The following is a 114,972-nucleotide window of genomic DNA, read 5'->3' as shown; positions in this document are numbered from 1 at the left end:
CTCTATCAGAAAGAATGCCATTGCCCCATTTGTAAGGAAACGGAAGGACTTGGAAAAACTTATACTAAGTGAAGTGAGCCAGGCCCAAAGAAACATGGACTCTATTGTCTCCCTTTTAGGGAATAATTAGCACAGGTTTAGGCAAGTCACAGCAGAGGATCACAAGAGCCCAATAGCTATACCCTTATGAACACATAAGATGATGCTAAGTGAATTGAACTCCATGTTATTGAAACAATTGTTATATCACAGTTGTAACTACTTTTAAAGTGCTATGTGTAATTGTAGCTTCAATTAATGATGATCTTCTTGTATCACCCTCCTGTAGTTGTACCTACACTATCTCTGTATCTTATCTGAGTATATTGGAAACTGTGTATACTGGTGTTAGAACTAGGAAATTGAAAGGAAATACCAAATTCGAGAGACACAGGGTAAAAAAAAGACAAACATCTACAAAAGCAATGTTTGCAGAACTGTTTGGTGTAAATGAACTGAACAAATCATGGTGGGGGAAGGGAAAGGGTAAGAGGGGAGGGGGAACTAGGGACGAGGTAACAGTACAAGAAATGTATCCAATGCCTAAGGTATGGAACTGTAACCTCCCTGTAATTCAGTGTGATAATAAAATAAAAAGAGAGAGTTAGTTCAGGGAAATATTCCAGAAAATCAATGTGCATTAGAAGCAACAGGCAAAGTTAGTTGAAAAGATGGGCAAAATGCATACGCCCTAACATAGCAACAAACAATTCCCGTTATTTAGTTGGAAAACAGATTCTAATGCTTTTATTGCATGGAGCTCATCAGAACTAATCAAGTTGGACCAAGGCAAGACTTTAGACAGAGTCATGCAAGGCACATCTACAGAACATCAAGTTTGCATATCTCAGTTGGCCCAAAATTTGCAGTTTGATCTGTGAATCCAAACTACTTCTTCATCTCATTCTAACCCATACTGTTGGCTTCTTCACACTTCATTAACTCTCTCAAGTATGGAAGGGAACAGAGAGGATAAACGAAAGAAAAATCAGCAGAGTTCATCTTTAAATTTGGATTGTCAGAGATTTTTATTGTTCTTTTGCCAGAAAATGTGTATTTCTCCAGATCACAGTCTCTATTGTTGGCAAGCTTGTGGTCAGCCCCTGACTCTGTCAAGAAAGAACGATGGTGCAGTAACAAACAGTCCACCAAAGTGAAGCATCTAGAAGCAGCTGGCTTATTTCTCACGTATGCAAGTATACCCCCAAAGTAAGCCAGCCTCTATACAGCTGTACCATCTGCTTGCATGGTCATTGCAGAAGAGGGTACATGGAAAATCATGCACCAGTTCTCAGGTACTTCCACCAAAGTGAGCTTTGTCTCCTCTACTATATTCCATTGATCAAATAAACATTATATGAATTATTTGTTTTACCTTCAGAGGGTGGGAAGCAAACAGCAAAAAAATAGTGGTGGGCCTCCTGTCTTCCACACTTACTCTGCTATAAAATACCTTGTTATTGCAAGGGATTTACTTCGATTTTCACACCAAAGTGCATTGTAGAAATTTCTGTTTTGATTCTTGGGGATAAAGTCATGGATTAACTTGGGTAACACAAGACTGAACACTCCAGCTTTCCCTGTTCTCTGATATAAACTACTCTTTGAAAGCCGTGCTTGATTACAAGGTGATCCTTCAGGTCACAATGTGGCTGATGCTAAGACAAGTGTTGATAGTAAGCATTTAACAGAAAGTAATCTTTTTTTGTTGTTGTTGTTAGCATAACAAAATACCCAAGACACTAACTTTATAAAGAATTTACAAGCAAACTATAGTTTACTTAGTTCATGTTTTGGAAGTTCATCAGCATGATGGTAGCATTAGCTCTGTGATCTGATGCCTGACAGCACATTATAGTCAATGGCAAATGTTGGATCAAGATATCTCATATCAAGAGGAGAGAGAGAGAGAGAGAGAGAGAGAGAGAGAGAGAGAGAGAGAGAGAGAGATACAGAGAGACAGAGACAGAGAGGCACAGAGCACAGAGACACAGAGAGAGAGAGAGAGAGAGACATCCTCATAATGGCTAAAGGGCTTGCACTCAATGACATCAAGACCTCCGCAAAAGCTCCACCTCTTAAAAGGCCATACGGTGTCCCAATAGTGCTACTCTTTGGGCAAAGTCTCCAAACAAACTTTTGTTCATTTAAACCACACCTTAACCATAGCATCTTCCTTCTTTGTAATTCAAATCAAAGCTCTATGAAAGTAGAGAGCTGTATGTGATCTAGAGACCAAATAGCAGGAAGTATAAGTCGGTAAAGCTCTTAGACAGTACCTCCTGTCTCCCTGTGCATATAGAAATGAGAAACCTAGAGCCCAAATAGAAGTAACTTTCCAAACTAAATTCACTAAACTAATGCACAGAGGTTATTTTAGGTGAATAAATGTGCAGTAAATGTGTTTTCATAAAAGTAACAAATTAATTCAAAGTTATAGGCTAATAAGAAAGTTCATATTTTTACAAGGCCTATGTTAAGATTCAAAACACTAAAAGCTATAAGGGCATCTTAGCATCCCACAGTCACTTCCATATGGAATTCAAAGTAAAGTGGGGTTTTTGGAAATAACCCATCATTTATGTGTGTGATATGATTTACCATGAGTCCCTCATGTTTTTTCTGAATACAAAAAATATATGGATCTTTCTCTAAAAATAAATGTTTCTCCTTTCTCTCTTTTAGTTAGATAATTCACCTTTTTTTTTTTTTTAAGATAATGGGCCTTAAGTGGAAAACTAAATGTCTGATTATGGACTTTCAGAAGTTGGGATGGGAATGGGACACATGGATGGTGGAGAAGAGGAGCCTTTCTTAGGGATCCAGAAGTCATCCCCATCTCAGCAGTCCCAGCTGGATAATCAGCATTTGTGGCAGCAGCAAGTTGGCAGCCATTCTTGTACTCCTTTTCAGTTTCCCTCTCTCTTCCATGTCTCTTGTCTTGCTACTGCTAAGCTCCTCCTGCCATCCCCTCCAGCCAGGCCAGGAGGCAAAACAAAGCCAAGTAGGATCAGATGACTTTCAGGACAGAGGTGTAGTCATGTTCATGTACCTCTAAGAGAAGCCAGGGAGGCTAATAGACTGTGCCAGGATATGTGACCACTGGTTCAGCTGCATGCAGCCAGACAAAGCCCACAACTAAACCAGAAGCTACCCACACATCTCTCTCTTCCCAAGAAACTACTGCCTGCTCTCCTCCTCACTGATTATAGAGAGGCTAATTGGGAAGTGGCAGGAAAAAAAATCAAGGGGAAAGCTACTCGCAGTTGATTAGACAGCAGATTTCAAGCCACCAAGAGATAGAAACTCAAATTCCTCATGGAGAGCAGCCACATCCCTTGAATCTCTTATTTTCCCTAAGCTTCCCTTTCCTCCTCTATAAAGTGAAAATGAAAAAAAGAGCCTACCTCACCAGGTTATTTTGTGAATTCAATGAGTTAAAACATAAAAAGTACTAGACACAGTGTCTGGTAGATAGAATATACTCAAATCTCTACCACCAAGACAATCTCTTTCTGATATTTGTTAGGTTTACTCTCACCATGGATAAAAAAAAGCAAGTATTCTCCATCTTCCTTCCCACTCCCAGGAAGAGCCATGGCCTCATTCCACTGAACCCATTTTCCTTGTTTACAGAATAGAGAGAGGCATCATCATTGTGGGCCTCTGTGTTTGGAGGAAGCAGCCTTGGACATTGCACCACTCTTATTTTCTTCTTAAACATCGGTTGTGGGCTCAGTCCCCATAAGCTGACTTCCATCCACCAGGCAGGTGATTTTTTTGTCCTTACTTTGAGTTGAAGGTAATGACTTCTTTTTTTTTTTTTTTTTTGTCAATTCTTTTTTTTTTTTTCTTATTTATTGTCAAAGTGATGAACAGGGAGGTTGTAATGACTTCTTTTAAACAATGGAATCATGGCTCTCCATGGGGAAGAGGCCTGAACTCATCATGAAGAAAAGCCAGGACTCTTCCCTTTTCCTAGATTTCCATCGACTGAATTGACTCTGCTTGCAGGTAACACAACCAGCCTGGCTTCATGTAAATATGCAGCTCCTGAGCCCCAGTGTCAACACATAATCATGCCATGTTTGAGGCATTTAACAAAACTCAGGCTGTTATCTGTAAGGTTTATTAAAGTAGGTAGCTGATGAATGAGAGCACGCTGTATTCAGACAGGAGAGAAAAGTTTATTCTTGAACTGCTGGCCTGTGACCAACATGACGCATGGCCAGAAAAGCTGACCTCCACCCCCCCTCCCCCACAACCACCTTATCTAGGGCCTTATCTAGGGCAGGGATGGGGAGGTGTGGCCAGTTATGTCAGTTACCTAGGTAACACAGATCCTGGATGGGGACCTTAGACAGGCTAGGACATTTGCCTGGAGCCCTTCCAGCAGTGTCCCTTCCATTATACAGAGCAACAACAACAAAGATTGATCTGAGAAAGAGGAAACTGACACTAAAGTACTGTGGCAGTAAGCATCTTAGTCTTTATTTGAGGAGAAGATGGTGAGAAGCTTTGAGACCAACAAGAAGAAGAGAATGGGAAGCTGGGTAGAGTCACGGCACCGACCAACTTTGGAAACTGAATCACAATGGAAAGAAATTACTCAGAAAGTCTTTAAATACACAGTTCAAAATTTATATTCCCTTAGTCAACTTTCTGGCTTAGATTGTGGAAGTTATTTCTCCTCTGACATTGGGCCACAGGTAACTGCAACAAAGACAGGACACGGGGGATGTGGTTCTGTGAGAAGAAGACATGTGCTTTATTTTTGGGGTGTCAGGGTTATATAGAGTTAGAGATCAATTCATAATTACAAGAGCAAAATAGAACGATTTGCCACTCCTTTCATACCATGGATATCATCCCAACAACAGATCAGATTAGCAAAGGTAAAGCTCTAATTAGCTTCCACTAAGCTCAATTGTCTTGACAATAGAATTCTCTACTACTGTGAAAGCCCTTCTCCAGAGTAGTTGGGCCGACAATACAACCCAGGAACTTTCTATTCAGGGAAGGAAAATCTCATGACAGAGTGGCTTCCTTTGGCCAACAAACAGAGGAAATCCCTTAGTGGGAGTTTTCCCCCACTGGCCCTTTGGTGTTCCAGGAAAAGGCATCGGAATTTCATGCTGAGGCTAAGTTCCCCCACTGGTCAGAGGAATGTGGTCCTTCCACACTCTGAGCCCTGTTGCTCAGGTGAGAACAGAAATCAGCATTTGTACTGAATTATTTGACCAGAGATGATCTAATTGGCTCAAAAAAAAAATCTGAGTAAAATTGTCTGTCACTCAAAGTCAAGGTGCAAAGCACAGATTCCAAAACCCATGAATGAGACAAAATAGTAACTCTATTATCTATTAAGTGGAGGATTTTTTCATTTCTTGTTTAATGTGGAATCATAATCTAATGGGGTAAACCTCCTTGTTAGGACACCAGGGAGCCATTTATTCTGAAATGTGCAAGTTCCACTTGTCCACACAGTAGAGTGTGAAAGCATATGTCTTGGCCATCCCAGAGGACCATGAGGAGATAATCACAGGCAGGAGAAGAAAGTTCATAAAGAGGTTTTTTAGTGGGGCCATAGTTCCCATGGGAAAGGGAGCTACATGGGGTCTGCACCTTATCCAGGTGGCAGCTTCTCTCTCTGGGGGTAAAGGGGAAGTAGGTAGGTAGTGAGTAGGAGTGGCTCATTAGGTATGGGTGGATTTGGGGGCTAGTAGGAGGAGCTGAGGACCTGAGGCGAGGGAAATGCTAACATTCCCCCATTTGTTGTTTATTAATAACAGAGGAGGGGTACCAGGCCAGGAGTATGGGCAAATGTTGTTTCTTCTGGAGCTACTTCCTGCGGAAAAGGGGCAAAGTAGTCAGGGATCGCTGATTTATCATTTGGCCTGGTACCATCCAAGAAGTATTTATTTGACAGTTTGATTGGTAAAAGTCCTCATCATTTCCACGAGAATGGTTATCAGGGACAATGGGTGTCATGGTGCCCTCTGGCTACCTTCTTTTTTTTTTTTTGCCAGTCCTGGGCCTTGGACTCAGGGCCTGAGCACTGTCCCTGGCTTCTTTTTGCTCAAGGCTAGCACTCTGCCACTTGAGCCACAGCATCACTTCTGGCCATTTTCCATATATGTGGTACTGGGGAATTGAACCCAGAGCTTCATGTATATGAGGCAGGCTCTCTTGCCACTAGGCCATATTCCCAGCCCACCCTCTGGCTATCTTCTGCAGCTTGGGCAAATCAATGAGTCACTGGGTCTGGGGTCTTCAGGGTCCAGATCTGCACTGGGCAGAGCAGTGTAGTAAGAGGATGGTCTTGAACTGCAAGTTCCCAGGTGGCGTCCTGGGTGAGGGATGTTATCCCGTTAAAAGAGACTTGAAAAGGGTCAGGCAAAAGGCTGACAAGTTCACAGGACCAGTTAACATGAACGACATGGGAGGGAGAACACACCCTGGGCACAAGCCAGAAAAGTTCCATTTGGAACATAAACCCAATTGTGGCCCATTACAAGGAAGGAGGAATAAGTGTACTGGGGGCAGGAAGGAAGTGTTTAGGGATAGTGGACTGGTTAGGAGTAACCAGTCAGAGGCCAATATATATATATATCAAGTAACAAAGGCAAGAGTGGAAGTTTCTGTCCAGATGGAAAATGGACAGGTATGGACATTAGGTGGGTAAACAACTATTCCTTTTGCTCTCCCGGCTTTGATTAATTTTGAAAGGGCAAATTTAAATTGACTCCATTTAAGATGAGACTTCATCTCCTCTTACTCCTCTCCATAGTACCTCGTTGTCAGGATAGACCTCATCCTGAAGGTCTAGGTGCTCATTGCTTGGATAGCTTTTCCCAGTTGGCATTCACACGATTTGAACTCAAGGCCTGGGCACTGTCCCTGAGCACATCTGCTCGAGGCTAGTGCTCTACCACTTGAGCCATGGTGCCACTTTAGCATTTGGCTGGTTCTCTTGAGCCAAGCTTCCAGTCTGGCTCTTTGCTGGTTAGTTGGGAGATGGAGTTTTAAAGGGATATTTTTTTTTCTGCCCAGGCTGGATTCAAACTGCAATCCAAGGAGTCTTAGCCATAAAAGCCCTTTTTATTTCCAATTAAAGCAACAGGAGAACAATAGGAGTAGAGCTTACCAGTGACTTGTTGAGAATTACCCAACAAGTACTTGCCAGAGTTCTGATGTAACACTTAGAGAACAGCAGACTGAATGAGATCCATGTGCCATCAAATCAAATCATCATGTACTGGCAGGTGGAAGAGAACACAAACGAATAACAATCAAGAGGGAAAAGGGTCAGGACAATGTAAAAGTCTCAGGTTCAGTGGATCCAAAGTGGCTGTGTCTTCCATCCTGAATCAGCAGGCTTCATTAGTCATGTGTGATGGAGGCAGGCAGGAGAGATGAGTTGGATCTGGGCAAGGCTGTAGAGGCATCTCTCAGAGTCCCCTGGATAGATTGTCACACCTCCTGCTGGGCTGGGTTGCCTGCAAATTTCTACACAGACTGGTTAAAGACATTTGATTTTTTTTTTTTTTTTTTTTTGCTAGTCCTGGGCCTTGGACTCAGGGCCTGAGCACTGTCCATGGCTTCTTTTTGCTCAAGGCTAGCACTCTACCACTTGAGCCACAGCGCCACTTCTGGCCATTTTCTATATATGTGGTGCTGGGGAATCGAACCCAGGGCTTCATGTATAGGAGGCAAGCACTCTTGCCACTAGGCCATATTCCCAGCCCTGGTTAAAGACATTTGAAATCTCCCACTATTCCCTGGTTGCTTACTCTAAGTGCTCTGGCTTTTGTAGGCTGCTGCCCTACTGGTTTAAACAGGGTGACAACTTTAATGGCGGCGGAGCTGGTCAGAGCCTTAGCAGGCTCACAGCAAGACACCTTCACCTTACAGCATTTGAATTGCAAGGCCACAGTTACTGAGTTTAGGGTGGGGGCAGGGTTACTGGGAGCTTGAGTCTCCAAGTCCCAGTCCTGCCTCAAGGAATTCGAGGAATTTGGCATGCCCATTACCTGGGGGATGGGTGGGCTCCACCTCCAAGAGTTATTGGAACCTTGATGGAACCAAGATGGTGCTTGCTAAAACCAATTCTATCGTCCACCACGTGGTCAATGCTAGAGAAAACAGGAGTTAGCCAACAACAAGCAGAACTTAACCGAATCGCCAAGCTTAACAAACATCAATAACAAGAACAGAAAACCTTTCTTTGTGTCTTTCAAAGTAGATGTTAAACAAATATTGGTACCTTTGGAAGCTAGACCAACCTACAGGCAATCTACAGCCCATCCTACAGGCAGAGTTTAGAGAGAGGCAGAAAGAGAAAGAGAGAGAGCGAGAGGGAACTCCATCTACCTGAACGCTCATAGAAATTATGTAAGTCCTGTAAAATATTCCAAATTTGTAAGATTGGGCTCAAACTTGAGCAGCTTTCCTGAAGCATTTTAGACTGTTCCCCACTTGATGAGTGACCAGAGGAGCTGAACTAGAGAACAGGTGACTCCAAACACCCACAATTGCTGATTCCCTTGACCTAGCCCAGTGGCTTAAGGTTGGCGGCCCAGTGGCCTTCCCTGGGAATGGAGCTCAGAACTTGGAGCCAAGATTTATGGTGGCCCAGTGGCCTTATGGAAAATCCAAGCTCCCGGCTAATGGTCACTCACCCTGGTTGGAGGTTCAAATCTGTCGTTGTCGTGGTGGGTGGAAGTAGAGCGCTCAGTCAGAAGTTACCTCGGTGGTCCTCTGGGTGGGCTTAGGACAGAAGAATAGGTCCCGGGGGCAGCTTGGACCCCCCAGAAATGGGGGAGCAAATCCACCGGGGAGCCTATCCCAGGTTTCAGCACCAATGAAAGCATAGGTATCGGCCATCCCAGAGGACGATGCGGAGATAATCACAGGCAGGAGAAGAAGGTTCATAAGGAGGTTTATTAGTGGGGCCATAGTTCCCACGGGAGAGGGAGCTACATGGGGTCTGCACCTTATCCAGGTGGCAGCTTCTCTCTCTGGAGGTAAAGGGGAAGTAGGTAGGTAGTGAGTAGGAGTGACTCATTAGGTATGGGTGGATTTGGGGGCTAGTGGGAGCTGCTGAGGACCTGAGGCTAGGGAAATGCTAACAGAGTGTAATATGCTCTTTCCCAAAGGGAGCAACAGCAAGAATGGAAATGTAATTTATTTTTTATTGCTGAGCTGGGCTTTTTTCAAATGATTTTTGCAGACATATCTTTAATAGACTTTCAGATGTATTTTATTTGTTGAAAAAATTCCATGCCTTTGTATAATTTCAATTATTCAATGGAAACCACAGTTGGAGGAATTGTTCCAGCCATTTATTCAGTCTTTTGAATAAGCCATATTTATTACTTAAATTGATTTCTCTGTCCATTTGGAGATTAGCTCAGTTGAATGGGGATTAGGAGAGAGTGTGTATTTTATATCCCTTCCCTGCTGCAATCATACAGAAGCCCTTTGCTTTGTCAAAATCAATTGTGAATGGCTTGGCATCCAGCCCTGCATGTTGGCATGGGTTAAGTAGATAGGTTCAGAGAAGGAGCAAGACTTTGAAATTGTCATTACTCTGAAGACCAGGCATTTGCTGCAGGCCACAAAGACCTGGCTGCAGAGCATTCTGAACAGCAGTTTACTCACAGAACAAGAAGTCTGGAGGTAGGTAGTGGCTGCCTTTGGCTCAGGGCTTTGATATTGATTACCTAACATCTCTTCATGGTTTGGGGACAAAGATGATGCTACCAATCAGGTTCTCACACTCATACAGAAGAGAAAAGGAAGAAGGGTCATTTCAGTGTGGTCTGTTTCTTTTATTTGTTTGTTTGTTTGTTTTGGCCAGTCCTGGGCCTTGGACTCAGGGCCTGAGCACTGTCCCTGGCTTCTTCCCGCTCAAGGCTAGCACTCTGCCACTTGAGCCACAGCGCCGCTTCTGGCCGTTTTCTGTATATGTGGTGCTGGGGAATCGAACCTAGGGCCTCGTGTATCCGAGGCAGGCACTCTTGCCACTAGGCTATATTCCCAGCCCTGTTTCTTTTTATTAGTAAATCAAACCCATCACCAGAAGCCTACCACTGATGCCTGCTCATATCCATTTGACCAGGCATCCAAGATTCCATCCAGTGGTCCCAGTGCTTGCTGGATCTTCTCTCACCTTCTCCTGATTGTCTTTCTGCCTTTTCTCAATAGAACAGAGTGAGCAAATGAAAGAAGCAGACAAACCATGCTTCTCCTTTGCCTCGAACCCTCCAGTCATTTCCTGACACACACAAGTGTCAAATCCAGACCCTTCAGAGGGGCTGCAAAGACCCTGATCACCTCACCCTTCTGTTGTGTGGCCCTGGCTCCTTTCACTCCTGCTACACTGGTTCCTGTTTGATTACAGAACAGGAGATGGAAACATTCTTAGCATGCTCAGTGTGCTCTTCTCTGTTGCTGTGATGTTGTCGCCTTCACCTTGGCTTATATTTCAACCCTGTGTGCCTCTTATTCATCATTCCCATCTCCACCCTTCCTTGTTTTATTTAACTACTTTGGATAGCATTCTCTTACATATATACCTATTTACCCTATTTGCCTTTCTTTCCCAGGTACTACAAAAGTATTTGGCACACATACAGGTCTATATTGTATGTGTTTAAGTAATGTGTGGAAGCTTTAAAGAAGGAGCAAGGAAGAACTGGCTCAGAGGCTCTATTAGAAAATATTTGAGGTTAGGCATGGTTATTCATGCCTATAAGCCAAGGTACTCAGTGTGAAGGCAGAACTATCATAAGTCTAGTCAGCCCAAACAAAGTTAGTGAAACCCTATCTCAAAGTATGAACAAAAAGACTGAGTCCATAACCCAAGTAATAGAGGACTTCTTTGGAATGTGTGAGGCCCTGAGTACAATCCTCAGTACTGATACTGAGAAGGTGTGTGTGTGTGTGTGTGTGTGTGTGTTGTGTGTGTGTGTGTGTGATTATTTGGCACTCCATCCCTCAGGGCAAGAATCTATGAGGGAAAGGGGAACCAGGAATGACATTTGAATGGGCTATGTGTCACATGTGCGATATATACCTACCACTGATCTCCATGAAGACCAATTCCCAAGCTTCAGCTACTTAAAAATACCCTTAATAAAGCTTCTTAAATCAATTGTAGCTGTTCTTGTTAGTGAGGAGTCTAGAGGTTATGATGTGACCATGATGGCAGCTTCTGAGGATGAGCCTTCCACTGGCATTCGATGAAATATTTGGCCTGAAAGGTATTTGAAGAAATAAGATTTTTCTTTAAATTCTGTGCAAGTCATTTGCTATCACAGCTGAATACTATAGATACTAAAATTCTGGGGCTCTACTTGAGTACAAAGTGTGTCCTTTCAACCATTTCAGAAGTTCCTGCTCCATCACTACACTTCTATCAGTGGTAGGACTGGCTGGGAACAGGAGCCTCTACTATGTGCTCTGGACTTGGCTTATCCACCCTCCCCACTGCAGTATGAATGATCGTTCTCCTCCTCTGCTCTACCTCAGCTTCTCCAGGCCACGGGACTGACCTGTACCGATCAATATAGTCATCATTTGTCCCTGGTATTGGTTGGATATTGAGACTCATAATGTAGATGAAGAGTAAAGTACACCAGATTTTACTGTTAACATTAAAACTGTAAAATATCCACCCCACTTGGCAGCTTATGCCTGTAATCCTAGCTACTCAAAAGGCTAAGATCTAAAGATCATGGTTCAAAGCCAGCCCAGGCAAGGAAGTTAGTGAGAGTCTTCTCTCCAGTAAAAACTACCTCCTCACACCCCCAGACAAGAAGTCATATGTGGAGCTGTGGAACAAGTGGTAGAGTGCTAACCTGAAGCAAAAGAGCTCAGGAACAGTGCCCAGGCCCTGAGTTCAAGCTGCTAGATATTTTTTAATTACCTTGGTGCTTCAAATCTGTACCGTAGGACTGGTTTTAGATAGATAGATAGATAGATAGATAGATAGATAGATAGATAGATAGATATCAATAGATATATATATGTATGATATGTATGCTGCACATAAATATACATACATGCAGACAAAAATGACAGGAATTTAGAATAAAAATCAAGTGATCAAGAGTCATGGTACTTATAACCTCACTTATGGGATTGTAACCTCTTTGTATAACTACTTAACAATAAATTTTTTATGTTAGTTATTGGGCTTGAACTCTCGGCCTGAAGTGCTGTTCCTGCGCTCTTCAGCTAAGGTTAGTACTCTACCACTTGAGACATAGCTCCACTTCCGGTTTTTGTTTTTTGTTTGTTTGTTGTTGTTTTTTGTTTTTGGTGGTTAATTGGAGATAAGAGTCTCATGGGCTTTCCTGGCCAGGCTGGTTTTGAACCACAATTGTCAGATCTCAGCCTCCTGAGTAGGTAGGATTATAGGCAGGGGCCGCTGGCGCTTAGCCTAACCATAACTTTTTTTTTTTAACTAAAAAATAATCAAACAAAATTCTTGGGCTTTAACAAATAGAAAAACAAACATGGATAATGAAATAAGATGAAGAGAATGTACATAAATCCCATATGATAAAGCCACATAAACTCAGCTCTCAGTCCTGACATCCTAGAGGTAATAGAGAAGGAAACATACCTTCTATTTCTGCTATATCATGAGATGGAGTGTTCATTTCATTATAATGTTGTTATTTATTGTTTTTTCTGGAGATTGGAAAGAGCCTTCCCGAGGCCAGAGATACTTGCATCAATATTTCATAAATGTTTGTTGAATGAATGAAGCAATAACTGGAAAACAATATAACTATCCAATGATTTTGAAATATTATGCATTACTCAAATTATGTGCTATACTGAATTGTCCACAAAATGAATTTCTGTAGAGTATAGACCATGTTCAGTACATGTGGTTGATAGATATGTTTGTATATTCACCACAAGCATAGAAGAAATGAATATCCCAAACCTTTATGTATATATGCTCTTTATGTATATAGACTGAGCATGTATACTAATCTTGCAGGTGAGTTCAGTGGGCCATTAATTACAAAATGTTGTGACTGCCTTTCCTGGGAGTTTGGCTACCTTGACAGCAGCTTCATTGGTTTCCTTGCTGCTCTGTAGGTAGTCTTGGACCAATAACATCACCAGGGATTTTGCTAGAACTTCTGGTTGTATTTCAGATCTACTGATCCAAAAGCTGCACTTTAACAACTTCTTTGATTGTACACCCTTAAAGTTTGAGAAGGCCAGGCTGTGTGTGTTTGCTTTTCAACACCAGGGCCACCTGGGAACTTCACTGTGATTCTTTCCATTTTCATACACTTTTTTGCTATAAATATGTTAAGCTTTTCACTTTATGTAAGGTGTTGTCTTGGGCTCTGAGACAGAAGGATGGACCAGACACCTGGTGTTGGTTATGTGATTTCTGTCTTCCATGACTGATGAGCAATCACTGACAGGGAAGGCAGCTGGACACTGTAATGCCAGAGAATTCTGCAAGAGGGCTCTGAAGAGTTTTAAAAGATGCAAAAGAAAATCCACAGACAGTTGCTTCATGAGTTTTGCGTTCTGAGGTGCCCACAGGAAAGGAAGCAGCCAATGTGTGGATACTTTCCTGGAATCTGTCTCCATGGAGACAGAAGAATCTGCAAAACCTCCATCAGCATCCTAGTCCCCAGGTTCTCATCAAAACAAGCTTAATTCTTCCTTGGTCCATGTCTCTGAATCAACAGTGAATTTCTTACTATGCAGAAAATGCAGGTTGTTTGACACACCTGTGTTTTCCTTAAGAGCAAAACAAGTCAAATTGGGTCTGTAGCCACCCTAATCCCGCTGTGGCTAGGGAGCTGCCAGAAAGCATCAACACATTCTCACCAGAACAACCAGAAAGTTCAGCTGTCTGAATTCTTTGCCTTTATTGCTACAATTGCAACTCCATTCCCTTAGCCAGTTAAATTGCATGCCAGTGGCGTGTGTTTTATTATAAAGAAGACAGATTCTTGTTCTTGCAAGAGAAACTGATGTGTTAACTGGTAACAGTTTAAAAGTTTCTCATAGCTCCCACTGCTTCTTATGTGATAAATATTCAGACTAGGGTCTGAGATCTGGCACAGTCTCTTGGTTCACCTCATCATGTTTCTTCTTTCATCACTCCAACTTTACTGGCCACTTCTTGTCTAAGTGTCTTTTCTTTTTTAAAAATGTATTATCTGGGGCTGGGGATATGGCCTAGTGGCAAGAGCGCTTGCCCTGGGTTCGATTCCCCAGCACCACATATACAGAAAATGGCCAGAAGTGGCGCTGTGGCTCAAGTAGCAGAGTGCTAGCCTTGAGCAAAGAGAAGCCAGGGACAGTGCTCAGGCCCTGAGTCCAAGGCCCAGGACTGGCAAAAAAAAAAAAAAAAAAAAAAAAAAAAGTATTATCTGTAAGTAGTTGTAAAAAGTAGTTGTTATTTAATAAAGCAGTTTATGAATGCAGTGTATCTTGATCAATGTCACCCCTTTCAACATCCTCACCCACCCACAAACACATTTCCTCTTCTTGCTAGCAAACTTATACTTCAGATCTCAGTTCAGAGATCACATCCTCTGGAAAAGCTTTAAAATGCCTAACAACCCCTGTGAAACAAGGTCCCTGACTGTGTTCTCAAGGCCTCTGCATTACCCCTTTAGTCATTCATGCAGATATCTTAAAAGATAGCAGTATTTATGAGTCTGAGGGTTGTCCTTCACTTGTGGGCATGTCTGTGGTATTCAGGGTTAGAGCTCCACAATGAGACCGTAGCCTGTAAGTTCTGAGTGAAGTCTTACTCCATGAGCATGAGCAAACAAGAAATAAAGGGCCAGATGAGGAGAACAGACATAGTACTTATGATAGATTTTATAGCAAAGACAGGTTGGAGAAGAGCACCATGGTGCTCATCAGCCAGCAAGAGCAGGTGGGGCCTCTCTCTAAGGCTTATTTGTGGTATCTGCCCATGATGACATGGGTGTCATGATCCACTGAGGTCCTGTGATCTCTGGTCAGAGCAAGGTAGTTGGATAGGGTGGGCCTGCACCACACAGTGGGTCTCACAGAAGACAGAGCAGAATGTCTAATACTAGGCATAAAATCAACAACTCCACAACAGCAAATCTCTGAGAAGCCTTCTAGTGTTTTATTGGTCAGTACATTTGGCACTTGAAGAACAATTTATACCACAACTTGTAAAATTTTAATGACATGATGCTCTGGTTTCCCTCTGGATTTTGCAAGGATGCAGTGCAGACAGAGAATTCATGTGTTTAAATTGGCATCTCTGAAAAGGGTATTTCCCTCAAACTTCCTCTTTCCCTCTCTGGGGAAAGCCAAACAAACTTTGTACATTTGTGATCATGCTTTATTCACTGGAAGCTGCAACAATTCTTCCTACTACTCTGGTGGAGTCTCAGTATTGTCCCTGGGTCTTGATTTTTTTTTCCAGTCAATTTCATCATCTCCTGAAGAAAAAGGACAAAATAGAAAAGAAAAGAAACTGGGGCAGTGGCTCAAAGTGGAAAAGCACTGACCCTGAGCACAAAGAGGCTCAGTGACAGTGCCCAGGTCCTGAGGTCAAGCCCCACAACCTCAACAAAGAGAGAGGGAGAGGGAGAGAGAGGAGAGAGAAAGAAAGAGAGAGGAAGAAAGAAAGAAAGAAAGAAAGAAAGAAAGAAAGAAAGAAAGAAAGAAAGAAAGAAAGAAAGAAAGAAAGAAAGAAAGAAAGAGAAGGAAGGAAGGAAGGAAGGAAGAAAGAAAAGAAAGAAAGAAAGAAAGAAAGAAAGGAGAAAGGAAGGAAGGAAGGAAGGAGAAAGGAAGAAAGGAAGGAAGGAAGAAAGAAAAGAAAGAAAGAAAGAAAGGAAGGAAGGAAGGAAGGAAGGAAGGAAGGAAGGAAGGAAGGAAGGAAGGGAAGGAAGGAAGGAAGGGAAGGAAGGAAATGACAGTTACCTTCTAGATGGCCTCCAGGCTTTTTCCCTTCCTCACTCATCTCCATATTTTTAGTAGAAAAGTTTTTCAAACGCTACTCAGAGCTAAGAATACAAAGCAAGACTCCTTAAGGTGGCATTCATGACCTCCACCATCCATGCTGTGGGTGAGTCACTCCTTGAACTGAACTTGTACCATGCTTTGGCGTGCATAATGCTATAGTTTGGTGCCAAGGTAGTGATGTTGACAGTATGGTCCTTAGAGAGTGGGGCCAAAAGGAGGTCTTTAGACTATCAGATCCATGTCCCCAATAGGTAATAGAACACTCTCTCTCTCTCTCCTCTCTCTCTCTCTCTCTCTCTCTCTCTCTCTCTCTCTCTCTCTGCTTGATGTATTCTCAACTTCTCTGACATACACCCCCTATGATCATGTATTACTTTCACCAGAGGCAGCGGCCCAATCTTGAACTTGAACCTCCAGAAGTGTGGGCCAAAATGCATTACTCTTTACATCATACATGTCTTGTGTTAGGTTTTTCATTATAGGGACCTTAACCAATCTAACACAAGCAACCCCAGTCAGGCCAATCCCTAGGTCTTCCTATAACTTGTCTTTTGTTCATTAACAAAATAAGAGGGTTGAACTGAATGACCTATCAAATTTCTTTTCTATCCTATAATGGACTCTAATAGTAACACCATGTTTTAGATAATTAGAGAATTGGAATAGATTAAGTAATCTGTTTTTTTTTTTCCTTTCTGCTGGCACTCAGGGCCTCACACACATTAGGCTTGCATTCTAGGCCTGTGCTCTACTGCTTGAGCCATGCCTCTCATGCAGCTTTTGCTAGCTAATCAAACATGGAATTGACTTTTCTGTCCAGGCTGGCTTCAAACCTTGATCTCTCCAATCTCAACACTCAGAAAATAGAGGAGGGACTAGGAATGTGGCTTAGGAGTGCTTGCCTAGCATGCTTGAAGCCCTGGGTTTGATTCCTCAGCACCACATAAACAGAAAAAGCCAGCAGTGGCACTGTGGCTCAAGTGGTACAGTGCTAGCCTTGAGCAAAAAGAAGCCAGGGACAGTGCTCAGGCTCTGAGTTCAAGAATTAGGACTGGCAAAAAAAATTAAAAAGGAAAGAAAGAAAAAAAAGAAGAAAAGGAAGGAAGGAAGGAAGAAAGAAAAGCACACATAGAAGATATAATATAGGGCTACAACTTCATTTTGCCTTGAAGAACATAAATTAGCCCCTACTTTTGTAAATAGCTCTCACTGTCAAAGCAGTTTTTACTTTGAATTCTGCATGAAAATCAGTTGGTGCATCATCTCAGCTATCTGCATATTCAGAATCACCAATATCCCAATCTGTAAATCTAATCATTTCAGAACACAAACAGCTTCACTAAGCAAATGGCATGTTGTGTGATAAAGAAGAGTTATTACAGATTCATTAGAAAGAATGCCCTTTCCCTGCTGCTTGCTGATGGGAGAGCCAACACATTCACAAGTGCCATCAGAGAGAATTATAGGTTTGCATGGTAATGATGAGGCTACATCAGGACTCATTTATTGAAAGCTCTTTATTTTGTTTCACAATAGCATAGAAGCAGTACACATCTCATGCACCCTAGTGTATGAAAATATTCCCTTCCCACAGGAAGTAGTGTAAGTTAGCTGTAACACAGATAACTTGTATATTACTGTAATCGTGTGAATTTGGACAATACCTGATTGAAAGTCACTTCAGATGTATGAAGTACTTCATAAATCAGTCTCCAGAGTGATTTTTACCTCCATCTATAATTCTCTTTATCCAAGTCACCTAAGGTGACCACCATTCCATTTGCAAATAATGATCCACATGAGCCTCTTCCTAGTACCCCTGCTGCAGATCAAGGTTGACTTGGCAGCCTGAAAGACTGGGACAAGTTAGGAGTACTCTTCTCAATCCATTAGGGTTCTTGAACTGATTTACTATTTCTCCCATTCTTCAGGCTCCAGAGCAAAGGTGGAGCCATTGGTGAGACCGACTACAGATCACAAGGAAAAATCTTCACAGAGAATACTGCTCTCTATTTACTCAACACTTTGGGCCCACAAACTTGTGGTCCTTGACTTAATAAATCACTCCCTCTAGCCTTTATAGCTCCCCCAGCAGCAAAGCAAGGATGAACCACAGCTTGCTTTTTTCTAGGAACATAATACAAGAAATAGTGGGGCAGATCCTCTTCTATTTTCCTCCCTACATCAGCTTTTATGAAGATATTCATTCAGCCAACCTTTAGTCAGAACTCCAGAGAGCTTTGAAGGTCAGGCTGGAGGCCATGGTCAAAGAATTCATACCTAGCTAAGTGGGCAGAGCAGCAATCCCACTTCATGCCCTACACTTCAATCTTCTCATTTGTAAAATGGAAACTGGAGCCTATCTCTTTAGGCTTTCAGAACCTCATTACCTGTTCAATAAGTAAAACAGGGATGATATCCCATCTCTATCCTTTATTGCTTATGTACCCTGGCCTTAGTTTACTTGACTATGTGATGGAAATAGTATCTACCTTACCGAGTAACTAAGAAACAAATTAATAAAGCATGCAAGAGCAGTGAAAGAGAGAGAGAGAGAGAGAGAGAGAGAGAGAGAGAGAGAGAGAGAGAGTGTAGTGAAGTGCCTCACTCCACTTACAAATCGTTTTGACACACACTTCCAACCTCCCCCGCCCTCCCCGCCCCCCAGGCCCCGCCCCTCCATGGAGGTACTCACCGAACACCGCATTACTTACTTAGTAGATTCATGCTGAGAACATCATTGAACCTGTGGTATAACCCAAAACTTGTTTGAATGATTAGTTTATCTGGATCATCCCTGTTGAAAATGGATATCCCCAGGCCAATCAGACGTCCTCACTAGTGAGATTTGGTCAGAGAATCGGGGTATGCAACACAAAATATATAAAGAAAGCAGTAATCCAGGATGGATTGCTAAGTGTGCAGATACCTTTTCTACAAACATCCAATTTAGTGTATCCCATTATGTTGTGCTCTAGGAATTGAGAAGACTTTAGCTGGGTGGTGATTCCCTTTCACGAATATCACTGAGGTCCTTGTGGGATTTAGCTGGTTGGTATTTGGATGGTGAGTGGGATGGATCCACTGGTGCAGCCCAGCTTTGTGCATATTCAGGAGGAGGCAGTGGCTGAAGGCCTAGTCTCCTCTAGGTCTGTCCACTGGAGCACCTACCCGTAAATCGTGCCAACGTGGCCATCCCAGGGTCATCAGATTTCTCACACAGAAAGTTGAGGCTTTGAGAGAGTGTTCCAAAAGATGGACACGGGAGCTGAATGCTTCCTCCTGCTCTGGTCTTAGAAGCCAAGCAGCTCCATTTCTAGTATATGCCGAGAGTCAAGCAGGTCCAAATTCAAGAGGAAGAAATCAAACGGCACAGTTTCGTGGAATGAGTAGCAAAGACTGTGGCCAGCTTTAGTTGACCCCGCTACTGAGCCTCAGTTCTGCTGTATGGTAGGACAGGCTGTGGGTAGGTACCAGCTCTCCCATTGTTTCATCTTCTTTATGTGATGAGAAAGCCAAGGGTGAGACACCACCAGAGCAACAAAAAACATAATGGCTAGGATCCCAGAGATCCCCTGACTACCATCATCATTAAAAAAAAAAAAAAAAAAAAAAAAAAACAACCTGGCCGTGTCCAGAACACTTTCTTTAGGAAGGAATCGAGAATGTCAATCGCATCACAGGTGATGCTTCACAGAGTTACTGTGGACAGGAGGCAACTGAAAGGTGGATGCTGCCAAATGCTTTCTGTCAGCTACTGTTTCCTTGATGGCATGGAATATGGTGGGTAAAGTTTGGGGGCAAGTAGGCACTTGGAAAGGCTGTTGCTCTTCTAGGAAGTAGCCATTGTATGAGCAGGACCCAAGCCATGTCAGAGTCCCCAAGGTCTCTCCATTAGTAAATAGCATCCAGAGGCTTACAATGCCAGCAGTTGACTTTTATGTGCTCTATTCACTGTGAATCAGTTTTGCTTTTGTTCTTTATTATCATTATTAAAAAGCCATGACTGAGATAGAAGCTTCCATCTCTAGCATTGTCAGCTGACACGGCAAAGGACAAAGTGAATCGAGTGATCCTTACTCTTTCTGCTCAGAGTTGACACCTGTCACTTAACACTCATGTGTTATTCATTAAAGCAAATTAAATGATATATCTAGATTCAACAGGGCTTGGATGTCAAATCTCCCTGCTACAGAGAGAGGCTCTACAGAAGAACATGCTACAATGTTTGGTGACTATTTACATAATTCACTATGCCTGTTCTCAGGTCACCAAATACCCAGGTCCTTGCTGCTGTTCTCTTGATCTTAACTGTCCCCCAAATGTGCATGTGATAAAACTTTTGTCCTCAGAGTGGTGCTTCTGGAAGATGGAGATGCCTTTGGGTGGTGGAGACTAGGGGGAGGTCTTTAGGTCATTGAGACATCTCCTTGAGGGAGATTAGAAGTCAATGGAGATGAACCCTTCAAAGAGACTGGAGCAATCACAGTCCCTTCCCCCTTCCCTTCTCTTGTTTTCTGGCTATGAGGTGAGAAATTCTGCTCTTCCATGCTCTTGCAGCACTGTACTGTCACTACTCTTGCAGCACTATACTGTCACCACCAGACTAAAAGCAAAAGTCCTGACTGATCATTAGTTAGAATTTCTAAAGCCATTAGTCAAAAAAAATGTAACTTTTTCCTTTGTAAGCTCAAGTATTTGCTATAATGACAGAGAGCTGGTGAATACACTTCTTCCTTCAGGAGAACATACTTATTGTTCTCCAGGAAGGCAGACCCTCAGGGCCAGGATCTGTGCAAAGGCATATGTAGCAGTTTTGGAAGGGCCTCTGTTGGATGAGGACACCTATGAAATGGAGTACTTATCTGTCTCCACACACATATTCCATATGTGATTACAGACAGAGACATAGTGAACCATTGCATTTGGAAAGGGAAACCACACAATCAATTATGGACCCAGGTCATTTTAAAGTTCCCCCAAGCACACATGGTCCTTTTTCTTGAGGGAGAAATATTTCTTCCCTAGCCCCACTGATTGTTTTCTCCAGTCTATTGTTTTCTATGACTTTAGGCTCTTCCCACCAGGAGAATGCCTGGATGACTGTCAGAGGTATATATTATTTTCAAAAGGAGCTTGAAGAACCAGTGTATGGTTGTCATTAAATGCAGGATGTTAAGCTACTTTTGAATTTCAGAAAATAAATGATTTTTCAATAGGCAATATTTAGAACCTTCTTTTATTTAAATGTATATGTAGATACACACCGATTATCTGAAATTCAAAGTTAACAGAATATCTTGGATTTTTCCTTGCTAAATCTTACAACCCTATTTTAAGACCCATGGTAGCTATGCATTATAATGAAATAAACCTTTAAGCTACAGAGACTAGGAGATTGTTATTGACTTAGCTTAAACTGACATAATTATTTCTCATCTTTATTAAGGAACATTGTTTTTCTTTTTTGGCACCTGCTTTGAGCTCAAGTCTTGGCTGGAGCTTTACCACCTGAGATACACCTCCAGCCTTGCTTTTTGCTGGTTAAGTGGAGATGGAGCCTTACTACCTTTTCTGAAAGGGCTGCCCTTTCATCACAGTCCTCTTGATCTCAGCCCCCTGAGTAGATAGGATTAAGGCAAGAGCCACCAGCATGCTCAGCCAGAAAAAAATTATTTAGGCCTAAGTGTAGCCTTAATTTTTTGGAGAAAGAAGGCAGCTCTTGTACATAATAAAAGAGAAACTTGGAAGACATTTCCACACACAAACCCAAGTGCTTCTACTAATCTCTGTTTAAAAGTTAATGTTACAGAAATGCTCCTTGATAGCAAGGGCTTGGATCATACCCTGCTTCAGGGGATGAGGGAGTAGGAGAGAACGCTGAATCCCACCACTCACTTAATGTGAGTGTTCAATATATACAAAAGGTGTGACAAGACTGAGTACCATATATTAATCACTTCCGGTTTAGCAGCAGCTTCAACTCCTTTGGCCAGTAGAGGGCAGCATGGTGTCTCAAACTACAAACTGTTCTGAGCTTCAGCTTGGACAGTGATTCTCTCAGGAATATCTGCCAACGTTTTCATGGGGTCACAACAAAGGGAGAGAAGTAGGAGCAAAGTGGTCTTTTTACCTTGTGAAATTATATTTTTCTGAGTTAATGGAATGTCTTTTACTCAGAGATTCTCATTCTTTTGTTACTAAAATGTATTTTCCTTTATGAGTAAAAGTGATTGTCTATGTGATAGGGTCTTTATTTTTGTTTATTTTATTTTCAAGGTAATGTAGAGAGGGGTTACAGTTACATATGTAAGGTAGTGAGTGAGTGTATTTCTTGTCAAACTTGTTTGTTAATGATTTTGTGTAATGAAAGAATGGCAATCCCCTAATGTCCCAGAATATTTTTAGATAATTTTGTAGAATTATGGAATAAAAATTTAAAGATGCTTGAGCCTAGTTTGTCAGAATCAGTCAGGGAGCCAGTAGCCTTCATCTCTGGTCCCCAATCTTTTTGCGCTGCCAACCACAGCTCCCACCTTTCTGCTCAACCCTCCCTTGGCCAGCGGCTCAATGTGCTGCTTTCTCCCTGCTCAGTCTTCTTTCCCTCACTGAAACTTGGTCTCAGGAAAGTATTTGTCACCAAGAACTTACGTCTTACTGAGAGACTGAATTGCTATTTTCTGAGCACAGGGACAAGATGTCTTCTGCCTATTAACTTTGATTCTAGAATGTAGGTCTGGGAAAGGATTTCAGGCATCAGCAAAGGGGGAAGATATCAAAGTGGAAGGTGGTTAATGAGATCAAATCCTACCACCAAAGGGCTTGCAGACTCGTTCTATTTGGGCCACTTGGGATCCTACACCAATACAGATAGACTGATCTTCTGACAGAGCACCCATCTGCTTAGTCTTTGTGTAAAGTCATAGGTCACCTGAAAAAGCATGCTGACATTCATGATCATGGCACCACAAACCCCAAAAGACTTGCTTTGGTCACAAACTGAAGGAAGGATACTGCTCATCAGGGAACTGAGGAACACAGTGGTAGTTATAACAATGATTACGTCATGCAAATAATAGGACAATGCCAAGACCCACCACAAGGGGCACTAGAGCAGGAGGAAAGGACAAAACCCAGCAAGCTGCTCCTTGGGAGCTCTGACAAATGCCTTGATTTGAGGTATTACCAAAATAAAATGGACGCTGCTTTGGCAACTCAGGGAAGCCTCTGGAATGATAGGGGACTTTCTGGCAGGGAAATATGAAAAGAAAGGCTTGTTTAACCAAGACACAACGTGATGTGAGATCCCAGCACACAGGCCCAGGTTAGCTCAGCCAAGACATCAGGCATGTAGCCAAAAACCATATTTAACCAAAGAGAAAGGAAGAGCACAGGCTGAGTGGGCACAGGCAGAGGCACCTGAGTCCCATGGTCACAACGGAATATTAGCCTTGGCTGATTTGGGAAACCTCAGCAACTTGAACATCAAATGTGTACCAAAGCCCTTCCTATTCTGAAAGTTAAATAAGAGAATGAGTATGTATCTGTCAGCCAACTTCAGTCTAACACTTCTCAGATACAAAAATGTAATTCTTACTTTTTTCTTAGTCAGCTTGTGTTTCTGCTCAAAGAAAGAGATGTCATCTCTTGTATTCATCTATCTCCTCATCTTCTCAGGTGTGGCCCATGCTCATTGTTCCTTCATTGTCCGAAGCCCTGTCTGCAATAGGGCATTCTTGCTGCTCTAACAAAGAAGCCCCCGTTTAGTGGTTTATAATAACAAAAGCATATACCATAGTGCGGAGCCTAATATTAAGGCATCAGCAGTGCTATGCTCCTTCTGAAGGCTCTAGGGCTCATGAGCTAGAAGACTCTTGCCTTTTCTGGCTTCTGGTGTTCTTGCTTCTGATACTTAATGCCCTTGAGCTTGTGAAAGTTTCCTATCCAATCTTTACCTTCATCTTCACATAGCTTCTCCTCTGTGGATGTCTTCCTGATACAGATTTTCTACCTATAAAGATAATAGCCACTGAATTGGGCCACCTCTGTCACTACGACCTCATGTTAACTCAGTTCTGTCTGAAAAGAGCCTATTTTCAAATCAGATCACTTTCTGAGGTGCCAGGTGGACATGAATTCAGGAGGGGCATTTTTCTGCCTGGAACACTGGGAGCCACCTTGGAGTCCACAGTCTTCCCCTTCTGGGTTGCTGGAAGCCACCTAGATCTCTCTGACCCTTTGCTCTGGGGCAAAGAGCAGCCCCTTTCCTGGGTTCTACCCAGAAAGAGTTCCAGATCCCCCAAGTAGCGCACAGCTGAAGACAAAAGTCAAGCATCCCTTGTTCAACGGTTTGCTGCACCCCACCTCTCATGACACCCTTTTGTTCTCTCTTCCCAGCCTGGGGACACGAATTATTCACTACGCTTTCTCCCAAATCTACTTGGATTTGCTTGTGTCTGGCCTAAATTTCTGAAGCTCAGAAACCGAGAAAAGACGCTACTGATTTTCATTTTCCTGACGTTTGCTTCATTGGGGAAATGGAGAAAAAGGCTCCGATAAGAAAGCACTAGGCATGTGATGATTAATCAAATTGAAAAGAGCATCCCACTGCCTCCATATCCCAGCTCAATGCACATGCCTAAAGATCTAGCTGTCCCTGGAGGGTGCATTCCAGGAAGCCAAGGTGACTGACTGCACCCACCATCCAGGTTTGTCCTACTTTCAGAGCTAAAAGTAGGTGCCAAATTGATCAAGACACAAGATGGTCACACTACTGTCAATGTGAGCAGCCACCTCTGGTCCAGAGAGGTTCAACAATCCAGGGGAGAGTAGGGCTCAGCACTTAGAATCCAAAGAGTTTGACAAAGGATAAAATGTCTCCAACAAAGACATTGTTGTTTTGTTTTGGTTTTTGCCAGTCCTGGGGCTTGAACTCAGGGCCTGAGCACTGTCCCTGGCTTCTTTTTGCTCAAGGCTAGCAGTCTACCTCTTGAGCCACAGCGCTACTTCCAGCTTTTTCTGTTTATGTGGTACTGAGGAATGGAACCCAGGGCTTCATGTATACGAGGCGAGCACTTTACCACTAGGCCATATTCCCAACCCTCCAACAAAGACTTTGTGTCCTAAGCCCATAGGTTATCATTTCAGAACATTACAGCAACACTGTACAGACTCAAAAGATATCAGACAAGTGATGTACAAGCCAGAAGTACTGATAACTTTTATGACAAATGCTTCTCAGGAGCTGACCTCATAGTCTTGCCCACAACTGTGCCCCACTCATCTACACATAGTTCTCCATCACAAAAATTCACACTTGAAGCTTTCTTGCATGTCCTGATCATCAGAATATGATGGACTGTCCTTTGTGGGATGTTTGACCACTTTTCCTTCCCCTGACTGTCTCATGGACAAGCATCTAATTCAGCAGTGCATCTGTAGAGTGGAAAAACAATTTGGAGTTCCACACCTGAAATCTGATTCCTGGTAGGAAGGTACCATCTGGTGGATATTTGTGAAACTGTTCATGTCCTGTGTTTGCAAAGGAGTGTCTATGAGCAGCTTGCCTATCAGAATGCCAACAGAAATATCACCCTGAAACTGTAAGACAGTGGACTGAAGCCCTTAAATATGATTCGTTCTTATTTTCACATATATTTTATAAAGATTTACAAGTGTTTTCAGGTTCCCAATTCAGGAGATAATGTTTAAGGAGGTGGAGATGATAATTACCATAATTTAATCACTATGCATTGTATACATGTGCAATATAACTATCATATTGTACCTTGTAAATATGTATGATTAGTATGTGCCACCTAAATTTTAATTGTTTCTAATTGGTGACTTTTTGTGCTGACTTTCTTTTTAACCAACAAGAAGCATCTTACAGTGTTTTCTGTTTAGTTTGTTCTGTTCACAATTCAAATCACCCTCTATTGTATCTTCTCTCCTTTTTCAAGTGTAATTCTTGCTCCTCTGTTTAGATATTTGTCTGTGGACATTTATCTCTGAGAGGTGTCTTGCGAGAAATGAAATCACATTCCATGCAGAAAGTTCTCATCTTCTTCCACCGGACTCTCCATAGACACCTTCGCAAGTCATTCAGACTATAGCAAGCATCACACCTCCCTTCTCAACCAAAGGGGGAGCAGAGGAATGTGCCTTGCTTATGCAACATGCCCCCAACCATAGCTAGTTGCACAGGGAGAGCCGTGGCATGAAAGCTGGGTAGCCAGATTCTCGAGTTCCTGAAACTTGGAAGCAGTATTGGAAAGCATGAACTAGTGTATATAGATTGCTTTCAGGTGGGCTTGGCACTCAGAGTCAGGCCACTCTGCCATCAGCACAGAGAAGCAGTCATGGCTGACCTACAGAGAACAAGGAACACCCACAGCAGAGCCATCTAGAGACACCCCATGCTTTGGGGTTATAAGCTGTGTTCTGGCTCTTGGACTTTATGGGTCATTCTCTATCATTAGACTGAATTCCCCTTTCCTTTACTATTGAAGCAGGCCCTCTGATTACCTGTAGTTTTGCATGCATGCATGTGTGCAGGCACACATACACAGACACACACACATACACACAGAGTGAAGGTCTATCAGCAGATTCTAAAGTCTGCCTGGCAATCCCACAGAAATGAGAAATCAAATGAATAAAAATAAATTCAAGCACCTCCATCTATGCTCTCTGCAGGCAACAATGCAGACTGCCCCAAGCCTGGAACCAGGTTCTGACCAAGGAGAGAGGGCTAAACTCCTGCCCAACTGAAGAAGGGACTTTCTCCACAGGACAGGTCCCTTCTCATGGTGCACATGGTTTGGGGAGGAGTCCCTCCAAGCCCCTCACGCACTGTCTTAAACATTAGTAGATAAGCAATGAGTCATTAAGACAGGAGCTCTGAGTCTGTGGCTTAATCGCTCCAGAAGTAAATCTGAACAGAGTTGAGGGGACATGATGCTCTCATGGTGGAATACCCACAGAAAGAGAGGTATAAGAGCAACAAGCAGAAATGGGTAGGCAAGGAAGAGCTCGACAGATGAAGACTTTCTGCCAGAGGAATGGGGTAACAAGCTTTTCCTTAGTAGACTCCTCAGAGGAAAAATAGTGGGCATCCTAATGTGTTATTTACTTCCTTTTGAAGGTTTGTTTTTCTTATTTATTGTCAAAGTGATGTACACAGAGGTTACAGTTTCATACGTTAGGCATTGAACTTTTGAAGGTTTCTTTCCTACTAGGAGTTAGCATTGTTATCATGCTCTTACTTCATACTCCCATTCAATGAGATACTGGCATTGTCATTTTACCTAACGTAATGAACTGTCTCCTATTCTTAAGACCTGCCTAAGAAATATTATAACATAGACACTTGCTCATTTCTACTCTAGCTTCTTTGTCCCTTTACTATGCTATACTTATCCTCCCCTTTTATTGCTTTCTACCTTGTCTCCACTACAGTTTCATACATTAGACATTGGATACATTTCTTGTACTGTTTGTTACCTCCTCCCTCATTCCCCCCTCCCCCCTCCTCCTTTCCCTTTCCCCCCATGAGTTGTTCAGTTGATTTACACCAAAAAGTTTTGCAAATATTGCTTTTGTAGTCATTGGTCTTTTTACCCTGTGTCTCTCGATTTTGGTATTCCCTTTCAGTTTCCTAGTTCTAATACCAGTATACATGGTTTCCAATGTACTCAGATAAGATACAGAGATAGTGCACGTACAACCACAGGAAGGGGATACAAGAGGGTCATCAATAATAAAAGCTACAGTTTCACATGAGTTTTGTTTTTTTTTTTAAGAATAAGGAACAGGATTGGGCTAATTCATAGGGTGGAAAAAGCTGCCCAAAGGATTCTTTGGCCCCCATGCCATCATCTCTGTTCCTGCTCTAGCTCAGGTGTTCAGATGTTCTTCCTTGTCTAGCTCATATTCAATGAGGGGTGCACAGGACCAAGTCTATGCTATTGGAGCCCAGCATGCAAAAGCTCTGCTAGGCTCAAACCCCAAAACTCCCCATGGGGATCAACTGAGGCTGCTTTTGGGCTACATCACAGCTCAGCTTCTCCCACTACCCATTCCTGCATGTTGCTCTTATTCCTCTCTTTCTGTAGGTATTCCACCATGAGACCATCATGTCCCCTCAACTCTGTTCAGGGCTGAATTTAACCCATCTTCTGTTCTTCTCCGGTCCACCCCAACAACAGAAGAAATTTGGTTATCAGGTGTTTGTCTTGATTTCATTTCACCTCAGGTTCTTGGTACCTCAAACAAAGAATTGGGCAAAACACATGAGCTGTGTGAAGCCAGAAGTTATTAAAGCAAGAATAAAGTAAAGGTATACTCCACAGCATGGGAGCAAGCCCAAGCAAAAGAGCTCCACAGCACAAAAAACTGGGGCTTGGGACTGTTGAGGGTTGGTTTGGTTGAGGAAAGCTTCTCCCACAGGGGAGGCCCATTGTGCTGGACAGTTTTGAGTTACAGGTTGAATTTGAGTATCTGTTTGACAGTTACCCATGTCCATTCCCACAATGCATTATGTTTTCTTAAATTAAAATTTTATTGATGGGCTGGGGATATGGCCTAGTGGCAAGAGTGCTTGCCTTGTATACATGAGGCCGTGGGTTCGATTCCCCAGCACCACATATACAGAAAATGGCCAGAAGTGGTGCTGTGGCTCAAGTGGCAGAGTGCTAGCCTTGAGCAAAAAGAAGCCATGGACAGTGCTCAAGCCCTGAGTTCAAGGCCCAGGACTGGCCAAAAATAAATAAATAAACAGGAAAAAAAATTTTATTGACAAGGTGATGTACAGAGAGGGTACAGTTACATAATAAGGTAGTGAGTACACTTCTTGTCATATTTATTACACCCTCCTGCATTATGTTTTAATGATATTAATAATGTGTGGTGCATAAATATGGAGAAATCATTAGGGTTTTTTCCTGAAAAGGTTACTTAAGGACTGCCAAAGGCAATACCTGTGTCATTTTAAAGATGTTACTTCTTCTCAGGAGACCTATTCTTTTATCAAGATATTGTGATCAAAGTGCTGGTTCTAGGTTTGGGCCTCAATAAATAGATCTCCCTCTCCCTCTGTCATCTCTACCCTACTTTCCAGGGTTAATACCACATATTATCAAATATCACTGGTTATGTTATTACTTTCTTCAGAAGAATGCCTCCCAATCCCTTGATGGGTAGCATAAGGACAAGTAACCCTGGGCCAGAAGTCCAGGACCTGCACCCAGTGTAGCTAGAGGAAGACAGTTCAGGCCTGGGATCCAAGCATATGTAGTCTCAGCTCCTCCAAGAAGTGGATCTGTTCCTTATCTTCTGCTCAGTATTCCATCTGTAGTACAGTCTTGAAGATAACATAACCTGTAGTGAGGTCCCAGTCATGGTTCTAGTTCATTCTCCTAACACACTTCCACATTGAGAGTGTTTGATCTCCTTGCTACAGGTAATTCTGTTCTTACTGGTACTCATAAATTCCACATGCCCAAATGACCTTGGCTTGGATAAGTCACTCCATTTTGCTGTGCAGGGGTCCTAGTCTCCTTACCTCTAAAGGGAGGGGACTGTTCAGATTGTTCCCATGTCCTGTCCTACCCAAGGCCGATGTTTACACACCACAGTGCAGTGCTATCATTTTGAAGTCACCTTCCCATATGCCTTTGCTCCTACTCCTGCCCAACCTAGATTTGTCCCTTCAGTCAACTGCCACCCTGCTGTCCACCTCACGGGATTCAATGACACAAAGTAAGTTTCTTTCATCTTTGTGTCACCTCCAAGGTCTGGAATACCTTATCTACCCAGGTGGCCAGGAAATTTATTAACCAAATCAATACAGAGCCCAGAATATTTGGGGCTCTCTTCCAGCCATCCATCTTCCTAGACTCTACCCCACTGGAAAAACTCCTCTAGCAGAGGCCATGGAAATGTGCTTTTTCAATTGTTGTTTTATTTTGCTGCTGTCTGTCACAAAGTGTGAGTTCCCAGAGGCCTTGACTATGTCTCTTCCCCAAGCTCAGTGACCATCTGTCCAACCCAGGCAGATGCAGTGCACAAACTGGAGAGACCAGGGCCCTGCATTAGGAAAAGGATGGCTGAAGCTGGAGGGGACCAACTGGTGTATCCTCCCCTCTCTCAATTAGCCCTACCCAGTTTGCATGGATGGTTTTCAGAAGTAGATTTGTTAACACATAGAAAAATTAGTGTCCTTGTATTAGAAATAAAGTTAGTGGTGGTCCATTTTCAAGTCCAGGCAATTCCATTTGAGTGGAAAATTACCAGTAGCTTTCTTGTACCGTGACTCTTAGATATGACAAGGTTCATGCATTGGAAAGCCCCTAGATAAATAGGATGGACTAGAAGGGGGAGGGGTGGATTAATAAGTAGAAGGATGGATCACATTAACATACTAGGAAGGACACAAGCCTTCCCACCACAGGAGAACAAAGTGGGTGGAGATAGTCAAAAGCCCACTTCTAAAATTCAACCAACTTTAAGAAGTGCGTGTATTCAAATTACGAAGTAATTCAAATTAGGAAGTAATGTAACTTAGACAACCTCTGGGACAAAATGTAAGCCCCATATTTCTTGGACCAATGAGGAATTGAGGGGAGGGATCTCTACATACTAGGTATAAAACAAGCATGTTGAGAGTGTGCCTGCCGTCACACAGACATCTCATTGTGCAAGACTGCCACGGAAGTCTCACATTTGCCACACTTCTATCTCTGAATCCTTCCTTTGAACAGATGAATGTGTTTCTCATACTAGAGTACAATACCTTTCAGAAAGAAGACAGCCTCCCAGAGATACTGTTGATTCTTCTGTAGGTTAGCACCTATCATACCACTACTGGTATTTTAGGAGCAGGCCACAGAAGAGAAAAATCTACAAAACTTAAGAATCTCCAAATTGGGGAAGGGAGGTATTCAGCACCTCTCTGCCCTGCCCTGGTAGTACCAATGATCCAGCCTATAAAACTAAGAACTCGCCACAATCCAGAGCTAGGCAGACTCAGACTAGCACTCTCTGCCTAGTAGGTCAACAAACACATGAACATGTTTCAATTGGTGTGTATTTGGATCTGTTGTGCTGGGAATAGTGAGACCATTTGCTAAAAATTATCAAGAACTGTGCCATCCTTTTAAAGGAGGGGCAGGTTTCAAGCAACTTTTACCACCTTTGGAAGTGAGGTTAAAATGAAAATATTCCGTGACTTCACAACTTCCCAAGTGGTGAACACTCAAGCAGTCCAGAGCCAACCTTATGCTTGAAAGCTTCATGCTAATTGTGCATCCATGCAATCTGCTGGGAGCCCTTTTGTATAGAGATAACATCCTCAAAATGAATGCCAACAAGAGTGCTGCTAAATGCAAAGTCTGGCATTTCCCACTTTTGCCTTGCCAACCAACCCAGCCAACACTAATCCTAATTGTTAATGCCCTGTTCAGTCCCAGATTAATCTGATCAAAGCATGTGAGCCCGATGTCTCTTATTAACACATCAGAGGTGGTTTCCTAACCCAGGGCTTGCTGCCATTTCCAAGAATACAGCAATGTGGTTACAGGTGAACTGGAATGGGGGGTCATTTCTACCATGCAGCCTAGAGTAGATAGGAAAGGTCCCCTCCTACAGATTGCTTCCAAATCTAGCCTTCAGCTAGATTTATACTCAAATTTGTATATTCAAATTAAATATGTATTTTTAAAATATTCTCTCATGCCTAGGGCTGTAGCTCACTAGCAGAGCAATACCAGCCATGTGAAGGCCCTGGTTTCCATCCCCAGCACTAAATAAACCAAAAACAAATCCCTGGAGCCTGGGCCGTGCTGAGGACTGGACTTGGCACACTGTTCCCTCCTCACAGTAGGCTGTGCCAACACCCTCTTCCCTTCTGCTGTTCTAGAACAGGACCAGTCATTTCTCTCCCCACTCTTCTGTCATCCCTCCTGTCATTCTGCCTTCTCAGGTGAACAAAGCTAGGACTTGCTTTCCAACTGTCCTTCCATCCTCACTCTCACAGAGCTCTTCCTTTCCTTCTTTATTATACACAGTTAGAAAGGCTGAGAAGGTTGCTTAACAATAAGGTCTGTTTCTTCAGCTCCTTTTATTCCACCAGTCCTAGAAATGACTTCTGTTTCCACTTCCCTCCAATGCCAGTGACCTTCTGACTGGGAAATGTAATTATCTTCTATTCCTTCTGCCTCTTCATCAGCTCTGTGCAGCCTTGGCATTCCTGTCAGCTATTTCTTCAGCATCCTTTTCTCTCCTGATTTCAAGGTACTCCACTCCCTCTGATTCAAATCCTAAAATGGAGACCACTCCTCCTTCCTCCTCTGCCTCTGCATGGTGTTTGCCTAAGCGCTGCCCTCTGCTTGTCTTCCTTGAACAATAGTCATCCCTTCCTGCATAACTGAATCTTCCCCTTCAGGGCTAAGGATAGTGCCGAGTAGAAAATGCACAGAAGTGTTTTGAAGAATATCTAGAGGGGACAAACATGCTTCAATGGAGAGAGGAGAAAGAAGAATTAAAAGAAAAATGGAATGCCATTCAGCAACAAATAAGCAATACTACACAATAAAATGGAGTGAGCTATTGATTTATACAATGAACAATTAAACCATTTATAGGTAAGTAAAAGGGCAGAACAGGAAAGAACACTGAGTGACTTCAATTATATGAAATTTTAGAACAGACAAAATAATTTATTAGGATAGAACCCAGAAGAGAAGCTGTCTTGGAGTAGAGAGAGAATTCAGGGGAAAGAGACACAAGTGAACTTCCTGTTGCAATAGGCATATTTTATATCTGAATTGAGATGTGTTTATATAAGTTCTACTTATCAAAATACATCAGACTCTACACATAATATCTTTAAATGTTTCTGACAAAAACAAAGTTGTTTTTTTTTAAGTCATAGTTTGGGAGAGAGGAAGGGAATAAGTCCCTAAGAGGGCAGCACATAAAGGGGGCTGCCCCATTTCTGAGAAGAGGGTTGTGTGGAGCCTCCTCTGCGGAGCCCTCCATACTCTGAGCAACACAAAATCCCACAGAGATCAGCAGTGACCAGGAGGGTGGAGAGTAGTCCTTGTTTCAAACCTCCCAGATACCTAGTAGTCTTTCCTGATTTGGGACCATTCCTCAGAAAGGCAGAATAACCACTGATGAATTAGAACTGGAATCTGCACCCAGAGAAAAAATAAAGAAATGGGCATTAGTCTTGGCTGACTGAAGATGATGTTTTTTACAGACATAAACATCTTCCATTCTTCTCTCAATCAGTTCTGACTCCTGACAACTCAGACTTTCCAGTCTTGGCTTGAGTCAGGTCTTTCTCTAGTTAGCACTTGAAACATCTCCATATTTCTTAGAGACAAAGAAAATCTATATTCTTTATTCTGAAATACAAGGGTTTCATCCAGAAAAAACTGGGGAGGACTTCCTGAGTAGGAAGGATTGGTGACTTTATAGAGAAGGAATAAAGTTTTTACTGCTTGTCCCATTGATCAGGAGTCACACTCTTTAGGATCATACTTGCTGCACACACCACTTGGCTATTATTCATGGAAAGTGAATAAATGTTAATAACTATCATACACAAATGTTTTTCTAAAGCTTGCATTGGTTACGATATTTTTCACAATAGCAACACACTCAACTCTGCATGCACACAAGCTTGGAAAAGGATAGCCCAGCTCTTGTAAGATGGGCTGGGTGGGAATCTGTGCTCTGCTCTCTCTGTGGCAGATATGTACATAAATGTATACACCCCATCTCTTCCAGAGATCTTTGTGTTGTGTCTGCCACATTCCATCTTCATTTGGTCTCTCACAAGTCCAGTCTCTGAAAATCCAGTTCTTCAACCTTGTAAGAACACATGGGGGCAATTCTGACCACTAATGTATGCAAATTCCTTTGGGAGATATGTAGGAAAATTTCCTTCCTCCTAAAAGGTCTCCAAAGAACAGCGTCTTTCCTCCTGGCTCTGATTAGGTCAGAGTGTAAAGACTAAGACTGCAAATATCTGTTAAATGGTGGTTTAGTGATGGGAGCTGTTTTCATGATGGCCCACCATTAGAGGTGGGCCATTAAATTCTTCTGGTGTGAGACTACATTATTTAACTAATTAATCCATTTTAACTCTATTTTTTCTGTTTTCCATAAGGGTCCAATCGATATATCTGAAACCTTGGTCTTATTTTTCATCTTGCTACACGTTAATTTTCTTCTCTACTTAGTAACACTCAATTCATAAGATGGTTGTGGAGATTAAAAGCAAACTAAAACTTTACCTGCAACACAGTAAGTACTCAATAGAATATGGTTGTATCTTCTAGTTGGCAGTCTCATTTCCCAGATATATTCCACTAAGTATTCTCTTCTACTAATCATTTTTAAAACCCAAGATATTGAATAGTTTAGTGTTTTGTAGGAAAATGATCAAAACCAGAACTTCAGATCATGACTAAGAAACTTAGTTAAGAGGAGTTCAAGACACAAGTTAGAGAATTTATGCATCACTTTAGGCCCTGAATTAGATCCACTCATGGGAGAGGGACTGGGGACAGGCAGGTCTTGGTGGTAGATGTAGAAAGAGATCCCACTGAGTAAGAATCACCCTGCAGGTGTTCAGTTCACATTAGGAAAGTTCAGCAGACAGATGAATAACCTAGGACTGGGGTTTGGGTATGGCCTGTCCTTCAAGGATCCATGTGTTGGAGGCCTGGCCCTTTTGGCATGGTGGTATGGAGGTCCTGGACCTTTAAGAGGTAGAGCTTAGAGGGAAATGCATGGGCTACTCTTATGGAACACCTAAGTTCATTCTCAGAAGAGGGTTTTGATATAAGGAACAAGCCTCCCACCCCCACCCTGGCCCCCTCTGGCTTCCTGTTAAGATTTCCTTTTTTCACACACTCTTGCCATCTACTAACCATCCCCTGTACTGCTGTCCTCAGAGACAAGCCCATGCTGGCACCATGCCCTGAATCTCCTGAAAGGAGATGAATCAAAACCTCTTTCCTCATAAGTAGCCTGACTTAGGCATTTCATCATAGCAATGAAAAATAGACTAATACAAGTGGTGATTTCAAAAGTAGTGGCTCTCATTTAGGAGCAGCGGGTCCATAAAGACAAACAGTTGTGGGAGAGAATGCCGCCACCCCAGAGATTTTCTTCTCAATAGTATGTTCTAGCTCTTCTCAGCAACAAAGAAAAGTGTTCAATTTGGGGCTGGGAATATGGCCTAGTGGCAAGAGAGATTGCCTCCTATACATGAAGCCCTGGGTTCGATTCCCCAGCACCACATATATAGAAAACAGCCAGAAGTGGTGCTGTGGCTCAAGTGGCAGAGTGCTAGCCTTGAGCAAAAGGAAGCCAGGGACAGTGCTCAGCCCCTGAGTTCAAGGCCCAGGACTGGCAAAAAAAAAAAAAAAAAGTGTTCAATTTGTCCCCAATTCCAAATTGGGAGGAGAGGCTCCAAGACTATTTCCTGATGAATGAAGGCATCCATATTTTATCCTCCAGGTGGTTGTCTAGCCAGCCTTAGAACTGGGGACAAAGAAGGCAAGCCTGGGGGTTGGGGATATAGCCTAGTGGCAAGAGTGCCTGCCTCAGATACACGAGGCCCTAGGTTCGATTCCCCAGCACCACATATACAGAAAACGGCCAGAAGCGGCGCTGTGGCTCAAGTGGCAGAGTGCTAGCCTTGAGCGGGAAGAAGCCAGGGACAGTGCTCAGGCCCTGAGTCCAAGGCCCAGGACTGGCAAAAAGAAATAAATAAAAAAAAAAAAAAAAAAAAAAAAGGCAAGCCTGTGGGTTGCCACAGCAGGAATGATTCTAGTGTCTCAGAGTCAAGTCTGAGGTCTGTGGGCAGCTGCTCTTCTGAGCAGGCCAGCCCTGGCAGAGGAGACTGAATAGGCTTCACTGGTTGTTCCTCTATCTGGCCACAGTGAATCTACAGGATTAGAACTCACATCAGCAGTAGCAACTCCTCAGAGACAGGGCACCTTCTCTCCAGCCTCTTACTTCAAGTGGAAGAGGGATGGCAAAGGGAGGGGAATGAGGTCAAGATTTGGTCTTAACTCTAAGTTGCTGGAATAAGTAGCTTTGCCTAAGTTGAAGTAATGGTAAGACTCAAATAGGCACTCCACCATACTTTAGATCACAATGTTAATCATTTGATTACACCATAAAACTGGACTGTGACGGACTTAACTGGGGAGTTGGCATTTCACTCCCTGTAGTTCCTTCATGTGCATTAGTAGTGGAGGGGAGGAGCACTATTTTTGGTGTGGGCCTCAGGGAGCTGCTGAGGCTTCATCAAGGAAGTTAGAATCCCAGAGGATTGTAAAGAAGGGAACACAGATAAATACTGTACCCGTAGCTCCAAATATAATCTACTGACATTTTCAGGGACCAAATTCCAGATAACTGAGTTTCAAGACTGCTTCTCAAGCAAGCACATGACTTAGGAGATGCTTGGTTTTTGTTTTATTTTGTTTTTGTGGGAAGAGTTTAGTGTATGTTTTTTGGTCCTCATAGCCTTCACCTATTACTTTCTACTTTTGCTTGCTTTTATGGTCATTATTTAGGCTCTGTACAGCCATGGGTTGGGAGGCAGGACAACAAAGATATCACCCATGGGTTGGGAGGCAGGACAACAAAGATATCACTAGCCATCCAGAGGAAGACATTTCCATTCCTCCATCAAACTTCTACATGAAGGGCACAGCCCACCTACTTTGCTAGCATATTCAATAAATCATGGTTGCTTCTATGCTACCACATTCAGACCTATTGCTTTCATCCATGGTTTTCTTGAGCTATTGGTATTTTGCTTGTTTCTCCAGTGCTGAAGGTTGAATCCAGAGCCTTGTGTACGAGAAGCAAGGCTTTACCATGTGAGCCACGCCTAGAGCCCTTGTGTTTTGTATTTTGAGATGGAGACTAACTTTTGTCAAGTCTAGCTTCAAACTCTCCATCTTTCTACTTTCATCCCTTGAGTAGCTAAGATTACAGATGTGCACCAGAATACCTGAGCTACTTTTAATAGTTCAGTTCTTCATTACTTAAAGTTTGAGAAGTAAATTAGACTGGTGGATTTGTATACTTGCTTCTATACTTTCTTAAAGTGCAAAAACATGCTATATTTCCTGAGTGCAATCTAACAATCTCTTTCCTTCCTTTTTTTTTTTTTTGCCAGTTCTAAGGCTTGAATTCAGGGCCTTAGGCGCTGTCCCTCAGCTTCTCTTGCTCAAGGCTAGCATTCTACCACTTGAGCCACAGTGCCATTTCTGGCCTTTTCTGTTTATGTGGTACTGAGGAATGAAACCCAGGGCTTCATGCCTGCTAGGCAAGCATTCAACCCCTGAGCCACATTTCCAGCCCCCTTGTGCATCTATTTCTAAGGATACCTACTGAAAGATACTACTACTACATGTCATGTTATGACAAATACACCAATCCATTGATACTTATCTGATTTCGAACAAATGGAGCTATACAATGTTTCAATCATGCAGTGCCTCAATGCTTAAAGGTTATTTGTGCTTGTATTAGTGGAGTTGTGTGCACAGTTGAAACTTCCAGAAAGTATAGGAAATAGCTGACATTGAAGCTTCCTTGATTCAATGTGGAAAGTATTCATTGAACATCTATTGTATGACCAATCTCACAACAAAACTATGAAAAGTATTGAGTAACATGATAAGCATAGACTTTGCCTTCTAGAAATAGACATTACTCTGTAGAAGGAAAGTGTCTACATGACACCTCAGAACATGAAAATTAGGGTCCAGTATAGGCAGATATGTAGACACGATGCAAATATACAAACATATATAGCTAATGTTGAGAATTACTAAAATGGAAAGAAAAATCAATAGCTTACTTTATCTCATATCTTCAATATCACATAAAGTTAAGAATGCTGACAAGTTCTGGTTAATTAAAATTGTTTTCTCTGTGCTTTCCACATGGAATAGACTTTTATTCTAGTTCAATGAAGCCTAAAACCTACCCCACCCCAGCAAACCTACAGTCTGACAAACCAAGTTCATTAATCTGTGACTATGAAGAAGATTGCACATAAATGAAGGAGAATTTGTAACCTTCAAGAGAAAGGTGAATTTGAATAATTTAGCATCTTTACAAGCACTGTGTTTTTTGTTTTGTTTTGTTTTTTTAAACTAAACATCAGGTATGGCCTTCAGGTTAAGTGTGAGTCCCATATCTTTGACAACTATGAAGTTTACACGAATCCCCTTTCTGAAGCTCTGGATTTCTTTCAGAAATCAAGGTCATGTCTCTTTTCAAAGTGGTATGCTTCATTCTTACAAGTACAACCTCAAGGAATGAAATTTTTGATAGTTTATAATTTTAGAGTACAAAGTTTCTCCTTGAATATAAAAAAAAAAAAAGCAAGAATGTAAACTGGTTCAGCCACTCTGGAAAGCAGTATGGAGATTCCTCAGAAGGCTAAACATAGTGCTCCTCTGTGACCGAGCAGCCACCAGCACAATGTTCATTGCAGCACAATTTGTCATAGCTAAAATATGGAACCAACCCAGATGCCCCTCAGTAGATGAATGGATCAAGAAAATGTGGTACATATGCACAATGGAATTGTATGCCTCTATCAGACATTGCCCCATTGTAAGGAAATGGAAGGACTTGGAAAAAATTATACCAAGTGAAGTGAGCCAGACCCAAAGAAACATGGACTCTATGGTCTCCCTCATAGGGAATAATTAGCACAGGTTTAGGCTAGTCACAGCACAGGATCACAAGAGCCTAACAGATATGCCCCTATGAATGCATGCGTAAGATAATGCTAAGTGAAATGAACTCCATGTTATGGAAACGAGTGTCATAGCACTGTTGTAATTACTTTCAACATGCCATGTGAAACCGTAGCTTCTATTGTTGATGATACTCTTGTATCCCCTTCCTGTGGTTATACCTGCACTATCACTGTATCTTATCTGAGTACATTGGAAACCGTGTATACTGGTGTTAGGGAATACTGGTGTTAGGGTATACTGGTGAAAGGGAATACCAAAATCAAGAGACACAGGATAAAAAGACAAACCACTACAAAAGCAATATTTGCAAAACTGTTTGGTATAAACCAACTGAACAACTCATGGGGGAGAGGGAAAGGGGGAGGGGAGAATGAGGGAGGAGGAGGTAACCAACAGTACAAGAAATGTATCCAATGCCTAACATATGAAACTGTAACCTCTGTACATCACTTTGACAATAAATAAGAAAAAAAAACCTATATGCTATAAACCAACTGTACAACTCATGGGGGCGGGGCAAGGGGAAGGTGGGATAAAAATGAGGGAGGACATAACAAGTTGGGTAAGGAATGTACTACCTTACATATGAAACTGTAACCCCTCTGTACATCACTTTTAAAATAAAAACATTTTTAAAAAAAGAATCACTTGAAGTTTTGACAGTTACAGCTTTAACAGGTCTGATGAGAGACAAAGTTTACACTTTCTCAGTTGCAATTGTTCTACCTTCTCACCTGTATCCCAACACGAAACACACGACTCTCAGTTTTGGTTAGCCGTATCTGGGGCTATCTCTATAGTAGGCTGTAATTCATTATGAGTTGTTCTGGTCCAAAGCAGTTTGTTGCTGTTTGTTGGTGCTTAACAACAACAACAAAATGTTGAACTGAATCCAACTACCAAGAGGAGGTAATATTTCAAGCACTTCAAAGGCAAATCAGGCCCAAGAAAAATTAGAATTAGGCTGTTCTCCATGCACAAAGTGGACATGTGTCACTCTTCCTCAGCTGGACAGCTGGAAGAAATATTATTTTAACAGGATTTCTATAGAAAACCATTCAACACAGTTGATCCTACAAAGGCAGTTTTTCAACAGAAGTTGACAGCTATGTGCACAGAGAGTTTTCTGTGTAAATCCAGTTTGCATGAACAATGATATTTTCAAACCTGCATCTTTCAGATTTTGCACTTTTTATTGGTAACAGTCAAGCCTTTGTCTTTTCTTATCCTGGGCATCTATTAACTACTTAAAATGACACAGCCTGTTGTGTTTTTATTGCTCAAATAATGTGTGTTCAATCATCTCAGCCGAAATACAGCGTCATTAAACAATTACACATATTATAGAGAACATAATGAAACCATTTGGAGTAGAAAGTTGTTCTTAACCCTACTGTACCCCTTAGTAAAGGGCCTTTGTGTCAAAGGAACACTCTCCACTTCATGGCATCAGGAAATGTTAACACACTGCAGGAGCTGTTTGTATATTGATCTGGTGGATGCAAAGCATGGAACAGTTAGCACAAAAGGTGGTTGTTCACAGAACTGAAAGACATGAAAGAACTAGAATCCATGTTTTTAGTATAGGTCATTTAACATTCATATTTACTTTCTGGTTCTGCATCTCCCTCGCTCCCTTTCCTCCAAAGTAATCATAACTAAACTACATGGGCCTTCACTATTCTTTTCTTTTTCCTCCCTCCCTTCTTCATTCTTGTGCCAGCCCCAAGGCTTGAACACAGGGCTGCTCCTGAGCATTTTTGCTTAAGGCTAGAACTCTGCCACTTGAGCCATACTTCTACTTCCATTTTCTTTTTCTTGATAGCTTATTGGAGGTAAGTCTCATAGATTTTTTTTAACTTTATTTTCACTTCTTTATTTTGATTGTAATAGTTCTATCTTGCTACAGACTTCATAGACTTTTTCTCAGGCTGCCATCAAATTGTGATCCTCTGATCTCAGCCTACTGAGTAGGATTATAGGCATGAGCCACTGGCACCCAGCTCACTATTAATTTTTAAACCATTTTTTCCTTTTCTATAGCCCTCCCCATTTATGCTTCCTTCCTGTCTACAGGTAAAACAAGAAGTATACAATGATCCCTCTTCTATAGCAGGAATTACACTCCAGAGACCCCCAAGATAGGTAAAAATCCACAAAGTGAATTACAATAGTGGTTATAACACTGCCACTTGCAGATTTTCACCTATCTTGGAGGGTCTCTGCACGGTAGCTCCTGCAATAGATGAGTGATCACTATTCATGTATTAAAAAAACACACGATACAGTGAGGCAGCAATAAGTGAACAGCCATATAGCTAAGGACAACTGTAAATAAACGCAATATGCCTTTCAATACTAATTTGGATAATAATGGTCTTAACACTGCAATCTAGAACAGCAACTTGGATTAAGGAGGAAGGCCTAAGCATTTGTTACCTACCAAAAACACATCTCACTGACAAAGACAAATACAGGTGTTGTGTGAAAAGATGGAAAAAGGTATTCTAGGCAACTGCATCCCAGAAGGAGGCAGAAGCAGCCACACTCACAACTGACAAAATAGTGCTCAAATTAAAGTCAGAAGTGACAAAGAAAGTCACTTCACATTAATAAAGAGAGCATGCCACAAAGAGGAAATTACTATCAAAATTTTAAAATGTAACAATAAACTAGCTGAGAAATAAAACAATTTCAAAAACAGTAAAATACCTACACACTAACTTAAGACTTCTACACTGAAAACTATAAAGCCTTGAAGAAAGAAATCAAAGATACCAGAAACTAAAGACTGTCCATACTCATGGATTGGCAGTATTGTGAAAATGGCCATATTATTAAAAGCAAACTATAGATCCAACGCAATACCCATTAAAGTCCAAATGTCATTCTTTATACAAATAGAAAAGTAATCCAAAACTTGATACAGAAGCATAAAGACCCTGAATAGCAAAAGCTAAACCCTGAGCAAAAAGAACATTACTGGAGGTATCACAATACCAAACTTCAAATTTTACTACACAGGCATAGTTACAAGAACAGTAAAGTACTGACTGGCACAAAAACAAATCCAACAAACAATGGAAGAGAACACAACACCCAGGAATAAAACTACACAGATATACCCATGTAATTTTTGACAAAAAAAAAAAAAAAAAGACAAAAGACCTCAAAACATAAAGACAGTCTTTTAGGCAAATGTTGCTAGGATAACTGGTTATGGACTTTCAGGAAACTGAAACTATATCCCTTATCTCACACACATACACACACACACACACACACACACACACACAACTCCAGAAGGATCAAAGAACTCAGTTATGAGCTCAAACTTTAAAGCTACTACAGGAAAACATACAGGAAGCTCTGGTTATAGGCACAGGTGATCATTTTCTAAATTCTTATTACCTCTGAGGACAAAATTTGGCAATGGGATACAATTTACAAATTATCTGCAAGAACCAAGTGACTGACGACCCATAGGATGGGAGAAATCTCTGCCCAAATGGTAAAGAATTAGTACCCAAAATATAAAGTGCTAAAAGAAAATAGAAGTAACAAGTGGGCAGCAAACTGAGCAGTCAAAATAGCTGATACATGAAAAAATGTTAAACATCCTTAGCCATAAGGGAAATGCAAAGGAAGACTAGCCATTAAGAAAACAAACAACAGGACTGGGAATGTGGCTTAGAAGTACAGTGTTTGCCTAGTATGCACAAAGCCTTGGGTTCGATTCCTTACTACCACATAAATAGAAAAGGCTGGAAGTGGTGCTGTGGCTCAAGAGGTAGAGAAGACTAGTCATTGGAAACAAACAACAAACACTGTTGAGGATGCAGAGAAAAATGAACTCTCATACGATCTTAGAGGGAAAACAAATAGCATGCAAGTTTCTCCAGAAACAAAAACTGGACCTACCTTAATGACTCTACTCTCAGGACATACCTAGAGTATAATACACAAGAAAGACAACTGCATATCCATGTTTTTTGCAGTGCTGTTCACAACAGCCAAACTTTGGAATTGGCCCAAGTGCCCAACAACAGATGAGTAGTAAAGATATGGTAAATATATACCAGAGAATATTAAAATGCCACAAAGAAAAATTAAAATGTTATTTTTAGAAAAATTGATGCAATTGGAGAACATCATGCTGAGACACTAATCCAACTTCAAAAAGCCAGGTATCATGTTTTGCTCACTTGGCAGAAGCTAGACCTTAAAGATATGTATTAATTTTTCATATACCTATATGGATATATACCTATATATATACATAGACCACACCCCCACTCCCACACCCCCACACAGAGAACAAGACCCTAACCATGGGACTGTCTAAGGGATGAGGGGTTAGGGACAAGGAAAGATAAATGTTGAAATACATTGTAACCATGAAGACTAAGGAATCTCTATGAAAATTGTTCATCAATACAGAGTTGTGGAACAGTGAAAGAGAAAACAATAGAGAGAATTACTCTGAGCAAAATATATGGTCATTGGAAATGTCATAATGGAACCCCTTGAGATATAATTAACACATACTATTAAAGAATGTGAGGCACAATGGCACAATCTGATGTGCATTTGATCATATAAAATATGTACCAAAATGAACTCCAGGAAATGGAATTAAATCTTAGTTGCTGTTTTTCTTTTTGTCATTTGTTCATTTATCTGTTTTGGGGAGGGGTAAGGGAGAATGCACAAAAATGGAGGGAACAAAGGTGAACAAATGTAGCCACTGAATTTCACTAGACACTATGTTGAAAACAAACTATACAACTTGTGTGTCAGACAGGAGGGATAACCTGGGAGAGAGCAAGGGAAAGGGGGGACATTGTTCAATAAAAAATGAACTCTTTACCTCACTTAGGTAACTGTAACCCTTCTATAACTTTTATAATAATAAAGATGACACTGATCAAGACACATTGTATTCATAAATTGCTTTCTTGAATGGCAACTCCTTTGTACAAGTAAAGGTAATAAAAAATATATTTTTTAAGTCAGTAAAGTTCAACAGGCTCTGTTGAGTGGGTAGCAGTAGACATGTAGAGGGCTAAAAGAGTGAATGAGGATGAACTAATGTACTCAAGCATTTGACTTACATGTATGAAAATGAAACATTGACTTTTAACTGTTTTTAAAATGGGAAGTAAAATTAAGCCAGAATGATAGAGGGGATGGTTTGGTTGGTATATACTGGATCTATATACAGATATGTTAACAAGAAAAGTGCATGCACAACTAATTTTGCTAATAAAAGATCCATGAAAAGGCAAAGTGCAAAACAGTATATAGAGTAAGTTCCTATGTGTATAAAATAAAGGAGCTATATTTATTTTTATATCCATACAAAGTTATATACATTTCCAGTCATCGATATAATGAGAAAATGAGACATGTCAGGACAAAGAGAAAATTTTCTTTCAGCATCTACTTTAGGTATTTACAACATTCATAAAACATTTCAGTAAAAGAAAAAATATATGATTGACACTAATGAAGCAACTCCTATTCTAGTAAACAGTTTGTCACTACTCTCCATTGACACAGACTACTAATATCTATATGCAGTATAAGTAAAAACGATTTGTCCTCCTACTCTGTCTTTTTAAGTTTTATTTTAATAACCAACAAAAATACTTTAATATTTTTTAACTTTAGGAAAGAAGTCTTCTTAATTGTGTTTTATGACAGTTCTAGAAAAGAAAACACATCCCTTTTAACCTTCCTATAAATAACTGAAGGGCTAGGAGTGTGGCTGGGGTGGTAGAGTGCCTGCCTAGCAACCTCAAGACTCTAAGCTCAAATGCCAGGCAATTAATTAATCATTTTTATATCCACAAAACTTTTCTATCATATATATGTATGATAGGAATTTAAGTGAATCTCACTACTTAAACAGAAATCATGTGAATAAACAAGTTGAAATACATTGAAAAAAGAAACATTAGAAAAGGTAATTCAATTTTAATTTATTTTCATCATTTTTTTCTTCATGATCCAGATATTTTTAAATGCAAAGAAAATTAACTTTCCATGATATGTCAGGGATGGGCACTAAAAAAAAAATCAGACTGCAAATGAGTTATACAAATGAAAATATCAAATGGAGATCCAGTTATCAAAATGAAAGCATTCAACATTTTTAAAAGTTCACAATTATTTGTATAGCGCACATAAAAAAGTCAGCTTGCTAACCAACTGTTGTGATTTTAAAGAACTATTGCAGAAGATTGACGAAAATAGATTTATTAGTGAACTTATAAAGAGGTTAAAGAGCCTGAAACAAGTATTAAAAAGAAATTTGTGTCTTTATTAGAATGGTGTTAGGCTTTAAATATACCAATTTTGGTAATCAAATTATTGTTTGTAGCTTTTTTTTAAATTTTAGAGCTGTAATACTAGTCCAACTGTTTTGTCTTTACTTTTTCTTTCAAAGCAAGAAACAGAATGTAAGTAATCAGAAAGCACTAGCAGACATCAGTTAATCCAAGATACTAGCTTCTTAGTTCCAAAAGCACTTAAAAAGAAAACCACTGGTGGGGTACGGGAAAGGGGAGTGGAAGCAATTCATAATAACTGGAATTCCATGAGTGGGTATGCCAAGTCTCATGAGGCTATTTTTAAAATTTATTCTTTACTTGGTCACTTTTTGTTCTTCAGATACTAATTTATCTTTGACTTTTTTTCCTCAAAGTATAAAAAGTATGAAATATAAACAAGCTCTTGCACTGCACACTTAGAAGTGTACAATTCAAGCATTATAGAGCTATCTACATACCGATAAATCCCATCAAATCTTGGATAATTCAATAATATACAAAATATCAGGGCACAGAAAGAACTAAAACCCACTTCTTTTGTTACACATAAGATTCAAATATTCAATCTAAAGAAAAACAATCATTTTGGCTCTCCTCTACATTTGCATGTTGATAAACTTATTAAAATATTCCTGTATAATCATGTTTGGTCTTACTATTCAAGTCAGGTTTAAAACCTCAAAACCAGCCATCTAGACAAAACAAGTAATCAGAAAGATTATCTCTTTTCCATTTCCCTAACCCCAAATAACTAGGAAGTCAATTTTAGGACATGACTCCAAACACTGGATTGTGACGACAAATGCTAGGTCCAATTTCTTCATAATCCTTTTTGGTGTGGCATACTTGGTAGAACTCAGGCTGAAACAAAAATACGTATTTAATAAAATCAACTGCATTTCAATATTTTAGTGATATGTTTAAAAACGTTAAATTCCCTTGTATAAGCTAATAATATAGTTGGTTTTGTCATTGTGGGAAAGAAAAAAAAGCAATGAATATCTAGTGACGTAAGTTTTTTTTCCCTAAAGATAAGAAAATTTTAAGGTATAAAATTCTTACTTTAAATAAATTTCTATCAAGTTAAATCTTTTAAAAGAGCATAAAAACTTTTAAAAAAGAACATTAAGTTGAAATGACTTTTGGTTTTAAAGCAGTTATGTACTTAATATTCAATTTTTAAAGTATCCTGTTGTATAGAAAATTTAAAGGAGTTTGCTTTGTGCTTCTCAAAGTACCTTTGGATTCCTCTATTTAAAAAAACAACATACGAATAAGCTTTATCATACTCACCGTGGAAGCCAACATCGATCCTCCAAACCAAACTGCATATCGTTGCATGTGGTGCGTAATAACTTGAACATCGATAGGTTTTGGCTAAAAGATGATACAGTAAGATCAATTCAATACCAAATCCAAGTAACAATTATGTACATATTTCACGTATAAGCATTCACACAAATGAACTGTGAATAATAGGAGCCAGGCTAAAACTAAAAGAAAAGGTCATACAAATAGGAAATGGAAGAAAGCAAGAACTCGGCACACTGTGAGGGGGGGCACTCACTACTCTAACTACTAAGGAGGCATACACACGACATCTCAGTCCTAAGTTTGGAAACTCAAGAGCCTAAAACCTTATTTAATAACTTTCTTCAAAAAGCAAGAGTGTCCAGGGGAAAAGTAGAAAGGACTGATTTCATCAGAGCAGAAAACAGAAGTGTAAGATGAGCCTGAAATAGTTTGCAATAGATTGATGAGACTACCTCAAAAGACCTGAAAGCCACTTGAATGGCTACAACTGGCTAAAACTGGGTATCAAAACTAATAGTTTCAACAATGTATGATTTTATAACCATATTAATAATATAGCCTAGAATGACAAAAATATGTTTATACAGATGGGGGTAAGAGGGCTCTTCTTAGAGTAAAATGAGACAAGAACCAGAAGAAACTATGAAATCTCAAATACCATTTGACAACTACCTCAGTATTTTAGGAAAGAACAGTAACAGATGCTAAAACCAGTGGTTTCAAGTTTGTTGAAATAGAGACGGTTAAGTAGTCTGAAAGTGACTCCCTAGAAGATTCATATTAAATACAGGGGAAAATATAACTATTTGACAGAAACAACTTCCACCAACCAAAGTTAGCATAGGACAAGTGGTATTACTATCAAAGTGAATATACTGAAGTTAATCATAGGAAAATATCCAAAACCCAAACTGAGAAGCCTTCTACAAAATAAATGGCTTATATTTTTCAAAAATGTGACAATCATAAAGGAGAACAAAAAGCTTGATAACTATTACATATGGAGGGCCATAACAATCATATGGAATATATGGCCCTGGATTGGATTCCTTCTTTGGTTTTCCACCAAACAACTGGTGAAATATGCCTCAGGTTTTTGGTAGGACTGTGTTCACACAACCAATGTAATTTGTATTATTCCCAATATAGAGAATCTACCTTTTATTTTATGGTTAGATTGATACATATGCTGGTAGTTATATGAGCAGGTAGGTAAGTGCGTGAATGAACAAATGGGTTGGCTGAGAACAAGTTGGTTGAGAACATGACCAGAATGATTGAACAATAAAGAAATGACAGCTTGAAACAAAACATAAGCTACATTTCAAGGGACAATTTTAGTTAAGATAAGCCAAAGTTTAGGTACAGAAACCAGTCACCTAACATTTCCAAAAAGCAAACAAATAGTGTTTTATTGCACGTTTGAGTAGTTTAATGATTGTGATACTGTGAGAATGAGCCCTCATTATTAGTGATTTAAGAGTAAAATGAAATGTGTTTTATTTAGCAACTTATCCTCTGAATTGATATTCTGCTTCAATCTTTAGTAAGGATGGCAAAAAGTTACTAAAAATGAGTCTGGTAAATACAGAAAACACACATCTAAGAATTAATTCAGTTTTTGGCATCTAGTTCAACAGTGTAGCATCTGTAAGAGAAAGGTTATTTGGGGAAAAACCAATTTGTAGAGTACAAGCCCGCTACGTGGTAAGAACTGCTATTGACTTAGGAAAGGAAGCTATTGCATGTCTCTTAATAGTGCATTGTTTTCTTGCTATAATGGTATTTAAAATTTCAAGTATCCATAAATTTTCTTGTTCACATAAAGAAATAAAATACTCTGTCTTTTTCAAATATTTCTCACAACTACCAATCAGATTTCTTTTCACAAGTTAAGGGCATAGCTCAAGTGCTTAGGAAGCACAAGGTTTCTTGTTTAAACCTCAGTAACAGAAAACAACAACAAAAACCCAAAAACTATTGCTTTCCAGAAATACAAACACTATCCCGATATAATTAAATGAGCCGCAATAACAGGAAAAAAAAATCTGTAACATTGACCAGTTTTCATTTAGTGTCTGATAAATTCTTCTTGTTTTCCAAAGAGCAATTTGACAAACATTTCATTTCAAGGTACCCTCAATCTTCTCAGCCGTAATTGAGAAAACCAACCTTCAATCTACCGCCACTCAGTTCCTCACTTAATTTCAGCCTGGCATCTACAGTTCTTTTCAAGTCTCTTTGCAAGCGACGTCCAAAGTCTCTGAACATGGTTGAGCCTCCAGAGAGGACAATATTCTGTATTAATGGAGAAAAATAAATAAGTATGACCTTTTATTTAAAAAGAAAGGAAAACCTATAGATAAGCAGTACTAAAATAAAACCACCTTTTTTAAAAAACATGCAACTAATTAATTAAACAATGGATAGAAAATAACGTAAAAAACATGGTCTTGATACTGTTCTAAAATAGAAACAGGCAGGTAAAGGTAAAAATAGAAGGCAAAAAAGGATGTCACAGGGTTGTGTTAGGGTTTAAGCTGAAGCACAATTTATCAAATATGTGAGGTCATGAGATGACCTAAGAAAGTTGTGAGAACATTTTCTAAGTAAAAAGGTTGTATCCCAGCTACTCAGAAGGCTGAGAATCACAGTTTGAAGCCAGCCTAGGCCAGAAAGTCTGTGAGACTCTTACCATCAATCAACTACCAAAAAGCCAGAAGTGAAAATGTAGCTCAAGTACAATGGTAGCAATTGTGAGAAAGAAGCTCAGAGACAGTGCCAAGCCCTGAGTTCAAATGTCAGGGCTGGCACACACAAAAAGGTTTTACAAGTTAAAATAAAGGTTTGTCTTAAACTAAAAGATGGTCCCCAAGTGTTAACAGGCAAATAAGGGCAAAACCAGAAGTTAAAAGCATGCCACAAAAGTATTGAGGTAGGATTTCCTGAAGTAGAACTGATAAAAGGCCCAACATTGTCTTGATAAATTATTAAAAGGCTCTCTATAAAGCTTCCCCATAAGCCTCAATAAAGTAGGGACACCAAAAGTATGCCATCTATATTCTTCCTTTCTTAATAAATTTTTATGTTCTTACTAAAGTTTACTATTAGTTGCTTGTATATCTATTTATACAAATACATGTATACACAGTATACACATACACAAATGTATACTTATATACATATAAATGCCTGTATATATGCATGCATACAAGTATATATGTGCACACATATATATGCATATGTGTGTATACATGTACACACATGACCTTGTACATGGCTTTAAAAAATACTGAGCTTGGGGCTGGGAATATGGCCTAGTGGCAAGAGTGCTTACCTTGTATACATGAGGCCCTGGGTTCAATTCCTCAGCACCACATATACAGAAAATGGCCAGAAGTGGTGCTGTGGCTCAAGTGGCAGAGTGCTAGCCTTGAGCAAAAAAGAAGCCAGGGACAGTGCTCAGGCCCTGAGTTCATGGCCTAGGACTGGCCAAAAAATACTGACCTTGTAGAGAGGACGTCTGACATCAATAGGACAATTCTGAATTACTTCATCTACAACTTCTGAGATAGGTTGTGTAAAGTCTGGATTAGCAAACTGAAAAAATAAATAAATTTAGATACATGACCAAGACCTGATTAGTGACTTGCATATCACAACAATAAAATGTTAAGAAACATTTCCTATTTAAAAGGACTTCTAAGAACAGTAAACTCTGATCTCTAACAGATTCAAATTAAAGCTCCTGAAAACAGATTTCAAGAAACTCAAAATGAGTACAAGAGATGCATCCAATGCCTAACGTATGAAACTGTAACCTCTCTGTACATCAGTTTGATAATAAAAATTTGAAAAAAAAATAAATACCATTTTTAATCCAAAAAAAAAAAAAGAAAAAGAAACTCAAAATGATGATACTATACAGTAAGAACAGATAAAGCCAAACATAAGAATACTATGACATGGCAAAATCTGGGTAATTAGGAACTCATAGACCTCCAAAAGAATATATACAATAATACAATGAGTATGGAAAACCATTTGGCAGAAGTAAATAACAAACTAAATACACATACTAGTAGGTCTACTTCTTTGAAAAAATACTTGAAGGAACTCCCCACCCGTGTAATATACAAAGAAAACTGATTTACTAGTCTAGACTTGCCTATATAGTAAAAGCAACCACTGAATTCATGAATAGGGGTTAAAAAAGATACACAATGTACAGATTATTCTTATTACTTAAGACTCCATATTTACAAACTAAGATTACTTGCTAAAATCTATTATCTCAAAACCAATGTGTGAAATATTTGAACAATCACTTGCGCAAATATACATGTGTAGAGGCAGCAAAAGTTTAAGTCTACCAACGTACATATTTCCAGTTGAAGTGAACAAGGTGATATCATTCTGCGAACCAGCATCCTTTTCTCAATATAGTCTAATTTTTCTTTTTCTTGCCAGTCCTGGGGCTTGGGACTCAGGGTTTGAGTGCTGTCACTGGCTTCTTTTTGCTCAAGACTAGCACTCTACGTCTTGAGCCACAGTGCCACTTCCAGCTTCTTCTGTTTATGTGGTGCTGAGGAATCGAACCCAGGGCTTCATGCATGCTAGGCAAGCACTCTATGGCTCTCTACATTCCCAGCTCCTAGTATAACATTTTTATTGTTGTTGATGTTGCTATTTAAATGGCCTCCAGGCATAGTCCTGAATGGCTGCCTAATATTTCTAAACAACACCTAGAAGGATGGATGTGAGTCTTACAGATGTATAGATTAATGTACAAACATTAATGCATACATGCCTCCTCCCCTAAAATGCCTTTAAATAGAAATGAAAGATGAAGTACAATTATGCATAGAAGAGATGAAGAAAATGTGAGACCAAAGGCCTTCTCAAAGGAACCTAACTTTGCATTTCCCCTAAGAGCAATGGTTTAATAAATACTACTTCATAGTATTCTTAGCAAGTAGATACTTGAGTGTGTATATGCACATGCAAACGTGTCTGTGTGTGTGTGTGCACGCGTGCACACATGCTGGAATTAGAGCTTGACTGATATCCTTTTGGCTTCTGTGCTCAAGGTTAGCACTTTGCCACTTAATTAAGCCACATTTCCACTTCCAGCTTTTTGGCAGTTAATTGGAGAGAAGAGTCTCACAAACTTTTCTTCCTAGGCTAGATTCAAACCTCAGCCTCTTAAATAGCTAGCATTAAAGACTGAAGCCGTCAGTACCCAGCTAGCAATGTCTGCTTCAAAATAAAATTATAAAGTATTGACTTTGGGGGAAAACAATCAATCATGTAGTCATGTTGTTATGCCAAGTCGCGAGAAGACCACCAAGACGGCCACCGAGACTCAAGAGACGTTCCGAAATGCAAAAGCAAGGCTTTATTCAGGTGAGCTGCAACTCGGGCCTCGTCCTACCCACCGACACAGCGGAGGTTAGAAGGAAGCCCCGAGCTGTGATCAGGTGTTCAAGCAAGACAAAAAAAAAAAGTTACAGCAATCAGGTGTTCAAGCAAGCAAGATTAGGACACGGGTACAAATCTGATTGGCTCAGGGCTCGAGGCATTCTGGGCGGCAGGTGGTTAGAATTCTTGACCGGCTGGGCCCTAATAAGCTTGTTCTGGGTTTGCTCACAGGGCCTGCTTATCTCAGGTTCGCGTGGTAAAGTGAGGCCTGATTTCAAAATGGCTTTAGTCTGGCTCTTCAATGTTGGTATATAATCATCAAAACTATTTCTAAGTAGCTTATATTCAAAAGCAAAACTCAATTTTTAGCAGCTAACAAGTTCTTGAAAGATTCCACATTAATCTTTAAAAATACATATATGAGCCAGGTGCTAGTGGCTCATGCCTGTAGTCTTAGCTACTCAGGAAGCTGAGATCTGAGGATTGAGGTTTAAAAGCAGCCCCAGCAGGAAAGTCCATGATACTCCTATCTCCAATTAACCATTAGAAAACTGGAAGTGGCATTGTGGCTCAAGTGGTAGAGTGCTAGCTTTGAATTTAAGAGCTCAAGGACAGTGCCCAGGCCCAGAGTTCAAGTCTTACCACTGTGTATGTCAAATGGCTATATATTAAATTGACTGTTTAAAAATATTATAGAAATGTTTTTAAAAGGGTACTTTATTTAAAAAAGGAAAAAATACTATGCATTTCTCTCAGCTTATTGTTTCAAGAATTTGGCCTTCTATGTGGGACAGACTGGTTCGAAACTGTAATGATACTTTTTACAGGAACGCTTTCCAATTTTTAAAGTTAGCATTAAATTATTTAGAAAAGAGCTTACAAATAAAAGATTTAATGTTACTGAAGTAATATTTAATTTAAACTAAAATAGCACTAACAATAGCTTCTAGTGACTTCTATTCCAATAAGCAGAAAACTAGTAGTCATAGTGTATGTGTTTGAAGCATGCTGAAAAAGTATCAAGAACTCTAAAAAGATATATGGGAAGTATAGAAATGTGTCCTACACTGAGGCTTTTGAGAACAACTTATAAAACAGAGGATATTTTATCTGTAAAAGGTATCCCACCCACACTGCACTTCAGAGGAGAACGGGAAATATAGCTCAAGCTGGCTGGCTCTATGTGTCATTTAAAGATCAGCTCATGTGAGAGCACAGAATGGCTTCATGATTATAAGCAGCAGACTGGAATCCTGAAATTTTACTTTCCATTATTACATTTGTGACCTTTGACAAGTTTTCTCAAATTCATTAGAAATGTTTCCTGTAGTATTTATTTTAAAGTATTATCTGAAAAACTCTTTCCTTTCCTTTCACTTTCACTCGTGGTCAGTCTACCTCTAACTGCCCCTTGATTGGAATGTCTTAAGATACTACTGTTGAGAACATTAAGTTAAAGGAATATTTTCAATTGATTGTAATGTTGCACACCAGTGATCCCAGCAATTGAGGTAGAGACAGGAGGATGTAAAGTTCCAAACCAGCATGGGATTGTATTAGATACTGTCTCAAAAAACGAGGGTGGGGGGCAGGGGGGAGATGCAGCAGCGTTCGGGGAGTCAGGAGTAGAGAACATAACCAACCAACCATAGTACATAAATACAGCAGAGTTCTTTCCTATGTCATTACAAGTTTAAAGTTTAGGGTGGCTCAGTGACAAGGTGTGACTAGAATGTCAAAGGCCATGGTTTCGAATCCCAGCACTGAAAATGTCAAATAAGTGTTATTTATATTAATGGAAAAATGATGCATAAGACATTATTAGCAAGGTAATTATCATCTAGCCAACTATCCTCTTCCTAAACAATATGATACATCTGAAAGCTTATTTACATAGCTAATGTTCTATGGTTTTTAAGATTAGCTAAGCTTGTAAGTCCAGAGACATTCTTGAAAGGTTCCTCTTTTGAAGCCTAGATAGCTCCTATCATCCAAGCAAGTATGTCTTGTGGTCATAATCCTTCACATCTAAAACTGTGAATTAAGTATCTTCTGTAATTCTCTAATTCCTGTCTTCAACTTGAGGTTTTGCTATCTTTTGCCAACATCTCAAATACAACAAAATCAATGTTGTATAACTCAAGTGACATTTAATCTATTTCTACTTCAGCCACTCAAATACTTTTGACCACACAAGGCAATTGTCCTAACTTCCAGCCACAAAAGCTTATCGCCCTATACACTCAAATCCCTACAAACAGTATTAAAAGTAAAGGTCAAAGTCCAAGGACCAAACTGGATACAAAGAACAATGAAAAAACCATGTTGATCCTCTTTGGAGGAAAAAAGGGAATGTTATATCAAAGTGCCACCAGGGGGTATACTAAGAACCACCAAATATCCCTGTAGAACTTTCAAAGGAAGAAACTGAAAATTTAAGAAATTACCTGTTTGTAATTAACACACACACACACACACACACACACACACACACACACACACACGAGAACAACAGCAAAATAATCTAAGTTCTTTTGGAGATGGGTGCATGTAGAGGGCAAATGGGGATTAATATGGTCAAAGAGAAGGAGGGGGGATAGTAGGACACACTGCAAGCATGTAGGGAAATGTGGCAATGAATTGCCCTTGTACAACTAATGTAAGCTAATAAAAATTGTTTTTAAAAAAGAGGGAAGAGAAGGAACACTTTTTAGGAAGAGAGGAATACAATGAAGAAAACTGTTAAAACAATATACAGTCAGTTACTAAAATGTTCAGACTTGAGTACACTAATATGAACACAATTTTTATCCTGATTCTCACCGTTTTCTGCCAAACCCATTCTACAATACATTAGCTTAATTCTACTCTGGGGGGAAAAACACAGAGCTATAAACTATGATGCTGGACTTCCTTAGTTACATACCTACTCTTCTGCCCATCCTAGTTCTACATTTTCCTCTTCTAATATTAAATGATCTTAAAAATTAAAGCAATCCTCAGCCTTATTCTTTTTTTTTTTTCAAAATTTATTATCAAACTGATGTACAGAAAGGTTACAGTTTCATACGTTAGGCACTGGGTACATTTCTTGTACAGTTTGTTCCTCAGCCTTATTCTTAAAATTGACTTGCTAGTCCCAGTGGGCATTATCCTTTCATCTTTTACATGGCCACCTCCTACAAAAAGTACCCACAGTGCCAATTTCCAAACAACTTCCTCTCACTGATCCAGCAAGCTACCTCTATATCGTATCATTTCATTGAAATCACTCTTCTTGAACCACCTGAATGCTGAAAACCCATCAGTACTTTACAAGTTTCATCTGCTTCATTACAGCCTGGCACTAGCCTCCTTCCTCGAAACATTTACTTTTCTTATTTTTATGACTACAATCCTCTGTAACTGTTAGTATTCTTTGCATGTCAATCTTATTTTACCTGTCCACAAAAAAATGTTTTCTCCACTGGGGCCTAATTCTTCACCTTCTTTCCATTCCACAGCCTTTCAGTGGCCACTGTTTTTCTTTTGTACCACCGAAGACGATGAATTTACCCGTCCTCATTGTAGGACACTTAACCCCATTTCAAAACCTTTAGAACTTTTAAGAGGTTGGGGTTTTTACTATTTGTTTGGTTGTGGTTGGCTGTTTTTTGTTGTTGTTGTTTGTTTTGGTTTTTTGCCAGTCCTGGGCCTTGGACTCAGGGCCTGAGCACTGTCCCTGGCTTCTTTTTGCTCAAGGCTAGCACTCTGCCACTTGAGCCACAGCGCCACTTCTGGCAGTTTTCTGTATATGTGGTGCTGGGGAATCGAACCCAGGGCTTTATGTATTAGAGGCAACCACTCTTGCCACTAGGCCATATCCCCAGCCCGGTTGGCTGGATTTTTAAGATGGAGTTCTTCACTATGTAACCCTAACTGGCTTCAAATTCCAGGTCCTTCTGCCTCAGCCTCCTCAGAGATGGGATTACCACACCTAGCTGAGTGTTTTTGAACTTGTTAAAAAGATAAATATAAATTCCTCTGTTCTAATCTCATCTGGTCCTCATCTTCAAGATTCTTAATTTGACTGGATAGCACATCTAGATAAAGTTATAAACCTCTGAATCATCGGATTCTTAGTATTTACTCCTTTCACACTGAAGTAATTACTATGTCATATTGAATCTCCTTTTCTCTTACTTCCTTCCTTAATCTCAATGGCCTACAGACACTACCTAAAATATTGAAACTACTTCCCTCCTCTGTAACTAGCCAAGTGCTACCGGAATAATCTTTATAATACTGCACATAAATCTATGTCACTTCCATACTCAAGATTTCTGCATAACTGGAATCCAGCAAATTCCCTTGAGCAGTGAGTACATTTGGTCCTCATGATATAGCCCACAGATACTGATTTGGATTTATCTTCCACTGCACCTCTATAATTAACTATTACCTACCTGTCTAATGTCCCAGGACTTTGCTCAGCTCATCAACTCTGCCAGAAACACACTCTGTTTATATGTATGCCTAGAAAAAACTATCCAACTGTTAAGTTGATCTAAATTCAACTATTACCTCTCTGAGAAATATATCTGGTTTTCCCAATCAGGCTATGATGTTCTCTGCTTCTATGCCCTCAATAGATACATGTATTCACTAAAGCCACTATACCTACCTGAACAATACATCTTATCCTTTGAGCTCAGTAAAAGACTAAATTATTTTTTACCTTTGGTACTTAATGGTTAATCTGAAACCATAAACAAGTATTTCCCCTTAATATTTATTAAGTGAATGAATACTAAAGAATTGTTCCCTTTTTTTGGTGGTATAGAAGTATGAAGTAGGGCAGGGTTAGTAGAACCCTTCCCTCCAGTTCCAGTTCCTTCAATAAATGTGGAACTGATTTAAAAAAAAAAAAAAAAAGAAGTATGAACTATATAGGGCCTTGCACTTGTTAGGCAGGCAATCAATCTACTACTTGAGCCATGCCCTAGTCAAAAATTATGATGCTCAAGAAGTACAGAAAGCATTTACTGTTATTCTATCAATAAAGTTGATTTTCTGATACTAAGTTACCAGAATAGTATTCATTATTAAAAGCACGTATTCCATTCATTTATTTTTTTGTTTTGTTTTTCAAGTCTTGGGACATATACTCAGGACCTAGGCACTGTCCTGGAGCTTTATTTTTTTTCTTCAACTTTCAACTTTTTTTCTTCAACTTTCTACTACTTGAGCTACACAGCTCCACTTCTAGCTTTTTAGTAGTTAACTGGGGATAAGAGTCTCACAGACTTGCCATCTCAGGCTTGCTTTGAAAAGTGATCTTAAGATCTCAGCCTCCTAAATACTAGTATTACAGGTATAAGCCACAGGGACTCAGTTCTAATTTAAGACAGCCATTATGTTGCTAAGATTTCATAGTGATAGAAGACTATTTTACTAGTAAATAACTATGATAATCAATTGAAAATTCTTTGCATAATGGCCATTTTATACTTGGGGGATCCTGGCTAGAGCCTTTCCAATATTTCAAAGGATTATAAATATTAAGGGCTCCTTCTCTTGCCATGCTCTTCAGTGGTATTCCTCCATAAGCCATAAACATTAAAGTGACAATAATTTCATTTTCCCATAGGTATAAAAAATAGAGTTTAGCCTGTTTTAAGAGTTTTTCTTCCTGAGAAAGATAACTCAAGAAAGTCTGAGATTAATTTTCTCTGAACATATTTTAATTCATTTTTTTCTGAATATGTTAAAGCAATTGCATTAGAAAATAATAAGCAACTTACCTCTGGATGAAAAAAGATTTCAGGTCCCAAGAATCTTTCATAACCAACATCAATGGAAAATTCCTTCTTTGAGATAGCATTGATTCCAGTATACTGTTTAATCCATTTTGACCCATCAGTGTCATACTTGTTAAATTCTTTTACTAAATCTGGGCAGACATAACTATAGCGCTCCTTAAAAAGCAAACAAAGAAACAAAATCTGCATTTTTAGTTTGTTTTTGAAGTGGAAAGAGTATCTATAAATGAGAATCAAATGAAAAAATGCTCAGTGTATAAAATTAGTAGATTATAGTGGAACAAATTTTGTTAGGATTTGCATAGTACAAATAAACAATCTATACACAATTTCTGGCTTCCTATATGAACTTGGAAGATTGAAAAGTCAAACCCTACTATTTTAGTGTTATTTCCTAAAACAGTCACTAAAGTCACTCAACACTTTTTACTCTTTTAGTAATGATGAATCTTGTGTTCTAGAAAAGAAATATACACAAATAAAAGACAAAAACTGATTACAACTACACAAATTCTGACCTAAATAAAGCAAAAAAAAAATAGAATGAAAATATAAACTATTCTATTTTGGTATTATCTGCAAGAGTGAATTATTGCTTATTTGGTCATATGTCATAAATAAAAGTTTACATTAAAAACGTAATTCAAAAATAAATTAGTTGCAACTTATGGGTTGCTGACTGTCTTAATTTCTGGTGTCATTTTGACTGGATTTAAAGAATATCCAAAGGACTGATAAAGTAATACTTCTAATGGTTTTCTCTGATAACACAGTCCCAGAGGAGAGTTTGGTAAGATGAGTAGAGAAGTCCGCCTTGGAGAGAGGGGAGTTAGATATCTTTCAACAGCTGTGGACTCACAGAGATTTAAAAGCAAAGGAAAAGTTAAATTCCCTTTTTTCTGTTCTAAAGCTGGGATGCCCTCCTTGTCTTGCCCATGAACACAGATGCTCCCTAGGTTTCCAGGCCCTCAGCCCTAGACAGAGGATACCATCACCTTCCTTGGTTTTGAAGCCTGCAGATTTGGACTAAGACACTGAACCTGCATCCAGTTTGCCTCTTAAGGGACAGCTTAACCATGTAAGATATTTACCCTAATAAATCACCTTTCATATAAACATATCTATAACCTATTAGTACTGTCTCTCAGGAGAATTCTGATTAATACTCATATATTTCCCAAAATTGTACACATAAAGGGCTCTGTCCAAGACAGATGCAAATATTACTATTGTTTATGAAAAGATAAAAAGGAAAGAATATTCAAAAATAAAACAATCAATTATTCTATCTATCCTCTTTTTCCAAATTTTTCAAGTGGAAATCACATGAAAATGATGCTCCTTAAATGATTTTCAGATAGATGATTCTTCCCTGGTAAGCTTAGGGGTTAAATCCCTAGACTATTTTTGTTGTTATTTTGCTTTTAATATTTAACTTTTTTAAGTTCAAATTGTAGTGCTCATATTACTTTTTTTTTTTTTTTTACAGTTTTTATATTATTACCAGATTGGGGTACTTTGGGGGAGCCACTTGACTACTTACAAAGTACTCAATTTATCTATACTCCTAAGCTGGTGATAAAAAGAAAATTCCAATAAACACACAGAGGCCCAATAATTTTTTTTTTCCCCAGTCCTGGGGCTTGAACTCAGGGCCTCTGCACTGTCCCTGGCTTCTCTTTGCTCAAGGCTAGCACTCTGCCAACTTGAAGCACCAACTTGAAGCACAGTGCCACTTCTGGCCTTTTCTATATAATGTGGTGTTGAGGAATCGAACCTAGGGCTTCATGTATACGAGGCACTCTTGCCACTAGGCCATATTCCCAGCCCTCAACAAATATTTTTACAAGAGCAGACTTGCTTTTATATACTTACAACAGGTTAAAAGATAATAATGACAAATGACAAATTCAAAAAGTAATGTCAATAAAGAGTTATACAGCAAAAATATTAATGAAATATCTTACACAGCTATCACACTTTTCCTCTATACACTCATCTGAGCCAAATGTCTCTATATTAAAATTCCATAAATAAATTACAAAAACAACTTTAACAAAATCATTAAGATTAATATAAAAGTTCACTGACCAATTGAATTGAATGGATTCTATAGTAAAACAATTATTTTTAATAAAATAATCAGAGACATAAAATCATTTGTTAAAACATCCTTGTGTTAGTCCTCGTGTATAAATCACAGAAACACTATAGAAAGTGCTGATAATTGAATCCTCAAATAATGTCCTTATAAAACATACAGAGAGGGGAGGGGGAAAAGTGGGAGAAAAATGAGGGAAGAGGTAACAAGTCGGATAAGAAAGGTACTCACTGCCCTAATCATCAAACTGTAATCCTCTGTATATCACTCTGACAACAAATTAAAAAAAATCAAAAGGAAAAAAAAAAAGAAAACAAACACAAATAAGGGGAATTGTTTATAATTAGTTGACAAAAGAAACTATTGCTCCTAAGAAATTTCTTCATGGTATTTTTATACATATGACTTTATTTCTTAACTGAATTACATTTTTATCACTACTGTTTACCTTTACGGCCTTGGCAGTTTCCAAGGACTGCTCTGGAGGGATTCCTACTTCTCGATCTCTCAGCAGTTGTTGAATAAAATATGTTATATCTCGTCCTGCGATTGGAATGTGTTTTATACAGCTGCCGATCACATACCCTTCAGCCTGGTTGGAGGGGGAAAAACAGGTGTCAAATTTACTTTCACTATTTTGAAAATTAACCTAAAAAATGAATCTTTCTCAAGTTAATGTATTTTGCATCTTAAGAAATGCTTTATTAAAGAAATTTTATTTCTATCCTTCAACTGCATTTTTTCAAACTATATTTATCTGAGAATTTATAATACTGTATAAAAATTGTGAAGAACCAGCAACTTAGATTTATTCACTCAACAGTTTATAGCCACGATTGAAATGAGTAAACATAGAAACAGTAAACTATAAAAGGTCAAATGGTTTAGACAACAGACTTTGTATCAGATAGGGTATTATTCCTAAATCCTTTATGATTTTAGGGAAAACTGTGTAGTCACACAAGAAAGTGATCATTAACTTAAAATGTAGTTACTACTTTCTTAATGAAGTACTTAATTTACAAGCCTGGGACATTTAGTGAATTATCATCATGGCTATTAACAACTCTGTAGGACAGATGCATACATTTACCAATATATGTCAGAAGTATAATGAATAATTTAACAACTAAATTTCAGTAAGAAAAAACATTAAAAACAGCTGCACATGCCAGGAGAGAACATTAAGGATTAATGGCAGTGCATGTCTGTAATTCTAGCATTCAGTAGACTGGGCTAAGAAGAGTTTGAAGCCAACTTTGGATAATCAGAGAGCTAATCTCAAAAGACCAAAAACAAACAAGAATATTAAAGATTGGATTTGTCCATTCAACTGAAAAAGAAAGGTGAATAAATATATGAAATAAGTGTTTTCAGATGTTCAACAATAGGGCAATACTTCTAAGAAGAAACAAACAAGATAAGTACTCTGAATAACCTCTCATGGCCTGGGGGAGCTCCTATACAGTAATAAAGGAAAATAGAACCCAGAACTACTAATCAGCCTGTTCATGTGAGAAAACAACCCAAAAAGCTTCAAGAAAATAAACAGTATAACCTCGAAGTTCACACACAGAGGGTAATATTTCATGTTCTCATTATTCATAGTGAAAGATGTTTTCAAGCACAGGATATCAAGATGACTCTTCAGTAGAGTACTGCAATTAATAGTAGACACAGTCCTAGACAAATATCTTTTCTGGAACTGCCTAGTGATGTTGATAAAGAACCACTGACAAGTCAGGTACCACACCAGCAGCTCATGCCTGTTAATTCTAGCTACTTAGCAGGCTGAGATCTGGAGGTGTTGTTTTGAGGTCAGACTGGGCAGAAAAGTCCATGGGACTCTTATCTCCAATTAAGCAGAAGGGAGCTGTGGCTCAAGTGGTAGAACACTAGCTCTGAGTATAAAAGTTCAAGGACAACATTCAGGCCCTTAGTTCAAACCCCAAGACCAGCACAAAAAGAAAAAGAATTAAAATTAAAAATAAAAAACAATAAACTGTATATTAAAAATGCATGAATTTTAAGTATGTGAGTTATATGCAATAAAACTGCTATTAAAAATACCACTTATTGGGTTCTGGAGGCATAGTTCTGAGGTAGAGCATTTGCCTAGAAAGCCCAAGGCCTTAGGTTTAATTCCCAGTACTTAAAAAGAAAGAAAAAGCAGTAATAACTATTATGACACATCAGGTATTAGATGGATAGGAAGTACTCAGGAATGTAACCCAAAAGCAGACATCCTGAGAATGTTATTCTCAACAGTTTGTCTGATTTAGTAAGCTATGAATAAGAATATGAATAAAAGTTCAAGATGTCATTCCTTAAATTTCATTCAATATGAAAGTGTTCAAATAAATCTTCATCATATCTTCCCACCTAATAAAATGAGTATAAAATCTATTAATCACTTTGAATCCAACAGGCATAATAAGAAAATTAACTTGTTATTAAGAAACACAAAAGCCTTGGTAGACAAATACTATTTCTGACAATCTAATATATTTTTCTTAAAATGCTTTACTAAATACATATATAAATATATATAATAAATATATAAATATATATAAATATATATCATAATCAGCAAACTGAGCTTTTAATTGAGTAAGATAGATATCCAAACCTTATTAAAGTTCGTGTACTACAGTTAGTACACCATAGTAGTGACAGTAATTATACTATGCAGCTCTTGTGCTATACAGTTAAGTCTTTAGACCACTCTGAAATCTATTAATTATGTTGCACACACTGGTAAAGTGAATTCCATATTTAATAAAACTTTATCTACTAAGTATAAATCATCATTTTCCATAAACCTACAACAAAATAAATTGGTTGGAATTCATTTATACAATGTTAATAATCTGGCTGGGTACCAATGGCTTATGCCTGTAATCTTAGCTTTTCAGGAAGCTAAGATCAGAGGATTGTGATTTGAAGCCAGCCTGAACAGGAAAGTCCATGATATTCTTATCTCTAATGAACTACCAACAAAGGCAGAAGTGGCTCAAGTAATAAAGAGCCATGAGTGAAAATGCTAACAGACAGAACCAGGCCCTTAGTGTTCAAGCCCCCCGATATTGGCACCAAAAAGAAAAAGAAAAGAAAGAAAAAATAATAATTACAAAAAAATTTAAAGTATAGTAATGAATTTTAAATGTAGTATTAATTCATATAATTTCAACTGAATTCAATGTGTTACCACATTCTGTCTAAGAATTTTAAAAAATTTCTTACCACAGGAATGACATGAGTGACACCATCTCCGCTGTCTATTACTGTACCAGTCAACGTCCGTTCTCCTACTTGTCTTGAGGTCCAAGATGCAGCTAAGGCAAGCACAGCCTTGAACAAAAAGAATTAAGTACTTTATTCAACTTCACATAAAGAACTTATAGGATAAAAATACACAAAATAAATTCCACATAATTAAATAAAGTTGCTTACTTTCTCATCTTATTAAAGAAATTTTATTTCTGCATATCTATAAACACAGATTTTACTGAGAGCCATTTTTCTGCTAAAACCAAAAGTATGAGGAAAACAACAAGAAATATCAATGGCTCTTAACTACCAGAACTTAATTCACATGGGCTGGCTTATAACAAATTACAAAAGTATACTACCACCAAAATTAGTCAATAAAGAAGCATCATTCTTAAAAAGATTAGATTTAATATTTTTAAATACAACAAGCATTCAGAGCAATGTAACAAGTTCTTTAACTCAAACAGTCACTGCATATTTCCAAACACTATCACTTAATTAGGAAGCCAAACCTGCCAATACTCAATTGTTCTCTAAAAATAATTTTGATTACTGAGAAATTGATACGAGGTTTAAAAAAAAATTTGGGGTTTCCTGTTTGTTTATCACCCCCCTAATACCAGTAAACGCAGGGTCTTACTTTTCTCTGCTTGCTTTATTAGCTGGCACTCAACCATTTGAGCCATACATCAAAGCCCAGTTTTTTGCCATTTATTTTTAGAGATGTAATCTCAAGGACTTTTCTGCCAGGGCTATCTTCCAATGGTCATCCTCAAATAGATTACAGGTATGAGCGACTAGCACACATCAGAAAACTAATTTCTTATACTCTAAGACTCAAAAAGAGCATATGGCTATTAACTGAAAATAGACATAAATGGGCCTTATCTTACCTACTTACAATAGAATAAGATACCTGAAAAATCTAGGTCACTCTATTTTAACCTAGGAGCATTTGAACACAGTGACTACATCAATATCATAAACTATTAGAACTATAAATATTTTTAAAGATCATACAACGAAAGTTTTCCTGTTACTTAAGAACAAGGAAAAACTAAGCATCTTCCTAATTCACAGGAAAAATTTTTAACAAATGTAAACTTCATTAAATATAGCATTTTAGTACGAAGAAACAAAAACTCGCAAGTAAAATTCAATGAATCTCCTCTAACTCCACTTTATTAGAGCCCCAAAATAAAAAAGAGCTCCAACTTGAGACTGAATTACTTTCTATAAAGTCTATCAACTTAAATACTTTTAGCAACAGTTTAAAAGGAAGCTTGCCCAATTTTAGGTTGCATTAGACAGGTTAAAGTTCTTTGGTACACAAACTAAAAGTCATCCCATAAAGTATCACCTACTAGTGTTGCCTAAAAAGAAAAACTGTCTGAGCTCAAATCACAGAGCCTTCAGCTCACTGTGAATAAACTGCTTTTCCCCCCCTCACATAAAAATTAGAAGTATAATTAGTAAGAATCATTAATACAAAGTATTTGTGATATGTCAGGTATCCCATTTGCTATAGTTTTAATAAAATAAAAGCCCTAACCCCTCATGGGTAGAATAGTAGTTATTTCATATAGGTGGAATAACTAGTATAAGTTAGGCATAATAAAATATTATAGGTATTTATGATATATAACATACAACAATTGAGTGGTCAGTCATATACAACTAAAGATAAGTCTATCAAAATAGACTGAGATTTTTTTTAAAAAGGCCTTAGCAAATGTTATAAGGACAAATGGATTTTTAATTTCTGGATATCAAGTCAGCAATGTATGTTAGTTCTCTTACATATGTGCTATTTGAAAGCCCTTGAAATTTCAAAGACCACTAACTTTCTTTAGTAATACTCCTTCTAGCTAATGACCTCCTTTTCCTATAACATTACTTTATAAATTTTCAATTTAGGAAAGAACTATATCTTTTGAATTCACATTTAAGTCTTTATGGAAAAAAAAAAGATATTTTAGAAATAAACCCAATTAAACTATAAAAGTTAAGTTAAACAGTTAAGACTTGTTTACCTGCACAGCAATGTACAAGCCAGGAACATTGAAGGACTCAAACATTATTTCAGCGGTATATTCCCTGTTCTCTGGAGTATTCAATGGAGGCTCAGTCTAGTCAATTAAATAACATGTTAAGTAGAGAACAACAGACCATTTTATTGGCAATTTCTAAAGGGGAAATAATTTTCTGCAAATGCTATCTAAAGAGTTAAATTCACAAGTGCAAATATAGACACAAGACTAAATAAAACTAAAGCACACCTATACACGTTCATATAAAAAGATCTGGATCACTATATCACATATTTATATAAATTAAATATCAAAAATAAATGTGGAAGGAGAGAGGGAAAGAAGAAAGAGGCAGGGAGGAAAAAAATAAACTCTAGCTGATGATACATATGCTAATAAGTATTTGAGTATAAAATGACTCCCACCTGCAATTCATTTTCAAGTCATTCAAAAGCAAGAGGGAGCCAGGCACTGGAGGCTCACATGTATAATCCTAGCTATTCAGGAGAGTGAAATTGAAATCTAAGTCTCTCAGTTCCAGCCAGCCCAGGTAGACAAGTCTGCTAGTCATGAGCAAAAGAAGTCAAAAAGTCAAGTCGAGTAAAAGAAGTCAAGGACCTAAGTCTAAACCCTATACTAGGTACAAAAAAACAAAGAAAGAAAAAAGAGAATGATGGATGTCAGAAATCAATTGTAGTAAAATGTTAATTGTTGAATTTAGAGGCACCAGTAACTACTTTCTGAAGAGGACTCTTGCTGCTCAGATGATGGGAGCAAGAATTGATAAATGGGACTATACCAAACTAAAGAGTTTTTGCATTGAAATAAACAAGAGTCAAACCATGGCATGGGAGAAAATTTTGGTCAGCTATTCAACAGATGAAAGATTACTATCTAAACCATGAATAACTACAAAAATGAAACAATGAAAACAAATAATCCAACTAATAAATAGGCAAGCAAACTGGTTTTTACAAAAAGAAATACAAATCCTAATAGATACATAAATAAAGCAATATTCAATGTTCTCAGCCATAAAGGTAATGAAAATCAAAACCAAACTAAGATTCTATCTCACTCCAGTAAGAATGACAGCCATCAAAAAAACCCAAAGCCCAAAAAACAAAAAAAAAAACAAAACCAAACCACGAAACAACAAATGCTGGAGTGAAAGGGGACAGGGGAGAAAAAAAATCCTCACACACTGTAGGTGGGAAGGTACTAAACTAGTGCAACTATAATGAAAATCAAAGACTCAATTATATAATGGAAATCCAAAGACTAAAACCAGCAATACACCAAGAACGTATCTGCATTAACTAAGCTCATTTCAGTTCTGCTCACAATATCTAAACTATGGAATCAGCCAAATAAGTGAATAAAGAAAACAATATGGGGCTGGGAATATGGCCTAGTGGCAAGAGTGCTTGCCTCATATACATGAAACCCTAGGTTCAATTCTTCAGCACCACATATATAGAAAAAGCCAGAAGTGGCTCTGTGGCTCAAGTTTGTGGCGTGCTCGCCTTGAGCAAAAAGAAGCCAGGGACAGTGCTCAGGCCCTGAGTTCAAGCCCCAGGACTGCAAAAGAAAACAAAATATACTATGGAATATCAAACGGCCATAAAACAATGAAATCATGTCATCTGCAAGAAAATGGATACAAGTAGAAGACATCATACTGAAATAAGCCAAGATCAAATATATATGTTTTCACTCATCAAACTAAGGAGTTACTTACTTAAAAGAACGGTGAAAGAAGGGAAAGAAAAAGTAACAGAGAGTGAATAATTTTGAAAGTGGATGAATATGGTTGGACTAGATGGTCTGCAAGAAAACCTGTTGGAACTGTTTTGGGAAGAGGGAAGCAGCAAAGGGAGAATAAAAGGGGATGAAACTGATTGGAACATACTATAAATAAGTGTAGAAATAAACTATTAAAACAACAAAGCAATTATTATAAAATGTTAATTGTTGAATTTAGGTGCAGAAATATGCAAGTCCTTTTAACTTTAGTAGGGTTAAACCATAAGTGGTATTTACAAGTCACCATAATAAAACATTAATGGGAAAGGGAAAGATTTTGTTTGTGATAGAGAAAATACATTTATTCTTACTAGGAAGTTAATGATGGTCTCTAATTTAAAAAAATAAACATTTAAATTTATAAAATAATCACCAGGGAATCATTGCCTCTAGGAAATACACAATTAAGGGTTAAAAGACATGAAAAGGCCAAGTGCCATCCTTTTTTGTTTTGAAGTATTGCAAAGTGATTTGCTTTTTAAACTATGAATACTCATTACTTTGATAAAAAGAAAAAAGTTGTATAATTAAATTATATTGAGTATTTGTTACTAAGAATAAATAATATAATGACAATCTCTCTAAAAAAGAAAAATACCAGAAATTTTTTTTTCAAAAGAAGGAAAGTAGTACAGGATTGTCAAGTAAAAAAAAAAAAGAATTACCACAGGTTTTCAACTTTCTTCTGAGCATTACTGTAATAATTTCAATCTAAAATAATTCTTAAAGGCTCATGTGTTAAAAAAGGCTTGGTTACCATCTGATAGGCTTTCAGAAGATGATTGGCTCTAGCTGGCTCTAACTTCACCAACAGATTAATCCAGTAATGAATTCACAGATGCATAGAATCTATTCCATTCATGTTGGGACCTTGATTGGAGGAAGATTACTGGAGGCATGCCTGCAGTATATATTGGATCTGACCCTTTGCTTGTCTCTACCTTCTCATGCTGTGCAGTAAACTACTTTACTATACCACACGCTTCCCACCAACACATACTGCCTCACCACAGGTCCAGAAATAAAACCTCTTGAAACTATGAGTCAAGTCTTCCTCTTGAGGCTGGGAATATGGCTTAGTGTTAAGAGTGCTTTGCTTGCCTAGCATCCATGAAACTGTGGGCTTGTTTCCTCAGTACCACATAAACAGAAAAAGCCAGAAGGGGTATTGTGATTCAAGTGGTACAGTGCTAGTCTTGAGCAAAAGAAGCTCAAGGACAGTGCCCAGGCCTTGAGTTCAAACCTAGGACTGGCAAAAACAAGTCTTCCTCCTTTAAATTATTTTCTTGGGTATTTTTTCCAGTGGGGGAAAAATGTTAACAAAATCATCTACTGCCCCTACCTTAACTACATAGTAATTACCATTTCTCAAATGTTTTTGCTCTGGTGCCTGGTCACATTAACCTACCACAGCCTGTAACTCGATGGCCTTAAAGATGATACAGGTTTGGACAATAGTCTTTCATATGAAAGTTTAATGAGTGATAAAGCATGCTCTAGCAATAATATATAAGGTAAAATGTTCTCATTAAGTTTCTTCACCAGGATAGTGGCATGTACTTCTAATCCTCACACTCAAGGACTAATGTAGGAGGACTGTAAGTCTGAGATAATCCTGGGCTATATATAAAGTAAGAGTTTTTAAATAAAGTAAATCCCTACTAAAATTATAATTTGTACTTACCAAAAGAAAATAATGGTCTTCAGGTTCTGCCCTTAAATATTTAAAGATGACTTGCTCCATAAACCTTTCCATCAAGTCCCAATCTTCAACGATACCATGACGGATAGGCCACTATTAGTTAAAAGAAATAAACAACACCAACAAAATCCCACAAATTAGTATCAGAAAAAACAAGAAACCTTATAAAAATAACATTTAGGGTTATTAGAATAACAGCATGTATTAGAAGAGAATGCATTTTCCTAGGTGTGAGAATAATACTACAGATCATTCTTAAGGGATGCATACTAAAGTTTTTATGAAGATAAGTAGTATTATTTCTACATGTAAATTTGGGTGCATGAAGAGAAAAACATAAGATGATTATCTCAAAATGATAAAAAACTGAAATTTAGACGGAAAGTCAATGTTAAATATACTCTTTAGAATTAAAGTGTTATAGAAAATTTGAGACTACTTAAAATTAAGACTATGAAAATCATAGTTTGTAATAATTTCCTTAAATTTCAATTTAATAATACACCAACAAATATACAGTCCTAACATGTAAAACAGAATTGGTAGGGGATGTAGTACATCTCTGTGGTCCCAACTGCTAGGGAAGCTGAGGCAGCAGGACTGCTTGAGGCCACAAGTTCTTAGAACAAAGGTACTCCTAGTCTCAAAATAATGCAAAAAAACAGCAAGTAAGTACATAAAACACATTTGCTAAATATATAGCTATAATAATCGTTTGAATTACATTAAAAACTGTGCAAGGGCACCCCAGTTAATCATAGAAAGTTCCTAAGAATATTACAAGGTATGTAAAATCTGAGTTTACTTCTATCATAAGATATTCAATATCAATTAGATCCCACATGATGTACTATATCAAAAGATCAGTTTCGGGGCTGGGAATATGGCCTAGTGGTAAAGTCCTCGCCTCGTATACATGAAGACCTGGGTTCGATTCCTCAGCACCACATATATAGAAAAGCCAGAAGTAGCGCTGTGGCTCAAGTCGCCGAGTGCTAGCCTTGGGCAAAAAGAAGCCAGGGACAGTGCTCAGGCCCTGAGTCCAAGCCCCAGGACTGGCAACAAAAACAAAACAAAAAAACAAAAGATCAGTTTCAACATTAAATTATATTACTTATTTTAAATAACTTTTGTTTGAAAATCTGGGATGTACCCTGCTTCGATGAACATAATACAAAACAAAATCTATGTACAACTAGATGAGGGGAAAATGCCCAATCTGATTCATGTTTGAGCAATTGTACAGCAACTAACAGGTAATCCACATACTAATGGTAATTATTTAACAGCGAAATGAAATATACTGTTCAATTTAAGGATGTTTTAGTTTCATAGAGGATACTGGGTCGCTTGAACCTAGTTACTTAATGGATAGATTACATAGATAAGATAGATAGATAGATAGATACAGAATTTTTTTTAATGTAGGTGGCCCAATGAAAATGTTGCTCAGATATCAAACACACTGAGGAAAATAGTGATCCTCTGTAACAGAATATAGTCCAAAAACATAAGACACATTAAATACTTCTGGTAGAATAAACAAAATAAATACTTTGCAATTCTGGTCCCTATCACCTACTTCTTTACCATTTCTACTTGATGTCTACTTCTCAGTTTTGTTTTAAGGAAGGAAATAAATAAACTGTATCATTTATTTTATAACAAAGTAAAATTCATAAATTTAAGAATCCTAAGTGTTAATTATTCATTCATCAATTATTACTATGCACCAACTGCAAATCATTGGCACTATTACTAAGGACATGGATACCTGCTCTCTTAGTGGAAATATATTCAAACAAATATTACATTGTAGTTGTTTAAAGAATGTATAGCTCCTAAAACATGATGATCAAATGGCCTTGGGAAGAAAAATGGGAAGGCTTCACTGATAAAGTCTTACCTACACTGGTCTTAAAGGGACAATGTTCTTGGTTTTCTAGGGCTCTCAAAATTTATTTGTTTATTTAGTGGGGATGAGGTAAAGTGAGGAGAAATACTTTAGGTGAATAGTAGAAAAAATACCAACACTGAATAACACACAAAAAGCAACTCTGGGGGCTGGGGATTTAGCTAAGCGGAAGAGCACCTGCATAGCAAGTGCAACGCCCAGAGTTCGGTCCTCAGCTCTGGGAAAAAAAACAACTCTGGAGTTATCATTGAAAAAAGGTATGTGCTTAAAGGGCTGGGGGCAACAAGTGTAGAAAGATACCAGTTATAACTAAGGAGACCAATAAAAAAATTAAAAAAAAACAAGTTTGTCCAGGAAAATGTTATAAATATCCAATGGCTCTTTGGAGAAAAAAGGCTCCCTATCCCTGGTAGTCCTTAAGAAAACAATTAAAACAGTTGGGCTAGATACAAGTGGTCAGACTGAGGAAGGACCTGAGACCAACCTAGAAAGGGAAAAGGGACAGAGGGGAAGAATACAAGAATGAAAGAAAGAATAAAAGCAATCTGAGGACAGTACTTAGGTAATACTAACATTTAAGTAGGGAAAAAAGGAGAAACGGTAATAATAGGAAAGACAATTTCAGAACAAGATAATCAACAGAGTAAACCTATGAAAGACACACAAGAACAAAGAAGATTATTATAACTGGATTAAACAAAGAACAAATAATTTGAAATTTACAAGGTTAGCATGAAAAAAGAGGAAAATAAAGCAATAGCTGAACTGCTGAAGACAGAAGACAATAATAAATAAATCAGAAAAGCTGTTTCACTTATGACTGTATTCTTTATTCATAGCACTTAGTACTAGTTGGTCACATAGTAGTTGTTCCTTAATGAATAAATTATGACAAAAAGGAAAAAAAGAGGTCCAAGAGGAAGAAAATGCAAAAACGTAAGATAAAACCAACACTGGTAGCTCATGCCTATAATTCTAGCTACCCAAGAGGCAGAAATCTGAAAATCACTGAAGCCAGCCTGTGTAACAACAAAGTCCATGAGACTCTTATCTCCAATTAACCACCAAAATGCTGAAAGTGGAGCTATAACTCATGTGGTAGAGCACTACCCTTGAGTAGAAAAGATCAGGAAAAGCTCTCAGGCCCTGAGTTCAAGTGCTAGGACTAGTGTGTGTGCGCACACACACACACAATGCCCAGATGAGAAAAGGCACACATGTGGGCACACACACACACACACACACACACACCTTCTAGTTTGCTTGATTTGCTCTTAAATTGCCAAGATTTATAGTCACAAATATTATACTAACTATAAACATTACGATCTACATACTAGAGCGCCAGCCTTCAGCAGAAAAACACAAGCAACAACACAAGTACCTGAGTTTAAGCCCTGATAAGCCATGTCTCAATGAAAAGAGACCAATACATGTTAAAAGAGAGAGAAAAGGGGGAATGACAGTACCTCCAGGTGACATCAGTTTCAAAAAGTAGACAAATGAAATGGGTTCTTAAAAAGGGATGGAGTTTCTCTAGACGTGGTAATGTAGAAGTGAGAGAAAGCAAATCCCACTAAGGGCCTTAAGATCCAGTGGGTATGGAACAGTAATTCCCTTAAATAAGTTGAATTGTTTCCTGTTCCTGAGGTGGAGTGAGAAGAGGCCAGAGTTAAAGCCCAAAGAGAAGAAATTTCTATGGTTAACAGGGTAGAGTACTATCCCAGATGGCCCAACCATTGAACAAACTTCTTGAAAGGAAAATGTTATTTAAAACACAGAAACATACCTTTGTTGCATATGTAGGTTTCTCTATTGCTTCATCACCAATGAAAAAGTCTAGGTCATCAACACCTTTCATCACTCTCCTCTGAGCTTGATCACCTACTTTTGCTGATTCCTTAATAGCAATACCTTTAAAATAAGTAATATTTAGACATTTCATAAACCTCATTTACTTGAAATGAGATAAAGTTTTAACTTAAACTTCTCCTACGCCTAAGTGTTATAAACATGACCAAGCATATTTAAATTGTCAAGCTAATGTGCCAAGGTTCTAATAAGGAATCCATGATAAAATTCATTTTACATAATGAAATCAGCTTCTACTCAGAGACAAGATCTCAAATTACGAAAGTCAAAAAGTATTATTCTGGAAAGATTTCAGTTACATAATTAAAAACTGAATTTGAATTCAAAAACTTAGCTGATTCTGAATAAAACTACACATCCACATATGTCTAGTGGACAATTAGAAATTAAAGCTGAAAGATCACTAACAAATGAAAGAAGGAAAAGTGCAAGAATTTTAAAAAACATTTTTCATATTCCCACCCAATTCATTATTATGGGCTCGTTTATTATCATTTGATCTAATAGAAATCACATATACAAAAATGTATCTCAATTAATTGTATAAATCACAACAAATCCCCTTTAAAAATTCTAAAAATCTGACAAATAGTTAAAGAAATAAAAACTTGCCACATATTCTTTTGCCATTGTTGTCCAAGATATAATCTCTAAATATCTCAGGCTGGCCTCAGCCTCAGTGTGCTTCTTAAATGTGATTATATATTTCTGATATTTTTCAGGTTAAATAACTCTTTGTTCAAAATAGTTCTCTGAAGGAACTTATGCTTTCTGCCATTGCTTCCATTTAATGATTATATTTTGTTTTGGTTTTTTTGTTTTGCCAGTCCTGGGCCTTGGACTCAGGGCCTGAGCACTGTCCCTGGCTTCCTTTTGCTCAAGGCTAGCACTCTGCCACTTGAGCCACAGCGCCACCTCTGGCCATTTTCTGTATATGTGGTGCTGGGGAATCGAACCCAGGGCCTCATGTATACGAGGTAAGCTCTCTTGCCACTAGGCCATATCCCCAGCCCCTAATGATTATATTTTGAAAGTGGGACAAAAATAACTAAAGGAAAAAAAACTAAACATGGAATCTACTCCTCCTAAATGTCAGATTCTCTCTGGAAATATATTTGTAATATACATACACATCCAGAGAGCTCACAATTAATATCTGAGAAACTAAGTAAATTTAAACAAATATAAATCATATCTACAGGCTTGCCAGGTGAAAATATCCATACACATCATTAAGATACAGAGGAAATGTCTATGTCTATGTCTGATAAAGAACACTATATCAGGAGAATGCAAACTAAATCAGGAAAAAGGGCAAAAATTAAAACCTTTCTTTCATCTACGGCCATACCACCCTGAACGCACCCGATATCATCTGATAAAATCTTTCTTTCAGTAGGTAAATGAATTTTCAACATCCTGCCAAGTACACTTAAGAAAGAAAATGAAAACTGAGAATGGATATTTTGGCTGAAAGATAAAATAAAGAATATATTGATTTAATGTTGATGAGATTCTAGGGTTCATTATAAAGACAAACATTTAAGTATATAGCAATGCCAAAACCTGAAAAGATGGTAGTAACACTTCAGTATTCTGAAATGATCATACATGGCAACTCAAAAAATACTACAACAAGTAAGGGGTGACATAACTAACATTGTTATAGATTACATTTTTTTTACAGATTAAATTCTATACCCCCCTCAAAAACAGTATGTAAAAGCTCTAACCCCCAGTATGCAACTTTGCATGGAAATTGGGTCTTCTGAGCTAAAAATGAGGTTTATAAGATGGTCCTGAATACCTACTGTTGGGTGTCCTTATAAAAAAGGGGATATCCAAAGAAAGACACGACTTTGGCTGTAGAGAAGGTGATAAGGTGAAGATACAAAGCCAGAGAAGATAACCATAAGACTACAATGATGCATCTACAAATCAAGGATCACCAACAAACATAAGACAGAAAATCCAAGAAAGGGCTCTCCTCTAAGACCCATAGGCAGGAGAGCCTGTTGTGCTATGTACTTCTGAAATTCCAAACTGTATCTATTAAACAAGTTTTTAAACTTAAGAGTTTCCTTAAGCCATTTTTTTTTAGAAATTTATTTCAGCTTTCTAGGAAACTAACACAAGCATAGTCAAGAATCTAATATGAAACTCAATAATTAAAATCAAGCACAAGCTCATTTAAAAAAAAACTAGTCATCAATAAATTAACATGTCACCAATTTATTTAATGGATCAAAAAATTATGTAACTAAAAGTAAAAAAGTATTATCTTTTTTCCACATTTTTTGTGGGAAAAAATGTGGAAAAAAGTATACCTGTTCTCAGTTCAGGCAACAAGTATGTATAAAATGCAAATCAAAATTAAATAGTACCATTAAACTGACAAGATTCATACAAACTCTATCAGTGTCACTTACAATCCACTCCAAAGTATGTAAAAATTATTATAGTAGTGTAAGTTGTCATTAATCTATTATAAGAAAGTATACCAGAAAAACAGTACAAAGGTCAATAGGTTTCCTGAGAGTGAACATAAATATACATGTTTGTATGTACATATATGAATGTATATACAGATATATATTCTAAATAAACTTCCCCTTTTCAGTATAATTTTGATAGTATATTTCTCTTGGTTCTCATATTTAATATCTTTACTATACAAAACACTCCATGTTCAATTAAAACTAAAGCTTTATAGTTTTTGAGACCTAAGATGCTTCTACTTTTTTGCATACTCCTTTCCTTATTTACATAAAATTCATATACATAATTTACTCAGATGAATTTATTTTAAATAACTACTCCTAAAATTAAGTTTTCCACAAGCACTACCAACCACTGACTTAAAAGATTTGTCATCTGACATGCAAGTCATGGCAGCAGGTCAGAGGTGCTACCATATAATCTATAAAAATGTGAGGGCTGGGAATATGGCCAAGTGGTAGAGTGCTTGCCTCGTATGAAGCCCTGGTTTCGATTTCTCAGCACCACATAAAGAGAAAAGGCCAGAAGTGGCGCTGTGGTTCAAGTGGTAGAATGCTAGCCTTGAGCAAAAAGAAGCCAGGGACAGTGCTCAAGCCCTGAGTTCAAGCCCCAGGACTGGCAAAAAAAAAAAAAAAAGTGAATGATGTGAAAGTCAAAAGTATAAAAGTATGTTAACTGAGGACAAACTGCAGCTTATATTAATAAAAGGAGATCTAAAAAAATCAAATATGACAGTTTTTTAAAACTACTGAAAGGCAAGTGATGGTCAAAAAAAGTTAACTAGAACAAGAAAGACCAAAAATATCCTAAAACCAATGCACATATTGTATGGTTATAGGATAACAGTAACAGAAAACAAACCAGATTGGTATTTCTTAAGATGAGATGACATTTTATTTGGAATATGAGCACTCACTAGAAATGAAAACAGGCAAAGATCCTGCAAGGAATCTTACCTGAAAGCCAGAAGACAATTTTTATACAGGTAATGGGAAATGCACTACTTAGTAACTATATCCACACATTAGTGACAGCAATCTCTTCGAAGCAAGAAACTACTTAACAGTCAGCTTTTTTTTTTTGCTTTTTCTTTAAAGAGATACTTGCTAAGATTTTGTAAAGAGAGAACTAAACAAAAAGCTGAAACATAGCTACACAAAAATAAAAGTAGATTTACAACTTGGCAAACCACATTTAAAATTAAGACTGAATGTCAGAACAGAACCAGTGGCTCACACCTGAAATCGTAGCTACTCAGAAGACTATGGATCACAGTTTGAAGCCAGCCTGAACAGGAAAGTCTGAGATTTGGAACTCCAATTAAACACCAAAAAGCCAAAAATGGAATTGTAACTCAAATGGTAGAGCACTAGCCTTGAGCAAAAAAGCTCAGGAGGAATGCGCCCAGTCTCTGAGTTCAAGCTCCAGAACTGGCACATAAAAAGGACTGACTATATTAGAACATCATTATTTATTTACTTTATTAAGGAGCTCTTTAAAATAAGATTGCTTAAAAGAAATTGATTAAAAAATACTTACAGGATGGGATGATAAACTGTGGTTCTGTATTTCCAGCATATCCTAGTTTTGTATATCTGCAAAACAAAAAGAAATTTACAAAATTTCACTAATACATTAGCAAGTACTATTTTAATTTGTTAAAAAATGGCATTTCGGGGCTGGGAATATGGACTAGTGGTAGAGTGCTTGCCCTGGGTTCGATTCCTTAGCACCACATATATAGAAAAAGCCAGAAGTAGCACTGTGGCTCAAGAGGTAGAGTGCTAGCCTTGAACAAAAGAAGCCAAGGACAGGCTCAGGCTCTGAGTTCAGGACTGGCAAAAAAAAAAAAGGCACTTCATTGTAAATAATATACAAAATTCCACAGCTCCAGCCCACTTAAGGTATCTGTTTTGGAAATTGGAAATTGTATCAAAATCACAAATGTCCATTAGGTTTATTTTTTTTTGTTTTTGTGGTGTTGGTGATCAAATTTAAGGGGGGTTGTGCATACTATAAAAGAACTCTGATACTGAGCTACATATGCAGCCTAAATGCCCAAAGCCTAATAAGAAGAAACTATAGTACAAGGATATTATTACACATGTGAAATAATGCACAAGATCATTTGCTACAAGAGACTAGAAATGTTAATCAAAGGAAAACTAATTAAATATGGTAAATTTATATAATGAAAGTATCGTGCAATAATAAAAAGTGGATGAGGAAACTTTTATGGGTTGACGTGGACCAATCTTCCAAGTGCGAACTGAATAAAACAAGATACAGAAGAAAGTGTGAAGTATAATATATTTATGTAAAAGATATAGAAGTAAAGGGGAAGGAGGACATATATAATGCACGACTGGCTAGCACAAACTAGGGGCATGGCTCAAGTAGTAGAGCACCAGCCAGCAATGAAAAAGTGGAGTAGGAGAGTAATTCCCCAGTACTAACCCACTTAAAAAAAACAAAACACACACACACACACAAACACACACACACACACACACAAACCCTCTAGGTATCAATGGCTCAACCTGGAATCCAACTACTCAGGAGGCTTAGATCTGAAAATCAGGGTTCAAAAGCTAGCCTGGGTAGACAATTCAGTGGGACTCTTATCTCCAAATAACTACCAACAAGCTTTGAGTTCAGCCCTGAGTTTAAGCTCCATAACCAGCACATGCACATGGGCACACAGCACACAATAATTTTTTAAATGATAAACAGAAATCATAAAAGCTCAAATTAAAAAAAAAAACTTTTTTAAAAAAAGCAACTGGAGGGCTGGGGATATGGCCTAGTGGCAAGAGTGCTTGCCTCGCATACATGAGGCCCTGGGTTCAATTCCCCAGCACCACATATACAGAAAACGGCCAGAAGTGGCGCTATGGATCAAGTGGCAGAGTGCTAGCCTTGAGCAAAAAAGAAGCCAGGGACAGTGCTCAGGCCCTGAGTCCAAGCCCCAGAACTGGCCAAAAAAAAGCAACTGGAGATGTGGCTCAAGGGGTAGAGCTCTAGCTGTGAGTAAAAAGCCAAGGGAGAGCTCCAGGCTGAGTTCAAGCCCCTAGTATCTCTCTCTCACACATACATACACACACAAAGAGGGAGGGAGGGAAAGAGGGAGAGGAGGAGAAACAGAGGGAGGGAGATGGGAGAAAAAGGAAAGAGAGGAAAGAAAGAATCTATAAAAGCTGGGCTTTGACAAACAGCATGTTGAGGCTATTTTAGGAGACAGCTAAACATACTCCTTTTGACTATGTGAGGAAAGCTATTAGCTATAAACAGGCTTCAAGTACCAACAATATTTTATATGATTCCACATTCAAACCTACTGCTAAATAGAAGCAGGTAAAACGCCTTGGCATCATTAGGCTCTAGTAATAGCTGCTAATGGCTGCAGAAAGTTTTCTAATATAAAAGGAAAAACTTCTGGAGATGATTAACCCCACAAAGACAAGTTTAAGAACTGAATTTGTTAAATAAATTAAATCACTGAAAATAAGGAGAAAACACAAACTTTTCAAAATGTGATACTCCTCTATTAAATAAACCAAAGATTTCCCTTGCCTATGTTTAAACAAAACAAGCAAAACTTCTTCACAAGCCATACAAAAGTCTCTTTAGTATTTGATTCCTAAAAACCTCTCCCTAGCTTCCTTGATACTACATTAGACTTGACAGCCATTAAGAGCTGCTAACAGTTCCTAAAGAGCCCAACTCATTTCACGTCACTGCTGCTACTACTGAAGATGCTCTTTCCAACCCTGAATACAACTGCTAAACTTTTAATCACTGCAAAATTCACGCTGATAAACTGCCTGAATAAACATGAAAACTTTTATATACTCTTTCCAGATACCTGGCTACCTCACTCTGTCAGCAAAGTATTATTTAATAATTTCTGAATTTTGATTCATCAATAAAAAGTTAACTCAGGATTGTTCAGAGTTCTAAAGACAACGAGATGAACCACTTGGCACAGAATACTCACTTGTATGCCAATTCTAATTATACTTTCCAACTATTCTATCTAAACTTCCCATTCCTTCCATAATCCCAAAAAGACCATGCACAACTTTTAAATGTTTTATAGCTATCATACAAATTATCTCTTTATCCATAAACTAGTGCCAGTCTGTAAAAGACTATTTTAGCTTGCATCTATTTTTAATACCCTACAATTCTCCAAAATTGTTATTTCTCCTAATTCAAAAACTCTTAAGAATGGCCTTCAAAGACAGCCAACCATATGGGAAAGGATATTTACCAGCACAGCAACAGACAAAGGCCTGATATCTGTCATCTACAGAGAACTCAAAAAATTAAGCCCCTCCAAGACCAATAAACCTATTAGGAAATGGGCAAATGAGCTAAAGAGAGACTTCACAAGAGAAGATATAAAAATGGCAAAGAAACACATGAGGAAATGCTCAACATCCCTGGTAGTAAAGGAAATGCAAATAAAAACAACCCTGAGATACCACCTCACCCCAGTTAGAATGGCCTATACCCTGAACTCAGGCAACAACAAATGCTGCAGGGGGTGTGGGGAAAGAGGAACCCTTCTCCATTGTTGGTGGGAGTGCAAATTAGTATACCCATTTTGGAGAAGAGTATGGAGGTTTCTCAAAAAGCTCAATATAGACCTACCCTATGACCCACCCATACCACTCCTAGGCATCTATCCTAACCAGCAAACCCCAAGATATCAAAAAGACATTTGTACTTCCATGTTTATCGCGGCACAATTCACAATAGCCAAAATATGGAAACAACCCAGATGCCCCTCCACAGACGAATGGATCCAAAAAATATGGTACTTATGCACAATGGAATACTACATAGCGATTAGGAATAGTGAAATATTGTTATTCGCAGGGAAATGGTCAGAACTCGAACAAATAATGTTGAGCGAGACAAGCCTAGAACACAGAAAACAAAGGGGCATGAGCTCCCTGATACATGACTGTTAACAAAGGGAGACGGAGAGACAGTAGAGACCAAGTCTGTGAAACCAAAAACTGCTTGTCAAATAGTATTCCCCACAGGATTGGGGCAGTGACCCAACAGTATGTAACTAAAACCAAACAATTACTCAACATATAAAGGTCAAAAATTGACCTCTCAGGGGAATACAATAGCTCAAAAGCTATGTATGTACGTTCATATAAGACTGTCGACATATGGTCTAATATCGACATTACATTTAAAGCCCTAGGCGAACTTTCTTGGGCGTGGCCACATGGCTACTGTATTATATGTTCTTTTTTTCTTTTCTTTTCTTTTTTTTTTTTTTTTTTTGCCAGTCCTAGGCCGTGAACTTAGGGCCTGAGCACTGTCCCTGGCTTCTTTTTTGCTCAAGGCTAGCACTCTGCCACTTGAGCCACAGCGCCACTTCTGGCCATTTTCTGTATATGTGGTGCTGGGGAATCGAACCCAGGGCCTCATGTATATGAGGCAGGCACTCTTGCCACTAGGCCATATCCCCAGCCCCCTGTATATGTTCTTGATACATTGTATATTGTATATATGTCTACCTGACCTCCTGACCTAGAGAAGGGATAGAAAAGGCGTAAGATATCACAAGAAATGTACACACTGCCCTACTATGTAACTGTACCCTTTTTGCACAACACCTTGTCAAAAAATTTGTGTTCAATTAATAAATAAATTTAAAAAAAAAAGAATGGCCTTCAAGGGCTGGGCATATGGCCTAGTGGTAAGAGTGCTTGCCTCGTACACATGAAGCCCTGGGTTCGATTCCTCAGCACCACATATACAGAAAAGGCCAGAAGTGGCACTGTGGCTCAAGTGGTAGAGTGTTAGCCTTGAGCAAAAGAAAAAGCCAGGGGCAGTGCTCAGGCCCTGAATTCAAGCCCCAGGCAAAAAAAAAAAAAAGAATGACCTTCAAGCATGGAGGGGAAAAAATAGAACTTCTTTAATAGATGCATGGACTACATTTCAAAGTCCAGAGAGAAGAAAGCTACTAGTACTTAAATAATCTATTGTCTTTGAAGTCACTGAAACAGTAACAAAAACAGTAGAGGTCACAGTGACACTGACAGAAGAGGAGCCAATTATATACATTGCCTCCTCCTATATACACTGGATGATTAGAACTGAATATACCAAACCAAAATGAAGACTTGTTTACTGTAAGATGATCTGAAACTGAATCACAACACTCTGAAGGAGGATGCTTTGCTTCCAATTCTAGACATCCTACAGAAAAGAATCATCTCAAAACATTACAAAATCCTATAAAATATTGCAAATCATCTGAGCTTAGTACTCTGTAATCAGCTCCAATTAAACTTTGTTAAGTATCAGGTATCACAGGATTAAAAGAGCCGAACTTTCAGCAGACTGCATTTGCCACTTATTTTTCCTTGATATGTCCCGCATATTTCCTCTCTCAATGTGTGATTTATCTCTATTTACAGAACTCTCTCAAAAAAGCTTGAACACCACATAAGATTCCTCCATGAAGTCTTAATCATATTAGCTATCAATTCACTCATTCTTCCGCTGAATTATTTTCTCAACTATTTAACATGTATACTATAGCCTGGTTGGTTGGTTGGTTGTGAGAGGTATATTTACCGAAGCTTGAACTCAGGACCTCCAACTTGCTAAGGCTGGTACTCTACAACTTGAGCCACACACAGTTTTGCTTTCTGCTGGTTATTTTGGTGATACCTGGGCTGGCCTGGAACAGCAATTATTCAGATTTGAGCTTCCTTAAGAGCTAGGATTACAGGCATGAGCCATCAGCATACAGCTAGCCAGTAATTTATCTGTGTAAATACTATCGCACAAATATGATAGTAAGATATTTGAAGAATGTATATTACAGTATAAACTCTCTTAGAGGTACCTCCTTAGGTACCAGCTCCACAACTTACCATTTCTTAGACATGATCAACAATGAATTATCTTTTTTAAAAAATTAAAAGGATCTAGTCAACTTAATATAGAATACCCAATATGCAACAAAAGAAAGTATTTTCAGGGGGCTGGCTCAGTGAGAGTTCATGCATAGCAAGCATGAAGCCCTGAGTTCAAACCCCAGTATTACCAAAAACAAAACAAAACAAAAAAAGAAAAACAAGGAAAGAAAACAAACAGAAAACAAATGTTTTCCCCATAACAGAAAAACATAGTATTCAAGTGGATGGATTTATCATGCTTTGTTTAATCATTTCTAATATATGTTCAAGAAAATTAGCTAAATTTGGGGGAACAGCCAAATAGTGTACCACTGCTTTGGATTTAATGCTTAAATAATATCCCAAAAGAATAAACAATGCAAAGTTTGTACATTCTGGTTATAAGGATTACAAAATTACAGCATTTGATGGATGATCATAGAAAATACTTTCACCAATTCTCATGAAAAATTAGATTTAACAAGTGTGGTGGTTGTTTAAGGGGGGTGGGGAGGAGTGGGGTGGTACTAAAATTTCAACTTTGACTATTTCCAACCATGCAGAAAAATGAAAATAAGACCAGAGAACTATAGAAAAGACCTTAGGGATTTCATGCAACCCACTCTCCAAATTTCTTAGTACTATATTAACAACCACTATTTTAAAATTAAAAGAATTCTATACAAATATAAATGACTTCCTTCTGCCTTTACCATAAAGTATTCATATGTAATTTTAGTACTGTCAAATTTTATATGTGAATAGTCCTACAAATTAATACTAATATGCATTCCCCATAGTATCTCAACTGTAAGTTTTGCCATCGTTTACTTCATACTATACCAAAACTCAAAAAGGTAATGTGTTGTGTTAGAAACTTTTAGAATAATATTCTAGCAGCTAATTCACAGGAAAATTTGGCCAAACAGAGTAAGACAATATGACCTACAACAAAAAAATAGCAATGGTTTAGTTTTTCCAATTCCTTTTAATGCTTTCATCATCACATGCAGGTGAAGGTATAACCTGACACAAAATGACAGAATATTGATTGAAAAATCTGGACTCTAGGTGTCACCAGAAATAACATTCTTCCTGACTTCTAACCTAAACCTTAAAACCTATGGGAAAGAGGAAAGAGGGAGAAAGAATATGGTACTTAGAATTTCTGAGTGTTTCGTTGTTGTTAAGGCTGAAATGCTTTTTTCACCACTTACTAGCCTGTGGATCATATACATAGGTCTATACCCACAGACATGTAATCACAGGCAGATTCTTAGCATGTAAGTAATGACACTAAATTCAAAGGTTGTTACAGGACTCAGAAGTAACAGCAAATGGCACTAAGTATTAAAGAAACATATTCTTCCCGATATTTTTTTTCTTAAGTCACTCTATCCCTTTCTGCAACTTTTTTTTTTTCCCCAGTCCTAGGGCTTGGACTCAGGGCATGAGCACTGTCCCTGGCTTCTCTTTGCTCAAGGCTAGCACTCTGCCACTTGAGCCACAGCGCCACTTCTGGCCTTTTCTATATATGTAGTGAATCAAACCCAGGGCTTCATGTATATGAGGCAAGCACTCTTACCACTAGGCCATATTCCCAGCCCAACTGTCTTTTTGTTTTGTTTTGTTTTTAAAGATTCCTAAGAATGTTTCCCAAACCACTTTCCTCTATACTATCACTAATCAAAACAAAGATTATAGCAGTTAACACTTGCCTTATAAAAGAATCCAGCCAAAAAATCCTACCACTTACAGGAAAGAGCCAAAAACAGACCCATAAAGATAAGAGGGTATATATTATTATTATTTGTTGAGAACAGAGGGAATGTAGAATGACTAATGTGTATTATGTTTCATATGGGGTAATGAAAATCTGTGAAGATGGTTTCATATAAGCTTGTGAACACACAAAAATCACTCAATTATGAACTGCTGAAAGGTAAATGTTATACCATGTGATAATCTATAGCTATGTGGTATTTGCAAGCAATTTATACTCTCATTGCCAATTCTTCATCTGTAAATGGGAATAAAAGTACCTATTTTCAAAGAGCTACATATCTAGTTAACACATATTTTAAAGAATCAAATTTACTTATGAATCCAACAACAATACCTTACACCTTGCATTAATAATTCATGACTACAAGCATATGGTAAGCCATAATGTACATTTTATAGTTATTATTGCTCTTGCTTCTTTATATATGTAGCTATCAAAATAGTGTCATTTAAAAAAGAAATGATAAGGGGCTGGGGATATAGCCTAGTGGCAAGAGTGCCTGCCTCGGATACACGAGGCCCTAGGTTCGATTCCCCAGCACCACATATACGGAAAACGGCCAGAAGCGGCGCTGTGGCTCAAGTGGCGGAGTGCTAGCCTTGAGCGGGAAGAAGCCAGGGACGGTGCTCAAGCCCCTGAGTCCAAGGCCCAGGACTGGCAAAAAAAAAAAAAAGAAAGAAATGATAAGTTCTAATACATTTTTACAGAGGAATAATCAAGTCCTTTTGACTGGTAGAATTTGGTTACAGGATAAATGTTATCTGAAGCTACATTTCCACCATGCTGTACATGAAAGGATTTTAACTGTATCTACTAAGTAGGGCCTATTGGACAAGGAAAATTAAGCCCTACTTGAGTAAGCTCTGCTCCTCGTAAGATTTTCACCACTCACAAAGTTAGATAAAGCCAACATGGTGGTGTTTGGCCACAATCCCAGCACAAAGGAAGTGGAGACATAAGGATCATGGACTGGAGACCAGCCTGTACAGGGCAGAGCTTTGACTCAAAAACAACCAACCAGTGAGACAGCATAACTAATGACTCACTATAAGCCACATGTACACTTCTCATTTTGATGCTCAAGAAACTGGTCACTTGGGCTGGGGATATAGCCTAGTGGCAAGAGTGCCTGCCTCGGATACACGAGGCCCTAGGTTCGATTTCCCAGCACCACATATGCAGAAAACGGCCAGAAGCGGCGCTGTGGCTCAAGTGGCAGAGTGCTAGCCTTGAGCGGGAAGAAGCCAGGGACAGTGCTCAGGCCCTGAGTCCAAGGCCCAGGACTGGCCAAAAAAATAAATAAATAAATAAATAAATAAAAAAGAAACTGGTCACTTACCCACAAGGTTTAAAACAGAAAACATTCATATTCAATCAGCCTGCTCTCTTTGTATTGGGTTATCATTTTACTTGCCTGAATTTAGAAAATACCATTATCATTTCAAACTCTCTACCTTCTGCAATTTCCTTTACGTGTAGGTGGGCAGGCAAGGCTTGAACTCAGGGCCTAAACACAGTTCCTGAGCTTTTTTTTTTTTTTTTTGGCTCAAGGCTAGCACTCTACCACTTGAGCCACAGCTACACTTCTGGCTTTCTGGTAGTTAATTGGAGATCCTGCCTGGGCTAACTTGGAACTAAAATCCTGAGATCTCAGCAACCAGAGTAGTTAGGGCTACAGGTGTCAGTCACCAGTGCCTCAAAACTATTTTTAACTTCCTGAAAGACAGGTCTAAATATATAGAATATCATTCAAAGTTCAATAACAAATTCTAATTTTAGTTTTTTAAACTCAGTTGCTTAAAATTCCCTTATTGTTCCAATCACTCATATTGATCTCTACCTACAAGAGCCAGAATCAATTTCTAAGTCCTAGTTACCTTCCCATCTTTCAAATTAGCAAAAACATAGTGACCATACAAAGAACTGTTGTAGGCAAGCAAAGGCCTGCAGGCAATAAAAAATAAGGAGGAGACATTGTGCCTCCTTTCCTTAAGAAGTTCAATTCCAAAAGAGGGGGAGATAATGATTATAATTACAATGTATTGTGTTCTTAAAATGTGTCTGTCACTGGCCAGGTACAGTAACTCATGCCTACCTACTCAGGAAATCAAGAGAATCAAGGCTGATAGCTAGCCCAGACAAAAAGCAAGACCCCATCTCAGTTCATAAGCTGGAGCCTATGGTAGACACTATGCGAACTTCTTAAAAGGCAATAGGTAAAAAGAAATCAGGGTCTGAACCAGCCTGAGCAAAACTATAAACCTACATGAAAAATAACAAGCAAAAGGAGGGATGAGGTGCTGGAGGTTATAGCTCCAATGATATTTATTTAGTAAAAGATCACTAGCTTGGCAAGAGTGAACCTGAGTTCAAAATCTCTCAGTACCACCAGAAGAAGGAAAGAAGGAGGGGAGGGAGGAGTGAGCCAGGCACTGAAACATTTTCATGCATTATTAAAATAAATACGTAATTATTATAACCTCTCAATTACTGATGAGAAAAATAAGACCTACTGAATTTGAAGTGTACAAAAATCATATAGTTAGTAAATGGAACAATTAAACTCAACAGCAACTGTCTACAAAGCCCTTGATAACCATAAATGAACAATACACCAAGTCAGGCACTGGTCAATACAATACTGGCCCATGCCTATAATCCTAGCTACTCGGGTGGCTGAGACCTGGAGATCATGGCTGCAAGTCAGCAAGGGTAATAAAACATGTGAAACTCCATCTACCTCATCTGCAACTAGCCAATAAAATGCTGGACTGGAAGCATGGCTCAACTAGTGGAGTACTAGAACTAAGCAAGAAGTCTGAATAAGAGTTCAAGGCCCTGAGTTCAAGCTCCACTAAACAGTAAAACAAAATATAGGGCTGGGAATGTGGGTTATCAGTAGAGTGCTTGCCTAGCATGTACGATGCCCTGGGTTCAATTCCTCAGCACCACATAAACAGAAAAGGCCAGAAGTGACGCTGTGGTTCAAGAGGTAGAATGCCAGCCTTGAGCAAAAAGAAGCCAGGGACAAGTGGTCAAATCCTGAGTCCAAGCCCCAGGACTGGCAAAAAATAAAGTAAAACAAAATCAAATACACATTAAATTTAAAAGAAAAAAAAAGATGTAAATACAAAATTGTATCTTCTGTTCCAATCCTACCACCAATATCCTATTGTAGCATTTCTGTAAAATTACTGCTGAGTGGACTGCTTAAGAATCATCTAGCAAGCCTATTAAAATGGGTATTCCCTAGTCACTGTGTATTAAGCATCTGAGGCAGTTTAAACAACATTCCTAACTCCTGCTCACTTATTCTTTCATTCATTCACTCAATAGAGACCTGAATTCCTATAACTTCACCTCAAATCTCTTTATTACTTGTGATATTATCACATTTGATTCAGAAAATATTCTAAAAGCCCTATTTTCAACATTTCATTTCTCTACTTGATGATTTTTTTCAATTTTATTTTAGATATAGCATACAATAGGAATATGAAGAGGTTTCATTGAGTCATTCCGTATATATCACAGTGTGCTGTGCCCAAGTTCATACTGCCCATTGTATTCCAAATCCTCCCTTCCTTCCTCCCCCACCTTCAGTTTGGTGGGGCTAATTATGCTGTCTTTGTGCGTGGGTATATTTATATGTATATAAGTGTACTGCAGTTTATGTTGATTCTCTTCACTCAACATGTCCTTTCTCCATCCCCACCTCTTACTGATCTCTCCTCAGTCTTGCTTTTATACTCATATCTCATTAGTATTATACTTGATTAGGTAGGTGTCCAATTATGTCAGTTCCCTCTCATATCACAAAATCTCTATCACAGAATGCTATTACACATTCTTCAATTCATAAAAAAGGAGTACAACATATGAGCAGGGGGCAAAGAATAAGAAACAGCTGCTCTTCTCTTTCAGCTGTACATACATGCTTTTCCATCCTTTCTAGAATGCTCCCCCGTACATTTGCCCAAATCCTTAAAAGGATAGTTCAAATTTAATATTCACTAAACTTACGGGAGTTCCTTGCCACATCATCTTTCTTTTCAGAGTCAAGAGAATAGCTACTACTGCTTTAAAAGCACATATCCAAACATTGTTTATCTACTATTATTTAATTTTTTTGTTTTGTTCTGTTTTTCTATTTTGGCTCTAGTATGATATAACAGTCGGGAAAGAAATCTGTGATAGACATTTTCATTATATTCTAGGATGACTGCCCTACTGTGTGTGTGTGTGTGTGTGTGTGTGTGTGTGTGTGTGTGTGTAAAATCCTCAGTTTTCACAGCACTACTTTTTCTACCCGTGCAGTGCATCAAGTTACTAACAACACTTGGAGCATTTTTGACCGCATAAATTAAGCTAATGTATATACAGCTCTGAAAGAAAGCAGCTAATAGGGCTGGGAATATGGCCTAGTGGTAAAGTGCTCGCCTCGTATACCTGAAGCCCTGGGTTTGATTCCTCATCATCACATAAAGAGAAAAGGCCAGAAGTGGCGCTGTGGCTCAAGTGGTAGAGTGCTGGCCTTGAGCAAAAAGAAGCCAGGGACAGTGCTCAAGCCCTGATTCAAGCCCCAGAACTGGCAAAAAAAAAAAAAAAAAAAGCCACTAATGTATACAGTTGTGGAAAAAAGCAGCAAACTCCCTATTATGCACCAGAAAGAACATGGGCGTAAATGTAGAATTCAGATCCAAATAGCAGGTAAATTACCTATCTAATCTTAGTTTCTCACTTATAAAACAAAGCAAAAATAACTGTCCCAGGTTTAAAAAGATAAAGCAAATAAAAAGCCTGGCCACCAGGCTTCCCTAGCAGTGAAATTTTCCTGCTGTACTTAAGTATAAAAATCCTGAACTATGTTTAGTAAGGCTGGAAAGTTCATTAAACACAATATATAAACCATCCAAAGTCAATATAGATGTTTCAACACAAAATTGGCAGATAGGAAAGAAAACTGGTAAAAAAGATAAATTTTAGCTATCCAAGAAGAATTTGACTTCTCAATAAAAGCATCTAACAAACTGCAAGAATCATCAGCAAATAAGAATTTTCATAAATATTTTTGGTTAACAAGATACTATGAATACTTCTGCCTCTGATAACGACTACAGAAATAGACCACCAAGTTATATACAGAACTCCAAAGAATCATGAACTTCCCATGCATGCCTTCCTCCACCCACCTGGCTAAAACAAGATCATCCTTATCTGTACTCACTTCTGGAATTTGGCCACGGATGAATTAACCAAGCTTCTCATTCACTGACTCTCAACAAAATATTTATGCTTACATTTTAAGACTCAGAAACTGAAGTCAGGAAAATTCCTTAATTTATTTTAGATCACAATATATCCAAAACTTCAAAAGTAAGGTTACATAATCTTTGCCATGATAATAGAAATTATCTGCCAATGCAGTGCTTATCGCAGAAAAAGAAAAGGCATATGAGGGAAAGTAACTCTGTAACCATGGTTAGCATAGTAAGAATCTATGTTTCCTTCCTTAGGCTTGAATACAGAAGAAACTTTACCGAAAACACAGAATTAATATTGCTTGTAATCTTACCCTTTGTTAAGTACAATTTATTTTTAATGCTTTAAAACTGCTTTTCTAGTCACAGTAATTTATTTTTGTTTGGTGTTAAGAAACAGAACCCTGGACCTCTCACATCCTCAACACTCTATACCAACCTACACCTAAACTCTGGTAATTTCTTTTTTAAGCAAACCCCTCTATGAATGGGCATCTACTTGCCCTAATTTTATTCTACAGTACTATTCTTTTACAGACCTAAAAGATATGTAGATCTGGTATTTCTAAAAGAAGTATTTCTAAAGTCTTTATAAAAGGAGGATTTTCTTTCATTATCAGAGACTAAGTTATTCTTATTTTTAAATTCTGATGGAAGAATTTAAATTCCTTAATTGTATGTGTGTATATGTGTGCATGTGGTGTTGGGGCTGAAAGCCAGGGTGCCTTCAAGATTAGGCAGGTACTCTATCCAAATTACACCCTAATTCAAAGTTTCAGAATTAAATTTTTGGTTTCCTAACTTTTACAACTTATCAAAGACCACCAAGTTTAACAGATGGCCATTTTTTGCCTAAATTATATAATGCAATGGAATGAACAACTTGATTTAGGCTGTAATTTATCATTTACAGTAATTGTAGTTGGAGCTCTGAGGTGAATGTATTCTCTAAAGCATAAAGAGATACACAAAATATAAGGGCAAAGTTTGCATTTGAGGACCATAGTTATTCTGTATATAAAATTTTCTGAAAAACCACTCTTAAGATGCTTATTTACCCTTGGCCCAATCAAAAAGATTTATCCTCTATTTGCTAATATGAGATGAAGGTGTATGCATCAACTAAGTGATGAAAAAAACCCATCTTTTGAGAACAAAAATAAAAATTGGGGGGGAGCTCATTCTGGGGCTTTAACTGGACTGGGGAGGACAGGGTACTGTCCCTGAACTTCTTTTTTATCCCAGCTAGCACTCTACCACTTGAGACACTGCTCTACTTCCAGCTTTGTTGTTTAATAGTTTATTGGAGATAAGTCTCAAGAACTCCCATTTCCCAATTTAACTCTAAACTGTGATCCTCAGATCTCAGCCTCTTGAATAACTAGGATTACAGGCCAGAACCACTAGTGCCCAGCTAAAACAAACTCTTTAAGAGGGGGGGAACTTGCAGATTGTGACAGATAGTTAAAAAGCTGTACAAGGCTGGGAATGTGGCGTAGTGGTAGAGTGCTTTCCTAACATGCATGAAGCCCTGGGTTCAATTCTTCAGTACCACATAAATAGAAAAAGCAGGAATTGGCGCTGTGGCTCAAGTGGTAGAGCACTATCCTTGAGCACAGAGAGGCTCAGGGGCAGAGCCCAGGCCCTAAGTTCAAGCCCCAGGATATAAAAAGAGAAGTACAGGCGACTCCTAATCCTCTCCTCTCCTATTATAACGAATGTTCAGTTAATCTCTACTTGTGAGGTGGGACCAATGAAAGAAAGAATGTAATGAAGTGAGATATTAAAATAGATGTAGTTTAGGTATAGATTCAACCCTCATCCTCAATCCTGGCTACTCTGTATGTGTTGTAAATTTAAGATTAAGCTAAATGAGATAATCTAGTACATTAAAATACCTAATTCACTCATTGAGACAATTAAGGTCAATGAGATAATACCCTAATTCTAAAATAACCAAAACTTCATTTCAAAGAGGGAAATGAGGGGCTGGGAATATGGCCTAGTGGCAAGAGTGCTTGCCTCATATACATGAAGCCCTGGGTTCGATTCCCCAGCACCACATATATAGAAAATGGCCAGAAGGGGCGCTGTGGCTCAAGTGGCAGAGTGCTAGCCTTGAGCAAAAAGAAGCCATAGACAGTGCTCAGGCCCTGAGTCCAAGCCCAGAACTGGCAAAAAAAAAAAAAAGAGGGAAATTAAAACAGAAAAAGAAATATACTAAAGATGATGCCATGTTATCATGTTATTTAGTAAATATTGTTATTTATTATTTACACTATCTTTAATTAACAACTTGTGATTTCCAAAGTATTAAGTGTTAATTAGGTAGCAATATCTATCACATAACACACTTGAAAAATCCTACTCAGGACAAATCTAATTCTGAAACTGGCCCTTGTCATAAAACTGCTCATCAACTAAAATAAGAAAGAAAATACTGGTTCTAAGAAATGATACAGAAAAAGAAACTTATTTTAAGACATCATTCATACACATATGTGCACACACATATATGCATACATACACATGTATACAAATATGAGCATATATACATACATACATACATACATATATATCCCCTGAGGCTTTATCCATGTCTTCCTAAGGGAAAACAATAGGAAGTTGGTTGTTTCAAAAGTTGCACTGAGATTTTAGAAGCTGTACACTAACATAAAGGCATGAGAATGAAGATGAGAGAAATTTTGCATAGAGCTAAAAGGATATAATCAATCAGCAGAGACCTTCCTCTTCCAAAAAAAAAAAAACCCACACTTCCAATATTCCAACATAAAGTTGTCATTCAAAGAAAGTATGCAATGCATGGTAACTAAAATGTCTAGTAATTAATAAAGATTGACTACTTGCAAGCTACTCTAAACTACACGTCTATTTGCTAGTTAAGCACATTCCTTTATACCTGCACACCTTCCTTCAGCTTTCAGGATACTGTCAGGGACACACCTCGTGTTGTAGGGTGCTTTCCCTGAGATCACAAGAACGATATATTTGTTTAAGTTCAAATAAATTGCTACCTAGAAGCGGTAATTTCGTCTCTTTGCAACCTGCTTCATTTTGAAAGTTCTGCCAAGATATGTTCACGTTGGACACGAAAAACTACCTTATAAGGCTATAAAAGGCTCAAAGCAGGAAGCGGCTTTGACAAAACTAAGGAAGTTGCAGCGCGCTTGCTCACTAGGTGACTTTTTTAAGGCAAGGGAAGTAACACATGACATTTTCTCTCTCGAATTAAAATGAGATTTGGTACACCGGCTTAAAACACACGCACACACACCGCAATAGGGGATGGAAATTAAATGTCCGCGGAGTGCAGCCGAAAAGAATAGGTGGGTGATCCAATAAATGGAAGCATCAGTCTTAGGTTCCCATTTTCAGAGCCCGACTCTTCCCTTTCCCCACCCACACCCGGGGCAGTGTTGTCACGGCAAATCTTGCAAAACCTACACCAGCTTCTCCTTCTCCCCGCGCTCGCAGGGTCCCCACGGAGGGAGGGCGTGCGGCAGGGAAGGGGCGCGGAGGGAAGGGACGCCAGGTGGGCCGCGCGAGCCCCGGGAGGCGGCGTCCCCACCCCTCCCGCGGCGGCGGGGCTGCCCACCGGCGTGGGGGGAAGGGCGGGTGGGGTCGCGCGGAGGGAGAGGCAGCTCTCGGGGTTCACGGCCGTCCCTCCTCCCCCGCCGCACACCCCGCGCCCCCGTGCCGGGAGGGCGAAGCGAACAACGAGGGAGGCGCTGGCCGCCGGCCCCACCCCTTGCCAGTCGGGCCGCCGCACCATTCATCTCCGGGCCTCTTCCCTCCCCCGCCATTTTCCGGCCTCCGCCTCAGTTTCCCCTGCCCGTCCCGGACGGCAACCCGCCCTGCTAGATTTACCCCGTGCCACAGTCCACCACACAGGCCGGCAGCCGTCCCGCCATCTTCCTCCGCGCCTGCTGCCGCCGCCGTCTGCGCCGCGCTGGTTGGGGCCGAGGATGGGCGGCAGGAGGCCGGCGCTATCTGACCATCCACGGCGCGGCCGCCCTCGCTCTGCGGGGAAGCCGAGGCGGCAGCCAGAAAGCGAGCGGGCTGGGTCCGCGGCGACCGCTTCCGCAACGCCGGCAGGCAGGCAGGCGGGCGGGCCGGTAGTCCCCGCCCTGGCCCCGCTGCGGCCTCCTCCCCCTCTCTTCTGCCCTCCCCCTCACGCCGGCCCCCACCCTACAACTTCTTCCCCGCACGCCGCCTTTCCACGGGAAGCCAAGATGGCCGCCGGTGCCGACGCCCCGGCCTGGCCAGGCCCGGGCCGCCAGCGCTCCCCCTTCCGGCTCCGAGCGGGCGGGGCGAGAGAGCATGCGCAGTGAGGTGCGAGCGCAGGCCGGGGCTCCTGTCCGGATGTCAGCGCGATCCACTACGGGTTTTCCAGGAAGGAGAGGCGGGGAAGTCAAGCCCGGGCTTCCAGTTGTGCTTCTGGAGCTCCTGGGGGATCGAGGCTTCAGCCTTGAGGCTTTCAATTTGCTTCTGGGCTTGGTATGGAAGCAGCGGAGAGCCCCTCGCAGCTGTGAATATCGTCCCCAAGGCCTGGAGGAAAAGGATCTAATTTAGAACGTTTAGAGAGAGCAGCAGGCAGCCGTTCTTGACACTTGGGTGGCAGGGAGCCAGGTGGGAACGTGGGTGAGCAGCTAGATGAAGGAGGCGTGCCCCGTGGGTCCCCAGCCTTTGTTCTGAGCTTTTATTCATTACAAGATTTTTAGGCTGTAGCGTCCTCCAAGGGAAGGCTAGTGCCCAGGAAAAAAAAGAAACGGCAAGCCTCCTAGGAATTATATCCTAAATAATATACACAGTACACATTTATTCAGGCTTTTGGATGATTGTCTACAGAAACTTGCCTGTGGAATATAGTGAGAGTGAAAATAATGAGGATATGGGGGTGGGGTTGGGAGGGGTATTTGCATATGTATGTGATGTATCTGTCAGACTGGGAGGCCTAAAGCAGTAGTTTCCCAACTTTGATGTGCATCAGAATTTATTACCTGGAAGATTTGTTAAAGCAAACTTGAGCCTCATCCTCTGAGTTTCCTGATGAGTTATTCTGAAATGGAACCTGGGAATTCACATTTCTAACAAGTTCCTGGCATCCAACTTTATTAACCTAGGAGGTTACTAGCTTCTATCTGCTGGCATTCTGGGTTTGCTTAATTGAGACTGTCGTTAAAATATCTTTGAAAAGACTGTCTAAATATGGTATTGTGCTGACCTAAAGAATATGGGTTTTTCACTCATTTGATACACATTTGTTCACACACTTTATGGCAGAAGCTGTGCTGACCTAGAATATTCCCAGGGTGCAGAATAGATATGGCCTTGATTGTTACAGTTTACAAATTATTGGAGCAACAATTTGTTACAAGCAATAGAAGAATGCAGAAGACTATGAGAAATCAGGTTAGAAATGGGAATGGGAATATGGGATGGGGGTGGAAGGTAGGAAAATTTTCTCTGGCCAAGTGTCATTTAAGCTAAGGCCTCAAGATGGCAAGAGGAAGGGCTGGGGGGAGGGGGAACAGAACCCCCAGAAAGAAAAAAAATAGCATATCAAAACCTACAAGGAAGTATGTTTGACATCATGGGAAAGAAGATCCAAAAGGTTAAAGTGAAGAGAGCCAAGGAAGATGCACTAAAAAGTGAAGCCAGTGAAACAGGGAAGATTCAAACAAGTCTGGAATTTTAGACTGCTGTATCCTAAAAGCAACTTGAAACCTTCGAAAGTATCCAGGCAAGAAAACGTTATTGCTGTTATGTTGAGAATGAATCCAACAAAATCTACAGTGAATTATATATTGTGTACTGAAATTGAAGGATAGAAGTAAGTCCAGCACAAATACAATCTTACATGTAGAAGACACTAAGGGAGCACCCTCATCAATCAATGCCCTATATATACCCACAATGATTCACACTGAATAATTCTAAGGAAGAGCTTTTCTGAGAAGTTGTCCTCAGGGAAGTCAAACAAATGATTCTTCTTTCAGATGCATTATTTTTATTTTTTCCCCTGCATCTACATGGGAATTCTCACTTCCACTATGAAGTAGTTAAGATCCTCTAGGGAAGCATGATAACTGGCTCTGGTAGAAAAGATAGTTATGGCTTAATGTAAGTAGAATAAATGGTTGTTTTCATCAGTTACATGTAATTAAATCAGGAATGATGTATCTGCTAAGAGTCCCAAGAACATAGGTTAGTGCCTTTAGCAGAGCAAGTCATTCAAGGAAGCTGATAGCTCTGAACCTGGTTGCTCATTCTCTGGCATTGAAAAAATTTTAGGAAAGGGGCACAGCAAGTATCAGAACTTGATCAAGTCTAGGTTGGTAATAGTATGCTTAAAATGAGGCACAAGGTGCCCTCTTCACAGTACATATACTAAAACTGGAACATTACAGAGATTAGCATGACCCCTGTGCAAGGATAACACAAAAATTTGTGAAGTGTTCCATATTTTTAAAACATTTTTAAAATAATGAAGCATGAGGAGGGTACAGCAATGTGGAGAGCCCACATTGCACTGGAAGGTAGATTCAGACCACTGTTGTTTTGTTAGTAGGTCTAGTATTGCCAGGATCTTTATTTTTTTCCCAAGAATAATTAGACATCAATATTCTTATCTTCATTAATTACTATGGTTAGAAAGAAGGCATGCACCAAAGTTCTTGTGTTGAAACTTAACTTCCCAATATAGTAGTGTTGAGTGGTGAGATCTCTAAAGAAGTGATTAGGCCATTCGTTCTCTGCTGTCACAAATGAACTAATGCTGTCATCTCAGGAATGAGCTTTTTATAAAAGGATGAATTTGACCCATTTCCTGCTGTCCCACAAGCCATGCTTTCCACCATACTATAGCACAGCAAGAGAGCCCACACCAAATGCCAGTCCCTCAGTCTGGGGTTTCTTAGCTTTCATGAGTGATGAATGGTTTTGTATTTTTTATTTATTAGTCTCTGGTGGACTAAGACAGTAAATAATTCTCCTTTTTTTTTCTTTCCAAGTCTTCTATGTAACCTGAGGGTTGCCATTCTATAACTTTTACTTTTGAGGCTAAATTTGGTTCAACTTGAGTTGCCTTCAAAGTACTATCAAAGACCTGAGGAAATCTATCATAATCTCTTTCACATAGTGAAGCCTGTCCTGTGTTTGCAAAGACAAACTTAGGGAAACATTTGGAGGCTTCCCAGCTTGGTGGAAATGCCATTTGTGCCTATGCCTCATAATCGTGCAACCACACACTTCACTTGCTTAAGATCCCTTTTGCGTCCTGTTTGCTGCATACCAAATTGGTAGCCTCTGTGCTTCCATGGTGGCCCATTCTCCCTCAGTTTCTCAGAGCCTTCAGCTACTTATCTGGCCAAAGATTGCTGACCACCTTGTTTGCATATACACCCCTCCTGCTCATTATCCTCCAAGGCAGAAGCTGAGTGTGTCTAGAGGTAGAAGGCCTCTTAGACATGATCTTGAAAACTACTGTGGGAAAATTAGGTTTGTTCAACTATTCTACATTTATTACTTCCTAATAGCTCCCCAATTTCCTTTTTAGCTCAGATCAATTAGATGCTTGATTCTTGTTAATTTCCCAGCCTTTCAGGTATTTGTGTTTGTAGTATCTTTCCAATAAGTCCAATTGGGCTTCTGTTAACCATAGCCACTTCCCATCACTTAAACTTAGGAACTCTAAATGATGCAGGATCTCAGAGCGATTAAATGATTTTTATTTATTTTTGTTTGGTGTGTGTGTGTGTGTGTGTGTGTGTGTGTGTGTGTGTGTGTGTGAATACATAGATGCTGTCTCTGAGCTTTTGTGCCAAGGCTAGTGCTTTATCACTTGTCACACCGCCACTTCTGGCTTTTTTTGGTAGCTAACTGGAGATAAGAATCTCCAGGGCTTCCTTGCTCAGCTGGCTTCAAACCATGATCCTCACATCTCTGCCTCCTGAGTAGCTAAGGTTACAGACATGAGCCACCACCACCCAGCAAGATTAAATGATTTTTAAAGCAACTAAAAACAACAGAGTTCAAACCAAAACCCACTTCTGACCCCTTTTCAAGGCTCATTAGTTTAATGCCACAACCACTGTTTCATTTTGACAAATATTGGTTTGCTCATTACTATAAGATTTCCTAGGTTATTCGTATGCTTTAGCCAATTTAGAAAATGTCTTTGTATCTTTAAAGGTGCCCCCATCACATATAATTTGTTCTTCATTATTTTAAAAAATGAAGATATTATTACTTAACAAAGAGAAAAGTGGATATTACTACAAGAATGACTATCTGCAGATTAGTAGAGCACCAAACCCCCAGAGAGCACTGACTAAGAGCAAATGTGTAGCTGGCCAAGATGCTTCGCAGTGTGGTGAAGGAGGGGCCCTCAATTCTGGCCTCTTCCTTCTCAAATCTTGTGATCTTAAACAACCAAGTCAGTATATAGAGAAACATTAATTCTAGAATTCAGAGACATTAATATGAACTCCTTTATACTCTCTTTATCCCTAAGAGCAATAGGACTACTTACCTTTACTTTTCTTTTTTTTTTTCCTTTGGCAATACTCAGGTTAGAGTTCAGGACCTTGCTCGTGGAGGATTGCCTAACTCAAACTGTTTAAAACTTGAATTTTTTAAAAGTAGAAATTACGAAATAATTTTTATGGGAAGATCCAGAAGAATATTACCTAAGTGTAGAATAATGACTTTTTTAACTAATTGCTTAAACATACAGACTTAAACATCCAAAATATGTCCTCCTCTTTCAGATGTTATCTGAGATTCTTTGTGCTTATTCTTTCACTTCTACATCATAAAAAATATATTTGAGCAGCTCCTTCAGGCTTGCCTTTCCTGCATTGCTTTAAATGTATCCACTTGTGGCAACTTGTGAACCTGGGTAGATTTGACTTTTGGAACTGGCCAAAATAATTTCTTTTGGGCCAAGTACAATTGATCAGTCAAAACAATGGCCATGTTTTTAATCAAAAGCTTTGTGTGACTGTCTTAATATTTATCTTCACATATGACTTATAAATTTCCACTATAGTTTAACCTGAAGTTCAGTGGGAACATTCCTAGATTCTGTAGACTAAACATATTTCCCAAAGTTCATCTGTGTAAATCCTAGCCTCCAAAGTGATAGTGATAAAAGAGGGCTTTTGGTTTTGCCCACGAATGAAATTAGTGTCCTTGTAAAATAGATCCCAGAAAACTTCCTAGCCCTTTTCATCATGTGAGCATGCCTGCAATTGGTCTTTGGATTATTTAGTAATCAATGTACTTGGTTATAGTAGCTCAGAGTAAGATGCTAGAATAAACATACTAGAATAAAAACACTTATTGTTTAATTTTTGCTTAGATTTGTTATGGAGTGATAATTTCTATAAAATGTTGGAAATAGCTGAGATTTGGGAGCATGAAGCCCTAGTCTTCTCATTGTGAGCAAGAATGAGTATTTTAAAATACTCAAAATAACCCCAGTTCTCTGGGGACTGAGGCAGGAGTATCTTGAATTTGAGGCTACTCTGTGCTACATAGTGAGGCTCTGTCTCAAACTAAATAAGCAAAATAAGACTCAATTTGAAAGAAAGACACCTGCACATGCATGTGCACACACATGCACACACACTCCTATTCCACACAAAAACAAATTCTAGATGAATTGTAAATCTCCAATATGAAATGAAAATCCATGCTTCTCATAGTGGACTCCATGCTGTGGTGCGTACAGCCTCTTCATCTTGTCTTCTGTTCTGTACTGATGCAATACCACATCAGTTTCTTGTTTTTGTTCACAAATATTGAGACTTTTCCTGCTTCACAGTCTCCTTGAGCTCCTCCTAACACACACCCCAGTCATCACTTACGCTTATATCATCTAACGTCAGAGAAGCTTTTACTGAACACCCAGTTTAAGATGCTCTGCCTCATTCTCTCCTTAGTCGCCCTATCTTAATTCTCTAGGGCAAATGTCTTCTCTTTTTATTTGTTTACTATCTATCTCATTCAGCTAGAAAATATACCTACCACAAAGTAAAGGGATCTTGGCATATAGCAAATGCTCAGTAAATATTTGTTGGATGAATGAAGCAACTAACAAAAAAAGACACAAACATATTAAGAGAAACTTAGGGAAATATTTGTATAAACTCAAAGTGGAAAAGAATTTCTTAAGTACAAGAAGAAATCTGTAGTCCTTAATTGAAATATTTGGTAACATGAACAATTAAATTTTTGATTGTTCAATTTTTAAATTGTAGATTAGAAGACAGTATTTTGATAAGTATGTGAGAAATTAGATAAGCCAAGCATTGCTGAAAGTGTGAATTGTGAATTCTTACATTCTCCTGGAAATTACTTAACAGTATTCATAAAACTCTAAAATTCAGGACTAGGGACATAGCTCAAGTGGTAGAGCAATTTTTCTAACATGTGCAAAGCCCTGCATTCAATACCTAATACCAAAAAACAACAAAAATTTAAAACGTAAAAATAAACATCAGATTTAGGTGTCCCATTTTGGTGAACCCTAAAGAAATGAAAGGACTAATAAATACAAAAATGATTTTGATCAGAAGCAGTTCTTTAAAAATCAGAATATTTAAAAATATATCCTCTTCAAAGTGCAACTATGGTCAGGTAACTCTCAGGTGCTTATTTTTATATCAAAAGAAACAAGGCCAGTTCTTGAGGAACATCGAGTCATCTCTTCCAGATGCCTATAATAACCTAGAGAAACTGGAATCTAGACAAATAGTTATGCTTCTTACATTGTTCCCAGACAAAACCCGGTATTTCTCAAATCTCCTGTACAGCTGACTGAATGAGTAAGTTATGGTGAAGGAGATATAAGTTGTAGTTGAATGAAACTTACAGAAAGGATCTGCAAAGCAGACAGACTTGGTCTTCCATCTTGCCGCCCGCTTGGAAGTACAGATAAAATGAGTAGAGATTCTCAGCTACTATGGATGATTCAACTGACCTTAAGACTAGAAGCCTGTCCCTCATGACCCTGGAGTGCCACATTAGTCTTGGACTACCCACTTCCTGATTTATTGTATGTGAGAAAAAAATTACTGTGATATAGCACCGTTAGTTAGAGGCAACTGAATCTAATCCCAATTGATAATACACAATATGTTAAGTGCAAAGACTTCCAAATACTCATCAGAGTGTCGAGGTACATGCCTGTAATACCAGCACAATGAAAGCTAAGTCAAGTGGGTTTCAAGTTTGAAGTCAGCCTGGGATACCTTGTAAGATTCTGTATCAAAATGTAAAGAAAACTTCTAAAGTATAAAATTTCCCAAATCACAAATTTAAATTATTACAATTTCAAGTAGTGAAATCCTAGAAACCAAAATCCTAAAACCTGCAAATTGCTATTGGGAAGAAAAAGGGTGGGGGTTGCTAAGAGGATAGAAAGAAGAATTCTGGGGAAAGGATTAGTTCATTTTCAGGTAGTTGCAGGAATCCTGCTAAGCAATAAGAACACTCAGAAAATCCGGCAAAGCATTATTTTGGATATGTCTGTGAGGACATTTCCCCAGGGATGAATGTATGAGATTAAATAGGTAAGGATGTGATCTGCTGTCAGTACAGGTAGGCACCATTTAGGATAGGAGAGAAAAAATAAGCAAGGTAAGTTAGTTTGTTTCTTGGAACTGGGATAGGGTTTCTTCCTCTGCTTTGCATGTCAAATATCCAGGCTCAAAAGCTCTGGCCTCAGTAACTTATACCAATGGCCTCCTTGTCCTTAGGCTTTCAACTTCCAACTGATAGTTACACCACCAGTGTTGAGCTTTTGATTTGAAGTGTTCCCCCAAAGACCTGGATTGAAAGCTTGGTCCTGGATTGAAAATTGCTGACAGGACTTCTAAGAGGTCAGCACACTGTGAATTGAAACCTTGGACCAAAATAAATCCTCCCTTAAGCTGGTTGTCACAGATACCTTGTCACAGAAAGGAAAAAGCTTAAGATAATCAAACAGAACACAGGTTCTGAAGCTTTTGGACTTGAAGTAAGTCATGCTTTCAGGATCTTGGCTATTTGGGCAATTATATAGGCAGTGGTAAACTATTATAGCTTTCGATCTATCTTATCAAAAGACAGGTAATCTTTCAAGATATTTCTGGCGGCCATAGATATTAAACTGGGTGCACAGGCCACAGTGACACATTTTTCTTTCTGGTCTTATATTTTATAAACATGATTCACTATGGCTAACTGTCAAATCTGTGTGACAATTGTTGGTATTCCTGAGTATGTATGTTTGAAAAAGATGGACTTCTCTTATGTAAAGTGACCTAGAAAGTGTTCTGTCACGTTTCTGAAATGAAAGCATTTTGTATCTGAAACAAATGTATTTTGAAGAAGTTTTAATTTTTCACAGTTATTTGTTTGTGTGTGTGCATGTGTGTGTTTACTGGTTTGGAAGTTTGAACTCTCAGCCTGGGGACTATCTTTGAGCATTTTTGCTTAAGGCTAGTAAGTGCGCATAGCTTCACTTCCTCTTTTTTTTTTTTTTTAGATAAGAGTCTTCTGAACTTCTCTCCTGGGGCAGATTTCAGAAGGCTGAGATTTTGTCTCCAGTTAACCAGCAAAAATGCTGCAATTAGAGGTATAGCCCAACTGGTAAAGCACCATCTGTGATTTTAAAAAAATCCAAGTATGACCTAGAGGTCCTGAGTTTGAGACAGCACTGGCACAAAATAAAAAGAATTTCGACTAGGGATTCTGATCATTTGATATTTCAACATTAAGGATAATAGCATTTGGGGGTTGTACCGATTAAAGCTCAAGCTCGTTGAATGGAAAGCTTATGCAGCATCAACAATATTATGAACACAGGCATGTGAATGGAAATCATTCCTGTTTTTCATGTTATATTTCCGTAATGTTCATCAAGCAAACCATTTTTCCAACTATACCTAGACTGTAGACTACCAGTCTGTGAGGTTGATTTGCAGTATGTGGTAATATTTGGGGAAATGTACCAAAAAGAATGGAGGACAGGAGAAAACAAAAGGAAGGAAGACTGGGGCTGGGAATATGGCCTAGTGGCAAAAGTGCTTGCCTCAAAAGGAAGGAAGAGTAGAGATGATATGGGAGATTGTATACCAAACCATGCACTTGAATGAGGCTGGAGGAAAAGATTAACTTGTCATTATAACTCTATTGTCTTTCTTATTAAAGTGCTTATATGTTGATTTCATAACTTAAAAAAAGTCTAATGAGGTAGGGAAAAATTGCTGAGAATATATGCAGACTGAAAAATATCAAGGCAAATACTACAGCATAAACATCACACACTTTGAGGATAATTCAGTATGATCAGACTCAATTTGTTTCAGGAGTTGGCCATCAATAAGCATTAGGACCTAAAACTAGGAAATACCACTTAAGAGGGAAAAATTAACAGTAAGTTGCAATAACTTTCTCCTGTTGCACATGAACTGAAAATGACATATAAAGAACTTTCATACTAACTTTGCCAGTTTAAACAAAAAAAATGTTCCAGGCAATGATATCTTGATTATTTTTTAAATAGAAAAATGGTTAAATATGTTATTAATTCCTCAGGACTATCATATGGCCCACTGTACACATTTCATTTAGTATAATTCATTATGTTATTCTTTTTTTTTTTTTTTTTTTTTTTTTTGCCAGTCCTGGGCCTTGGACTCAGGGCCTGAGCACTGTCCCTGTCTTCTTCCTGCTCAAGGCTAGCACTCTGCCACCTGAGCCACAGCGACCCTTCTGGCCATTTTCCATATATGTGGTGCTGGGGAATTGAACTGAGAGCTTCATGTATAGGAGGCAAGCACTCTTGCCACTAGGCCATATTCCCAGCCCATCATCATATTATTCTTAAAATTCTAGTTCTAAGCTGTGTGTGGTGGCTCAAGCCTGTCATCCTAGCTAGTTGGGGGCTGAGATTGGGGGATCATGATTTGAGGCCAGTTCAGGCATAAAAAGACTATCTCAACCAATAGCTGGGCACTGTAGTGTACATCTGTTATCCCCACGGACATAGGGAAGTGCCAATACAAGTACAAGTACAGACATAAAAGAAACTTTACTTTAAAAATAAGCAAGACTATAACACCTCCCAAAGCTAACAAACCAATTACCAAATGGGCAAAGTTGCTAAGGAGAGACTGCTCAGAAGAAGAAATAAGAATGTAAAAAAAATCCCCACACAAAACCCCAAAAACTGCATGAGGAAGTGCACATCATCCCTGGCCATAAAGGAAATGCAAATCAAAGCAATTCTGAGATTCCATCTTATCCCAGTTAAATTGGCCAACAATTGAATTGGAACAACAATAAATGTTGGGGGAGGCAGAACTTTATTGCTCCATTGGTGGGAATTTAATCTAGTATGACCACTCTGGACAGCAGTCCAGAGGTTCCTCAACAAACTAAACATGGAGCTTCCCTACAACTCAGCCATACCACTTCTGGGCATCTTCCCAGAACATCACAAGCCAGGATACCTTAAAGAAACTTGCTCATCCATGTTCATTGTTGTACTACTCACAATAGCCAAACTGTGGCAACAGCCTAGATGCCCTACAATAGACGAGTGAATAAAAAAAAAAAATGTGGTGCCTATATACAATGGAATTTTACACAGCCATTAGAATAATGTTATGTCATTTTTAAGGAAATGGATGGACCTTGATAAAATCATGTTAACTTAGGTAAGCCAAGCTGAGAACGAGAAATGGCGCATGTTTCCTCGCATATGCGAAAGCTAGATTTAAAATAGTGGGACATAATAAATGATAGAGGACTCTAGGTATTCAAACATAGTGAGGATACTCAGGAGAGGAACAGAAAGACACAATGCCTATGTGCATCTGATCATACAAAATAATATTTATCAAAATCAACTCCAAGAATGAAAACAAAAGTTTTTTTTTTCTTTTTTTGTTTTTTCTTGCCAGTCCTGGGGCTTGAACTCAGGGCCTGAGCACTATCCCTGGCTTCTTTTCACTCGAGGCTAGCACTCTACCTGTGAGCCACAGCACCACTTCCAGCTTTTTCTCTTTATGTGGTACTGAGGAATTGAACCCAGGGTTTCCTGCAAACTAACTAGGCAAGCATTCTACCACTAAGCCATATTCCCAGCCCCAAGTTTTTTGGTTTTTTTTTTTTTTGTTGCAGTTTTTCTTGTCTTTTCTTTTTGTTCTGTTTGTTCATTAATATGTCTTTGGAGGTGAAAGGGGAGGCACAGAAATGGAGGGACAAAGGGTGAATAAATGCAGTAATGGTGCTCACTGGACACCACATTGAAAATAAGCTATACAACCTGGCGGGGGGGATGGGAGGGAAAAGCTGGGAGAGAGGGAGGGAAGGGGTGACATTGTCCAAAAAGAATTGTACTCTTTACCTGACTTGTGTAACTGTAACCCATCTGCACATCACCATTATAATAACGATTTTTTTTTAAAAAGCAAGACCAGGTGCAAGTGGCTCATGCCTATGATCTTAGCTACTAAGGAATCTGAGATCTTAGGATCATAGGTCAAAGCAGCCTAGGCAGGAAGGTCCATGACACTCTTACTTCCAATAAACTACTAAAAAACCTGGTAGTGAAGATGTGACTCGAGTGATAGCTAGCCTTTATCAAAAGCAGGTTTGGAACAACATCTAGGCCCTGAGTTCAAGCTCCATAGCTAGCGCAAAAAAGAAAAAAGTGCTGAGACAAAAAAAAGGAGTAGAGGAATGGCTCAAATTGTAGAGTATCTGCCTTTGTAAGCACAAGGCCCTCTGTTTAATTCCCAGATATATGTGTGAATGTGATATGTGTGTATGTGCATGCTTTTGTATGTATATATACACACATACATATACACACACATTTAGAATACCCCATATATTTATATCCATTGTCTTTTTCTGCTCCTTAGGAATGCTGTTCTCTTCAAAATACACATTTGAAAGTTGTTTACACTTCTCCTCTCAGTCTAAAACTGCACAGTTGATTCAAATCTGGAGAGAAGGAACTAGATGTGAGCACATTTTTTTTACTGACATGTCTATTTTAATCTTTTGGTAAATTTGACAACATGTGGCAGTTCTAGCATTTCTGGCACAAGTATGCCAATTACAGAAAAAGCAAATAATCTGATGAATTAATTATTTGGCTGCTTTGAATTTATCCAAAATGAAATACTCCTGCCTTTTCCCCCAGCTCAAACCCTGATGAGCTACCTGTGACAGTACTGCATTTGTGCCCGCAAAATGATGATCCTTAAACAGCAATCAGATACTTTAAAATGTATCAATTAGATATTCTAGAATATTTTACATTATAATACTTCAATAGCTCTCTAGCCTAGCAAATAAGGAAATAAGTACAGAGAAATTAAGTGATTTATTATCATTAGTGAAATACTATGAAAACTAGTGAAGTACTTCTTACATGTCTCCATTATATTATTATTACTATATTATGCTATTAGAAAATACTAAATTCAGTTGCTCTGGTACTGGGATAGCTAGTTATCTACATGCAATAAAAGAAAGTCCTGAAACTAGACCCATCTCTCTCAACTGTCCAAAAATACAGTAAAAAACAAATCAGCACAGCTGGGCTCATAGGGCCCAGTAGGTTGAGGTCCAAGAATCACAGTTCAAAACCAGCCCAGGCAGGAAAGTCTGCGAGACTCCTATCTCCAATTAATCACATAAAAACTCAGAAGTAGAGCTGTGGCTCAAGTGGTAGAGTGCTAGCCTTGAGCATAAGGAGACCAGGAACAGTGCCCACACCTAAAGTTCAAGCCTCAGAATCCAGAAAAAAATCAGTAATTTTAACATAAGACTTAAAACTCTGCCATTATTGTACAAAACGTCTTGAAGATATTGGCATAGGCAATGACTGTCTGAATAGACCTTCAGTTGCCCACAAGAATTGATAAATGGTATTTCATCAACAAAAAAGACTTCTGCCATCAAAAGAAATGATTACCAGAATGAAGACATAATCTGCAGAATAGAGAAAACCTTTGCCATCTCTTCACCAAAAAAAGATTAATATCGAGAATATACAAAATACCAAAAGAACAAACAATCCAGTCAATGAGATGGCAAGTAACTTAATCAAAGAGTTCTAAACACATAAAGAAATGTTCAGCATCCTCAACTTTGAAGGAAATGCAAGTCAAAACTACATTGAGACTCTATCTTACTCCAGTCAGAAAAGCCACCATCAAAAGCCACCATTATGGGAAGCATGGCTTCCCATAAAGAAGCCATGAGTGAAAGAAAAAATTCCTCCTTTGAGTTGTTCTCTCAAATATTTTGGTCACAGTGACACAAAAGTAACTAGTACACAAACCTTGTTAGGAAGAAACAGAAATTAAGTTTTCTTTGGACTGGCTGGAACTCAGAGACGTATAAATTCCAGTGATACATTATACCTACTTAGAGGGAAAGGCTGGAAAGTACCAGAAATTGTCTCTTTCTTCATATTGATTGCCACTGTGTCATGGCTTTATTTTCTAGCAACTTTACTCCTGCAGCAGTAACAATGGTTTAGATTCTAACAGTTTATCAACCTAGGGTACAGGAGTACATCTCATGCTCACAACAAAGATCTGAGGATAGACTCTCATTAGTTGCCTTCTGTCATGTGTTGTTCCTGCACACAACTCTGTGTTGTTAGGTGACAAAACTTGGGATACATGCTTCATGCCTACCACTACTCCTGCCAAAAAGAACCACATGGATAGGAGAAAGGAGAGGTTTTGAAGGAAAAATAAGTGTTTGTTACCTAAAGAAAAATAGGGACTAAAAGACACGCAAAAACAAGTCTATTAAAACTACCATATACAGGGTCTAGGAATCTGGTTTAGTGGTAGAGTACTTGCCTAGCATGCATGAGGCTGTGGGTTTGATTCTTCAGTACTGTATAAACAAACCAAAGAAATGAAATCACCAAAAACAGAATGTTTTCTGGTCTTCTTTACAATTATTTTTTAAAATTCCTTTTACATTTGTAAAACAGAGTAAACTACTACATTTATGAAACAGGGTAAACTGTGCAACTGTTGACTTATAGTTTTGTGTTTGTGGGGGTGGATATATTTTCTTTAAAAGAAGACAATATTAAAGAAGAGGATAATATAAACATAAGAAAAAGTACACTGAATAAAATGATTGGCTTTGAAAAAGTTAACTTACAGTTTATGTATATTTATATGCATATTTATATTATTGGCCCATAAATGAACATGGAAGCAAGTAAGAAATTAAAACATTGAACATCTGCCAAATTACTGCACTAATTTAAATATTTAATGAATCTATCAGTCCTGCACTGGGAAAAGCAATAATTATATTTTTGCATCAGCATTTGTATATTTTGGTTTCTGTATCATCTTACTTGCTGATACGCTTGTACTAGCTACATTATTTTGTAGAAGACCATTTTCGTAGAATGGAGGAACAGCCTCACACACAGCCCTGCTTTGTCATACTATAACTAACACTCTGTTCATTCATCTTTCCATTTGTTCATTCATTTCCTTACATTGCATGATAACTATGGATCAGCAACAAGGGTGAACATCAAGATTAAAAAGAGGAATAATTTTCACTCCCAAACTTTGAAAAAATAAAAATGCAGTAGGGAAATTGACAAATAAAAGCAGGTGAGAAGAGAGTTACATGAGACTTTAAAAGAATGACAGCTCAGCTGAGAGCCAAGGAAAGGCTTCAAAGAAGGTGTAGGGAATGCTATCCAGTATAGAAAAGGAAGTGAACGGAAATTCTGGAGAGAATAACACATAGAGTGACACAGAGGCTTTGAATGCTGTTAATGAAAGAAATTATGACTCTGACTATGATATAGGGTGTGTACAGGAAAAGAGTCTTGTGAAAGACTCTGTATACTATGTTTGAACGTAACACTGTGGTTTTAAAACCTTAGTTCTCCAATTTGAACCAAGATGCTAATAAAAAAGATATCTGGAAAACTCATTTAAAAACAATAACTCTTGCTAGTGGCTCACATCTATAATCCTAGCTACTCAGGAGGATGAGACCTGAAGATTCTGGTTTAAGGTAAGCCTAGGCAGAAAAGTCTGTGGGACTCTGCTTTCCAATTAACCCCCCAAAACTGGGGGTGTGACTCAAGTGGTACAGAGCCAGATATGAGAAAAAATGCTGAGGGACAGCACACAGGCCCCAAGTTCAAGACCCAGTACCAGCACAACAAAATAAAAACTAAGATAAACAACAACAACAACAACCAAGCTGCTCAAACCCCACTTCTGGAAGAAGGAATTTGAAGAAATTTCTCTGGTGGTTCTGGAGCAAATCGTTGTTAAGAACCACTGTATGGGGGCTGGGAATATGGCCTAGTGGCAAGAGTGCTTGACTTGTATACATGTAAGCCCTGGGTTCGATTCCCCAGCACCACATATATAGAAAATGGCCAGAAGGGGCGCTGTGGTTCAAGTGGCAGAGTGCTAGCCTTGAGCAAAGAGAAGCCAGGGACAGTGCTCAGGCCCTGAGTCCAAGGCCAAGGACTGGCAAAAAAAAAAAAAAAAAAAAGAACCACTGTATGTAGGCTGTGTACCCATCATATGGTACTGGGAAAAAAGAATAACATACTTTGGAAAGAACTCTGTCTTTGAAAAGATATATGAGATATCTCTTATCAAAGCAGGAAGTGAGGTCACCTCAGTAGAAGAGTATTGTGATATTAGAAGTGGTGAGAACCAGGGAAGGTGAGCGATTGGAAGGGGGGGGGGTGAAAATGTTCAAAGGGATGACATTGACCAAGACACATTGCTTTCATAAACTACTTTGTGTAATGACAACTCCTTTGTATAACCACTTAAAGATAATTTTAAAAATGGTTAGAATTTCCTGTAGCTGAGGCATTAGGGAAGGAGCAAATATTTAGTAACATTTCTGAGAAATATAATGCATCAGCTTAGAAAGTCTTTTTGATGTGGGAAGTGAAACAAAGGGTTCTAGTTTGTAAAGGGTACACTTGAACTGGGAGTGAGCAGTAACATGGAGGCATGGCTTTGTGTAGAACAGTGAGTTGTTAGCTCAAGGTGGGGGTCTGAGGTGGAGATTACTAAGCACCAGAGGCCAAGGCTTGAGGTTGGGTTAGTCCAGACACAAGGGCTCAGTTCTGGGAAATTTAGGGCTTACAATCTGCTGAGCATCCCTTTGCCTGGGGACACTTCCTCTTGTGCTCATGGTAGCTTCCTGCCAGTAGTCCTCACTTATAGCCCTCTAGCTAGTTAGGTTAGGTTTGCTCTTTGGCTTGTGTAACTTCCTGAAACCAAGACTATGTTTCATCTGTGGCTTTTCAGAACCTAGCCTGCAGCCTGCATGTATATGATATTCACTAACCATTTCTAGGTGAATGATTTTGATTAATTACCTAGATAATTACAAATAGAGCAGCCTCATTATATCTCAATGGTCTTTGGCCTTGTTTTGGAGTGATAATTATATAAATTGGTACTTATGTAATGCTACGTGATTGCATTATTACTTTCCAAAATGCATACTCCTGTGATAAAATAAAGAGTAGGCAAGATGCATTTCTTTCCTCCAAGGATTAAGTATTCCAAGATGCCTGTGTAATTAGTAAAAATAGATGTGTTCCACAAATATTAATTTAGATTTTTACCAAAAAGCATTTGATTGCTAAATTATTTTTAAAGCTTTCAATTAAATTAATTAGACAAGGAATAATTTCAACTGTTATTCAAATAGGCTTGTATGAATTCAGAGAGATTATTTTATGTATATTTGTGTTTGTCCTGGGACTTGAACTCAAGGCCTGGGTGCTATCTCTGAATTTTTTTTCCAAGACCACTACCTTACCACTGAAACCACACCTCTACTGGAGTTTGGTAGTTAACTGGAGATAAGAGTCCCATGGACTATCCTGCACAGGCTGGCTTCGAACTGCCATCCTCCTATCTCAGCCTGAGTAGCTAGGATTACAGTCCAGAGATCATTTAAAAATAGGGCTATGATTAGTCCTAAAATATCTAGCTATCTTTTTTGGTTCTATTACTCAGGATCCATGGAGTGAGTAAAAGAGGTTTTACTTAAGCCATGAAGTAGTCACTACTGTGAATGATAGACAATGCAAGGAAGAAAATGTAAGGGGCATTTGTAAATTAGTCACTTTTACATCTCTGCTTTCATTTTGTTCATAGATTAGATGATTGTCTCTTCATTTAATCTACATTATCCTTGCAGATAAGTGACCTCTGAGTACTATGCAGGCACATCCTCTTTATAGAGATTTCAAGTCACAGAAAAGTCAAATTCTGTAACTTCCCTTTATAATCTCGTGAGAAAGACAATGGAAAATCAGCAAGAAAATAAATCAACTTTTCCAAAATAGCATTTCTAGTCAGGCACCAAACACATAGGAAGCTGAAATTAGCAGGATTGATGTTCCAGTACTGGCTGGGAAAGTCCACAAGATTTCTCAATGGAAGAAGCTATGTGTAGAGGTACTTGTCTATCACCCCAACTATGGTAAGAGGAACAATATAAATTGTAATAGAGCTATATGCCGGTGCAAGAAGTGAAGACCTATCTCAAAAACAATCAGCATAGAAAGGACTAGAGGGCTACTCAGTGGTAACATACCTATTTAACAAGCATGAGGCCTTGAGTTCAAAATCCCAGTACTGTCCCCCTACAGTACAATTTCCAAGTAGATATAATTTGAATATAAGCAGGAATAAACTTCAGATAACTAAAAAAAAAAAAAAAAAAGGAAAGGAAAAGAAAATGGAAAACCTGTTGGCCAAAACTAAGAAAAATGTTTTGGGAAATATCATATCTAGATGTTAAACTATTATTTGGAATGAATTTCTACTTATGAGTTATAAATCTTTAAACCTATTGTTGGTTCTTTCTTGCTTCCAAATGTGTGTATTGATCCTCTTTTCACTGATATGGCTTGATTATCCTGAAAAATCTATATTTGTTTCCTCAGATCTACTTACTCTACTTACAATTGATAATGTGCACATACTAGTCCCATATATTGGCCCTACTGCTGCTTATAATCCTTCTATATGTGATGTCCATCATGTCTTACTCGCCTTGCTCAACTCCTAGTTTAATTTTCTCTGACCTGCTTTGACCTTTGCCACTCTGAACCTACGATAACATTCTGCACTAGCCTCAATGAGCTTCCTGTTTGCCTTCTAGCTCCCGGATCTATCCATGCCTTGCCCTTCTTGTGCAAAATCTACGCAGAGCCAGTTGATTCATACTACCTCCATTTCCTAAAGTCATTTACTAATGCTCAAAAGGAATTAGGACAATGAAAGATAAAAAGAAAAAAATAAAACTAGGAGCACTAGTAAAATAAGAGCAAAATATATGTAACCCCTTCCCCTCACTTGATTCTCTCTCTCTCTCTCTCTCTCTCTCTCTCTCTCTCTCTCTCTCTCACACACACACACACACACACACACACACACTTGGATCAGGAAGTGTCTCCATAATGGCTTTTATCTCTATGGAATTGTCATTTTTCTAGCCACACGCAATGGCTCTAGGGATCTAGTAACCCATATTCAATGTGGATTTCTCCAGTCCTAGAGATGGATGCTAAAGGGTTCCTACCACTTACAGAACCCCCATCTTCTTCAGTCTGACTTTCTTGCTCTTCCAACACCTCTGTGACTTATTCCTTTGTAAAGTGTCCTCAACTGACCTACCTGTCAACTCTCTAACTTCTTCAGGACCTCATCACAGATACTGAGGTGAGAATACCTGACAGGTCACTAGGCAAAGAGCAAAATAATGATCATAATCACACAAGAACTTATGTAGGTATTTCATGTAAGTCTTGCAAGGCTCATATTCAGAAATGTTCTGAGGAGCTATAAAATAACCAATACATTATTGAAAATAGCACAAAGGAGACAGAGTCATTTATAATTTTAAGATGTATTTATTTAATTCTTATCTTTATTTTCTAACAATCTCCTCTCAATAGACTCATGGGGAATGGAGCAGAGTATATGAAAAGTAGTGCCCACACTGATACCAAAAATAGTTCCAAGTGGAATTGTGGCATAAAGAAAAAAGTATATAATCATCACCACAGCAGGTAACAAATTGCATTCAGCACTGCAGGTCCACTGTGGGCTTCTGTTGCTCTACCACCAGAAACTTGCTTTCTGCCTTCCCTTTACCTTCCATAACACAGAACCTTTTAAGAAGTCAAAGAACGAAACAAATCACATTCTAAGTTAGGCTTCGTACATGGAAGCATGCAAGATCGTTGCCAGTATCCTAGATGTCTTAGAAGTGACCATCCTTTGAAAACTGTTTTGAAAAATAAAACATTTGTGCTAAGTGAAAAGTTCCATGAGCTTGGGCAAAATTCAGTTCATCATGTCTAGTGTGTCATCAGATCCTTTTCTGGTTTTGTTGAATGGAAGACAACTAGTAGCCACAAGGAAGGGCTGCTTTTATTCTTTAATTACATGTTAGTTTGCTTGGAATTCTATGACAAAATGTCATAAATTGAATGACTTAAATAATGGAAATTTATTGTTTTATTGTTTGAAGGTCTAGAACATGGAAATCAAGCTCTAGGGGGAGTTCTTTCTGAGGCTGTGAAGAGAAATGTCCTTGATTAGCTCTGTCAATATTCTATCTCCAAATAAAGGAGAAGAAGGAGAAGGAGAACCTCTGATATAAATTTATTGTTCTGTATGGTAGGAGCCAGATATTTTAAATTCAGGATACATATGGCTATCTGGTTCAAAGGGCTTACATGCTTGAATATATTTTTATAAATCATATACTTATAAATATAATGTATATATATAGGTGTATTTCTATTTGTACTTATTAAGCAGTTAGTAAGTATCAAAAGCAGTTCAGTATATTTCTTTTTTTTTTATTCTTAGGGAAGTATTAGAAGAATCATGCGAGGGGCTGGGAATATGGTCTAGTGGTAGAGTGCTTGCCTCTTATACATGAAGCCCTGGGTTTGATTCCTCAGCACCAGATATATAGAAAAAAGCGGAAGTGACGCTGTGGTTCAACTGGTAGAGTGCTAGCCTTGAGCAAAAAAAAAAAAAAAAAAAGAAGCCAAGGACAGTGCTTAAGCCCTGAGTTCAAGCCCCAGGACTGACAAAATAAAATAAAAAAGAAGAAGAACTATGTGAAATAAGTCAATATTCAACCATTTCTGCCTACAAAAACATACCTGGTTCTTATGGTAATCCTAATATTAACATCCACATTTAAGAACAAGGATCCCCATGTCTGACAGATACATGTAGTTGGCAAAACAGACTACCTAAACCCAGATCTTTTGGTTCCACCAAGTAGAGGGTGTAAATTTCAGACCATAAGGTGAATGCATGACTCTCATTTCCAACGTTGGCCTAAATGCCACCACTAGGAGAAACAACATCAATGAAGTGAAGATTTTTTTTCCCCTCATCACTTCTCACCCACTCCCATTCCTGACATGTCTGGGAGGTTCTGGCCTAGGTGTTCCTTCTTTTTCTGTTCTGTGTGGGCTACAATGGGGGTTCTGTCTTGTCCCTGCTGTTACCTTGGACATGAATCTCTGCAACTCCCAAGAAGAATGACATACTGTCATTCAAGAAGAATGACATACTGTAGGTTTTGATATTGTCAAATTTGAATCAGAACCATTTAACTACATTAGCCTTAGGAAGTAGAAAAGTCTGCCTCTGACCACAAATCTGAAGACTCTTCAAAGAATTGACTTTGGAATTGTGAACACTAGTTTGCTGAGCACACCAATGCATCTCTGGAGAGGTGGTCCTGACAATGGAGAGGCTGAGGCTGGATGATCATGAGTTCAAGGCAACTTGGGCTATATATTAAGAGAGAGGGAGAGAAAGACATTACAAAAGCTTTATTTTTGGCCTAAGAAAAGCAATAGACTCTTAAATACTTCTCTGCATTTGATTTTGAAGTCTTTTGATATGCCAAAAAGTCAGGAATACTTCTGTGCTCTTTTGTTCCTTCTTGAGAAAATACAGACAAAATTACTAGCCACTGGAGTAGAAGGATGATGAAAGGAGAGAAAAAAAAAAGAGAACAGATGGGAGAAAAGGAAATCAGTGATCAGTATTTAAAATACTGTCTGCTCTTGTTCTTAACACAACTTCTCAGTTGTCAAATTTGAGGATATCTCCTTAAGACTGACAGACTTTATTTGGAGAATCCAACTCTTAGTCAATAGAAACAAGCTAATCTGTATGGTATATTAATGTGTACAAGTTGAAGTCAGAGCTTATGTATATTCTTAAAAATACGAGGAAACATTTGAGGTGGATGAAACCTAAATTATTTTTTCCACCAAGAATTTAATAACAACCTGGCCTTGTTGGATAGCGTAACTCATCATGACTCTGTGGCTCTCTTACTTCAGCTAAACAATTAAAATTGTTTGTTTTGAGTTTCTGGGTTTTTGTTGTATCTTTTTGTTTTGAGACAGGGTTTCACTGTATCTCAACTGGTCTCAAACTTATGACCCTCCTGTCTCAGCCTCCTGAGTGCTAAGATGATATAGGTGAGTGTCTATCACACCTACCTGTAACAACAGTTCTTTTACACACAGATGCAGTACTGGGATTTGATTTAACCAAGTCTTTTGAATGTCAGAACTCCATTAAGATGGCACAGCAGCCTGGTGCTATGGCATTCCCATAGTTCCAGTGACTTGAGATGCTTAGGCAAAAACTTTACTTAAGTCTAGGAGTTTGAATCCAATGTGGGCACGGTAGTAAGACTGTGTCTCAAAAAAGAAAAGAAAATGGCATGGCAGATCATGGACAGTCACACAAACTGTATTTCCATGCTATATTTAAATTGCAAAGGAGAGGAAGAAGTCGGGGGAAGCATGTAATTATAGGTATTTTAAGCTCTTTAGAGGGAGAAACAGCAAAATATTCTATACTTGAAATTACAGTGGGAGCGAGAAGTTCTAAGGTGGTAGGGGCTGGGAATGAGGGATGCATGAAAGATAT

The 114,972-nt window shown here is 38.7% G+C and overlaps 1 protein-coding gene and 1 pseudogene across 1 annotated transcript; one reads left to right on the top strand and one right to left on the bottom strand.

Moving 5' to 3' along the window:
* Positions 1–45,260: 45,260 nt before the first annotated feature.
* Positions 45,261–93,065, bottom strand: Actr3 (actin related protein 3). Its single transcript, XM_048345612.1, has 12 exons — positions 92,798–93,065; positions 76,467–76,522; positions 72,346–72,470; positions 68,624–68,734; positions 65,137–65,232; positions 63,074–63,181; positions 60,279–60,422; positions 57,712–57,885; positions 50,015–50,107; positions 48,680–48,805; positions 46,487–46,570; positions 45,261–46,054 (listed from the first exon to the last, which is right to left on the bottom strand). The coding sequence occupies exons 1-12, from the start codon at positions 92,839–92,841 to the stop codon at positions 45,959–45,961; spliced, it is 1,257 nt and encodes a 418-aa protein (XP_048201569.1). The 5' UTR covers positions 92,842–93,065; the 3' UTR covers positions 45,261–45,958.
* Positions 93,066–95,299: 2,234 nt separating this feature from the next.
* On the top strand, positions 95,300–95,400 carry LOC125351004 (annotated as a pseudogene).
* Positions 95,401–114,972: the final 19,572 nt, after the last annotated feature.

This window comes from Perognathus longimembris, chromosome 4 (genome assembly GCF_023159225.1).
Source record: "Perognathus longimembris pacificus isolate PPM17 chromosome 4, ASM2315922v1, whole genome shotgun sequence".
Lineage (NCBI taxonomy): Eukaryota > Metazoa > Chordata > Mammalia > Rodentia > Heteromyidae > Perognathus > Perognathus longimembris.
Note: the sequence above shows the minus strand (reverse complement) of the source record. Positions and strands in the feature narration are given on the sequence as shown.

What these genes read in the sequence shown, in the direction of transcription:
- Actr3 (XM_048345612.1), bottom strand. Translation starts at nt 92,841, where the DNA reads ATGGCGGGACGGCTGCCGGCCTGTGTGGTGGACTGTGGCACGGG. An exon ending in AAACTGCCAAGGCCGTAAAG is followed by an intron (nt 57,886 to 60,278) that starts GTAAACAGTAGT and finishes TTGCTTTTTAAG; the next exon opens with GAGCGCTATAGTTATGTCTG. An exon ending in GATCGATGTTGGCTTCCACG is followed by an intron (nt 46,055 to 46,486) that starts GTGAGTATGATA and finishes TTTTTGTTTCAG; the next exon opens with CCTGAGTTCTACCAAGTATG.